We start from the raw sequence: 142,465 nt of genomic DNA, 5'->3' as shown, positions 1-142,465 counted from the left end.
AAGCACCTGAGCCTGAAAAACCATCTCGTCAGCCCTCAAGCTTAATTGTTGAGAGTGATTTTTTTTTAGACACCACTTGTTGGATACGAGGCCTCTGAGGGGCTGGGAATAGTGAGTGGGACACACCTTTAATCCCAGCACTCAGGAGGCAGTAGCAGGCAGATCTCTGAGTTTAAGACCAGCCTGGTCTACATATCAAGTCCCAGGCCAGGCAGGGCTACATAGTGAGACTCTCTGTCTCAAACAAACAAAACAAAACCATAAACAAAGAGGCTTATGGGGCTGGCTGGGCATGGTGGCTCATGTCTATAATCTTAGAACTTAGGAAGTTGAGGCAGGAGGATTGTGAGCTGTGGGTCAGCCTGGGCTACATAGCAGAGCCTGTGTCAAACAAACAAAACAAAAAGCTTGTGGGGAAAAAACATGAAACTATAATCCCTAGTATTGCTGCCCCCCTGCTTCCTGGGACTACCCACTGATCATTGGGAAAACTGTAGGTTCAAGAACCTACCTCTGTTCCATGGGCTCTCCCTTGGGGGTCTCATCAAGCAGTTCTCAGGCTCCCAAGTGACTCTCATTCACATAAATGTGACCTTTGCAGACCCCAAATAACCCACTTTGTTTCTGGAATTGACCCTGAGAAGCACAGCTGGCCAGTATCCTATTTGTTACTGGTAAGGACACGAAGGCTCAAGGTTCAGGCCATTTGATTATGAAGTTCCAACCTTCAAAAGGATTGAGGCTAGGATCTTTAATTACAGACTTAGGCTCTTCTACACCCAAACTATGTTTTCCCATCAAAAAAAAAAGCCAGGCTCCTTGGGAGGACACAGCCTGAACCAAATCAAAATTTCCAATGGGACCTGTAAATGGGTGGAATATTTGGCAGACAGCATAGTCTTTGTAATTTAAAGTTAGTTGAAAATCTATAGGTTATCAGTTCTTTTAAAGGGGTAGAAGATATTTTATACCAAGCAAGGCTTGATGGTGCTCTGCTGGGTCTGGAGGGCTGGGTGGATGCTCTAAGGACACTGTAATGAGCCTGTCTGCCTTCTGTTATCATATTGCACTGGGAGGCAGCTTGCATCCATCCCTTCTGGGCTGGCTGCAAAAAGGGGAGAGAAGCAGAGAGCAGTAAGGTGCTAGCGTTTCCACACTGTCTGTCTCTGTCCACTGCAGAGTGGTGTTATAGGAAAATCAGTAGCCTGGGAGGGCTGAGGACAGTGAATGTTAACAGGCTTCCATCTCTTTCATAGCTGCTTCTGCACTCACCATCCAAGCGTCTATAACTGAACGGCCTTAGAGCTTCCAGCGTCAGAGTAGCAGGAACCATAGCAGGTTGGAGATTCATTCGATCGTGGAGAAGCCCGAAGCCCAGAGAGGTTAAAGCCTTGTCTAAGAGATGGGTTGTAAAAATGTGAGTTTCTGGTTTCCTGGCTTTTTTCTTGAAGTTCCACATGGGAGCAGAAAAAAAGATTCAGGGGGAACTTAAAAACCCACAAACCATCACACACACGATAGATATTCAGAGGTTTTGGCTACAGAGCGCAGGTCAGATCTCCCAGGCTGGGGAGTGGGAGGCAAGAGGGAGCCCTTTAGTTCAGGGCAGAAAAGAGTCAGGGCAGCTGAGACCCCACGTGGGGTTTATGGTTTCACGAGTGTCGGAGTGATAAAAAATGTGGTTATTTCCAGCTTGCAGCCTCCCAGAGTCTGTCTTGTTCTAATTGAAGAAATAAACAATCTACCCTAAGGCATGGTTAGCCTGGGACAGAAGAGTGTGGGATATCTGGGGGGAGAACAGCAGCCTAGAAGGACTTTGTGCTGAGTAGATTGTCCATAGAGGAGCGGGAGCCCGCCTTGCTTGAGCCTGGGGAGGTGGAGCATGGGTTCGCATGACAGGTCCACAGCCGAGGACCTCCTCCTTTAACCCCATAGGTCCTGCATACAGCACACAGATACATATCACATGCCACACAAAACGGATACAGACAGGTTCAGAGCATCAGCTCTCTCCCCCTCCCCCTCCCCCTCCCTCTCCCTCTCCCTCTCCCTCTCCCTCCCCCTCCCCCTCCCCCTCCCCCTCCCCCTCCCCCTCCCCCTCCCCCTCCCCCTCCCCCCTCCCCCTCCCCCTCCCCCTCCCTCTCCCTCTCCCTCTCCCTCTCCCTCTCCCTCCCCCTCTCCCTCTCCCTCCCCCTCCCCCTCCCCCTCCCCCCTCCCCCTCCCCCCTCCCCCTCCCCCCCTCCCCCTCCCCCTCCCCCTCCCCCTCCCCCTCCCCCTCCCCCTCCCCCCTCCCCCCTCCCAACACACACACTGTTCTGCCGTCTTTAGTCTGGGGTTATTTCTAGCGCTGAATGTGTAAATTTGTATTTTCTTTGCTTCCTCCCTTTGGTTCTGGGACCCAACCTGGGGTTGAGTGCTCTGTAATGATGCTCTACCTCTGACCTACACTCCCAACCCTTGGTGTTCTAAGGACTTACTGTGTAACTTCCACTAGCCTAGAACTTGACATCCTCCTGCCTCAGCCTCCCAAGCACTGACATTACAGGAGTGTGGGCCACTCCACATATTTTTCTTTTTAAGCCATGGCGTTGGACGGTCTGTCAGTTTAACCCATAGCCTAACTCCCATTTTTGGTACCTATACGGTTACATTTCTAGTCCTTATACCTTCAAAGCATCTCCTGCCCTGGTCAAAGGTCCTGCTCTGGCGTCGCTGTAGAAGTTATAACTTATTCCAATGAGAAGAGGAGAACCACGCTCCCCTGTGTGCTAAACTGAGAAGCTATGAGTCTGGTGGCGCCATCTGGTGGCAATAACCAGAACAACAGGTCTCGAACGAGCCCAGATTAGAACTCATTCCCAGACTATGGAACCACTCTGATTCTAGAATGGTTCCATCTTATGGAACGGGGCTGGTAGAAGTGTTATGTAGGCCTCTACTGCTCTTATGGCCTCACCACTGCTCGTATGCACAGGGCAGAAAATAGAATGATCGGCAGAGTACTGAATCCTGCCCCTCCAGAAGAGCCTAGATGGAAGATATGCACTATTCCAGAGAGCTAAATGACAGTTTCCTCTCCCGCCCCACGCCTATGAGCCCAAGATGTCTTCCAGTGTCAGAGCTGGAAGAAAGAGTTGAATCTACGCACGCACGCACGCACGCACGCACGCACGCACGGCCTAAGAAAGTACCTGGAACAGTGCCTGGCAAACAGGTTCCTCTAACACAGAAAAACACAAGGCATGGGTCAGAGGATAAAACCTGGTAATGGATTTGACCATCGTAAATGCTTTAATGTAACCAAAGGAGTAGGAGGTGGGCGTCAAGTGTAGTATCCTCCTAGCTACCCTGGTGCTGGTTTTGAGCAGCCACCGAATCAGGTTGGCCTGTACCAACGTTATCCTGTGTGTGTGTGTGTGTGTGTGTGTGTGTGTGTGTGTACGCATGCTCCCGCACTTTGGGTGTCATCCTATAAGAACAATCCACCTTGGGTTTGTTTTTTTTTTTTTTTTTTTTGGTTGGGTTTCTTTTTGTTTTTGTTTCTGTTTTTTGTTGTTGTTTGGTTTTTTACATTTTATATTTTTGAGGTTTTTTGTTGTTGTTGTTTTTTTTTTTGTTTTTTTTTTTTGGTTTTTTTTTTTTAGATATGGTCTTCTTCACTGAGTCCTGGGGCTCAGTGCTCAAGTTACACTGGCTGTCCAGTGATTTTAGGGTACTCCTCCTCTCCAGCAAGCCCCAGGGACCCACTTGTTTCTGCCTCTCCAGCTCTGGGATTACAGGAAGACCATTCCAGGCTTTGTACCATGGGTTCCGGGGATCAGACTCAGGTGCTTGTACAGCAGTTTCCAGACTGTTATGCGTTATGCACTAAGCCTGGGGCGGCTGGGTAGGGTTCTTCCACTGGGTGCAGAACCTGACAAGCAGCGTCAGTCCATCCTTAGAGCGGCTAATTTGGCCAGTGTGGCTAGGCTGCCGGACTGCAGTCACAGAGGCAGACTCAAAGGCTCTCTGACTGTCTAGTTGTGAAGGCTATTTTTAATGTGCCTATTTATTTTTTTAAGAGACACGTCTATCCTATCTGCTGGCGGGAGGAGACAAAGCAATGGTAACAGTTGATTGCTTCCCCGGCCCCCGGCATTTTTCAGATTTTAGACCCATTTGTCACACAAGCCCTGGGGGGAATGTTACCCCACCTGTGTCTGGGAGTCCACATGCACCCCCTGAGCTAACTGGTCAGACATAGTCAATGAGGCATTGCCTGCCGCCCACCCTTTACAGACTTGCTCTGTGTCTGCCTGGGACGCTGTTTAGGGGTACCCTGTCTGCCCGGGGATCGGGTATTCTCAGGACTCCCAAACCGCTGCTTCTGGAGGGTCTGAGTCGTATCATTTCATCCTAACCTATATTATACTTGGTCACCAGGGCTCTGTAGCCAGATCGCACACTGAGGTGACAAGGTGGTTAAACTGTGACTTGCCAGTATCTAGAATCACCTAGGAGATAGGCCTCCCTGCATACCTGTGAGGAATTATCTAGATTTAGGTTAGCCTGGAAGAATGTGTGTGTAGGGTTGCCTCAGTTAGGTAAATTGACGTGGAGGAGCCATCATACCTGTGGGCACCATTCTGTGGGTGGGGGTCCTGGCCGTCCCAGAATGCAGAAAACTGAACCCTAGGACCCATTCCTCACTGACTGGATGGCGCGTGACCAGCTGCTTCTGCCTCTCACTGCCTTAACTTCCCCATCATTGGTTGTGTCTTGAGTTGTCAGATGAATTAAACTTTCTCCTTTTCCCAGCTCTAGTCAGGGTATTTTTATCACAGCAACAGAAAAGTAAGAGAATACAGAAACACAGAACCGGGTACCCAGCAGCTTCCTCCCCAAGTCCCAGACTTCCTAGAAGGGGTGGGGGTGAGGCTGGGGTGGGGTTTCTCTGAGGCGCCATCTGTAACACAGTGACTTTGAGGACACTTTCTCAACTCTGTGCTGGGGTCCTCAGGAACCCCACACCCCATTTTAAGCCAACTCCACTTGGTGAGTCTTTCAGGCTCCCCTCTCTTAGGCCGGCTCACTTTTGCAAACATTTTTACTGTTTGTCAGTGTGCAAACTATGAAATACAGCCTGGGCCATGGAAGACCAGGACATCTGTTTTCTTTTTTTCTTTTTTTCTTTTTTTTTTTTTTTTTTTTTTTTACGATACACGTTTCGATACAGCCTTGGCTATCCTGGAACTCACTCGGTAGACCAGGTTGGCCTCGAACTCAGAAATCTGCCTGCTTCTACCTCCCAAGTGCTGGGATTAAAGGCGTGCACCACCACTGCCCGGCTAGGACATCTGTTTTCTTACAGACTTGGGTTCGAATCCTCACTGAGTCAGTTCCCAATTGGGTAACCTTGAGAGAGTTTCTAAGTGTCTCTGATCTGAGCCTTCAGGCAGAAGATACTGGTACACACATGGGGGCCTCTTGGTGAGGTGTCGCTGTGCATAGTAGAATATAGGTCATTGGTACCCTTGAAGTTCACAGTCTGGAGAGAGGAAAGTGTGGGGTATTCTCTGCAGGCTGAGATTCCAAGTTGCTTCTGAGACTAAGTGAGAGAAAGGGACAGGAGGCAGGACAGGCCACCCAAGATTCTCCCAGTGTGACTCTGGAAGTACCAGCTGTACACTCCACGGCATGGGATCTGCTTTAAGAGCCCAGCCAGCTCTTCAGGAAGAAAACAAGGTGTGGGTGGGGGGCTGTTGCTCAGAGGGACCCAGTCCTCTTCTAGGCTGGCCTGAGCAGATCTAGTGATGGAACTGGGAGGCAAGATTCCTGGGAGTCCCTAGGAGAAGGAAAGCATATAAGCAGTGTGTGTGTGTGTGTGTGTGTGTGTGTGTGTGTGTGTGTGTGTGTGTATGTGTATATATGTGTGTATGGATATGTTTTTTTGTTTGTTTGTTTGTTTGTTTTTCGAGACAGGGTTTCTCTGTGTAGTCCTGGCTGTCTTGGAACTCATTCTGTAGACCAGGCTGGCCTCGAACTCAGAAATCCGCCTGCCTCTGCCTCCCAAGTGCTGGGATTAATGTGTATGGATATGTGTGTGTGTGTGTATGGATATGTGTGTGTGTGTGTGTTTGTGTGTGTGTGTGTGTAAAAGCAGAGAGCACAGCAGGAACCACTAAGAGGCAGGTGACAGAATGCTAGCTCTGGGGTCCCAAAGGAACTTTGGCAAGAAGGGTGCTGGCATTTGCATTGGGACCTGGGCTGCCACAGTGAGGGCTGAGGAGGGCCAGCCTTGGAGGAGGAGGCAGAAGACATTGGAGAGAAGTGCCCTGAGGTGGGCTGCAGTCGTGGGAGGGGAGCGAATTGGACAGAGAAAGCAAGATAACCAGCAGAGTCCCAGGACAGGGTACGTCCTTAGAAAGCTCCCTGGGGAATTTCGCTGCAGTGGTTATGGATTCAATAGGTCTCTGTGAGTTGCTGTCATGAGGCCCTGTAGGTCTAGGGGCTCATAAATCCAAGCAGGAGGGCACACTCTCATCTGGGCCAGCAGCCCGGGTGGCTCGGTGTTGTCACTGCAGGGACCGCTGAATCAGAGCAATCAATCCCAGGGCAGAAGGAAGAGCTGGAGGCAGAGAGATCCCCTCTCTCCTCCCCTGAGGAAAGATGTCTTTGCTGGTGGGTCTCCACCCAGTGGCCTTTCATACATCTTACTGTTTTTCCTTTTTGTCCTTCTGTCTTTCTATCTGTCTGTCACACACACACACACACACACACACACACACACACACACACAGACAGACACATACTTCTGTCTTCCATCCTTCCCTCCCTTCTTTCCCTTCTTTAATTTAGAACTCACTGTGTAGCCCAGGCTGGCCTTGAACTTGTGGGAATCCTCCTGCCTCAGCCTCTGGAGGGCTGAGGTGACAGGTAGGAGCCACCTTTCTTTCTTTTCTTTCTTTCTTTTTTTCTTTTTTCTTTTCTTTTTCTTTTTTTTTTTTTTTGGGTTTTTTTTTTTGTTGTTGTTTTTTTTTTTTTTTTTCGAGACAGGGTTTCTCTGTTTAGTCATGGCTGTCCTGGAACTCACTCTGTAGACCAGGCTGGCCTCGAACTCGGAAATCCACCTGTCTCTGCCTCCCAAGTGCTGGGATTGAAGGCGTGTGCCACCACTGCCCGGCAAACACCTTTCTTTCTTAACACACTGTGAGAAGCATCAAGATCTGGCTCGGCTGCACACTGGCTTGGTCAAGCCCCATGTCACCTGGGAGTCCCAAAGTCCTAGAAACCCCCAAACTGACATAGCCGTCACACCAGTGACTTGAGGAAGGACACAGGAGCAGCACTCATCATAAAAGTTCAAGGTAAGGGGTCATAAGAGTCACCTTGCTGCTGATTTCCAGGGGTGGGCAAGATAGCCTGGTGCTACCTTGGAGGTGCAGAAGTTATCTGGGGGTCAAGTGGGGGCAGCTGGCATGACCCAAAGGCTTATATGTTCCCTCTACTAAAGGGGACCGTTGTAGCAGCCGCTTCTGAGTCCTAAGTGTCTTCAGAGTCCTTCATGGTCCTAAGGTGTCAATGAAGCTGGCCACCGCTTCCTATCTGGTCATCTGCCTCCGAATTGTGGCTTTGGCAGTGGAGGGAACAGGGTCCCATTTAGCACAGGAGAGTTTCAGCAATGTGAAGCCAAGGGAGGATGACTGCAAGCTTTGGAGATCTGGAAAGGAGGGAGGGAGCCCTCACAGCGGAGGAGGCCCCCATCGCTGCTGCACCTGAATCCAATCACAGGTAACAGACTTTGATTTGACACTTTTTCTAAAGAATCTGCGTGTGGGCTGGAGCTTTTGCTCTTGTTGCTTTTGTGGAGGACCCGGATTCAACCCTCAGTACCCACATGGTGGCTTAAACCATGGCTAACTCAAGTTCTGGGTGATGTGATGTCCTCTTCTGACCTTCATGGGTACCAAGCACACATGTGGTATATATACAGACATGCATGCAAGCAAAGTATTCACACATAAAATAAAATGAATAAATCTAATTTTAAAAAAAACAGAAGAAGCTGGGTGTGTGGCTTTCAGCTATTTTCCATATTGTCCCTCAGAGACACTTCTGAATTCTGAGTCCACCAGACGTCACCAGTGTCTGCAGAGTGGCTGGCCTTGACACCTTGGCTACTGTGGGTAGTATTGTAGGTATGGTCTCCTTAGGGGTTTTGTTGTTCATTTGTTTGTTTTTTAGCTTTTTGGAAAAGACCCTGCCTCTTGATGAACCCCGGGGTCAATATTCTTGTGGTTTCCCAGCTGAGGAAACCAAGGCACCCAAAGTTTTGATATTCCTGTGTAGACCTGGGACTAGAACCCTGACGCTGAGAGAGCAAGCTCAAACCCCCTTTCTTAGGGAGCTAGCCTAAGAGCAGCCAAGGGGATGCGGGCAGCTGTGACTATGTAGGGCAAGCCCAGTTTGCCCCGAACGCCCACAGACTTTGGTAGTTTGTGAGAACTTAGCTGTACTCACCAGGCGCTCAGCTCCACTGCTTGGTTCATGCTGAGCTCGTCCTGCTGGGACCTCTGTGAGTCACTGGTGCCCCCTGCTGTTCAAGATTAGTATGACACTCTCACCGGGCCTCTGGTGCCACCACCCTTCACTCAGGAACCCCTACTATCCCAGCTACCCCAGCTACTCCAGCTACCCCAGCTACCCCAGCTACTCCAGGTACCTCAGCTACCCTAGCTCCCAAGGACTTCCAATTTCCCACAGGCGTGAGAAACTACGCCTACTATAAACTACTATAAAGGGCTGCTTTGTCACTAAGAGCACAACCTTGGGGGAGCTCAAAGCCCTACCTTTACGGTGAGTTTAATAGTGTGTACTAGGAGACATGTAACCCCTCCCCTCAAACCTGAGGGGGTCCGACTTCTGCTGCTGCAGACTTGAGTTCAGCTTGTAACAGACCAGCAGGATGTCAGGAAGAAAGAGAAAGAATGACCAGGCTGGTGTGAGCTGGGACCTATGGGAGAGAATGGGGCAGGGCATGTGTGGGGTCCGCAATTGAGGGATCAGGTCTGGGGGCCTACCCTAGGAAGGGCAGCTAAGTAGACAGGGAAGACTGGGCACCAGAGTCACCAGAGGCCATGACTGAGGCAGATCAGGGTCTGTGCTGGAGGCATATTCTTTTTGTCAGTTGGTTGGTCTCTAGAATGGAACATTTTGCTCTTACCACAGATCTAACTTCCTGGGATGCCCAGGAAGGCCCAGGAAAGAGGCCCCACACTTGCATTTGGAGGAGGGCTCAAAGGACACACAGGCTAGTGACAGTTCTTTCTGGGACCTCTGGAGAGTTTTATACAGGGACTGGATCCCTCGGGATCACCTTCATCCATCTGCTGAGCAAGGGTGCTCCCCCCTCAGGCCATAGGAGTAAAGGGAGAAGCTGTCGGAGGGACTAGGAAAGAGGAAAGGAGGAAGAGGAGGAGGAAGGGGGAACTTTACAGTTCTGTGTAGGAAGGGAGATGGGCCCAAGACATGCCACACCAGAGCTGACTTCATGCCAGTCCTCTGCATCCTGGTGCCCCTCTGGCCCACGAAAGTTTCTTACAAGAAGAAAGCTGCCATTCAGTGGTAAAAGATACTGCACAGAGAACAGGCCATGGGCTTGTCCTGAGTGTTAACATGATTTAGGAGATATACAGGTCAGCCCCTCGTGACTGAGAGCCATCCTGGAATGAATCTCAGTGGCTATTTCTAGGCAAAAGCGCCTGATGAGATGAAATAGCTCAATTGCTGACCATTAAGTCACGAAGGCCGTGGCCGCTGTAAATCTCCATCTCAGCACGGCCTTGGCCTGTAAGGAGTACTCGGCACTACCAGGACCAGCTACCTTTGTGAGAAGAGCACCTACACGCACATTCACGCACGCACACATATACACTGCACACAAACACACTGCACACATACACACGCATACACATACAATGCATACAGACATACACACACACTGCACACACACACACACACACACACACACACACAATACACTGCACAGAGACAGACAGACAGACAGACAGGCAGCAGACAGACAGACACACACACACATGCACACACAATACACTGCACAGAGACAGACAGACAGACAGACAGACACACACACACACACACACACACACGCAATTGTGTCTCCCTGGCAAGGTAGCTTGGGGTAAAGAGAAATGATCATAGTGTGTGTCTGCCTTCATGTTCTGTCTTGCACTTGTGGCTCCAATTTGGCCTTCTCTTTCTGAAATGCCTTTCTCGGATGGTCTCCCTGGCCATCCAACAGCCTCCTCCCTAGGGGTCATCCGCACTCTCCAGCATGGCCCTTCTCCTGCCACCTGTAATGGTCACACATTGGTACCTTCTAGCCTGGGGGCTTCATGACTTAGATGGGAGACATCTCTAAGAATCAGGAAACAGCCGTTTGCTTTGTGGGTGAGGACATTTGAGCCAAAGGTAGGAATAGAGAAGTTAGTCATTGGGACAATTCCAGGCTGAAGGAAATGGGATTGGGCGACCAGGAATTCTTGGAGTTGAGTTTCTCTCCTGGGCCATTTAAGAGGAAGAACCTGAGCTGTCCCTCTAGGACACCGGGCCTGCAGTTCCACCCACAAGCACTAGGTGGGTGGTGTGCAGTTGTCAGGCACTGTGATAGGAGCTCCTACAAGGGGCTGCCTGGCACTTTTCAGCATTCAGCCCTCCTCTAGTGCCAGGTCAGTCAAGTCATAGTTCGGGCTGCTCCTGTGCAGATTTTTCTATAACGCGACCATTGGGACATCTGTGCTGACACTGTGACTGAGAGGCAACGCCTGGACAGATTCTTAGAAACAGCCATGAGCCCTGGAAGGTGGCAGCTGCTTCTTCCCATTTCATAGATATGCAAACTGAACCTTAGATCCTAGAGTCAACAGAGGAAGCCCAGACCCAGGTCTTCAGGCTCTAAGAATAGGCTTTTCTCAGATTCCATAGCAGGGGATGGGGTGTGATGGGGTTCAGTTCTATGTCTTTCCCCCCAGGAATTTGAGAGAAAACAAAACTTCGATCTCAAATTTTCTTTCCAGAAAAAGTTAGGGTGTGTGTGTGGGCTTGGGTCCACCCGGAGGTGTGGTTAAGCCATGAGTGATAGTGTTCCCAAGGATTAGAAGTTCTTCCCCTTGTTTCTTCACTTGGGCCCAGAGCTCAGAATTGAATGTATTCCTCTACCTCTCCCAGCGTCCCTGCCCGCCCCCCACAACTGCCACAGGCAGGTGACACCTGTATTATTGCTAAGGGTTAAAAAGCCTCCAAATCAATAAAACCCGTTAATGAGTGTTGGTACCTCGAAGGCTACAGATAAATCCCGTCTATCCCGAGAGTTCAGTCCCATAAAACAGGGCTCCCCTCGCCATCCCAGCATCCATCTGACAGAAAATGTGGAGAAATTTTTAAAAGGTGACTTACTAATTGCCTGTAGAATAAAAAGCAGATGGAAGCTTTATTACAGTCAAAGGAAGTCAGGAATATTAAGGTAAAATGTCAAATAACAATTGATTTTCCTTAGACATAAAGGGACGATTTATGGCTTCCTAGTTAGTACAAATGAGAAATTATTTGAAGTTCTAAAAAGTATGAGGAGAAATAAAGATTAAATAGAAGATGAAATCATAGAGGGTTTTTTTTTCTTTCTGGGAGGTGATTTCAGTGTCCCCAGAGACTAGAATTCACCCTTGGGGGTTAGCTGGGGGGGGGTGTAAGCCAACCCAGATGGGGCTTGGCCAGTCAAGATTTACCCTGGGGTATCCAAGGAGTCTGCGGTCTGCTTTGTGTTTGAATTAGGAAAAGGGAGTTGTGTGTGTGTGGGGGGGGGATAAGGTGGTAGTTGGGAAAATTTAGGATTATGGATCTTGGAGATGGCCATACAGATAATTCCCCACAAGCAGATATTGAGAACCTATGCATGGGAAGAGGGGTTTGGCTTCTCTGAGGATGTGGTAACACATCTTGTGGCTGCCATCTTGTTCCCTTGGACAGCCATGGTCATGCACCTATCCCTTCAAACCACGGTACTGCCTAAGGTCTGATGGTAACTTTGCCTAATCTGTACCAGCCTGCTGTCTGCACCAGGTCCCCCAAATCCAGCCCGAGAAAGGAACCAAGGGGACGTTGTTGGATGGATGGATTCTTGTCACCCCAGAAGAAGTGTGAGGAGGTGGGAGGCGGGCAGAGAGAGGCAGGTGACCCATGTGGGCGACAGGAGCTCAGGACCCAGTGTGGAGTCCACACTCCAGAGTGATCACACTCAAAAGTCATTGAGAGAGGTTGCTGGTGAGGACACGTAAATCCCCTGACACTTTCAGGGGTCCACAGTGGGTAAGAAGTGAGGCCCAGCGGGGGAGGGGACTCTAAGATGGTGGAGCCATGGGTGATGCTGATAAGACACACAGCACATGCCTGTGTGGGTGACATACCGTATACTAACCCACTAGATTGCTCCCCTGTGTGCATTAGAGCCTCCCAGTTCACCAAGGAGAAAGACCAAGGCCTGGAAAGTTTGTGTGACATCCCCACAGCCGAGAGGTTGGGAGAAGTAGGGGGTCAGCCCAGAACAGCCTGACTTCAGGATGTATTCCTGGATAGCCTTCCTATAGTACACGGGTATAGTGTGTATAGTGACACAAGGGAGCCTGTGAGGCTCCAGGTTCTGGGGCACACTTGAGCAGGTTGATGGGAGATGTGGGCCTAGGAATATTTGCTTGGAACCGCCAAGTGGCCTCAGCATGCAATGGCCAGACATTAAGAAGCCCCACACCTAGCCACCCTGGGCCTTCCTCGGTATTATTTCTATCCCCAAGAGCCCCACAAAGGAAAAAAAAAGATTCTACAAGATGGTGCAGGCCCAAAGCAGACTTGATTGAGGAGAGGCATCTGTATTATGGCTCCCTGGACCACGAACAGTGGCCCGTCACAGCCTAAGTCCCAAGGAGATGCTGGCAGGAACATGTCTGGGACATGGGACCCTGCTTCCTTAGATGGGAGAGACAAGGGGCAATGAGAAATCCTGGGGAGCAGGGTAGATTTCTCCCTGAGACGGGCGGGTCAAGCTTCAGAATGGTTTTGGGGGTCTGAGAGACCAAGGAACCCACAGAAAGCCCTATATACATCAAGAGGAGATGAGAGAAAATGGTAAGCAGGTGGGGGACCATTGGGCTTTCATACTCTGGTCTGGATGAGTCCCCTGAAGCTAGGAATAGCCTGAGCTAACCCTAATGAGAAAGGTCCTTCTTTAGCCCTGTGTATAGACAAGCCAGATCTGCAAGCTGTGGCTTTCTATGACTCAGTTTCCCTCCCAAGCACTCGATTTATTTCTTTATTATTAAAACCACATTTACTTATTAAAACCACAGATCTCACGAATCTAGAGGTGGCTGGATCTCCAGGCAGGTCAGTAAGTGACAGGCTGCCTTCCTGACTCCAGGGGAGAGCCTGTCTCCTGCCTCCTCCGACCTCCCTTCTTGGCTTGGGGCCCCACACTACACTCATTGCCGATGGCCTCTTAACTGTCTTCCCTTTGACTCCCCGGTCCTCTCCACGATCTTTTTGATTATGTTGAGTGATCTCTCCTAATAGCCATAGTTTTGAGACAAAGCCTTACTATGAGCCCGAGCTGGCCCAGAACCCAAAATCCTCCTGCCTCAGCTTCCTGAGTGCTGGGATTGCAGGTGTGCTCTATCACGCCTGACTTGTCTCTTAAAGGGCTTTACCACCTAAGGTATCAGACTCACCTTAAGATGATTACTGGCATAGGCTATGGACATCTTTGGGGGGTCTCACACCAACGGTAGCCATTCATGGCCTTAAGCAGGGTTCACTCCCTCTGAGCCTTGGCTTCCCGAGCTGTGAGATTAGGCTGGCTCCTCTGGCTCCTGCCCTCTGAGCTTCTTCGTGGGAGGGCATTTCGGGGTAGTGGGGAAGTTTTAATCCTATCTTAGCCGAGTGGTGTGGGTTCCCTGTGTATGTGGAGTGTGTATTTAATCTTCTATATTTTGGATGGGTTCCTAATCCAATAAATGCTTAGGAAATTTCTATAGAACAGATTAATTTTTACTAGAAAAAAGTATAATTGGCCGATGTTAAGGCTACTGCCCTGACAGATCTTGCCTTGGCCATCTATCTGAGAAAGCGAGAGGTCTCATAAATATGCCATCTTCCCCTGGGCCCTGAGAGCACTCCTCGGAGGCTTCCCGCCGTGATTTATTCTTCATTAATAAGCTCTATGCTGTATTAGGATCAGATTTACGACTCTGCCTCGCTAATATTTCTGACATTTCATCTGAAAAGAATTCCAAACGAAATCATGAGACATTACCACGTCTTCCCTGCCAGTGTTCCAACACCGCACATCTCAGGTGGCTGCTGGGATGAGGTGGCCCGAGAGAGACAAAGGGTGCTTCAACTTGACTTTGGGGGACCTGACTAGGTCTGCAAGCAGCTCAACAGGTGAGCAGCTTGGGTAGAACTCGGCAGATCAGAAGCAGAGCAGAGATACTGGCAATCAACCAGCCATGCTGAATAGTGTCTGACTGGGTACCAGATTCATTCATTCATTCATTCATTCATTCATCCCACAAGGTTTATGACTAGTACATGTCACTTGGTGCTTGGGATGCAGCAAAGAACAAGGATAAAGATCTCAGCCTGTGTGTGTGTGTGTCTGTGTGTGTGTGTGTGTGTGTGTGTGTGTGTGTGTGTGTGTGATGCTTGGGCAGAGGGAACAGGGCAACAGAATAGAATGTTAAAATCACAAAGAAAGAAAATAGGCTGTTCAGCTCTTCAAGGGTGCAGAGGGCTAGCCTCAAACCAAAGCAAAATGAGCCGGTGTGATGACACATGCTTGCCATCCCAGCACTGTGGGGGTTAAGACAGATCATGACCTCCTGTATAGCATGTGTTCAATACCAGCTTGGGTGACATAATGAGTCCCCAAAAGGAAAGCAGAGCATGGTGTTGCAGGCCTTTAGTCCCAGTGCTTAATAAGTGGAGGGAAAAGGATCAGGAGTTCAAGGTCACCACCAGCTAGATAGCAAGTTCGAAGCCAGCCTGGGCTATGTGAGAGTCTGTCTCCAAAATCACAACACAAGCAACTCCACAGTTACTAGAACCAAATGTGCCGGTGAGGCAAGAAGCCTGGGGCACGGCTTCGACTCCTCTGCTCAGGGCACTGCCATGCCCCCTCCACAGATACAATGGAAACTAAGCCATGTGGTGACTCAAATGGTCCCACTGGCCAGCTTGTCAGCCAGTGATCTCTGTTTCTCCCCTTGGTTGTATACCACACTCACTGAAGGACCTTCGAAATACTGTCCCCTAGGTCCCCCTGCTGGAAGGTTTGAGTCAGCTGGTCTGGATGCAACCTTAGACTCAGGCTTGGGTTCTTGGGGTCCACCAGGAACTCTAAGGCCAGGTTCCTGGCATGAAAGGCAGATAGCCTGGTGTGGACTCCAGCACGTTCCCTCAGTTTCCATTTTCTTTCTTTCTTTCTCTCTCTCTCTTTCTTTCTTTCTTTCTTTCTTTCTTTCTTTCTTTCTTTCTTTTTTTTTTGTTCTTTCTTTCTTTTTTGGTTTGGTTTAGTTTGGTTTGGTTTTTCGAGACAGGGTTTCTCTGTGTAGCCCTGGCTGTCCTGGAACTCACTCTGTAGACCAGGCTGGCCTAGAACTCAGAAATCCACCTGCCTCTGCCTCCCAAGTACTGGGATTAAAGGCGTGCACCACCACTGCCCGGCTCTCAGTTTCCATTTTCAGTGTGGACTATTTGCTTCATGCTTTCAGAGGGGAGCTCAAGCCAGGAACCTCATCTGGAGACTCTGCATTGAAGACCCATAGAGGTCTCCAGTCCCCTCTACTCCTAGCTGGTCCCCCTGACCTCAGAGTAGCTCAGTTCCTCCTCCTCCCAGGAAATAGCCCTTGGGGCCATTTGTTTAGAGACACAGAACTCAGATATAGCAGAGAGAGTACTTTCCTCCTCCTCTTCTTCCTCTTCTTCCCCCTCTTTTCATTCTTCCCCCACCCCTTCTCCTTTTCTTCTTCTTGGTTTTGTTTTTTTTCAAGACAGGGTTCTCTCTGTGTAGCCCTGGCTGTCCTGGAACTTGCTCTGTAGACCAGGCTGGCCTCAAACTCAGAGATCAGCCATTCTCTGCTTCCTGGCTGCTGGGATTAAAGGTGTGAGCCACCACAACAGGCTGAGGGAGACTTCTAATACCACCACAGCTTCCCAGCAGCCAAAGAAAATTCCAGGCTTCTGAATGATGCCTGGTCTGTGATCTACAGCATCCAAGCACAGTAGAAGCAGCACCCACCCACCACACCTCACCTCTGGGTGCCTGACACTGAACATGCAAAGGAGAGTGGTGGGGCCAGACTAAGGATGGACTATTTGTCCTGGGAGACCCGATGGCCACAGGGAAGATCCTGGAGCTGACACGGTGAACTTTGTAGTGAAAAGTGTGTCTGGAGGTCACAGTAGCCGAAGTGATCTTGTTCTCAAAATTAAAAGCTAATTTCATTCTGTGGGCACATATGCAAGAACATGGGAGGGTATGGACACATGGGTGCTACACATACACGTGAAAAGTTCTCTGTTCCCACCACACATGGCATCAGGCTTAGAAGTAGGCACCTTTACCCCTTGAGCCACCTCTGCTCACAATGGGGCTCCATGGAGAGACAGCAGCACTGACTTACACTCCACCCCCACCCAGAGAGGGGTGAGTGAAAAATAGAGGCAGGAAGAGGCTACCTACAGAAGCCCAGAGAGGCTTCCCAGAAGAGGAGGAAGGCAAGGTTAAGGGAGTGAGATCTGAGACAGGGTTTGGGGGTGTTATGAAGGAATGCAAGTAGGAAATGTGGGAGAGGCCACGGGGGGGGGGGGCTGATTCCAAGCTAAGGTGGGCTCTGACACCAGACTCAGGCAGGCATTTGGACACAAGCCATGAAAGTCATAGTAGCTTTCTGTCTTAGTCAGGGGGGTTCACTGCTGTGAAGAGACACCATGACCAAGGCAATTCTTATGAAGAAAAACATTTAATTGGGGCTGGCGTACAGTTTCAGAGGTTCGGTCTATTATCATCGTAGTGAGAAGCATGGCAGCGTGCAGGCAGGCATGGCGCTGGAGGAGCCGAGAATTCTATATCTTATTCTGAAGGCAGCAGAAAGGAGGGACTGAGTTCCACAATGGTTGGAGCTTGAGAGAGACTTCAAAGCTGCCCCTACAGTGACACATGTCCTCTAACAAGGCCACAGCCACCCCAACAAGACCACATCTCCTAATAGTACCACTCCCTATGGGCCAAGCATTCAAACACATGAGTCTAGGGGGGCCAAACCTATTCAAATCACAACAGTTCCTAAGAAAAAGTATCTTAAGACACGAGGGCCTGGATCTGGGAGGTGGTCACTGCCAGACACGAATGCTCCCGTCTGCTTGCTTGGGACTGGGGACTGGAGCCCGAGCCTCATTCAGACTCATTCATTCACAGAGGTCATAGATGTCTCTAGAAGACTGGGAAGAGTGGGTAAGGTCAAGAATGGGGAGGCCGCTGGACAACTCAGTACTGATGCCGTGGTTGCTACTCTTTGAAGACTCTCAGAGGTTGTGGAACAAAAGTGAGAGAGGTCAGGAGATGGCCATTGCATGACAACCAGACCCACCAGATACCAGCGTGGACCTGGAGAAAGGATGAGTCAGGGAGACATGACAGGATTAGGAGGATGAGTGTAAGCTGTGTGTGAATCCCACTTCACAGAGGTGGGAGCTGAAGTCCAGAGAATTTGTGTGACCAACCCAAAGCCACACAGCTTGGAGGCTCTGAGATGCAACCCATGTCTACTTGGATCCGAGCCCACTTTCCTGCCTCACTGTCCCCTCTTCCAAAAGTGGGCTTTGGTCTCATTGGGTGCTCAAGGCTACCAAAGGGGCTTTTCCAGTCTGTGTCATGTAGCAATGCTTCTGACAGGCAGTGGCTTCACACACCGGCTGCGAAGCTGCACACTGGGTTGGACACCTGAAAATGGAGTCCTTGGTGCTCCTTAATGCAGGCCTCTCCTCCTCAGCACTGGCATTTTAGAGCAAATAATTCTCATCATGTGCATCTTGGTGGGCACCGTCTCTCTCCTTCCACGAGGGTCCTGGGTATTGAATGCAAGTCATCAGTAAGAACCATCTTGCTGGTCCCCAGATTTCCTCTTTGGTAAATAATTCCTGAGAAATGTGTTCTGTCATCTCTCTGGAAAGGCCTAGTAGTTTAGATGGTTGGTACTAGGAAGCTCCGAGCAAAATTCCAGTGCCTCTCTTTTCCATCCTTGGGGGTCTCTGGCTGTGGTAGAATTGTTTGCGCCTAAAACCACAGACCTCCTATATCTCTGAGGCCCTGATGGTCTATGTAGGGGGTCAGGCCTGGCACTGCGTGTGCTAATACCTAACACAGAATATAAACAGAATCCAAGGTTAAGTAGTCAAGATTTCTCCATCCTCTAAGAATTAGGGCCTGAGTTCCACTGTGCAGTCCCACTAGTGGCCACGAGGTGGCGATCGTCAGCCACAGTTCTCACAAAGGAACGCTGAGGAGGGCTTGTGCCTTCTGTGGTAGTGGCTTGTTCTAGAGAGCCAGTATTTCTCATCCTGGGTCCTTGTCGTGCATAGACACCACGCTGATGTGATTATCCCTCACTCCTTGGTGCTCTCTGTCGTCAAGCCTTTCAGCAGCCAAAAGCTGGGAGCAACCAACATTGTAAACTAGTAATAGTTACCACTGTGTCTGGACACAGTGAATTCTCAGTGCCAAAAGGGACTTCAGAAAGCTGGGCACTGTGAGTCTCAAATTAAAAGAAAAAAAAAAAAGGTGTGATCTTGTACAAGCTGAATAACCTCTCTGCCTCAATGTCTTCATCTAAAATGGAATAAGAATGCCTTGCTTGTGCGGCTGTTAAAAAGAGGCACGTGCCTGTAACACAGATGTTTGGTACAAGCTTGTGTCACTATTTAGTTTTACACAAGGGCAAGCAGAGGCTGGGCGAGGGCAAGTGGCTTGCCCAAGTCACACAGGGAGAAAGTGCTGGATGAGGGCCTCATTTCCTGTTCCCTGACTTCAACCTACCACAGAGTACGTGTGTGTGTGTGTGTGTGTGTGTGTGTGTGTACAAATGTTTGTGTGTGAGAGTGAGCATTTGTGTGGAGGCCAGAAGTCAACCTCGGTTATTGTTCCTCAGAAGACGTTAATCTTTGTTTGTTTGTTGTGTGTGCATACATGTGTTTGCATGTGTGTAGGAGCATGCATGTGCCATGATATAAGTGTGAGGTTTGAGGACTTCAGATGTCCATTCTTGTCTCCCATCTCGTTTGAGACAGAGTCTCTCTTCTTCACTGCTGCACACACTGGGTGGTGACCCAGAGGTATCTCCATTCTCCATCTCCCTTCAGGGGTGACCACTGAGTCCAGCCCCTACCTGGGTCCTAGGGATCTATACTCAGGTTGTCAGTGTGGCACGACACCTCTGTGTGTCATCTCCTCAGCCTTGGTTTTGAGATGGGAGTGTTCACCGGGACCTGATCTCACCGATTAGGCTCAGCTGACTGACCAGTGACCCCCAGGAATCCTCCTGTCTCCATCTCCCTAAGGCTGAGAACGTAAGTGCAAGCTTCTGTTTCCAGATCTTTCCTTGGATGTTAGGCTGCAACTCAAGTCCTCATGCTGTTAAGGCAAGCATTTGATGGATGAAACTATTTCCCAGTCCTGCTCCTGTTCAATGTTCTGTTTTTGGTTTTTTGTTTCCCTATAGAAAAAAAAAAAGCCAAAATAAAATTCTAGAAGACAAGGACAAATGGCTTTCACCGCAGTGAGGTCTCCCTGAGGGCAGAAAGAGCCTGCTGCTGGCCTGGCCTCAGAGGTCCTAATGAGAGCCTTTCACTGGCTCTGGAGGTGAGGATAAATGTCTACCCTGTCACAGTCTTTACCTCTAGGCAGCCAGATGGGGTCAGGCTGGAACATCAGAAGGAGAGCATCTAGTCCAGCGTCGCCCCAGGGGACCTGAGAGCTATGAGATCAGCTACCTCACAGGGAGCCGCTCTGCAGAGGAAGTCCGGGCTCTAACACTTCACTCCAACCGGGGATTGGGGTGACTCAGGACTCTGCTCTGTTTCTAGATGCTATTGGGGTTGTGAGAAATCTCTTCCTCATTTGTAAATAAAAGGAATTAAATGACATTATTTGGAATGTTCTGGCTCCCAGGATCCCTGTGTATTTCTGTCAGCTATGGTCGGAGAGAAGGCCAGCATGGGAGGCAAGCACTGTGAAGGGAGGGTAATATTTACCTCCCATGCTCACATTCATCAAGGCGTCTTGGCACAGGTGCCCTCATGGGGACACTGGCCCAAACAGGGAGCCTCAGCTGTCCTCTGAAATGGATCTGCCACTTGCACCCTGCCCCCCACCCCACCCCACCCCAAGCCTGGTCTCATTTGTTGTCTTCATTTTTAGACACATTCCAAACTTTTCAGCAAATTACAATGTTTGCCAACTGGCCGTCTGGGGCCCAGGAGAGTCTATTTATAGAACATTGGGATGCTGCCATCCTAGAGAGGCCTGGTAAGAGACTGGGCCAGCACTGTGCCCAGGAGTGGCATCCTGTGGCCTCAGAGAGAAGGAGGCTCCAGGAGCCGGGAGCCAAGCTGGGTCTGGGGTCTGGGGAACATCAGGGGGGCTGCTTCTTGCTGCCTCTAGGACCCCATGATGTATCAGTACAAGCTCAGTTAAGGTCAAGACTCATAACAGGATCACCTCTTGGTCATGGGGGCTATTGCCCCATCTTGGTTCATTCATTTCCCCTTCACGTGTTCCTTAGAGGGTCAAGTCACCACGGCCAGCCTTGATTTTCCCCGTCTATACAGAGGGTGGATATAAGTTTCACGTGTCTCTAGCCATGTGTATGAGGCCCCAGTCATGTCTACCATGCAGCAGGTACATAATAAATGTGTTTGTCTTCCCATCCTGTTCAGAGCTGGGCACTGTGCCATCCAAGGGGAAAGCAGAAATATATACATTCTTTCTTTTCCAGATACTCTGTCCCAGGCTGGGATCCAGGATGCAGATGAGGTATGTTTCAGGGATAGCAGCAGACTACCCACAAACTATGCTACATGCTGGGTACACATGCTATAGCATCTGAAGGTTCCCCATGGTTTCTTGAGGGACAAATGTGCAATGCCCCTTCACTCAAGAAAATGGCACACACCAGGAATGCCAAGGGGCTTGTGCAAAGTCACACAGACAGCTGGGAAAGGGCTGGGGTTCCTGGCCCCTTTTCCAGGGTTCAGCTCGCCATTTTGACTGGCTCTCTAAGACCTCACAACTCTGAGTCTGTCCCCTGCCTCACCGTCCACTACGATCTCTCTTCTCAGAGCTCGCTTTTAATCCTAGCCCTTGGGAGACTGAGGAAAGTGGATTTTTGAGTTTGAGGCCAGCATGGTCTACAGAGTGAGTTTCAGGACAGCCAATGCTAACCTTGTCACAAACAAACAACAACAGACCTCCTCTCAACTGGAGAAATGGCTCAGTCAGTAAAGGCGCTTTTGGTGGAACCCTGGGGGTAACCTGAGTTCGCTCCATGGAACCACAGTGGAAGGAGAGAATTGACTCCATAAGGTTGGTTTCTGACCTCCACTGCAGTTCACACACACACACACACACACACACACACACACACACACACGGACAAACAACAACAACAAAAACCTATAAGTTCCCTAGGCTCTACTGTCCTTATCCCAACAGCTCCTGCTGGAGACTGAGGCCACCTTAGCAGACAAGGCACAGAAGCCTCTCTGTCTTCTTCTATGGTATTTTCTTCGTTGCTTGGTTCTCTGCATTTTCCGTGAGCAGTGGGAATTGCTTCTTTCAATAAAAGGGGAATTTTGAATGCTTAATTTTTATTTTTATTTAGTCACTTTTATCACTGGAAAGAAATCCCCTTTGGCTGGGGATGTGGCTCAGTTGTAGGAGTCTGGGGAGCAGGAGGTGTGTGTGAGGCTCTGGGTGGCACCAGACTCAAAGGGATGAAGCACACACCTGCAATCCCAGAACTCAGCAAGTAATGACCAGAGGATTAGAAGGTCCAGCTCATCCTCAGAATTCGAGGCCTTGAGGCCAGCCTGGGCTACATAAGACCCTATCTCCAAAACAAGACAAACAGAAGCACAAAGCAAGATATTCAAGTCACTGAGTCCTAAGTGGCCCAGCCTTGAGGGTGGGGCAGGGAGCGAGACAAAGAAGGGTAAAGGGGCTACCCAAGGGACTTCAGGGACTGTCCCTCTGTCCCTTAGCACCCTGGATAGGGCTTTGCACATAGACTGCCCTATTTATTTTTATTTATTATTTGAGTGAGTCAGGGTCTCACTATGTAGCTCTAGCTGGCTGGAACTCACAGAGATCTGACTCTCTCTGCCCCCTGGGGATTGATATTAAAGGTATGTGCCATCATATCCAGCCCTCTTATTTTATTGTTTGAAACAAGGTCTTGTTATATGGTCTAGGCTGGCCTTGAACTTACAATCTTCCTGCATCTGCCTCCCAAGTATGGAGAGGTTACAGATGTGTACCATCAAGTCCTAAAGTAAAGAACTCTAGATCGAAAGGTTTCACTTTAGCAGAGACATAGAATGAAGCAAAGGCGTAAGAACAGGGTCGGAGGCAGGGTTCCGGTTGGCAGGAGTGGGGGTTTTCAGGAGTTGGGGAGAGGTAGGTGGTACCTGCAACAGAGGCCCTTCAGAAGCAGCCCAGGACAACGTGTCGGGGCGCTGAGCCTAGCGAGGGGACCCGAGGAGGGGCTGGGAGAACATAACTGATGTTCAGGGAGGCTCCGAGCAGGGAAGATGAGAAGAGGCAGAGCTGGGGTGTCAGGGAGGTGGTGGGGAGTCCAGACAGTTCCCAGAGTCAGGGAAGGGAAAGCAGGAACTGAATGAGAACTGAAATGACCCTAGTCCGTGAGCCCCAATGTGCCTAACACTGGCGCTCTGGGAACAGATCCCAAACCTGGGAGCATTGGCCAAATCTTTTCTCACACACTCTGGCTCGTTCCTCTGGCAGCAATGGGTTCTTCTCCCACAGGATCAGTCTATGTGCCCCTTACCTTTAGCTCGCCCCCTGCTGGCTCCTGCTCGGGCCACACACAAACTTCCTCAGGATCTTTGCACTGGTTGTCTCCCCTGCCGGAAATGTCCTGCCGAGAATAACTGGGATAAAAGTCTGACTCAGTTCCTGGCTTCCGGATCTGTGCTTCCGGGGAGGGGCTCAGCCTTAGCCGGCTGTTCTATCTACAGCCACACTCATTGGAATCTTTGGCGTTCCTGGGCTTCCCCGGGGCTATCACCCGCCAACAGTGTGCGCTTCTTCTGATCGGTCGGCTAGTTAATACTCTCTGTCTACTGAGACTAAAACAATGTTCTGTAACATCCACCCGGATGCTCAAAGGCCCCAAACGCCAAGCAAGCATTCATTGACTTTTCACAGTGACAAGTCCATGGATTGGTCAGAGAAAGGCAGCTCCAGCCTAAGTCTGAGGTTTGGGTTCTAGTTTTGGTCTCTGCATCCTCTGGACCAGCTGGCCCCTGGCTTCTCGAGGGAACTGGTGGGAATCTCAAAGCCAAGGTTTAGGGGCCAGGATTAGGGAGACCATCATATACTACTAACATCCTAAGTAGACTGCAGTGTCTCTCACGGCCACGTTTAGTACAGAGAGCCCATGTGGATTTCACACTGTAGTGGAGAAGAGGAGAGGATACAAGAATCTTCCCGAAGAATATGAGCAGTGCCTTCCCCCAATAGACCACAAATGCCATGGGGATGGGCTGTACCTCAACTTTGTTCCCCTCACCTATAAAAGAAGAGTTCTTGATTTATCTTAAGGTGCGATAACCAGTTGCCGAGTGCACCTGCGGACAATGCAGTCGTCATATCATAACAAGGAGTTTCCTTTCCTGCCAGCTCTGGACCTGGAACTCTCCTGCACCACCTATTCTTCTTGAACTCTGGCAAAATAGGGGACTGCCTCCCTTGCTCCCTTGGGATCTCAAGCTCAAACGTCTCTTGTCACCCTGCCCACCTGGACTCCCACTCCCAGGAGCCCCTCAGAAGCAGCCACTAGGGTTCTTGGGGGGGGGGCTCAAGCTTGACCTTGCTTTGGGAACTGACCACTATGTTTCACTGCCTCTGTCTGAGCATGGGGCTTTAACTAACTGTAAGGTCCTATTACAGGTGCCAGGGGTGACAGTTACCTGGAACCCTGGCTGTTGGGCTGGTCAGGCAGCACTGGAAAAGAAAAACCGTGTCTATGAAGATAGCATTAGCCAGTCGGTGAGAGTTGCTAAGGGTCTGTATTGTCGTATGACGTTGACCTTAAAGTACCCCGAGAAGATGGCCTTGGTGGCTTGGTGGGATGAGGAAAGTTGTGATGCTTGCAGCTTACAAGTGAATAGGCCCTGGGGCAGAAAGTTAGCAAGTGTCTGGGAAACGGGATTGCTTATATTCCTGCAACTTTCCCTACAATTGTAACTTCTAAATAAGTCTAAACCCAAACTCCAGCTCCAGAGATGGCTCAGTGGGCAAGCGTAAGGGCTGGAGTTGGAATCCGCATAAAGCCAGACTCAGTAGCGTGTGTCTACAATCTCAGTGCTTCTATGGCAAGATGGGAGGCGGAGACAAAAGACTCCCCGGAAGCCGGCTGGTCAGTTAGCTATGCAGCATGGATGGACAACAAACAGACTCTGTCTTAACCAGGGGGGAGGGGAGAAGGCAATCACACACACACACATGCATACACACACAATAAGCACACACACCACACACAAATATACACATCCCATACACACATACATCACATACATACATCATACACATATAGACACCATACACACACACCATACATGTATACACATAACACATACCATACACACACACCACACACACACATCATACACACACGTACCATACATATACCACACACACATATACACACACATCATACACACATATACCATACATGTATATACACCACACACATATAGACCATACACATATACACACAACACACACACACACACATCATACACAACACACACCATACACACAAATCATATACATACACACCACACACACACCACACACATACCATACATATACCACACACACATTATACACACATACACCATACACACCACACACACTCCATACACTCAACTAAAAACAACAACAACAACAAAACAAAAAACAAACAAAACAAAAAACCACCAACTGGTGGGTGAGACCCTTCCAGTCCCCACCAGACCCCCTGCATCACCATGCAGGGTCTTTTGCATCCTATCCCCTTCCCAAGGACCAGGGCTTTGTTTACTAAACGTCTTGGGATGAGGTCTCACCCCCTGGTTTCATCAATTATAAATGTGCTTGTTTCTCACCACAAGGCAATTTGTGTTGACCATGGTCTGTGGCGACACCAATCCCTCCAAGCTCACCACAGCCCCAGCAGAGAGGAGGGAGGGGGGTCAGTTACAGCGCTGTGGAGGCGGCAAAGGCGGGAGAAACAGCAGGCAAGGGGGTCACTGCCGGGGCTGTCTTGTGGCACTAGAGAGCCAGAGGCCTTCCATTCTTGAAGCAAGCCCTCTGGCTAAACCTGTGTTAAGGTTGCAGATGGGGAAGCAAAGGTGAAGTCCTCAAAAGCAGGACAGAACACCCCTAGTCACGCTGCTGTGAGACAGTCCTTTAAATGAGTAGCTACTATGTACTTTTATTTGAAACCTCTTGGTTAAAATATCACCAGTAGCATGACTCTTGGAGCTATCTGATAACTGTGTGATCAGCAGCAATGTCTGCCCCAATAGGAGTTAGGGGTTAGGGAATAAGGGTGTCTAAAGTGACACCCAACAAGCCACTGAGGGTACAGCAGAGTCCTCAGGCTCCCGCAAGCCTGCCCAGATTTTAGGTAGTATCCCCCAACTTCCCCACCTTCTGTGTCCTCCACCCTGTGCCCCTCCCCCACACTGTACCCTGGACTTGGTCCTGAGCTGCCTGCCAGGCCCTGCTCCCCTGAGACCACGTTCCCATTACCCGGGTGGCCTGGCCAGCTGCCAGCCAAGAGTGTTAATTACTATGGACACGCAGGGATCTCGGCAAGTCTCCCACCCCCTGCACTCCCATTTCTAAGTGGGAACTGAATGGGCCCACCCTGGGTAAAAGGGTGTCAGCAGGCACCTGTTCACCCCTTGCTGGGTTCCCAGGCCCCTAGAGCCCCTTGTAATAGTGACTGTTTGCCCTGCAAGCAGTGGGTGACCAGGTTTTTAATCTTGGAGACCCCTCAGATACCAGCTGGGAAGTGGGATTTGTCAAAATGGGAGGGAGGGGGGCTGTCTGTGAATGTCAGAGCTCATTTCAACACAAAAGGGACATCCCTGGAGCAGCGCCTCATCCCTCTAACCTCCCCTGACCCCAAAGCCACTCTGCAGCATGTAGGGGGAACCACCAGCATGCCCAGCGTCAGATGCCTGAGTCTAACTGGAGCTGGAGTGCTAACTGGGGTACCTGGCAAGTTGAGACTCTTCTTAGCCGGACTTTCATCCCCCCTTTCCCCCTCCCCTGGCCCCCTCCCCCAGACTTCTCTACCTGCTGTCAGCAGCTGTCAGGCACAGACCACCACTTAGCTGCTGTAGAACTAGGTCTTAGCCCTCAAGGGTAGAGATCAAACGCTAGGATTCCACTATGTGGCCTCCGGGCAAATGGCTCTTCTCATGGCCTCTGTACTGGAGGCCAAGCTGACTCAGCACTTGCCGCTTGCCCAGCGTGTGTTCTGGCCTTGAAAAGCCTGATCTGACACAGGCTGTGATAATGACCCTGTGACCTCAATCTTCCCATTCCTGGTTGACACAGGCGGCCTGGGAGGGAGATTTGGGGCGGGAGCTGAAGCTAGGCCTCTTGTGTAGATCCTTTTTCCTAAGCTGGCACCAAGTCTGAGTGATTACAAGAACCCCTACAGTCTAAAGTAACGGAACAGGGGTCCTGTAGGCAGGTTCTTAACGCCTTCTCCTGTGCAGTCACCTCCTGACCACCTGTGAGTGGCTCCCCAATGTCATTGCAGCCGACTGCTGTGTGTGCCCCAGGACGAAGCCTCAGAGTCTTTCTGTTTACGCAGGGTGCCGCCTCCACTGAGAGCTCACTCTAGTGTACCTGGTGACCTCCTGGGAGTCAGTCATTTCTTAGCTCCCCACGGAAGCGCGCACCTCCGGAGAGGTGGCGCCCTCTGCTGGACTCTTCTGCCCTCTGCACTTAAAATTGTGCCTGCTATAAGCTGTCCAAGGGCAGCATCCTTCAATCCACAGTGCTCTGAAATCATAAGACCTTTTTGAATGGGATGTGACAGTCCATCCTCAGCTACAGACTGAGTTTCAGGTCAGCCTGGACTACAGAGACCTTGTCTCAAAACAAGGCAAATAAACACCAACCCAAAGGAAACCAAATAGGCAAACAAAGAATTTTGGAGGGCAGGATGTGACACTCAAAAGGCTTCAAAGCACTTTGGAGTTTGGACTTTTAGATAAGAGAAAAGGTGGTCAGTCAAATGTTATGCAAAATAATGTAAACCAGAAAAGCTGTAAATTCAAAAATGCTTCTGGATCCCCAGTACTTTGGCCAAAGTCTGCTCAACCTGTGCCCTGTGTAGACTTGCTTTATGGACAGATGCATGAAGCTGAGATAACAGTAGCCACACCCCCAATTAAAACCAACCTCCCCAAACCAAACTCCAAGGATGGGGCTTCATTGCTAGAGTACTTGCCTAGCATACACAAAGACTTGGGCTCCATCCCAGCTGTTGGGATGCGGAGGCAGGAGAATCAGTTCAAGATCATCCATGACTATCTAGAGAGTTTGAAGTCAGTTTGTCCTATGTGTGACTTGTTTGAAGATATATACCCATTTTACAGACTAACAAATAGAGTCACAAAAAGTCACTAATTGCCCCAGATCCTATATTCTCACTTTAAATATCAGGCATTATAGGCTCCAAAGTGCTCTGTGACTCAATGGTAGGTGGACAAAGGTTTTCCGGGCACAGACATCTTCAGAGCCCCTGGTCTCCTCCCAGGCACAGTTGGCCCACCTTCTGTCTCTTGCTGTGACCAAGGAGAGCAACCCTGGGATCTCACAGACTCCCCCAGGCCAGAGACCCAGAACTTTTCCCTCTCAGGGGATGTGACCTCAAATTTCAAGCAAATGCTTGAAAATAAAAGCCAAATTTAAAAACAAAGCCAGCCTTTCCTGCCTTAAAATATTGTGAGCCAGGGAAGCAATCTGCCTTGACGCTGCATTTTATTATGAGATAGAATTCTAACTGGGCTGGTTTGAGTTTTGTACACCTCCACACATTGTTTGGGCAATTAAGGGATCAGTAGTATTGGTAATTATGGTTTAGCATTCAATTACCCCCCCAGTTGAAAACCGTTAAATTGTCTGTGACAGGGCTTAAATTTAGCCCAGTCTCATGTCCTATGAAGACTTCACGAGTCAATACAAGCCATCCGGAAACCACAAGGTCCCCGTGCCAGGTAGTAATGACCAGTTGGGTTGAGGTTTTTTATCTGGGACATCGGGACAAGGGACAAGCTGACCCACAGGGCACTCGTGTTGAGGGTGGTCATTGTAGAGCACAGGGTTCCTAGAGCCTGCTTGGCCTGGCTGGCCCTGACCCCAAGCCTCGAGGCATCCAGGAAAAGGCTGAGAGTCCAGCTGATGGGTGACAGCTGACCTGGAGCCTCAACGAGGGGAGGCCTGGGGTCATGAGTGACATGTGAGGCTTGGAGAGACTGCCACTGAACACCTGTATGCCTGACTCTCTACTCTGCCACTTAGAGAGTGACCTGGGGAGTGGTATCCTATGTCTATTCATCTGTCTGTCTGTCTGTCTGTCGATCGATCTATCTATCCATTATCTTTCTATCTCCTATCTCTTTATCTTCTATCTGTCTCTGTATCTATTTATATCATCTACGTATCTGTCTCTATATCTACCTACCATCTATCTTTCTAATCTATCATCTACCTATATATCTAGTTATCTATCTACGATCTATGTATCTGTCTCTATATTATCTATCATCTCTCTCTCTACCTCTGTGGGGTAGTGGACCGTGCCACCAGACAGAAAAACTAGTATGGTCGAGCAGATTAACGAACGCCGGCAATTCTCATAATTGAGAACAAAGTGCGTTTAAATCTATTCTCGATCATGTTCCTGTCCGGGATCACGTGACCATGATGCCCCACTAAAGGGACCATAACAACTGATGATGCAGCACAAAACCCCAGAGTTCTCCATGCTAATGAGGTACTGAGATAGGCCCCAGGGGTTTAGCCAGTAAGCTCCCGTTCCCAGGCATCCCTTCCTACAAAAGGTATTTAATCTCTGGTTCACCCTGAGTAAGTCCTATGCATCCTTTTCCACCATGAATAAACCGTTTGGATGAGCAAGAATTGTCTCTTACACCAAGGACTGCCATGGGGGAAGACTGTCATACAGAGCTGCTCCCAAGTCTCCTGCAGAAGGCCTCTCCGCACTCCTGGCACTCATCCTGAGCTAAGCCAGATTCCCCACCCCTCCACCCCAGGCTCATCTCAGGCCCAAGGGGAGTCCCTTCCCAACTCCTTGTGGTTCCCAGCAACGACTGGGTGCCCAGGAGTCTGAGAACTGTAGCCTTAGTCCCAGCCTCTGCCATTTCTCACCCAGAGGAACATGGGCTGGGGTCCCTAGCTTAGGCTGCATTTCACCTCCCCTGAGTGGCCTGTCTGTGTCCCATGAGCCTGGCACCCCAGCTCATAGGAACATAGGAACAAGGAACATAGTTTAGTACCTCTGCGAGACCCCCAGTGGCGAACCGAAATGCAGACCCATCTATCTATCTATCTATCTATCTATCTATCTATCTATCTATCTATCTATCAACACTTGCCTCACTTTCTGTTTTGAGACAAGGTCTCTCTGAGCTGTCCACGGAGAATGTGCTTGTCACTTCTGTGCCTCGGCATCCTCAGGCCCTGGGATTGTAATCTGTGTCACCCACCCTGGCTCATTTAACTTCTGTCAGCCTCTGTCTCCTCATCTGTCAGCTGACGACACCACATGCCTCACATAAGTGTTATTCTCGGAGAAGACAGATATCTGTGGTACCCATGCAGCATCCACCTGGATGGTGCTGACAAGCCCATGCCTCAGGCAGAGTTCTGTATGAAGAGAGTGTTGGAAGGCAGCTGTAGACCCCTACTCTAGCCAACTGAAGAGAATTCTTGTGCAGGGAGGAGATGAGTCTTAGTGAGCATCCCCAGGCCTGGGTTGCTCTGCTCATCCTGGTCTCCAGGTACCCCTTAGAACAAACACGCTCCGGGTGATATTCCCAGCTTAGAGCCCTTGGCCTCAGGACCTGATGTAGTCACAGGCCTGCCTCATCACTTCCATGAGAAAGGAAGCAGAAAGTCTGCTCAAAGGGGAGATACTAGGATTTCCAATTTTTCCGAAATGATACAGGGTTGAGGATGTACTCAGTTGGCACAGTGCTTGCCCACCATGCATGAAGCTCTCTGGTCCCCATGTTGCATGACCTGAACCATAATGGTGGTAACACTCCTGTAATACTAACATTGGGTATTACAGGTAGGAAGGTCAGAAGTTCAAAGTCATCCTCACCTACAAAATAAATTTGGGTCTAGCCTGAGCTACATGAGACCTCTCAAATAGACGATAGATAGATAGAAAGATAGATAGAAAGATAGATAGATAGATAGATAGATAGATAGATAGATAGATAGATAATGTAATCGAGAGGCAAGAAGTTAGGGTGCTGGGAAATGGATACTGGGTACCTTATCCTGGGTGCATGTTCTTTATTACCCCTGTGTGTAGACCAGGTGAGCACAGGTCAGTTCTGGCAAGCACTTTCTGAAATCCACACAGCCATTAAGAGGCAGAGCTGAGATTCAAGTCCATTTGTCTCAGCCTCAGCTTTTCCACAATAGGGTCAGGCATCAGCATCAGAGGTTGCAAGCTCCCAACTCCAGGGACCAGCAGACAAAGCAAAGAGTACATCAACTGTAGATCTAACTGTCTGGATGCACGAGGTAGGAATAGGGGCTTGTGACCCTGAAGAACTCAGAAGCTGTCATGGGCTGGGGACAGGCTTCTGTTCTTTCTCCAATAGAATCATGGCCCCCTCCCCCTCTCTAAAGCATTCCACATTCCTCAAAGCCGGATTCAAATTCCACTTTATCTAAGAACCCTTCCTGAGCCCCACTCCCTGAGTCAGAGGCCAGGCTTCTCCTTCCTGTGAGCCAGTCTCTGCTGTCCTGACCCTGGCTGGGTTCTGCTTTCATTAGCACCACCGGGGCACAATGCCGGTCCAGGGGACAGTTGCAGGGTGGCTGCTAAATGAATCACAACCACCTTTCACTTCCTCAAACTTGAGGGGGGGAAGGTGTGGGGGGGAAGGTGGGGGGGTTGTTTTAGTTTGAGTGCTCACTCCATGCTCCGCCCACACTGACTCTTAGTTCCTCCCCTTACTCAGTCTCCCGTGGGAGAGGAGGACTCTGCGCATCAACACTATCATAGCTTGTTGTAGGGCAGCTTAGTACTAAATGGAGGTGAAGTCCTGGGGGTGAAGTGGATGGAGCAAGAGGCAGAGAAGGAAGCCTTTGTGAGGAGATGCCTCCTCCTCCTTCTCTTCTGGTAGCTCTGGCTGGCTAACTGTTCTATAACTCACCCTGTAGACCTGGCTCACTCTTAGACACTCACAGAGATCAACATGCTTCTGTCTTGTCTTCTGAGTGCTGGGATTAAAGGTGTGTGGCACCGTCAGGCAGGCCTCTTTCCTCTTCGGTTCAAATCCTGAATCTAATAACTTACTAGCTGTGAGGCCTTGAGCAAGTTACTTAACTCCCCATGCCAACACCTTGGGTACCACCTGGCACTCAGTGGCTGCATGCTGGGTCAATCTTAGACACTTACCATCTAGAGCTAGTCAGCACCCACATGGGGGTTGGAGGAGACTCCCTTTCTGGGTCAGGTGTTGGAGACAGGGGATAGTCAGAGCTCTCCAGATAGAAGCTAGAGAGGCCATAGCCCCCCAGCAGCATCCAGAGTTAGACATGTGATCCAGGTTGACCAATTAAATGTTCTCCCACCCTGCCCAGAGCTCATATTAGACAGTGATCTGGTGACAGTGGCTGTTAAGGGGCTGTGCCTGGGAAGCCCCACTCCCATGAGGGGAGAAGAATGAATGGTTTTGTCACTGTCCCCTACCCCTATCCTGGTGGACAGCTCACCAAAAACCTTGCCATCAACACCTTGCTTTACCACCAAGAGCCTGGTCCGGAGCAGGAAGGGCTGGAGGGACCCAGCAATTGGTGGATATGTATTTCTGAGCTTGTGCTGACAAGCAAGGCTCTGGGCCAAACACATGGTAGTCAAATGATGTGTAAGATACAGGCGGTCTACAGGAGAGACACAGCCAGATACATCCAACCTCTTGACATTGCAACGTGATGCATTCATCTACAACATTCCTGCTTAAGAACCACACAACTGAGTTGCAAAAAAAAAAAAAATCCCTTAGATCTCGTAATAGTTGTGTGTGCATATGTATGTCTGCTGGTGTGCGCATGTGTGTGGGTGTGGAGGTCAGAGGTCAACATCGGCTATATTTTGAGGTCATTTCTCCACCATTCAGACAGGCTTTCCCTTTGAACCTGGCACTGACTGATTGGCTAGGTTGGCTGACCCGTGAGCTCTAGAGATCTACCTGTCTCTACCTCCTAGTGCTGGGGTTACACACACCATGTTGGGTTTTCAGGGGGTGCAAGAGATTGGAACTTGGATCTTCATGCTCATGGCCAGCAGGCACTGAGCCATCTCCCCAGCCCCCAAATTCATGTTTTAGCTATGTTCACAATTGAATGGTGTTCATAGCTCTCCCTTGGCTTCATGTGGCCACCAGGCTGCAAATTGGACACACCCAATCATTGTGATGTTTACCAGCACGTGGCTGAAGTGACAGTGCCCATCGGATGGGGCCATGACAAGGGATCATATTAAAATGGAAACATCCAGATATCACTTAAGCTTGAATTGATGAGGTCGAGGTGACAGGAAACCCAGTTACCATCAGGCAGGACTGGTGAGAAGGTCCGTGAACTAACGCAGGAAACATTTAATCCAAGAGCATGCAGCTGAGTCCCAGGGGTTACATCCCTCTTCATCTAACAGGGACCCGGGTGTACACGTTAATCTAGACTGATCCTCCACAGGTGGGCTTTATCTATAGGTAGGCTGCAGAGCCCCAAGGAAGAAGGAAGGAAGCCATGCAGTAGAGAGGCTTCAGGATTCAGCAGGACAGCAGGGAATCCTCCCCTCTTCCTGGCCATGAGCTTTGTCTAGGGGACCTGGAGGTATGAGCAGTTGTGATTTGGATGATGTATTTAGATCTGATATATATGTGTATATGCATATATGTGTATATGCATACATGTGTCTATATTATATGCATGTATATGTATGTGCATATATGTATATGTGTATGTATGCATTGGCACATATATATACATATGCATATATATGTATATGTGTATATGTGCGTATATATCTCTGTATGTATGTAGAATATATTATATGGAATATATGAATATTTCATGTATTAATATGTGTGCATTCATCTATTCATGCATATATGGAATACATATATTCATTATATCAGTTGTGTTTCTCCAGAGAACCCTAACTAATACAGAAGAAGTGATTGTGTCACATCCTCCAACAACATGGAGCCCCAAAGCTCCAGAAGGCAGGCTGCTCTGCTGGAGATAGGAGCCCCAACGTGCAACTTATCCCAGCTGTCTCCAACACCCCTGTCCTGTCTTTCCTCTGCTATTGAATTCAAGTCTTTCCCAACTAAGCCCTGACTTCCTTATCCAGCTCTCAGAGCCTCTTCTGCAAGAGCCGCCTTTGGTTCACTTCTCCACAGTATGGCCATGACAGGAGAACATGGGAACATAAATGAGACTCTATCAAGGGCTTTGGGGGACCTTGGAATGGTGATGATCAAGTTATAAAGTTGGGAGGCATGTCCTTAAGTGGCTGGTTAGAAGAGATGTATACAGAGGAGAAAGCAACTCTGCCTTCCTTTCCACTGTCCCCTAAAAGGGTTCTTTCTTCCTACAGTGTTGCCAGGAACACACACACACACACACACACACACACACACTGGTTAATACAAAAGCAGCTATGGGAGGAGGAAGGGCATCAGCAAGCTGGACGGCGGCTGAGTGTGGAGCGCATGCGTCTAGTCTCAGCTCCATCTGCAAAAATATAGACAGTTTTCCCCAGCACTCAGGAAGCAGAAGTAGGTAGAGCTCTGTGAGTATGAGGCCAGCCTGGTCTACAGAGTGAGTTCTAGGATAGACACACTGCCTCAAACAAACAAACCAACACTCAAACTAACAAACACAATTACGGGTGGTTCCACCAGAACCTAGAACTGTCACTTAGTGGTTGGCTCTGCATCACAGAAAAGACGAAGAAATCCAAGGTGCAAACTATTCCCATTCTTCTCTGAAGCTGGCTTAGCAAAACATGAGATTTGCAAGCCCGAAGAGAGCAGCTCTTAGGCAGCCCAGGATTCTGAGGTGTAGACAGGAAGAAGGAAAGTAGGAAGTCTAAACTGATAAGAGCAAAGGAGAAGCTGAGAGACAGAGTCCAACACTCCCAGCAGCCCATGCTTCTGGAAAGTTCCTATGTTTTCCCCAACCCTCCAGTCCATTTTTAGCTTAGCCTCTGCTTCGATACCACTTTGAGCTTTGGGAGGTACCTGATCCCCTTGTCCCCAAGACCATGCCCTTCTTGTATGTATAAGGAAATACTCTATACACATTTGGTCTCTTCCTTGTTTTAAGACAGTAAATCATCAGATGCAAACCCTTTGGAAAGCAATTTGATCACAATACCAAGTGTCATAAAAATGTTCCCAACCTTTGGCCTTGTCATCTTCCTCCTGGGAATTAATCCCGAGGAAATAATTCACAAGGAAGACAGAACAATTTTGGTATCTACAGAGACATTTATTGGGGTGTTATTTATGATGGGGGGGAAAGCCAGAGATGCCTTCCCCTACCCATCAAGAGGGGGTTGGCCTATAAATTATGATGCACTCGTCCAAATGTAACCCTACCCAAAGGTAGATAGAAAATTGTGTCTCGATGACAAAGGGCGTTCAGAGCACTGGGGAATGTGGCTCAGTTTGTAGAGTGCTTGCCTAGCATGCACAAGGCCTGAGTTGGAAGCCCGGAACCATACAATCTTAGTGTAGTGGTGCATAGTTCCAATCCAGCATTTCGGAGGCGGGAGCGGGGAGAGTGGAAGTTCAAGGTCATGCTTAGCTCCACAGAGTCTGAGGTCCACCTAGGCTACAAGAGACTCTGTCTCAAAAGAAAAAGGAAAAAGGAAGGTGTTCTGAAAAAAAAAAAAATCAGATCTAGTCACAGAAGAGCAGAGAGGCTGTCAGAGCCAGTGGTCGGAGAGGACCAGAGCAATCAATGTCTTCTGGACATGACAGGACCACGACACACATGATCTCAGAGCAGGCATAGTTGCCTGCTGGAGACCAGGCACAAGATCAAGCCAGTCAATATTCTAGCCCTAAGTGGGAGGGGCTCATGAGTCCCTACCCCTCCCTGAGGAATTACCGGCAGCTGCCAGCTTCTGCAGGAGGAAGAGTCAGTTTTCTTTAAGGATGTCACTCCAGATAGGTTGACCACGATTCAGTGCATGATGGCCCCACATCCAGAAATATGTGGATGGTGCAAATTGGAATTGGTTGGTTATTAATTAAGAAAAAGAAGACGTGAAGTTTCGGGGGGGGTGTTGGGGAGATGGGGTTGGATCTGGGAGGGATTGAGGGGAAAGAGTTGGAATTAATATGATCAAAACACAATATGAAATTCTCAAAGAATTAATAAAAATATTAATTTATTTCAAATTTCAGGCCCAGAATTCTGTATGCCCTGTGATAGTTGCAATATTGACAAATGTATATAGGTATGCTTGTGTAAGTGTGCATGTACGCACGTGTGTGTATGTGTGTGTGAGTGTGTGTGCATGTATGTGTGTGTGTGTAAATGTATATGTATGCTTGTGTGGGGAAGAGATGCAAAAATGGATACACTGTCTTTCACATGTTCTAGGGTCCTAACAGTGAGACTTCACTCTGTAAAACTGTCACCTGTCCCCAGGGGATAATGACTTTCTTTGTTGCTTCCATGAAGGTGGCCTCCCTGATCCCGCCTTGCTTCGTCCCCACCCCGACCCCAGAGGAGCCTCTCGGGGACCCATGCCAGCTACTCCCACTCTCTCCAAGCCTTTGGTGGCAGACAGAGCCCGAGGCACGTTTTCATGCTCATAATTCAAATTGCCTGTTGAAGTCGGTCAAATGAAAAAATAGCCGCGCCGGGCGGTCGCGGCCGGGCGCCGGGCAGGGGAGCCGGAGCCCAGCGCTGGCCGCGGCCGGGGCCTGAGCTCATTTCCTGGGCCGCGCGCCGGGCTATTTCAGCCTGGCGCTGTGCAAACAATTGACTGCGGCCCACAGGGGCCCAAATTACAATCGGATCCCACACAAATAGCAGCCAGGCTTGGCCTGCGGGGGCCGAGGAGGAGCTGGATGCCACACGGGGTAGAGTTGGGGGGGTGGGGGGGGGGCCTGGGAGGGAGGTCGCGCGGGTCCTCCTGGCTTGTTAGGGACCCAGGCTCAGTCCCGTGCCCTGCAGTGTGACCCTCCTGGCACCCTATGGGAACTGCTTGGATTCCTCCTACCCACACCCCTGGTGCCAGGCTGGAAACCTTACCTGTGGATTTTCCCTGATTAACCCCTGGCGGTGCCTGTTGATTGGCATTTCGGAAGAAACAGCCTCCATTCCACCTCCCCTACTTTAAGTCAGGTCTGACTCTTCAGAATCTTCCCGTTTCTCTTTGAGAGTTGTCAGAATCGTTAGCTTGTCGGACACAGCCAGCAGGATCCCAGCCTAGCTCGTCCCGGACACACCCCCAGCTCAGACACCCCCAGCTACCCTGCCATCTCCACAGATGGCCCTTCTTTTCTCCACCTAGTGAACTCCTTTCCCTTTTGCAAGAAGCTCCCTGTCACCTCCTCAGGAGACCATCCCTGACTTCTGACCCTCGCCCTTTTACTTCCTAGCCTTGATAAGGGGGTTTCTTTCGTGTCTCATTATCCACGGGCCTGTGTAAACTTCATTGTGCTAATGTTCGCAAACGGGACTGCTCCTTTCTCTAGAAGAGTATTACTTCTCTTACCCACTGACTTACTTAGCCAGTGAGAGTCTGCAACCTATGTGCCTCTCTCTTAGAAGCTCCAGTGCTAAGGATGGTTCATCCCATATTATCTTTTTTTTTCCTCTGCTCTAAACATGGAGGCTACCCAGTTACAAACATCCCACGAACCCCACACAGGAGTGAAGGGTATAGAGCCAGGCAGGAGCCAACAGTTACACAGTAAACTTGACTTTAATTCTTGGGCCTCTGAGACCTGGACTCACTGGACCAACCATGCAGCATAAACCAGCCAATCGTGGCTTTTCCAACCTCTGCCTCTCTTTCTTGGCACTGTCTCTCCAGGCCCAAGAGCGTCCCTTGAGAGTTGAAGTGTATCACATTAACTGGGAGAGTTTATGGAGTGCCAACTGTGTCTTGACACTGTCCATTTTATGTGGTGCTGGGGGTGGTGCTACCCTCCCATAGAGTTCATAGAGGAAAGGGGTTCAGGTGATTTTGTGGGGCCTGCCTGAGATCAAAGTTGTAAGAGTGGATTCCCACCGGTGTGGCTAAACAGCCTTCCCAAAATCTGTGGGCGTGGAGTCTGAGCCAGAGGGGCATGGTGTGGGGCTGCCAGGCCAGGGATTGATAGGCAGGATTTTAATTCGCTCATGTGCAGTGCTTCGAGCCGGCTTTCCTGGCCTCTCAGCACCTCACCTCCAACCCCTCCTGGTTTGTTAATGGCAAATGACAAGCAATGGACATTTATTAATTAAACTGCCCACAGAGGCCAGTGGTAAAACCGAAGGCCACATGCAGTGGAGGGGTTCAAAGCATTCTTACTGTTCATGCCTGGGGCCCAGCCCAGAGAGCCACCAGGGCAGCCTCGGCCTAGCACAAGGGTCTTCCCAGGACCTGTCTACTACTCTGAATTCTGACAAGTGAGAACCACCTCTACAGCCATGGGATAATTAAACTTCCTGCATTTCTTTAGGGAAAAAAAAAAAAATCAAAGATCCTTTCTCTAGGGACAAGCTGCAGAAGGACCGGCTGGGATCTTTGAGCTCTCAGCTAGGACTGAGGGATTTTGAAGTTGGCCTTAACTGGAGATCTGAGGGGGAGGAGAGCTTGGGTGGGTGAGTAGGAAATGCCTTGTAATTAAATTTATCACAGGTCTGCTCAGCTTGAAGCATGGACACCTGTTTCCTCGGGACTGATGTGAGCAGACACAAAAACCGATCTTCAAGGCCCATTTGTTATGCTTAAGTTGCCTGTTCATGCCGGGCAGTGGTGGCGCACGCCTTTAATCCCAGCACTTGGGAGGCAGAGGCAGGCGGATTTCTGAGTTCAAGGCCAGCCAAGGTCTACAGAGTGAGTTCCAGGACAGCCAGGGCTATACAGAGAAACCCTGTCTCGAAACACCCCCCCCCCCCAAAAAAAAAAGTTGTCTGTTCATTCACTGAACTATCCTAACTGCCTAAAATAGCCTGGCACACAGTAGGTGTTGGATACACACATTAGGTGTTCTATACACAGAGCAGTTGTTCAAAACACATAGTAGTTATTTAATACACAGCAGAGGTTCAATATAGATAATAAATGGTCAATAAATACTTACTGACTGATTAGCCAGAGATGCACTTGATGTCTTTGTTTTTGTCTATTTGCTTGCTTTTTAAAGGCAAGGTCAGGCTGGCCTTGAACTTAACAAGGCCATCTGTTGAGTTCTCCCTCCATCTGTGTCCCAAGTGCTGGGATTATAGGCATGTGCCCCCATATCATGTTTATGCCACTCTGAGGATTGAACTCGGGCCTCATGAATACTAAGCAAGCACTCAGCCAACTCAGCCAGACCCCAAGTCCTTAATTCCTAGTGGAAGCCTGGGTGTCTGTTGTTTCTAACTGTTGTAACTACAAGATTGTAAATCAGTTGCTGAAGTCGCCAGGATCTACTCCACTGAAGTCTCCAGGACAATCTATCCAGCCCCTAGGCTGTCTGCAGTGGTTTCTTTCTTTCTTTCTTTCTTTCTTTCTTTCTTTCTTTCTTTCTTTCTTTCTTTCTTTTTATTTTCTATCAAATTGTCTTCTGAAGGACTTGAGGCAAATCTCACTTCAGGGCCATGCCCTACTGGGGTACGTTCTGCATGTCCTTCCTTGCATGCACTCTGGCTATACCTTGAACTTCAGTAGTGGTGGCTGCTGTAAAATCATGAAGCCCGAGGGATCACAACCAGAAAGGCTGTACATCTCAGTCAGCTAGTGACAGAACAGAAAGAAGAAATAAATGATCTGCAATCTCTGTCTCGGTCTGTGTCTCTGCCCGTGTCTCTGTCTCTCTCTGTGTCTCTGTCTCTGTCTCTGTCTGTCTCTGTCTGTCTCTGTCTCTCTGTCTCTCTGTCTCTCTGTCTCTCTCTGTCTCTCCCTCTCTCTCTGTCTCTCTCTGTCTCTCTGTCTCTCTCTGTCTCTCTCTCTCTCTCTGTCTCTCTCTCTCTGTCTCTCTCTCTCTCTCTCTCTCTCTCTCTCTCTCTCTCTGTGTGTGTGTGTGTGTGTGTAGGAAATACACATTCTCTTCCTGGGGTCTTTCTGAGACCCTGTTTTGCCCAGCTGCAGCAATCGCAACCGAACTCAGTAATTACAGATGTGAAAACGAGCCCTTCTTGATTTTTTCATCTTTCCTCTCAGAGCAGCTCTGTAGCTCCAGGTTCTTCTGGGCACAGGGGAAGGAGTAGAAAGCTGAGGTGAGCCAGTCATAGTCACAGTGATCTGTCTTCCTTAGCCTCTTGGGAGCAGTCCTGTCCCCCCACCCTCACGCCACCTGCACCTTGTGCATGTTGGATGAATACAGCCTTTCCCCGATGGTCCTTCTGACTGCACACAGTGCCCCCTCAGCCACTGGGTCTTACCTGGCATTGTCTACTGGAGGCCCTGGGAAAAGAGCTGACCTCTTGGATCCCTCATTACTTCAGGGCCCTGGTGGCTTCTTTGACCTTGGATCCCAGGATGGAGCAGGGATACTGCCCTTTGGGGTTTTAGGTAAACAGCGGACCCTGTCTAGTTGGGAGACTTCTGGGGTTGCCACTCTGATTTAGTCTCATCATGAGCCATGGATGCAGGCATATGAGGGAGCTGCTGGGCATGGTGACACACATGTATAAGCCTGGAATTTGGGAGGCTAAGGCAGGAGAGTCACTGTGAATACCAGGGGATCTCAAGCTACACAGCAGACCTTGTCTCAACCAAACCGAACCAAACCAAACCAAACCAAACCAAACCAAACCAAACCAAACCAAAGTAAAACAAAACAGAATAGAGTCTAGTTGTTCGTGCCTGTAATACCACCACTCAAAAAGCCAAGCGAGAAGGATCACTTGTTCAAGGCCAGCTGGGCCCACACAGTAAGATCCTGTCTTAAGGCAAAGCAAAGCAAAACAAACTGACAAAAAAACCAACCACATACGTAAAGGAAAACATATACTTATCTAAGATGCCATTTTATTTTACTGTTCTACTTTATTTAGATAGGGTATCATGTAACAAAGATGCTAACCTTGAACTTGCTCCACAGCCAAGGATGACCTTGAACCGTTGCTCTGCCTCAGCTTCCCAAATGGAATTACAGAGATGTACTATCAGACTTGATTCCTGAACTAAGCCTTTCTAAAAGTCCTCAGAGTATCTAAAAGGCCCTAATTATGACCTCTAACACCGTTAAAGAGAACTTAAAAAAAAAATAGGGCTGGGAAGATAACACAATAGCCAAAATGCTTGCCACACCAACAGGAGGACCTGGCTTCAGTCCCCATCACATTAAAAGCCCAATGGGGCAGCACACAGGTGTGATCCCAGCTCTGGGGACAGGTAGAGGAGGTGAGTCCCTGGGGCTGTCCAGCCAGCCTCACCTATTCTAAAAGGCCCACAGTCCATTAAAGAGACTGTCTCAAAACCAAATGGGGCTGCCCCTGAGGAAGGACATTCGGTGTTGAGAGATTTGGCTTCCACATGATGGCACACACACACACACACACACACACACACACACACACACCAATATATACACACATAAGAAAGTAAATACTAGACAAATAATCCATTAGATGAGTTGGCTTCAGGTTGATAGTTATGTTTCTCCGTGGCACTAGACACATGTCCTGTCCATCCCAAATATCACAAATATCCATTCCCACCTGGAAGCTCTATCTCAGGGTCTGTGGTGTGATGTTGTCTGAGCACGTGAGCTGTGGCCAGTTGGATGGTCAGCACTCAGCCTGCATTGAGCTCCTCTCCTGAGCCTTCAGATCACACGGAGGCCTTCCTCAGTTTGCTGTGGGCTGTGAGCACCTTGTGGGTCCCAGAGAGATTTCCCACTGGAAGCAGGCATGCTCCAAATTGATGCCTGACTGGACGATTTCTGGTGTAAACTATATGTCCATTCTAACTTTAGCCCAAGGGGTCATTCTTGTTTGTCCCATGAAAGCTATAATACAGGACGAGACAACTCGCCTCATACATTCCGATTTCTAAATACACAATTTACAATTTTCTGGGATATTATTTAAGTTTATTTTTGTGACGGAGTCTCGCCATGCCCACCGAACGCTTATTTAAGTTCTGGGTGGCCACTGGAAAAGCCTAGGATGCTTCGAGTGGAAAGAAGGAAGGAAGGAAGGAAGATCTTCCTATTCATTAGTCAGAAGCCTAAAGTCTTACAAGTCCTGGGATATCCACTGTGAGGCCCAGGATGGAGGCTGGGCGCATACTGACTTGCTTTTCCACAGCCCGCAGCTCTGCAGGTGGCCTTCTGGTGTGGGATGACTGTGGCCTAGAAAAAAACCCTGCTGGGCTGTGGTCTGGCTGGGGTTCTAGCTCCAAAGCTTTCTCTTGTTGGGCATTTCTCTGTTTCAGGAAAGACCATTTGGACCCTGCAGGAATCTGTGTTCAAAACCTTCTGTGTTTCCCAGCTAGCTTTTTGCCAGCACCAGCTAACCCTGAGAAAATGGTATTTAGCCTTCCTTGTAATTTCCTTTAAATTTTTGTTTGTTTTCCTGTGTGTGTGTGTGTGTGTGTGTGTGTGTGTGTGTGTGTGTGTGTGTGCACCTGGATCCTCTGGAAAACCAGCCAATGCTATTAACTGCTGAGTCATCTCTCCATCCCAGATAAATGTAATTATATTAAATTAGGTTTTTAAAAAGAGAGGGAAAGCAATTGTATAATCTAGAGATAATTAGAACAGCAAAACGTCTTGGTAGATTCTGGTCTAGAGTAGCAAGAGGAACATTGCCGTGGAGCTTTTTGGAAATGCACCATCAGGCTGGAGGCGTTCTGAGGGAGAGAGGGAGAGGACATGCTCCAAGACTTGTAGTTCAAGGCCCTGCACAATAAAGGAGGAGGCAGAATTGGGGTTGGGGAGACTGCAGGAAACTCTACATTAGACATGCTGCTGAGAACGCCAGCCAGAATATGTCAGATACTGTGGGTTCGGTGTCTTGTCTATTTTTTTTTTCCTTTCTTTTCGATGGTGCAGATAATATGGGGCATAGAGATAGGAACAGACTAGTCTTGAACTCTGTATGTAGCCAAGGATGATGGTGAACTGCCCATCCTCCAGCCTCTGCTTCCCTATTGCTGGGATTACAGGCGCATGTCACTCTGCTCTGCTCACTGTTCATTTTCTTATTTGATAGAATTCACATGCTGTGAGTCCACTGTCCTTTACTGTGTTCCGGGAAAACTCCTTATTGACTATAGGACATGATACATCATACTTATCTAAGAACATTGTACTCATCACTGGATTTTCCTAATTTTTTTTTTTTTACAGTAACATACTTAGCAATGCGTCTCATACAGAAGGTGTATGATTTGGGGGTTTTAGTGTCTTTACAAGTGTGGTCATTTGAATGGAGACCATAGGGGCTTGAATCCTTTGTCCCCAATTGGTGGAACTGTTTGGGAAGGATTAGGGGGTGTGGCCTTGTTGGAAGAGGTGTGCCCCTGGGACAGGCTTTGAGGTTTCAGAAGACTTATGCCATTCCAAGTGTTCTCTGCTCACCTCCTACTTGTGGATCAAGCTGTGAGCTCTCAGCTGTTGCCTGGGCCTTTTGATCATGGCCTCTAACCAAACTGTAAACCCAATCGAATGCTTTCTTTTATAAGTTGCCTTAGTCACATGGTTTCGTCACAGCAACAGAAACCCTGACTAATACATGATTGTGCAACCATCACTACTACCTGTTGGCATTTACTCTAGGCTCTGCCCCATAGTTACCTAGCAACAGCCAGGTGTGCCTGACTCACTATAAAAGGGGCTGCTTGCCCCCTCCTCTCTCTCTCTCTCTCTTGCTCTCTTCTCTTCTCCTGCTCCTTATCCTCTCTCCCCATCCCCTTCCTCCTTCTCTCTCCACGCTCATAGCCAGACTCTACTCCTCTTCTCTCCTCTCTTTCTCTCTGCCCTTCTCTCAACTCCCCTTCCCATGCCCTGAATAAACTCTAGTCTATACTATACCCATGTGGCTGGTCTCTCAGGGGAAAGGGATGCCTCAGCATGGGCCCACAGAGGCACCCCTTCCCCCACACCTTACCATACTTCCACCAAACATACCCATTCCTCTCTCTTTTTATAAAACACAACACTACCTAAATCCAAAACATCATCGAGGCGCACAAAGAAAGGGCGTACTCATCCATAGTGGGTCTCTCATCCCCTTGACTTATGCCCCGGGAAACGACCAGCCTAGCTCTGCCTCTTTGGATCCAACCGTGAGACAAAAAGCTTCTTTTGCTTAGTATGTTTTCAAGGTTCACCTGTGCAGTGGGGTACACCAGTACTTGACTTCATCTTCTGGTTGCATAATTTCCCACTGTGTAGACACTCCACATCGAGGACATATATTCATCGATTATTAATTCTAGGTTGTTTTCAAATGTATGAATGATGCTGCCAGCAATGTTGGGGTAGAAGGTTTTGTATGGACTTATGTTTTCAAAACCTTGGGAATATACCTGGAGTGGAATAGGTCCTTCAATAAATTTGTATATTTACCTTTAAGTTAGAATCTCTAGAGCTGGGCCCCAAGTCTGTCTGTCTGTCTGTCTGTCTGTCTGTCTGTCTGTCTGTCTGTCTGTGTCAGTCTGCCTGTCAGTCAGTCACTCAGTCTGTCTGTCTGTCTGTGTCAGTCTGTCTGCCAGTCTGTCAGTCTCTCTCTCTCTCTCTCTCTCTCTCTCTCTCTCTCTCTCTCTCTCTCTCTCTCTCTCTCTCTCTCTCTCTCTCTCTCTTCTAACTAATACTCCTTTGAGAATTTTGCATTTTGAACAATATTTTTTGCTCACCTCCCCTAACTCTTCCCAGACCCATTTTTTTCCTACCCACCCAGCACCTATCAAGTCTAATCTGTACTGCCCAAATATTCTTGCATGTGTGGCCTTTTGCTGGAGAGTGGAAGACTTAGTGGGGGCCATACACCTAAAGAAAACCGATTCTCCTGGAAGCTACCCAGTGCCAATAGCTGCTAGGCTGGAGTGAGGCTTCATGCCACCCTCCCCTCTCCATCCTGCGACTTGGTCTGACTGGAACCTGCACGGGTCCTGTGCATGATGTCACAGCTGCTGTGAGCTCTTATATGCAGCTGCCCACTAATAGGTTTTCTACCAAAGCAATATAGGCCAGATTAGATCAGATTAAAAGCAGATAAAGGCAGGTTTATTAGTTCTGCTCCCAGGTGAGTTGATTGGCCCCAAGGAATAGGGCCAGGGAAATTGTGCACCCCAGCTAAGACAAGAGGGTCTTATAGGCCTTAGATGAGGAGTGGTGATGTGTCAACTAGGAGCCTGGATTGTGCCCATATATGGTCAAAAGCTGAGCCCCTAGTTGCACCCTTGGGCGGGTTGCTGGTACTTCAGAGGCAAGAGACAATGATGTGTTGGCTTGGAGTTTTCTCTGTGAAGGCAGGGTGGAGGAAAGGAGAGCAGACAGGGTAGGGGTGGGGTGGAGGGGAGATGGAGGGTTGTGGGAGTCAGGGAGGGTTCTCAGCTTGTGGTGGAGGGATGAGCAGGAGTTCCAACCAAATACTCACTGCTTCTCTGAAGTCATCTATTTCCTCTGATGTTTTACACTCTTTCTACCCATCTTCCACAAGATCCCTGAACCTTGGGAGAAGGTGTGCTCTCTCTTTCTTTTAATTAATTGATTAATTAACATGTCAATTTTAAAACTTCAATTTTTTTTTTTGTTTTTTTTTTTTTTTTGAGACAGGGTTTCTCTGTGTAGCCCTGGCTGTCCTGGAACTCACTCTGTAGATCAGAAGTCCCCTGCCTCTGCCTCCCAAGTGCTGAGATTAAAGGAGTGTGCCACCATCATATCTTATTTTTAATGATGGTTCTTAAATGCTTTAAAAATGAGACTCTTAATCTCAGGGTTGTGGGTTCAGGCTCCACATTGGGTGCCACCTGTAACTTCACATGTACATGAATATGTGTGCATGCCTGAGTGTACGTGTGTGTATTGTGTGCATGTATGTGCCTAGGGAGCAAGAAAGCCAGAAAGAGGACTCAGATCCCCCGAAGCTGGAGTTACAGACGGTTGTAAGCTTTGTTCAGGTGCTGAGAAGCAAATTTCAGTCTTCTATAAGAACCACTGAATGACTTTTCCAGTCTCTCTCTCTCTCTCTCTCTCTCTCTCTCTCTCTCTCTCTCTCTCTCTCTCTCTCTCTCTCTCTCTCTGTCTTTCTCTGCCCTACAGATGATTCTATACCGAAGTCTGAGTATGGAGCAGTGAACTCCCATTGTAAAGAGCCAGCTAGTGGGTGGTTGTCCACATCAGCAACTTCAGCCTTCATGAGGCTGGAGTAGGAAGACTACTGCAAACTCAGGCCCATCTGGGCTCCAGAGTAGAGGCTGGGGGATGATGGCAAGGGGTAGCTAGTAAAGATGTTGGGTTTGCAGGTTAAGAGACAAACTGAGAATTAGTGACTTGTCTTTTATTGCTGTGACAAAATGCTGGACACACGTCATGTAAGGAGGTTTTCTATAAGGGAACAGTCGACCCTGGCATGGAAGTCACGGTGGCATGGAAGTCACGGTGGCAGGAATATGAAGCGGTCAGTCAACATGGCATCCTTGGCCCAGAAGTGGAAAGCATGGTTCTCTCTTCCTTCTTGACTCCAGCCATTAGACAGTGCTACCTGACAGCTGGATTGAGTCCTCCCAGTTAACCCAGCAGAGACAACTCCTCACAGACAAGCCCAGAGATTTGTCTCTTAGATGAATCTAGATCTTGTCAAATTGGCAATGAATGCCAACCATCACTTACTTATATACCAGAATAGTTTAAAAAAAAATCCATGAAAATTGTTACTGACAAAAATTTAAGTGTAACCATAATGATTTGGAGACTAATTTTTTTATAGTTCAAGTTTACTATGAGAAGAATGGTATTTTTGTGGTATATCATCTTATAGGAATTCTAAATTCAGATTCTCTACTATCAACTAGACTTCTTTCATCCACCTGTAAAAGCTGTGTTCAGCTCACAGCTTTTAAAGGGCCAACCAGTGGGCCAGCCTTGGTGAGCTGCCACACTTGCTAGGCAACCTTAATGCCTCACAATCCCGGAAGTTTAAATGCAGCCAGGCCAGTGCTAAGCAACTGCCTTTACTCACAACAGTTTTTCTTTGAGCAAACAACCTCTCTTCTGTTCCTTGTAGTTCTGATAGAGCCACTGGCTGTGGGGTCCTGGGTCCCCACCTACCTCATATCCCTAGGAAGCTGAATGTGGAGAAAACTGTCAGTTACAGGAACCCAAGTGCTTTTCTGCTTTGAGGCTTGCAATCCATGTCTAGGTCCTGGCAGCTCAGCGATATCTACTGAAGACCCTTGAGTCCCATGTAAGTGTTTTTGAAATGGGCTGCAGAGATTAAGAGATGCATGCTCTCGCTGTAAGGTAAAAGCATTGCTGTTCTTCAGCCTGCCGGCCTGGAAGAGTGGCCATCCATCCTGCTACTATACATTCACACATCCCAATGTGTTCTGGAGAATGTGGTCCTCACTTGGTCTGCTTGGGTTGTGGGACTGGAAAGTTGTATTTGTCTTCTAGCAAACAATCGTGTGTTGGGAGCCTCAGATATGTTTCCATCCTGAGAGAGTAAATAAACCCAAGAACAGAGAGATCTAGGTAAGATTTTCATGGCTGTGTCCTACCCATGAATGTCCCTAGATGGATGCTCACAGAGGCTGTACCAGCAAGGGCCATCTCTAATTACAGGGATGCAGAAGAGTCATTTCTCCTGTTGGTCCACAATGCACAGCAACCTGTTCCCTTGGTCTCTCTTTCCTTTGTCTGACTTTCTTCTCCTAAAAACCCAGCTTTGTCCCATTTGGTTAGGAGCCAGCTGGGTCCAGGATGGACACAGCCACACACCCCACATCTTCCAGTCTTCTAGGCAGAGAACACTAAAGTCAATGAGCCAGGTTTCAGACTGGATTCTCACTGGATTACTTCAGTAGCTTTTGACCCAAAAATTGTTCCAACAGGGATGAGCATAGAGTAGAGAAGGGGCTGGAGATATAGGTTAGTTGGGAGAGTGCGTGAAACATGCGTGAAGCACACATGAAGCATGCATGTCTGATCTTCAACACTGCATAAGCAGTGCATGGTGGTGTACACCTGCAGTCCCATCATGGGAAGTGGAAGCAGGAAGATTTCAAATTCAAGGTTATCCTTGACTATATAGTGAGTTCAAAGATAGCCTTGGTTAGAGAACCTGTTTCAAAAAAAAAATTAAAGAAAGTGTCAGGGGCATCCCTGCTTATACACTGAAGGCCTAAAATCAGCCATAGGCTTGACATATATGCCTGCTAACACAAAGTCTTGGGTATCTGTGGAAAAACACTGAAACAGATAGCTATAAGATATTGTAAACAGGCAGCTTTGGTGGAAATTTATCAGCTTGGATGAGAACAAGTAGTCATAGGTCTTGCGGATAATCATAGATCTTGGGTAGCCTTGGTGGATAGTACCAACTTAGATTAGGACAAGTGAATCATAGGCGGAGTCATAGTGACCTGTCCCCTGAACCTTCACCCAGCTGATACTCTATTCTGGAAGATATCTGTACTCCCCCTGAACACTTATGCTCCTGCATCATCCCCTTCCCCACATCCTGCCTCTATGTGCATATAACCCCTGTGTGAAAAAAGGGAAAATCAGTGGTTTGATCAGCCTATAGACAAGCTGCTGTTCTTTGCGTTCGCCTGTCCGCCCCCCACCCCCGCCCCATCTTCTCTTTCAGGTGATCTCCCTGGGCCCCTGTTCAATGCCCTGCTTGCTGGGGCAAGAAAGGGCTGCCAACAAATAGAATTATTTTATATTTACCGTGGTGAAAGACCAAAAGCCATCCGATACTCCAAACACCCTTTTGGACCATTGTAGGAGCTGACTCTGGGTAGAATCTGACTGGGGATGGGTCTTAAAGTAGCAGAACCTGTTGGGCCCCATTTCGGCCCTGGTTTGGGACTTGTGTACAAACCCAAGCCTGGCTCAAGTTTCTGCAGCCTTGTGGGAGAGTCTAAGCCTGGCTCTAGTTTTGAGGCCTGTCTCATCACTTCTGTCACTTTCACTTCTGTATCCACTTTCACTTCCATATTGGGATGACTCAGAAAGACCCATTTGGCCCAGCCTCTGCCCGGCTGTTGCTAATGTAAAGCTTTGCCATTTGGCCCTGTCAGTCACTCCATACCTTCCCGCCCCCTATGTCATCTCACCCCACCAAAACTCCTTCTCCCTATGCTCCAAGTTTATATAAACAAGAGGTTGTTACATTAAAGTTGAGTTCCTGCTTCTGTAAGACTCCCGGCTGGGTGTGTTTCTTTTGGGCCACAGATACTCACCATCCCGCCCAGCCTCAGAGGACCGGGATCTCTCTCCTCTAGTCTGGACCTGCCGGCAAGGGGCCGACAAGAGCCAAACAGCTCTGAAATGGATATGTACTTGGCCTAAGAAGGTAGGCCAAGGGCCATTCTATTGAATCTTGCTTCATAAAGGTTTCATTTTAAAATGAATTTTTTATTTTTAATGATATGAGTAGACAGTTATGTGCACATGATTACCTGTGCCCTCAGAGGCTGAGGCACTGGGAGCTGGCGTTCCAGGCAGTCCTGAACTGTCTGATATGGGTGGGAACTGAACTTGGATCCTCTGCAAAAACAATACACTCTCTTTCCTGTCTTGCCAGCTCTCCCTCCAACCCCCTCATTTTGTATTGAATTGTGTGTGGCAGTATTGAAGACCCCCAAACTTTGGAGACCCTTACTCAAGTCTCGGGAAGTCTCGACCACCCACAAACTCCAAGACACCATACCTGGATGCAATCAGCAGAGGTTTATTAGGGAAGAAAGCTGGCAGCCAGCGGTCAAACTGCACACTCGCGCAGGAGGAGAGTTTGACAAAGCCAGTCAGTCTGAGGAGGGTTTTTAAAGGGAAAAACCACAAACCAGGGGAGTGGGAAGGGGTTGGGGGTGAGGGGTTGTCAAGGATACATAACAAAAAAATAGTGGAACATTCCAGAGGAACCCACCATAAATGATTTAGAGTCATGTGAAAATCACTCTGTATACTCATTCTTCTCAAGAATGTAGTTTTACCACGTCGCTGTGCCCTACCCTGTCATTTACCAACTATTTCAGATTAACTATTTTTCTTCCCTGAGGCTTGAGGAATGTTAATCCAGCAAGCGTCCTCTGATTCAGGGATAATGTCCTCCACCCGGAATGTATCCTGGGGCAGTGAAGGCCTGAAATCTTACATCCAGTTCCGCTTTCTGGAACTTGCATTCTTTTGCTCAGGTCTAGGGTAAAGAAAAAGCCTGTATATATTTCACAATATGGTCTTTATAATTTTTCACTCTACAGTATGGCCAGTCTGGACAGCCTCTACCTCAGGTTTAATCTCCATAGGTTTCAAATCTAAATTTCTGACACCTTTTTTTTTCAATGTAATTGCAGACTGAGTCTCAACAACTCTTAACAATGTCAAGAGCACACATGTCATTTGGCCTTGATCATGTCTTCTGTCTCTGAATTGGCACCACTATGGGGCTTTGTGACTTGACATGTTTCATAAGAATGTTAGAGTGAGGTGACCTGGACAAGCATAGGGGGAAGGAAAGGACTACCCAGAGGCTTTTGAAGTCCCCGAATGGAAGATCAGAACGTCATGTGACTGCTCAAACAGTAAAGCAGCAAAGCCACCCAAAACTGGTGGTCACCAACATGGCTGACCCAGACCATCACCAACAACATGGCTGACACAGACCACCACCAACATGGCTTGTGGGGAGCCAACAGAAGGCGGCTATCATCCTTGCAGCCATCTTGAGCCATATACCCTGACAACAGACTTGATTACAATAGCCTACAACAGCTGAGCACACTCTGATAACATCTTGTTTTAGATACCCAGGATTTTCCCTTGGGTGTGTGAGACTTAAAGGTGTGTGACTTAAGGGCGTGACTTAGAGATCAGATTTAGAGACAAGATCTAAGGGCATGACTTAAAGGCGTGGCTTAGAAGTGAGATATATAAAAGGCAAGAGGCAGACAGAAGAAATTATTATTAAGTATTAGGCACAAGGAGTAGGCACTTGAGACTCAAAACAGGCAACTAGGAATTAGACATTAGACACTTATACTTGGGAGTAGGCACTTGGACAAGTAGGAATTAGACACTTGTACTTGGAAGAGAATTAAGCACTTAGCACCTGGAGAAAGAACTTGGAACTGGGAAAGAGACTAGCAACTGGAACTAGGGTCAGGACCTGAGACTTGGTACTAGGAACTAGGGACTTGGAGAGAAGAAGAGAGACTGAAGAATAAACGGGTTTGAATCACACTCTGTCTGGTCTCCATTCTTTGAGTCCGTCTTAGAGTCCGTCCTCACTCTCTCTCTTGCTGAATCCTTGGACTGGAGCAGCTTGGGGCAGTGTGAGCTCTAACAATTTAGCCCCCAAGGCTTTTGGCAGTGTGGGTTCAAACATTGATAGAGCGGTCCGAGACATTTTGGCCCCCAAACATGGTGTAGAGCAGTCCCCAACATTTTTGGCGCCTAACGTGGGGCAGCTCGGGCCGCAACAATGGCTGACACAGACCATCACCAACATGGCTGACACAATTATTCTTTTTGTTTGTTTGTTTGTTTTTTGTTTTTTCGAGACAGGGTTTCTCTGTATAGCCCTGGCTGTCCTGGAACTCACTTTGTAGACCAGGCTGGCCTTGAACTCAGAAATCCACCTGCCTCTGCCTCCCAAGTGCTGGGATTAAAGGCATGCGCCACCACCGCCCGGCAGACACAAGTATTCTTGAAAATTCCCAATCCGTTCTACAATTCTTCACCTTTTCCTGCCACCTTGACTGGTGATTAATCCTCCTCTTTGTGAAGGCTTGCCCATAACATAAACCACCTGAAATTCTGGGGAGGTATCCCATCTTGGGCATGTACTTACTTCGTTTTCCCTTTCTAATTCTCTCTCTCTCTCTCTCTCTCTCTCTCTCTCTCTCTCTCTCCCCTTCCTGATTCCTTAATTTTTCTCCTCTCTGAATTCTTTTTCTGATGTGCCAAACTAGGGAACTAATCTGCATACTGCATCCAAAAGAATAACTCTCAACAATGCCGAAAGAACACATGACATTTGGCCTGTTACTTGCAAACTGGAAAAACTAGGGGTGGGGGGAGACCTCACTGTCCCCAGCCCTGGGACCTCCCGACTCCTTTTCATTACAAGCCCCTCACTGCTATCTGTCTGAGAAGCAGGCTGGGGAACCCCACTTCTTGCTCTGTTCAATGTAAACATTAGATAGCAGGCAATCTTGAGTATTCAGTACTTCACTGTAGTATTCTGGGAAATTAAAAAATGAATGACAGGGCTGGGGAGACGGCTGCCTATGTATGAGAGTCAGAATTTGATCCCCAGTACCAAGAGGAAAAGCCAGGCACTGTGGCACATAGCTGTAACCTCAGTGCTGGGTGGGGGAGCTTCAGGCTCAGTTAGAGCCCCTGCCTCAAAATGAAGCAAAAGTAAAGTGAAAAGCAATGGAAGAAAACACCCAGTATCAACTTCTGTCCTTCAGTGCACGCGCACACATATGTAAGTGCAACCATGCACACGAACATGTATACACATACATGCAGAGTAGGTGGTAACTCAGGAGTTTCCATGCTTGAAGGAAATATTATCTCAGTTGTTTTACAGGGGTGACTTAGGGAGAGTGGCAGACGTGGGTAAAGAAAATAATAAGTGTGGAACACAAAGAAGAGTGGAAGAACAGGCCAGGGAGCCAGGGTGAGCTAAACGAGCTGACCTGGGCTTGAGCAGGGTTTGAGTCAGGCCCCCTGGGGTAAGTGATTGTGACAGGTAGGTCAGAAGACAGTAGCCAATCCTTAATGGACATGTGTGTGACCACCATTAAAAATGGGTGTATGAAGATGCTGCGATGTGAAAAATGGTTGTGTCACTTTTCAGATATATGAAACAGATGTACACACACACACACGCCCACACCAAGCAAGACTGGTAAGAATTACACCAAAATGGAAGCAGTCCTTGTACTGTGGGTGGGTCTGCAGCTCTGTTTTTAAATAAAACAGCACTTGCTATTACACAAGCACAGGCTTCTGGGGCGCTGGCCAGCATGGGCATAATCCTTGTTACTAAAATAGTTGCAGCTCAGGAGATAACTGGGCATCCTATCCAGCAGCCTTCCACTATGGACAGGAGCCTGCTGCATGCTCACCTGATGGTCCAGAAGAGCTGGCATGGCCAATAGGCTACTCTTCCTCTTTTGGGGTGCAGAACCATAGAACTTGAGCTGGTGCCAGGCAGGGGTTGGGGGTGTGGAAGCTGGCAAGCCCAGGGCTGTGGGAGTCAGTGTGATGGCCTGTGTTTTAGTTCCAGCTCATCAACAATTGTTGAGAAACAGCCTTGGGGTTGCTTGTCCCCACCCCACAAATTCCCACCTCCCTAAACAATGGTACCCAAGGTGACTCCAGGACATCTCCTCTCATGTGGCTCCCCCTGAAGCACCTGGAGCCCCTCAGTGAAGGGCTACACCTGTGCTTCAAGCCCCTCAATGGACCTGATCCTGATTTCTTCCCCTTAGCAGTCTCTGGTATCTCATCAGGGCTGCCAGTGTTCCCTGTGAGGCAAGGTGTTTGTCTTGGGCCCTCTCTGGATGCTTCTGTCCAGACCCTTGGCAGGACTCCACACTCAAACTCCATACTTGTGCCATGATCTTCTATCTGGGTCCACTCTTTACCTTTTAAGGACTGTGCAATTTTTTTTTTTTAAATCCATAATCTGGACTTTAGAATCTCCAACAAAAGCAATACCATGTATAAGGGTGTATAAGTGGAATTACTTTTGACAATAACTATTGCCAATAAACGGCACAAAAGTCAGCCATCTTTCTGCCTAGATGAGGCAGATTTTTACTTTGTACAAACACTAGAGAAACTTTGTAAAAACAGAAAACATACATATCCGCAGCCACCACCTAGATGCAGCTCAGTCAGGGCCAGCTAATGTGGTAGGGCTGCCTCAGAACCCAGCTGGTGTGTGATTTCAAATTCAGTTTCCTGGACTCAGCTTCAGAGCTGCCTGTCAGAATCCTGGGAGCAAAGCAAAGGCCTGGACATGTGAATGCACCCCCAGCTCCCCTGCTGTCTCTGAGGTGCCCCAAACTGCTAACTCCATGGTTTCCTAGTAATCATTTGACCAAGACATTAGATGTCAGGAGAAGGGAGAAAGTGATAGATTCAGGAGGGAAACTGAAGAGAAAAAAAGATTTCTAAGAGACTGGTGGTTGTACAGATGCCAGACCTGAGCCTGTGCTGTTTGGAGAACTGGAGGCTCGGCTGGAGGTATGCAGGGCTGGGTAGCATGGAGGAGCCATGGTGAAGTCAAGGTCAGGGTCTAGCCTAGAGCACCAGAGAGGCTGGAATACTTAGCTGGCATATGAGCAGAAGCAGTGGGGGACGGGTGAATAAACTGGTCGAAGGTGGCTTTGTAGTGTGTGCCTTTGTCTCCCTAGAGAGAAAGAGAAGGGCAGGGAAAAAAAAATTAGAAGGATTTTATGAATGGTGGAGCTTCAAGAAAAAAAACCTTCGCTGGAAGAAGCTTAGTAAGCTCAGAGGAGTCAAGATCAAGAAATAGAAGAATTCAAAGCCTGCGTGCGTGTGGAGGCCAGAGGTCAACCTTCGTTGGTCCTCAGGAGCTACCCATCTTTGTTTCTTGAGACAGGGTCTCTCTCGCTGATGACTCCTTAGGCTGGGCTGTCGGGCCAGGAGTTCTAGGATCTTTTGTCCCTGCCTTCCTGGTGCTGGAATTACACCCAGCTTTTACCACGGATGCTAGGAATTGAACTCGGGTTCTCACGATTTTGCAGCAAGCATCTTACCAACCGAGCCATCCTGCTAGATTCTGTGTGCTCATATTTAAATGACACCTTGGTGGCCATGGTAACAGTGGTAGCGGAGTGACCAATGAATGGCCTACCTGCCAAGACTACGGTACTGCTTTCTAGGAACTAAAAGGGCAGGGTGGATGAGGGTGGGAAACAGATGGGGGAGGATTAGCGGACAGAGACAGCGGACAGGAGACCAGGGGGAAGCTAACTGGACCGGAAGTGGAATCTTTTCCTGAAGGGAGGGCCAGATGACTCCTGAAGAGCCTCCGTTATCCCAGGTGTGGATGACATTTTGAAGAGCCACCCTGACACCACCATCAAACGTTGGCAGCTTCGTTTCACCTCTGGGTCTCCTTTCGGAAGAAAAGCACCCAGGCTGGCAGGGAGCGTGTGACCTAGACCATCATCCCTGGTTGAGTGTTGGCAAACGGTCTAGCCACATTTTTAGAAAAATGTTCCCTTTTAGATTTGACTTGTCTTACTTAGCCAGATTGACAGGGCGGGGGCGGAGAAGTCCCTATGAATAGTGAGTACTCGTGAATGAGAAGACTCATTATCTCAAATCGAGACTGGTTTCTAAGAAAAAGAAAAGGGGCGAAAAAGTCACTGGGCCGACAGCGTCCCCCGCCCCCAGCCCGAAGAGGACCACTCTCCTCCCTGTGAGTACTGGCTCCACTGGGCCCCAGCAAGAGGAAGGAAACAGACAGAGGGAGGAAATCAAGAGATTAGAGAAGCTGACAGACGGAAATAGCTTCTCAGGAGCCTTGCTGTCCCAGCCTTGTTCCCCAGGGAGCCTTTTGTACCACGGAATCTAGTTGCCTGAATGAAAAATGATATCATTTATTTCTTTTGTCCGAGTTGCACTGTTTTCTGCAGACACAGAAATAACCTAACACCGCAATGCCTGACTGTTGGCTAAGTGATAGAGTTATCTGTCATCTTGGTCCTTGATAATGTCCTGAATAAACAACCACAGGCTTAGTGTTCTAAGGCCGGGACTTGCACCTCCCATCCCCCCCATCCCCATGATGATGTAGCAAAGGGGCTTGAATGAGAAGCTGGCCAGAGCTAGCAGCTGCCAGCTTGAGAAGGAGGGTGACTTTGTAGATCACCAGCAACACGTGTATTCAATCAGCAAACACTTGCAAACTCTGACTCTGGCCAAACTCAGTGCAAAAGGCCTGAGGCAACAGATGTGCAGAGATGGGGGCTGCCATTGTTCGTGTGTGTGTGTGTGTGTGTGTGTGTGTGTGTGTGTGTGTGTTGGCCAGAAGTCAGTATCAGATATCTTCCTCAGTCACTTACCATATTGTCTTTTGAGACAGAGTTGTTTCTCACAAAACCTGGAATTCAACCTCCAAGGATCCACCTGTTTCCACCCCGACCCCCAGCATTAAGAGTTACTGAAGTGTGTGCCAATGTGCCTGTTTTTTTACATAAATGCTGGCAACCTAAACTCTAGGCTTGGAGTTTATCATTTAGATAATAGAAAGCTGTGTTTGAATTTGAAGAGTCAAGTGATTTTTGTATTTGAAGTGTCTCAGTCCATTTTCTGTTGTTATAATAAAATACCCGAGGCTAGTTAACTTATGAAGACTCTACGTCTATAGTCCAGAAGTCTATGGAAGAAGATTTGTGTGACATCTGCAGAGGACCTTCATGCTGGATAACGTCACGGTGGAGGTCATGACGTGGTAAGCATGTGTAATGACAAAGCCACTTTCCTAATAGTTCATTAATCCATTCATGAAGCTTCTGTTCCCGGGATGCAATTGTCTCTTTCCAGATGTCACCATGGAGATGGGATTTCAGCATAAGTTCTATCAGGGGCATCAGGACCATAGGAAACATCCCTTGAAGTCACAAAGGAACTGTACCTTAGGTAATTTTAAAAACCATTTTTATTTCTTGGGAGTTGCACACATGCCATGTCGCCTGCGTGGGAAGCTCAAGGACAACTCGTGGGAATCTCTTCTCTCCTCCATGTGGGTCCCAGGACGGAACTTAAGCTGTCAGATCTTGTGGCAAGTGCCTTTACCCATGGAGCCATCTCAGTAGCCCCCCCCCCCACCCTCCCTTCACTCAGGAGACAAATGCAGGTAACTTTCTTATAAATTGTGCTGTCGAGAACATCAGAAAAGAATCAAAATACCCACTCGTGGCAAATGGATGACTGGGCAGTGGTGTCTTCATAAAATGGAACACGTCCAGTAGTTTTAAATGATCTGACATGAGCCTGGAGAGATGGCTCAACAGTTAAGAGCACTTGGTGCTCTTACAGAGGATGTTTTGTCTGTGGAGGCCAGAAGAGGGTGTTGGATCCCATGGAAGCATAGTTACAGTTGAGAGCCATCATGCAGGTGCTGGGAATCAAAGCAAGATCTGATGCAAGGGCACCCAGAACTCTTTTTTGGTTTTTGTTTGTTTGTTTGTTTGTTTGTTTGTTTGTTTGTTTTTGTTTGTTTGTTTGTTTTTTTTTTTTTTTGAGACAGGGTTTCTCTGTGTAGCCCTGGCTGTCCTGGAACTCACTCCATAGACCAGGCTGGCCTCGAACTCAGAAATACACCTGCCTCTGCCTCCCAAGTGCTGGGATAAAAGGCGTGCGCCACCACCGCCCAGCCTGGCACCCAGAACTCTTAACCACTGAGCCAGTTCCCCAGCTCAGGTTTTATTATTATTATTATTATTATTATTATTATTATTATTATTATTTACTTTTTCTTTGGTAACTGTATTTGATCATTTCCACCCTGATTCCTCTCTTCCAGAGAAAAAATATTGTCAGGCAAGAAGGGGGCTGTGGGAGAAACTCAGGTTCTCCACTTCTCCCAGGCTTGTCTAGATGCAGGAGGCCCAAGGCAGACCTTATGGAATCTCTGAGAGGCATGCATACAGGAAACACACTCATTTCTTAGGCTGAGAGGCAAGGTCCCAGTCCCCTGCCTGGTGTCCCTGGAAGATGTGGGACTCTCTCTTGTAGAGGCTGGCACCTCTGACCTGCTGTGATTTCTAGACCTCTGCCTTGTTCAGTCTCCAGTATGCCAATACCAGTCTTGGAACCTGACCACCGAAAGGCAGAAGTGATGTTTTAGAGTATCTGGGAAAGTTTTTAGCAGGGCATAGTCAAATAAAGATGGTGTGCATGCTTGCTTTTGTGAGAGCATGACTGTGTATACGTATGTGTGTGTGTGTATGTGTGTGTGTGTGTGTGTACATGGATACTTGTATAAGTTTCATGAGCCAAGTAGAGGTGAATGCTCCCTAAGAGGGTTTGCAACGGCTTCGGTGACTTGAGCATGCTCACTGATGAGCATGTCCAGTTCAGGGAAATAGGAAGGACTCCTCTCAAAGAATGCACATCTAGAGACTGGAGAGATGGTTCAGGGGTCACAGGCACCTGCTTCCTTTACAAAGAACAGGAGTTTAACTTCCAGCACACACATGATGGTGGGTTGGGGAGTGTCACAATTGTCTGTGACTCTAGTTCCAGGGGATCCATGCCTGGCCTCCTTCAGTAACAGACACATACATGGCATACATGGCAAATACTTACACATACTTTTAAAAAGAATGTGTTTTTAGACATTTAAATCACACACACACACACACACACACACACACACACACACACGTCAGAGTCTCACCAAATAGTCCTGGCTGGCCTTGAACTTGCTATGTGGGTCAGACAGGCCTCAAAGTCAAAGAGATTCACCTTTCTCTGCCTCCTAAGTGCTTGGATTGAAGGTGTGCACCACCATGTGGCTCTTCTAGGCTCCTTAACCCATGGTCTCCTTCTGACCACTAAACCCATCTTCTTTCTTTCCTTCCACCCCCCCCCCCCCTTTGAGAAAGGTTTTCACAACATTGCCCTGGATATCCTGGAACCTGCTGTGTAGATCAGGGTGGCTTTGACGTCCCAGAACTTCACCTATCTCTGCCTCCTGAGTGCCACCACTCTCAGCTCTGTAGAGAGAATATCCTATAGCTTCACCTGAGAGACTCTGAGGAAGAAGTGAAGGAAGAAGTGGCCCAGGACTGAAGGAGAGGTAACTAACCATGTGGAAGACACAGAGTAGTTTAAATAAGTTACGAGCTAGTTGGCAAATGAGACAAAGCTTATGGCCAAGGTACTTCTTAGTAAGTGAGTTCTCTCAGAGTTGTTACTGTTGGGAACTGAGTGGACAGGAGGGGAAAACGGATGTGTTTGTTATACAGCACGCATCTATTTTATGTCCAGGTTGGAGCCACAGAGGGAAAGAAAAGCCAACATGTTACATTGTCCCAGAGCTAAGCTTTGCTTCCACCCCAGCCTAGAGTTTGCAGCCATGTGTCAGAGGTAGAGTACGGGCTGTCCTGGAGCCACAGATGACTTTCTGAAGAGACATGCACCCTAGAAGGAGTTCAGGGTTGAGCATGTATAGTCTGTTGCAATAGTCTGCCTGATGCTAACACCAAACCAGACAGATGCTTTAAGAAGAACATGTGCAGTAGCAGTACAGCCAACAGTGTGTTTGTTATGCCTCTCTGCGGCCGTTTGGTTTTCAACTCGTAGAGCAAAAGGAACGTGTGACAACAGAGCCACACACATGTCACACACATACACACACAATTTGACTTTTTTGCTCCCGGATTTTTCTTCCCTTTTCTTTCTTTTCTTTTTGGTGTGTGTGTGTGTGTGTGTGTGTGTGTGTGTGTGTGTGTAGGGGCACTGGATTGGAGATGTGGGTATAGACACCCAAAACAATCTGTAGTGTCCTTCTCCAGGCTAGACATGCCTTCAGAGCTTTTCATTCACAGGTCCCCTTGGCACATGCACCCCAGACCCTCCTATGGCCCATTCCAGAAACATTTACACCTTACACGCCACCTCCTCTGGGAGGACAAAGCCATCCCCCTCCAGGGACCTCCATCTGTGTGCCAGCTAATTTGCTTTTTCTCTATAGAACTTTTCATTTCTAGACATTATGCAATGTACATGTTCTCCGTCTAGGCAAGTCTGTTTTCCACTGACAGTGACACAATGCAGACCGGCTGTGTTTTGACGACAATAACGAGAAAGTTTAATTTGGCTCTGAGTTCTGGGGGTGCAAGGTGGCAGGTGATCTAGGGATGGCCTTCTTGCTAGATCATCCCAAGGAGCGGGTCAGGTGACATGAGGCAGCAAAAGGTGTATGTCTGTCTTCCAGGCCCTTTCTCTCCTTATGTAGCTAGCCATCAGGAGCTCTGCCAAAGACATCTCAAGTCCCAAAGGCTCTGCTCCAAATGCATCACCAGGTCAAGTTTTCATCTTCCCATTTCTTTTTTTTTGTTTTTGTTTTTTTGTTTGTTTGTTGTTTTTTGTTTTTTGTTTTTCGAGACAGGGTTTCTCTGTATAGCCCTGGCTGTCCTGGAACTCACTCTGTAGACCAGGATGGCCTTGAACTCAGAAATCCGCCTGCCTCTGCCTCCCAAGTGCTGGGATTAAAGGCGTGCGCCACCACCGCCCGGCGACCATCTTCCCATTTCTTAACAGTAAGACTTCAGTCTCGTGCCCGAACCTTTGGAGGCCTTGACCATCACTATTTCTTGTAGATTTGACACAGTCTAGAATCACTTGGGAAGGAAGTCTCCATGACAGATTGCTTAGGTCCGGTTAGTTTGTGGCATGTCTGTGGGAGAAATTACCTTGAATAGAAGACTCCAATCCTACAGTGATGAAATATAACCTAGAATAGTAATCCTTATATACATTCTCTCTCTCTCTCTCTCTCTCTCTCTCTCTCTCTCTCTCTCAAAGTAGATCTGGTCAGGGTGCTTTAGCACAGCAACTGGAAGGAAACTAGGACTGAACCGCATTCAGACCACACCCAAACCATGCATCATTCAGCACCTATTTCTGCCAGCACTGAGCTAGGAGTCCCAAGAGGTGCCATGATCATCCGAGCCATGGCATTGGCTGTCTGGCATGCAGCTGGCACTCAGTTAGTAGCTGTAGAACACAGGTGTTTCCCTCTTTTGGTCTCTGCCTCAAGCTCTCCTTTCTCTGACTCCTCCCCTGACGGTTCTCTCTTGCCTCTGTCTCCCATCTGTAGGAGAGACTGGTCCTACAGCTTAGTCAGGCAGCAGAGGTCGGTGGTCCTCTGGGTCTCTCATCTTCCTCCCTCTTTTCGGATCTTTCTTACAGGCATCTATTGCTGCAGCCTTTCACTGTCTGCTCCAGCTTCTTGGACAAGAACCAAGCTCAGGATCCCCAGATGACTGTAAGGAAAGGAGGAATCCCATGAGCACACGAGTCAAGTCTCAGTCTCTAAAACTGTCCTCCCAGGCACCCAGAGAATGTGACGTCATTCAAGGCTCCCTTCAGTGCCCACAGCCTGAAAGCTTCTTGCCTTTCCCCAGCGAGCTGATATCCTAATTGTGGCACTTCATTAATTGCTTCCATTTCTCCAGCCATGACTGACAGTATCTGACTCCAATACCACCTATTCTTCTTGGCTTCTGTTTCCTTGTGTGGTGAGCCTGCTGAGGAGCCTGTTGCATGCCAAACCCCATGCAGGTGACTGTTGTACGCCAGGTTCCATGTATGCAGGGCCCCACCTCTCCTCCTCTGTTCATCTGATTCGTTTCCTTCCCTCTCCCTGTTTCTCCATATCCCCAGCTTTGAATCCAGTTTTCATTTCTTGCCCTCTATCTCCCTGATGGGGTCATCCTATCCGCCAGCATTGCGGCTTCCTCTCACTGCCCACTTGACTCTCAGCAGGCCCAGGAACTGCTGCGTCCACGGGCTAGGACTCATCCTCGGAGGCTGGCTCAGTAGAAATACTTTAATAGAAGATAGAGTCCCAAGAACTAGGGAGATGAAGCAGTCACTAAACCGCTTGCCTGGGTTCAAAGCCCAGAACCCACATTAAAAAGCCAGGCACGCTCATGTACATCTGTAATCCCAGAACTAGGGAGGCAGAGATATGCAGATTTACAAGCTAGCAATCCCAGCCCAGTGGGCAAGCTCCAGGCCAATGAGAGATCCCCATGTTAAAAGGGGGGTGTCTGTGGAAACACTACCCTAAGGTTGTCCCTTGGCTTCTGCTTGCATGTGCCCATAGCTGCACATCGATACACATAGTGTTGTTCTGTGCAAGCATCCTCTTTAGCCACAAGTCACATATTCCTTGCTCCCTCATCGTCATAACCACGCTCATTGCATCCAACCAATCCACCCAGCAAATGTGCAACTGCAGCATCTTCCATACATCTGGTTCTGGGCGTGTCTAAATGAGCAACAGAGAGAGACCTGCTCTCCTGAGTCTTGTAGTCTAGAATGGCAAAGGGACAAAAGTTAAAATATGATTAATAAACTACAGAGACAAACACTCTGAGATAGGGGTGGTTTTTTGTTTTTGTCAAGACCAGGTTTCTCTGGGTAGCCCTGGATATCCTGGCACTCACTCCGTAGACCAGGCTGGCTGTGAACTCACAGAGATCCGACTGCCTCTGCCTCCTTAGTGCTGGGATTAAAGGTGTGTGCTACCACCACCCAACAAAGAGGGGTGTTCCTTATGAAAGATAAATTGAAGGGCTTTGGACTGGTCTGACTGCTCAGGGAAAGTGATCTTGTCTAAGGCTGAGGAATGGATATATTTACGGGCAAGCAGGGAGCTTCCCCAACTCCAGACAGAGAAACAAGCACTTGGAAGTGGGTACTTGGACCTCAACCACTTCAAAGCAGGGAACACATATCTACTGCCCCACACTGGGACTTCTTAAGGAGAGCTGTTAATAATTACACTGGGCCATTGAGTGTCACTCTGGATGACCCTGCCCTAGTCTCACATGGTCCTATTGACTTAAAGAAACTCTCCTGTCTCTTGTCATAGAAAGACCCTCAACGGTGAGATGGAGAAATGGCTTAGTGATTAAGAGCACTGGCTGTTTGCTCTTCCAGAGGACCCAGGTTCTATTCCTAGCAACCACACAGTAGCTCACAACTGTCTGTAACTCTAGTTTCAGGGGGTCCAATGCCGTCTATTGATCTCCTCAGGCACCAGGCATGTGAATGCTGCATGGACACATATTTAAGCAAAAGCACTCATACATCCAAAATAAACTACAAAGAAAACAAGAACACCTTTGATACCCGCAGAACTTTCCCAAGACCTGAGACCTCATGTGCCCTCACATGGGGCGACCAGGGTGCACTCCAAGAATGGAGCCGGCCCAAGTGCTGTCATCCTCAGTGGTCAGGAGACAGGGTTGGGGAATTTGGGCTCATGCCAAGGAATCTGTGGAAGAGAGTTTATATAGGTTCCAGCACCAGATTTCAGTGTCTGTGGCTCTGGGTCACCAGGAGGCCTCTGCAGGCCCTCTGTCTTCCCTGATACAAGTCATTTCAAGGAAAGTGAGGAACATGAAGACCCTGTGGCTCTTTTGGGTTTCTGTGACTTTGTCTTCTTTATGAGGATGAATGGTTTGTACTTAGAACAAAAGTAAGGCCTCCTCGAGTGAGAAATAAGTGGTGTGTGTATGTGTGCATGTGTGTGTGTATGTGTTTCCTTCTGTCTCTCTGTCTGTTTGACTCTCAGACTATTAATACAAGCCTCATGTCTGGCTGCACCCCAAGCACACGTGCTCCCTGCTGTAGAGTGCCACCCCTCCCAGCTCAGCCCGTTGTTTGTTCTTTCTGATGGGCGCCAGCCTCATAGACCCCATGGAGGTAGAATATAACTTTCCATAAATAAACTCTAACCTGACCTACAATTTAGATCTTGGTGTTTTTTTTTTTTTTTTTTTTTTTTTTTCCCTCTTCGTGGTAATGGGATCACAGCCCAAGCTAGTCTCTCCTGCATCTGTCTGTCCCAGAAAGCAAGCCCTAGGTGCGCTCGGGTTTGGGCATCACTTGGACTCTGTGATCCCCCACATCCCTGGCATGTGGTGGGAATACAAGGGCATGCTAAAGGATGATGGATGAGCTCCCTGCATCCATGGGTGGCTATGCTCAGCCTCAGTGTCATCGTGTGAGTGGTGTCTTTGCTTAGAGGGTCTAGGACCCCCTACCTTCAGGCAACCTCTAGCTGCAGTCTCTCCTGTGCTCCTTCTGGAACCACTGTCCCCTGGGGACACCATGACACTAATTGTCCCTGCCTGGTTCTGAAGCACAGTTAAAACTCAACAGTACAACCATTGTCTTCACCTATGCCCATTGGGCTCTGAGCGGCTAGGTAGGTGCAAGTACCAGGAACTGAGCTTGGAATGGATTTAGGGGAAGCATTTTAATCCTGGGTACCCCACCCCCACCCCATCTCCTCAGCTTCAGTTGCAAGCCTGCCTCTAGAGTCTCCACCCTCACGCTCTGCACCACACTGAAGAGTCCTTCAGGGAATCTGGAACCACAGGGAGACTGGCAGCACTCAATGATATTTTTCAAAGACATGGTGGTGATAATTCATTTGGGGGGCTTCGTTGGGAGTTAAAACAAAAAGCCAGTCAGGGCTGGGGATGGAGTGGTAGAGAGCTTGCCTAGCAGGCACAAAGGCCCAGGTTCAATCCCTGACATGCACACATATAAATTGAGGATGGAAGGAGAGGTTGAGACAGGGCCTCCTATAGCCCAGGTTGGCCTTGAACTCCCAATTATCTTGCTTTCACCATCCAAGTGTTAGGCTTATAGTATACACTACCCCACCAGACCCAAAAGGCAGGAGCCCTGATGTTGAAAGAAGAGCAAGGCATTGTCTCTGCTTTGAAAGGCTTTTACAGGGGGGGGTGTAAAATTCACATTTTGCAAAAGCTTGGCCCAATGATGAACTGGTCCTCGACTGTACTTGGCCTTGCGTTCAACCCAGTACCAAGCAGGGCTTAGCCAGAGTAGATACTATCCCATGACCGAATAAAACAAGGGAAGACCTAGAATTAGGAACCAAAGAGTGAGGTGGGACATCACAAGAGAGAAGACACATGAGACACTGGGACAGTCCTGGAAGGTTCAGGGGCAGGCAAAAGTTTCCATGAACCCTAAAGAGAGGGGAGGAATTCAGGTGGTGTCTGCAAGTGGCGTCAGCTAACGGAAGAGACAGGGATATTCGCAAGGCCATTGGGAGTCGGTAGGAAGGCTTGAGGAAATGGGCGATGAGAAGCAGGAGCACCTTAGTGGGAGAAGAGTCTGGGGCAAGGAGGAGCAATGGGATGACCTGGAGTAGGAGAGTAGCTCAGTGAAACTTTTGGAAGACAGTGTGGAGAGTGGTCTGCTAAAGGGAGGCTGGGATGAGGGTATGACAATGACCCAAGCAGGGGAATGAGAGCCAGTTTTGCAAAGGAAAGGATGAAGGTGACTTTTCAAAGGAAACCCATAATTGCTACCAGACAGCAGTTAGAGGTGTAGTCAAGGTTTGGGTCTTGTGACCAAGGGAAGGGAGTGAGATGACAGTCGAGAGACATTGTGTGTGGTTGACAAAACAAAACCACATCCTCCTGCTCGAGATTCATTGTCTTTATTAACAATGCCTCTGGTGGCCAAAAAAACACACGTGCTTCACAAAGCGGTATTAACACTGCCTTTCTCTACAAGAAAAATGTTGGCATAAATAACTTAAATGAGAAAATAAATATGTCACTGAACTCTTAAAAAAACAAAAAGAAACACGGCTTTCAGTCTTGTGGATGAGTCCCACATGGAAAGTTCGCCAAACCCACCAGCCCATCCCCAAGGGCTATCCCGCCAACCCCCCGGCCCCGCACCGCTCCATGTGCTTCTGCTACATTCTCCTCCCTCCCCTTTTAACAAATAAAATCTACACAGAAAGTAAGAGGTGTCTGGAAATAATTTACAAAAAGACTGTGGGTGGCGCTGTGGCGCCTGACAGCTTCTCAGCATATGTACACTTGCGCCCCCCACCCCCGTATTATTCTTTTTAATGTAAGAAATGCCATCTCGGAGGACAGCATGAAGAACCTCTGTTTCTAGACAGAAATGTGTCCGTGGGTGGCAGGCGGGAGGAGGTGTCCTGCCAAGGGACAGGGATGGGAGGTGACTGGCAAGCCCAGTTTCCTCCAACGACCTTAAACTGTTGTGTAGAAAATCTCTTTAAAATATGGCAAGGCAGCTGGGGGTCAGATCTGATCTTCCGGGCCCAGGACCGTGATTTCTGTCCCTTCCACCATCTCTCGGACCCTGGCCTTCCCTATCCCAAATATGGATTTGAAGGCAGATTTGAGACGAAGGAGTGGAGGAAGCCAAACTGAGAACCAACAGCTTCTTCTAGGCGGTTGCCCACCACAATTTCTCCCCCACCCCGCCCTCTCTCCTTCTCTCTCTCACCTGCCTACCTTGGGACACCCCAATATGTTGGAATCTCAGCAGAGTCCTGGAGAGTCTGATCTCATCCCGGTCCCTATTTTACAAAGGAGATGGTACCAAAAGAGAACCTCGTGGCCCAACCTCATACTCAGTGGCTAAGTCAGGGTCAGAAACCCTATCTAGTGCTGTGTGTGCTCGTGTTCTTGCCCGCGCAGGCTTTACATTGGGGTGGAGGGAGTAGATCTTACTGTACTTCCATAACCAGTCCCAGGTCTTTCGTTCCACACTCCCTTCCCTTTAAGGTGGCAACACTGCCTTGTCCTGTAGGGGTCTGGCGAGGGCAGAAGGACCACCCTCTCCCACCCCGGGCTAGGCAGAGTGGCTCAGTCTGGGACTCAAGCTTTCTCTCCTGGCCTACGGGAACCGTCCCCCGACCCCCAACCCCGCTCGCAGCGGTCTCTACGGGCTGGGGACTCCGCAGGTCTGGAAAGTTTGGCACCCCTGGCCTGGGCTTCAGGTTTTACACTGAAAACGAATCGGATCGCGCGGGGGGCTGCGTAGGCGCGGGCGCACTCTAGTAGGCGTTCTCCAGCTCCGCCTGGTTGGCTTTGGCTCCCCGGGCGCGCGGCCGCGGCTTGCGACCCTTTTGCGGCCGCGCGGTCTCGGGCCCGAAGTCCTTGAGCTCGGACTGGTTGTGGAAGCGGGTGAGGCGCTTGCACTTGCACGAGGCCACCAGACGCACCTTGCGCGCGCGCGGCGCCGCGCCCCCGGGGCACAGCAGCTGCACCCGCTGCGCGCGGTAGCGATCCGGGATGCAGCGGAAATCCGGTCCGTTCGGGCGCCACCACTTCACGCGCCCGATGGCGTTGGGTAGCAGCCGCGCGGGGCCGCACTGGCCGGAGCACACCAACTCGGTAACCGGCTTGGCGCTGCGGCACGGGCCGTCGGTCACGAAGCGGGTGAAGTGCAGCTCGCGGCAGCTGTACTCGGACACGTCTGCGGGGAGAGGGATGCGTGAGGGGCTGCAGCCTAGGCTAGCCTGCCCTGCTCCTTCCACCCCTCTCTCTTTTTCCAAACCTGCCTTGTGCTTTCGAATCTGCGTGGATTATAGGAAGGACGCACCGGGTACTTTTGGAGCTTGCGGGGAGCAGGGAGAACCCGCCCCGGCTGCTCTCTGTCCTTGGAACCCAGGGATGAAACACTGACGCTCTGTCATTTACTTTCTGTGTGATCTGTGGGCAGGGTACTTAACGTCGCCCTTGCCAACTGTAAAATAGGTTGCCTCAGGATTCAACGACTTCATCCACTATTACACCGGTCACTATGTGGCACAGAGTCAGATCTGGCAGTTTTTGAGATTGGGTCTTTATGTAGCCCAGGCTGGCCTCAAACTGGCTGTGTAGACGAGGATGGTCTTGAATTTCTAAGCGCCTAGCTCCACCTCTCCGGTACTAGGGACCCCACCCAAGGCTTCGTTTATACTAAGCACTCTTCCAATTTAGCTCCTCATTCCCAGCCGGTCCTGGTAGCCTCTAGTCACACCTGGCTCTGGTCCCTCCTAAACTCCCTTACCAGCCACTGGGGCAGGGGCGGGGTCCCAGGAGATGGAGAACGGAGTGGAGGTTAATTGAAGGTAATAAATCAGGACAGCTGCTGTGGAGCAGCGGGTGGAAGGGCAGGTGGTGGGGATAAGAATTCATTAGATTTGAAAGAGACCAAAGGCAGCGTGTCCAACCCCCTCATTATCACAGGTCCAGGCGGAGAAAAGAACGTGCCCCAAAGGCAGGGCTGGACTGCCTGACTCCCCTACCTAGGATGCCAGCACTTTCTGGCTCCCGCAAGGGTGAAAGTGATTTGTTATAGGACCCCAGGTTGGGGATGGGTGAGGGTGGAGTGGTGGGGGAAGCGGGCCTATCTCTCTTTACTAGCTACTTGCTTAAGCAGCAGGTCGGAGTTCTGCCCCAAACAGAACTCCTTACAGCTTCTGCTACCATCAGCGTTTGTTCAGCACCTTCTATATATATCTCTTGTTCTGTGTACCTTGACTTGGTAACTTAATGGTGACTGGATCTGACTTGGAGTCTGTTCTCTGAGGAAGGAGATTGGATTGGAAGCCCAACCATAACTTCTGGGTCTGATGCCTGGCCTCATCTCCGATACATGCCCAGGCTATATCTCCTACAGTGAGCTTAGATGGATGGGAGGCTTTACATTAACTAATCCATATGTGGATCCTGTCCACCTCCAAAGGTTTCATGATGTCAGAATCAGTATGACATAAAATAATTTAAAAAAAAAAAAAAGTCCCAGGACCCAAACCAGAGGGACAGAGGCCAGGACCCACCTTCACCCCCCCCCCCAGGCACAGCAGGGGAGGTGCAGCCCTTGCCACCCTCCCGTGGCTGGCTTAATTTACTCACCCCTGCAGAGGTGGTCTGTGGGGGCGGCCTGTTTGCCCAGGGAAGGACTAGTTTTTGGGCTTTCCAAGAATAGTGCCCTTAGGTCAAGCACTTCCTCTGCAAAAAGGTGACTGCATTGCATGCTCCTTTCGGGTGGCCCTTTCCCCCACATTCCCTTACTGGCTAGGAGACAGGAGGGGCAGAGTGTGGTGGCCACCTGGAAAATGAACTTTCCCACTCACACAAATGGTGACCAGCAAGGTCCTCACTCTGGAGTGTCCCTCCAGCTGCCACCCCACCCCATTCATTCCTGCCAGCTCCATGCTTGATTCCCCCAGGCATCTCTCTGGGCAGGCCTGCCTCTGCAGGCTCTGCTGTCCTCAGGAATGAGGAAAGCTGGGGTCAGGGTGCAAGCACAGGGCAGATGGTGCCACCTGTGCCCATACAGGGGACGCTTCACTCAGCTGTCCCTCATGTCACATGCTAAAACTGTACCTACAAACCCTGTTCTTTTAATGCTAGTCCACCAGGCTCACTGGGCAGACCATGGGCAAGGGGAACTAACAGGATTCTTTCTGGCTTCAGGTTCCCACCCAAACCCAATCTAGGATTGTCTTGCATCTGGACCAAACCAGCTTCTAGTCTCAGCTCTTCTTACTCCCAGGTGACTTTATCTCAGGAGCCTTGGTTTCTCCTCCTTCAAGCTAGGGCCTTCTTTACCTCCTAGGGTGGTCATGTGGGATATAATACAGCCGTGGCATCTGGTATCCAGCAGGTGCTACCAGCCTCACCTTGTCACCTCCCTGCTGGTTGGCAGCTAGCTCTGACCCGTGTCCTCATCCTCAGGAGGAGAGTCTCTGAACCATTGCCTGTGTTAATGCCAGCTTCGGCTGACCTCAGCCTCCACCCTGCCTTCGGTGCTCACTGCCAGCCCCCCAACCCTGTCCTCCAGATTCTTACACTGTGCTAGTATTCTTCCAGGCAAGTCTGTCCCTCCCCTGATGTGGCAGAGGCTAACCACCCACACAAACCTCCAAAGAAGATTCTAAAGACACCCCAGTCACCTCCCAGGACCCCTATGCTAACATGATTCTCCATTCCATACCTTTGGTGTCGTAGGGATGGTGAGGAGGTCTGCCTCCATTCTCAGCCCGGTTCATGGTCTGGTTGTTCTCCAGTTCCTGAGGAGGCTCGGGGTACTCTCCGAGCCCGGGGATGATTTCCGTGGCATCATTCTTGAAGGCTTGCCATCCCTGGCCCTCCACAGCACAGAAGGCAGAATGGACAAGCAGGCATACGAGGCATGGGGCTAGTGAGAGCTGCATGGTGCCAGATAGAGGGGGCACTCAGTAGCACAGGCTCTGGTCCCCAGCCTAGATACGGTCTCCTTTTTAAAGCCCCCTCTGCCTCATGCCAGCCAATAAGGATGGGCTGGAACAGGGCTGGTCCCATGTTTCCTCACCCTCCTCCCCGTGGGGGAAAGGGGTGTGCTTAGTGTTAGCCCTCCCCAAGACTTCTCAAGCTCAGCAAACTTCCAAATTGCCGTTGGCACTCCCAGGTGACCCGAGGAGTGGGGGTGGGGTTGGTGAGGCAGGGACAGAGTCCGTTCTCCCAGCACCTCCCACGGGCAGACGGCTGTGGTTTTTCAGATATCAAAATGAGTTTGGCTTTTAATTGTCTGGCTCCCTGGGCCCCTCAGGCATTCTCAAAACAAACTGTGGGCCAGCTTAACAAAGGAAACAAGTGGGGCTTCTGCAGAAGGCAGAATCCAGCGGACCGAATTCCTCTAGCCAAGTTCATTTGTTACCTCAGCAGCTAATGGTCTCAACGGTGTCTGCTCTCCCTCCTCACACAGAGGCAGAGGATGCCTTTTTTTGTTTTGGAGGGTTTCTGGGAAATTTAACCTAGGGTTTCATGCTTGCTGTGTAAGGACTCTACCACTGAACTCTGCCCCAGCCCTGGGAAGGCTGCTTTTAAAGGAATCCCGTTGGCTCCAACTCCCGCATATTGCTCAGCACCAACTATTCTGACCAAGGAAGCCTCTATTGGATTTCTCTTCAAAACCAGTGGAAGAGGTGGAGGGTCTACGGCCACCAGGCAAGAAGGACCTGGCATCTGTCACATGTGATTCTTAGCCAGGGAACTCATGGTGACTTATAGGCTGGTGTGCCAAAGGCAGTTCCTTCTCTGGCCAACACAGAATTTCATTTCTTAGCAAAAATCATTTCCCTATCATTTCTCAGCTTATTACATTTTCCGTGTGTGTGTGTGTGTGTGTGTGTGTGTGTGAAACATGTCTTGTGTGGGTGCATGGGAGACCTGAGGAGGTGTCTTCCTCAGTCATTCTCTCAAGTTATTCCCTGAGACAGGATCTCTGACTGAGACATTTAGGTTAGGCTGGCTAGCTCCCAGTGAACTCCCAGGATCCACCGGCCTTTTCCCCAAACCCTGGGGTTATAAGGTTACTTTTCCACGTGGGCACTGGGGATTCGAACTCAGGTCTTCATGCTTGTACAGCATGCACTCTTACCATGTCATCTCCCCAGCCTCTCATTATATTATCATAAACAGCTCTGGGTCCTAGATGAAAGGTCTAAGGGAGATACACACATGCGCTTGCGCGCGCACACAAACACACACACACACACACACACACACACACACACACACACACACACCGGGTGAGTTTCAGAAAGCCTTCTCAGGTCCATCTAAGCACAAAGAAATCCAATGCTCAGCCTGCAATATCAGGAGAGCCATGCCACAGGGAGGAGGGAAGGTTCACACCTGAGGTGCAAAAAAAGGAGGGGCTGGCGGAAGCTTCACTGAGTCAGAATCTTGTAGGCCGCCCCAGCCCTGGAGGAAGACTGGGAAGAAGGCTTCGGTCCACCTTGCCTTGGTATGCTAACTGGGCAATGAATCAGTGCCGCCACCTGCAGAGCTTCTGCAAGCCTCTGTCACCTGCCTCGACTTGTAAGTGGCCTGTCCATCTGTGGCGATCTGCCTGAGTCCTCCTTTTCATCTTCTGTCACCCACACATCAATGCAGCTGCTCTGACAGCTTTACAAGGCAGACAGAAGTCCCCTCAGGAAGGGGGCTCTGATACCTGCTTCCTAAGTCAGTTTCCTTCGGGGCAGACAAAAACAGCTGTGGCCATTGTTGGGGTGATCTATCTCTCCTACCAGAGCTGTGGCGTTGTTAGAAGCTGGCCCTTTTGTCTGTGACCTCCAGTCTCTTTTTCCCCTGCTCTGGAATGTGGACTGTTAACCCTGTCGGGGCCAGAAAGCTGTCCTGTTGCTCCAGACTTGGGAGAGGGCAGCTCCTGGCCTGGGATTCTGTGAGCAGGCAGAATGGTTCCTCACAGCACCATCTGCTGATGGGAGATGATGCTCGACACCTTAATCAGAGATTCGACCTGTCCTTGGAACACATCTGCCACCTGCTGGACACAGAGGGGAAAATCAATCAACCAGAGAGTGGTCAGGCTCCAGATTTTATTTATTCGTTATTTTACCTGTAATTGAAGTAGTGTCAACAGGAAAAAAGAGTAGACAGAGGAACCGAGCCTAACGGCCTGTCTCCTCGGCCAGTGGGTAGCCCTGCCCGTTCACAGGATGGCTCTGGGAGCCTGCTGTGCTGCCTGCCTTCTGTTTTGGGGTTTTGTTTGGTTTGGCTTTTGTTGTTTTCTTTTTTTCTTTTTCTTCATCTGAGGTTAAGTCAGTGATCGGTGCATTCACTTAACACAAAAACCTTATGGTCTCCCAAGGTTAAGCTGGAGTCAAGCCCCAGGCTCAGTGGAGCCCTGTTGAGTTCAGTTTAGAGTATTTCTGGCCTGTTGCTCTCAGCCAGTCTGCTATAAACACTCTTGTGTGACGGAATGGGTTTGTTGTTTGGTTTAGTTTTTGGGACAGTCTTGCTGCACAACCCCAGCTGCCTCCAAACTCACCATCCTCCTGCTTCAGCTTCCAAGCACTGTAGTTATAGGTGCACGCCACCAAAACAGGATAGATTTTTTAAAATTACTTTTTTTTTGAGATAATTGTAAGTTGACAGGTACTTGAAATAACTCAGAAGGATTTTATATACTCCCTACCCATTTTCCCTCCACGATACCAGCTCACCAAAGATACAGCACCACAGCCAGAACATGCAGTGCACCAACAAACTCACATCCCGGACCCTTTTACTTACCTAGTGCTCACTCACATGTGTGCCTATGCCTACCTATGGCACGTGCTCACGAATTTGCTTCTACACAATTTTGAGATTTGCCTATCCACCACCACAGTTAAGATGAAGAACACCTCTCTGGCCCCAAGGATCTGCCCTGATGTCTTTTTCACTATTTCTTTATTAAAGTTTGTGAAACAGGGTCTCATGCACCACAGGCTAGCTGAGGCTAACCCTGACCTCCAGATCACCTCCCAGGTGTGGAGATTATAGGCACACACACATGGCACCACAGTCCGTTCTGTTGCTCTTTGATGGAGATGTCCACATGCCTCACTCACCCCGTCTCTTAGCTCACAGCAACCACTGATCTAACCTCAATTTGCATAATTTTTAACTTAAAAAATGTTACACAGATGCAACCAATGCCTGGGGTCGTCTCTTTTCACCCAGCATAACTCCCTGGAGTTGTCCAGTGCCTGTGCACAATGACTGGTATGTATTAGTGTCCTGCAAAGAATTTTCACTGCCCAAGTTCCCTGTTCTCCCCTCTACCCATCCCTCTCCTACCATCCCAATTCCCAGCACACACTGAGTTCTTTTCTGTCTCTATACATCTTACCTTAGCCAGAACATCACAAGAGGGACTTACACAGTACACCAGATTTCCAGAGTGGTACCTCCAAGGGCTAGGTTATAGGTGGTTTTTTAAAAACTTCATTTTATTTTTAATTATGTGTGTAACTGTATGTGTTTTTTTTTTTTTTTTTTTTTTTTTTTTTTTTTTTTTTTTTGCTTAAGTGCAGATGTTCGTGGAGGCCAGAGGTCCCAGATCCTCAGGACCTGGAGCCACCCAGCAGAGGTGCTGGGGACCAAACTCAGGTTCTACACAAGAGCAGTATGCACTATAACCTGGAACCATCTCTCCAGCCACCCAGGCGATTATTTTTAAATGTTAGAAAAAGGCCGTACTGGGGTGGTGGCATATGCCTTTAATCCTAGAGGCAGAGGCAGAGGCAGAGAGAGGCAGAGAGAGGCAGAGAGAGGCAGAGAGAGGCAGAAAGAGGCAGAGAGAGGCAGAGAGAGGCAGAGAGAGGCAGAGAGAGGCAGAAAGAGGCAGAGAGGGGCAGAGAGGCAGAGAGAGGCAGAGAGGCAGAGAGGCAGAGAGGCAGAGAGGCAGAGAGGCAGAGAGGCAGAGAGGCAGAGAGGCAGAGAGGCAGAGAGGCAGAGAGGCAGAGAGGCAGAGAGGCAGAGAGGCAGAGAGGCAGAGAGGCAGAGAGGCAGAGAGGCAGAGAGGCAGAGGCAGAGGCAGAGAGAGGCAGACAGGCAGACAGGCAGAGGCCTGTAGTTCAAGGCCAACCTTGGCTACACTTGGAATTTGAGACCAGCCTGGGCTACCTGAGATCCTACCTCAAAACTAACAACAGCACCACCACAGCAGTTAGAAAAAGCACACATAAAAAGTCCAGACATACAGAAGGAAACACAAAGCAAACTTCTTTGTAAGTTAAGACATTTATTTTGGTTACAATTTTATAGTGCATTAACACTGGTGAGACAATAGATGTTAAACATTTCTTTTCCTCCCCAGTGGCAGGAATTGAACTCAGGGCTCCCCATGCTAGGCAGGTGACAGTGTTCTGCATCACTCCACCATCCCCTTCCCCCTGAACCTCTTCTGTCCACAGTCACTTTCTACAAGTTATTCTAACAGCTGGCAGAGGAAAGAGAAACACAAGTTAAATATCCAATCATCCTTCTCTCTACGATCAGGATAAAGTCTGTTAAAGAATTATGAAAAAGAAAATTTCCTGTGAGAAAATCTCTTATCTTCATAGTTAAGATCAGTGCTTATTTTGATTAAAACATTTAGCATCTTAAATACTATGAGAAACTTCATGTGAACCTGTGGCTAAAAAGGCACCAACCTCAACAGTGCCCCCTGCTGGCCATGGCATTATCCACGCCCACTTCCCTGGGGGTGCTAAAGGCCAAGTGAGGATTATTAAAACAACTTAGAGTGCTGGAGCCCAAAAGAGCCTTAGTGTGGGCCAAAAGAGTTCCCTCATTTGGTAAGTGTTAGTCTGTGCTCTCAAGACAATGGAACGGCAAGGACACAGACCTACCTCTGGAAAGGGCAGACAGACTTTAAGATTGAGAAGAGAAACCATTTTTATATGGTCATTTTTACCTGGGTTTTTATGAGTCACAGAAAGTGACCAGGTCTGAGGAAGAGGAAGGGACACCTTGAATTCCTATTCCATCACTTTCCAGGGATAGAACACTATCCAGGATTCCCTACCCCACCCCCCTACTCACGGGCAGGCATGCGGTTGACTTTACCACAACATGGGTATTTTACCTGAAGAATAGTAGCTAATCTTATAAACACAAGGTAAAGCCAACCAAGAAACGCTGAACTTTCAGCAAACAGCCCAAAAGGAAAGCCAGGAATCTCCCAAAGGCTCTTTTCTTCATGTTCCCACAAAGAGGCCTCTGAGAGGTGCTAGTGACTGTCCTACGGCTGTCCTATGGGGTAGTCACCCAGATGAGGCAGGGGGAGGGGAGTCCAGCCTCAGAGTGGAGAGTTCAACACCACATGTCATCATGCGTTACCCGGACAAAGAGGCTGTGTCTTAACTGACTGAGGACCCATAATTTTCACTTCCTTCTCTGGAGATGGCTCAAAGTTATGTGCAGGGCACTCGGACATTGCTGGGGACTGGTTTCAGGTCCAAGACAACAGCCCAGCTTCCTCAAGCTGAAACTATTTCTGCTTACTTAGCTTCAAAGAGCTGGCAACTCTTAATTATCTTGAATAATTTTTTGTTTTTTAAAAATAGGATCTTAGCTGGGCAGTGATGGCACACACCTTTAGTCCCAGCCCTCAGAGGCAGAGGCAGGCAGATCTCTAAGTCTGAGGCCAGCCTGGTCTACAGAACGAGTTCTAGGGCAGCCAAGGCTACACAGAAAGACCCTATCTCAAAAACCATAAACCAAAAACCAAAACCCAAGATCTTGGGATGGTAGCCCTGGCTGGAGCCTCAATATGTAGACCATGCTATCCTGACCTTTGAGTGGTCTTCCTGTCTCTGCCTCCCTTAAACTGGGCCTATAGACAGAGTGCAACCATGCCCGGCTAGCCAGATGTTTTGTTTTGTTTTGCCTTTTCCTCTCTCTTTCCGTCTCATAACACATGAGTAAGTTCTGTCAACCTAACAGGGTTATTTTGAAATGTAAGCTGTATTAAGCAAGAAAGCCACTTGAAAACTACAGACTGGGGTACACAATTTGGCTACTGCCATTACATTCTGAGGGAAAAAAAAAAGATGACCTGCCCCACGTGTCCAGGGCTGCTGTGGTCACACAGAATAGGGGACAATGACCATCCAGGCTGCACAGCTTTGTTCCTGCTGTGATCAGAGGTCTGTACCCTGGGAGTGACACCCTAGGACAGGTCTGCTTCTCCTGGCTCTTGCCAGATGCTCCTCAGGAGCTCTGAAGAAGGCACATCCCTCACCTTAACCACGAACACTGCCGAGTCTTACACTAAAAGCTGAATTTCAAACATTCAACAAAAATCCCTGATATTTCTTTCCCTCCAAGGAAGATTTCTCTGCAAACTCCTCTAAGAGTTTACAGGACAGGCAGGCAACCAGGCTGCTGGGATCCGGGTGCCCCAGGACGATGACTGCCTACATACACGGGGTACTCAAACAGCTCCGGTTCTCATAAAACAAGCTTTTATGAGACGACGATGTGCCAGGTGCTGGGGTGGCGGCTGACAGCCACCTCCCTGCTCTGTGTGACCCTGGAGACATACAAATAATGAGAACACGAAGTCCCAAGAAGATTGTGTTCAATCTCTGGCAAATGTGCACACACACGAGGTCTAGCGCGTTTCAAAAACCATCCTTAGAAAACGTTCTTTAAAAGGCTGTTTCCTTCTTTTCTCTCCCTCTCCAATAAAAGGGGGATCCGTTTCGATGGTGCCATCAAGTCTTGCTTCTGTCCAGCGAGTTAGTTCCAGGGATCCTGCACAAACACCGTGGAACCTTCAGAGTCTCCCATAAATGGACAGGGTGAGCAGAGGGGCCTTTTATTTTCCTTCTGTCCCCAAGGGGACAGGCACCCCCCAACATACGCACCCATGCACACGCCCATGGACACGAGCTGTAATTGGCAACTTCCCCCTCCTAATTACTCTTAGAATAGCAACCAGGATGACAAGCACTTGGCATGATGATCTGAGCTCACCAACACTATAATTTAGGATGAAACCCTTGGAATTCTCCAAATGGAGGTTTTGTTTGCTTGTTTGTTTGTTTGTTTGTTTGTTGTTTTTAATAGGCTGGACCTTGCACCCTGTATTCAAAAAAGAGAAAACCCTGCCCAAGGCATCGCTCTTCTAACAAGCAAAAGAACAGAGCCACCCACAGGAAGGCGGCAGATACAGAACATCAGCTCTCCAACGAGGCACACTTTAAACATTCCAAAGAATCAAGAGAGCCTTCTGGGAAAACAGATTTGCTTACCCAAGGGCCCCTATGTAGTATCTTTAATCCTAAGAAAATAATTAAAATGCAGCTTTTTTTTCTCTTTCTTTCCTTTCTTTCTTTCTTTCTTTCTTCCTCTCTCTCCTTCTTTCTTTCTTTCTTTCTTTCTTCCTTTCTTTCTTTCCTTTCTTTCTTTCTTTCTTTCTTTCTTTCTTTCTTTCTTTCTTTCTTTCTTTTCTTTCTTTCTTTCTTTTGTGGAAATCCAGTTACTAATCTATCTCCACTCTGCTCAGAACTCATACCATGAGTCTGCCTAAGCAGGGTGTGTCAGGCCGTGAGGACCAGCGACAGACTGGGAAGAGCAGGGCCTGTGTTTGCATAGTTCCTTTACCAGGTTCACGGTTCTGGACCACTCAGGAAAAACCCAGGTGGGGGAGGGGGCCATGAAGAGTGCCTGTGTCTTGGGCCTCACAGGCCTCCCGCCCTGGTTCACTGAGATGTATCTATGCCACAGGTTTCCTCCCTGAGCCCCACCTCAGGGAGAGACATAAATTACAGGATAGGACAGCCAAGGAGCAGAATGGCTTCCTCAGAAAGCTTCTTCTTGTGCTCCCTAAGGGTGGAGTGGCCACAAGACTAGAGTGGGACAGGCATGGGCAAGTGCCTGGTGGTGCAGGGAGCAGGGTACACTGTTTCCTAAGCATGGCAGCCAGGGCCCTCCCAGTCAGACCTCTGCAAAAGAGGCTGTGGGCACCCTAGAGTTTCACCTTGCCCTCCTTGGCTAGTCTGTCATTGAGCTGGCAGAGTTGGGCCAGGAAACCATCATTGGGGCCAATCTCACGATTCTGCCTCACAGTACTCAGCGCAGACTTGACATCCATCTTCTGCCGCATCATGAGGTAGGCGATGACTAGCGTTGGGGAGCGGCTGTAGCCCTCACGGCAATGGACAAGCACCCGGCCTGCAAGAAACAGGAGAGACGTGTGTATAAGTGCCATGCACCCACCCAGAATGACCAAACTGTGTCACCAGGGACGGCAGGATGTGAAGAGGTCCTCCACCACGGGGCAACTGGCAACATCTACTCAAGTCGAACACCTGCGCCCCCTACTGTGCAGCGATGGCATACCAACCCATACACCTTCGCTGAGAGACAAGGACTTGTCCTCGGTGTTCTTAAGCAGTACTGCTCACAGGTGGAAATGCCCGAGACTATCAACAGTAAAATGGGGGAAATAATAAGTCTTTCTAAGAAAGAATTACTGATCTAGGTGGGGAGTAATGAGAAGGCTCAGTGGGCACAGGAGCTGACGTCAAGCTGAAGAGTTGAACTCCAACCCCAATCCACATGATACAGAGAACTTTCTGTAAGTGGTTTTCTGGCAAGCCGGAATAGCTCAGTTGGGAGAGCATTAGACTGAAGTTGTTCACTGGCTTCCACATACGTGCCTAGTTCAGTCATCCCGTCACCTCGAAGTGTGTGTACGAGTGCACACACACACTATCAAAGAACTGATGATCTAGTCAGGTGTGGTACACATCTGTAATTCCAACACTCTAAGAGGCTCAGACAGGAGTCATTTTGAACTGCAAGTTCAAGGCCAGTTTGGGCTACAAGCCCCTGCCTCAGAAAGAGAAAGAAGATGGAGATGGCTCAGCAGTTAAAAGTGCTTGCTTTAGATCCAAGTCTGGTTCCCAGCACCCACATCAGGCAGCTCACAGATGCCTGCAACTCCAGCTCCAGGGATGCCCATGCTCCCTTCTGGCCTCCATAGTACCTACACGCATGTGGCATACACACACACGCACACACACACACACACACACACACACACACAAATAAATAAAAATGTTTTTAAAAATGAATGTACTACAGTGGTGTGTGATAGCAGAGACGGAACCCAAATACTCAAGAGTGAAAGGGACTAGGAAGAGGTGCAGGCTGTGTGACTCTGTTGACATAAAAGTATGCAAAATACACACTGCTCTCCAGTGACAGAAAGCAGAGCAGGAGGTACTTGAGAATGGACAGTGAAGAAGATAGGGGACATGAAAAATGTCACGATGGTCACATTCACTGTCGCAGTTGTGATGGCTTTTCAGATGCTGCTTGTGCCAGAACTTAATGACCGCCACATTAAATCCATACGTACACTTTCCTGAATCCAATTATATCTCTGCAAAGCGTATTTTAAAAGAATGGATTTCAGGGCTGGAGAGATGGCTCAGCAGTTAACAGCACTTCCTGCTCTTGCAGAGGACCTGGGTTCAGTTCCCAGCAACTATGTCAGGTGGTTCACAACCTCCTACAACTCCAGTTCCAGGGGATCATATGGCCCCTTGTGGCCTCCAAGGGCTCCTGCACACATGAGGCACACATAAACTCATGCACACACACACACACACACACATGTGCACATAAATATAAATACGTAGATAAGTATTTTTAAAAGAATGTATTTCCGTCAGGCAGTGGTGGCTCACGCCTTTAATCCCAGCATTTGGGAGGCAGAGGCAGGCAGATTTCTGAGTTCGAGGCCAGCCTGGTCTACAGAGTGCGTTCCAGGACAGCCAGGGCTATACAGAAAAAAAGCCAAAAAAAAAAAAAAAAAAAAAAAAAAAAAAAAGAAAGAAAGAAAGAAAAAGAAAGAAAGAAAAAAAGAATGTATTTCCAATGCAAATACAAACCACACACACACACACACACACACACACACACACACACAATGACAATGCCCTCTTGTAGCTCCTCTGCTCTCTCCCTGCATCCCATGCTGCCCTCAGCCTGCAGCAATCCTTTGCAGACTATGAGCCGTTCCCTGCTGACACACACACACACACACACACACACACACACACACACACACACACACACGGCTTCTGTTTCTGTCTGTTTCATTGTTCTGTCTACATCACCAGTGAAATGGGCAAGGAACACAATGATGGGAAGAAAGGGAAGGGAGAAAGAAAGGAAAGAAGGGAAGGGGAGGAAGGGAGAGGCCAAAGGCCACTGTCAGGAAAATCTCATCACACTGCAGGGAGTCCCCCCACCCCCGCCCCTCGCAGAGGCGAAAGCCCAGCTTCTCTCTTCATCCACCTACTCCCCATAGAGAATGCTTGTTTGCCATCTCTTGTTTGCACTTCTCCACGCTCTCCTCCTACAAACGGAGCTTGCCCTCTAATCTTGCCGCTAGCTGCCATTCCACACTCCACCTGGAAGCTGGAAAATCTTTCCAGAACACCTGTCATCATTTGTGAGGTGGAGTCTAGTCTTTGAAGTGTGTCTTACAAGGCCTACTGCCCACCCCTCTCTCCTCAGCCTGGGCTATGCAGTGAGATTCCAAGACTGCCCTGAATACATAGCAAGAGTCTGTCTCAAAAACAAAACAAAACAGAGACAGAGACAAAGCCCCAGGCTAGTGCCTGGCACACAAGAGCACTCACTAAATATCACTCAGTACTGGAAGTCCCCCAGGGGCCCTGAGTACCTGTGACCCTTGCTGGCTACACACAGATCCACTCTCTTTCTGTAGGATGTAGTTCATCCAGAGCCAGCATTGATGCTCTGCCATTTCCAGCATCCACTGGGCGTCATCCCTCTGCTGAGTGAATGAATAACCACCACCTACACCTCCTCACAGGCATTTGGAAAGAAACTGCTGACCCAGAATCAACAGCATCCCCTCTGCAACTCTTCATCCTACTCCAAACGCATCTCTATTTCCCTAGATTCTCCTACATCAGGAGATAGAAGTCCCCCCACTTTCCTACCTTTGTCTGTCTGGGTATTACCTAAAGTCCTCAGTGGGGGGCTTTTCTTGATCCCACTGGACAGTGGGACCCTCTGCAGGGCGGCCACCCTCCTTCTTCCCACTGTGAGCATGCTCAGTTACAACCAGGGCATAGAGCCTAGCATGCAACAGGCCCAGCCCACACAACACCTCCTTCACACAACCTTAGATCCTCTCAGAAGCACATGATGGCTCCCTCCCTCTTATACACAAACCCAGGCTCCTTTCCCACTCCCTGGCACACATGCCTGTGTGCATGTGCATATGTGTGCCCAGTCACACCTTCCTGTGAGCTCTAATGTGCACTCTCCTTCCTCTCTCTCTCTTTCAAATTATGTGTGTGATAACCTGAGTGTGCATGCCTGTTTGCATGAGTGCATGGGTGTATTCTAGTGCACACATGTGCATGTGCATGTGGAGGCTCAAGGTTGACATCTGTTGTCTTCTCCAATTTTGTATTCTCTCTCTTATAAGTTAAGGCAGAATCTCTCACAGAACCCAGAGCTCAGTGTTGTGTTATTCTGGTTAGCCAGCTCGCTCTCATGATCCCCTGTCTCTGCCTCCCAAGTGCTAGAATTACAGGCAGGCCACTCTGCCCACCCAGATTTTAAGAGTATTCTGGAGATCCAAATTCTGGTATTCATGGTTAGTTACCAAGCACTTTAGCTGCTAAACTACCTCCCCAGCCCTCAACCCCTGGTTTTCTTAGTAACGGATTCCTGTTCCCTAAAGTCCTGCAAGTGGATGGAGGCCAGTATCTATGCTATCTTAGCAATGTGCCCACAAGGCACCGGAGTTCTGGGGATGCATCCTGATTGTTCAGCAACCACCTGCAGTGAACACTGTATTCTACACCAGCGGCTGGAGAGAAACGGGACACTATGCCTAGTGGTAAGATATAGGTAGGGTTTGCCAAAGGATGGGGAGAAACTAGCAGGGAACATTCCACACCAAAGATCCAGTCTCCCCATATACCAAGACAAGAGGTCAAAAACAAGTCAGCATACACTCCCCATGGTCTAGAAAGAGGAAATGAAGGCAGAACCCTCCAGAGTTCCCTGAATGGGGGTGACAGGGATGACCAACCACTGCCAGTGAGAGGGTAAAGCCTCACTCCCTTAACTAGCAGGGCCGTGTTCTCCCTCTCTCCAGCCGAGAAGTGCAGAACAACTGGAGGGGAAGGGCTCGGCTTGGGTGTGGCAGGGATCAAGGACCATAAGGCCCTGGCCGTAAAGTCCACAGCTTTTCTAGTCTGTTACACCTTCAGCAAGATTCATCCTCGGGATGCTGAAATGACCTCTGTTTCAGCCCCCTACCTCCTGAAGCTGCTTCCAGAGAATTGCTTCCAAAACAGAATTGCTTGCCCAAAGCTGTACATTCTGTAACATATGAAGCTCACAACCAAAATCTTAGCACTATTAAGATACTTATACGGATTGTGCACCGTGCACAGAGAAGTTAAGGATGCATTTTGTTCCTTCTTTGAGCAGACGAAAGACAACTGTCTCTTCTGAGTTAATTTGCTCATTAGCCAATTGTAATAAACCTTCATTCATGCCATATGAAGAAGGGCATTCAAAATCTTTAAGATTTCATGACCAACAAGATTTATTGTCTAAATCTAGCTGAAGTTTTGGCTAGAGACATTTTTATGTCTAAGCCAGTTACTGGGCTGTTCCCGTGGCTTGGAGGCAGGGGGGTCAGATTTAAGAGCTACAGGAGAGAAGCCATCCAGCAATGTATGTGGAAAGGGAAGCAGCCCTACAGGGGAGGTGCCCAGAAGGTAACAGGGCAGCAAAGACAAAATATAGATTTAGAAGGCGTTAAGCCAGGAACAACGGAGGGAAATGTGTGCTAACTGCGGGGAGGTTTAGAAGTGCCCAACCATTGAGCTAGTCAAGGTATATCAAAATTAGCGTGTGTGTGTGTGTGTGTGTGTGTGTGTGTGTGTGTGTTTCATTACCCAGAGAGTTCCTGGGTGGATGCAGCCCACATGCAACCTGCGACCTACCCGGAGCCAAAGTGGTTTAATGAATTCACTGCTACACCAGTCAATAGAACTTCTATAAGTCCAGTGGGTAGGGAGTTCTCTTTGGGAATCTCTCAGACAGGGAAGCTGTTGCATATCCAGGAAGCCTCTATGGGGCATAAATAAGACCAATTACACCTGCAGTTGGCCACCCCTCCCCCACAGAGGGAGGAAGATGGGATGGGAAGAGCCCAGAGAGCCCGTCTGCTCTGCTGATATCTGCCCTGTGGCCCTCTCATCCTTCTGTTCTGTCTGACCAGTAGCCAGCCTTCCTTCAGCCCCATTTTCCGTCTGCAGCTGCAGGGAGTGAGCGGCAGGAAGATTTAACCCGGGATCTCGAGGCTACTGACCCTGAGCTGTCATGGCCACTCATTCCCCTAGTGAGGTGGTCACTCATGAATACCTACCCAATAAAAGGGGAGGAAAGCCCCACTGGGGGAATTCTGGGGAATGGTTCACTTGCTCAAACAGGCTGGGGATGTGGCAGAGTGTAGTGGGAGATATTTAAATCTCCAACCCAAATATGACCGGTCAATGAAGGCACAACTCAGTAATTATGAATATATTCTGTAAGCCTAGATTGGGCAGATACCCCTACACTACTCTGTTCCCAGCTATGAGATCCTTATAACTTAAGGATTTTCCAGACCCTGCATCTGTCCTTCTACCTCCTGCTTTCCAGTCATCCTCCTCGTCTTCTCTCTCCTCTCTTCTCCCTAGTGGTCTCCATCATCTTCCTCCTTCCATTGTCTTCCTCCAGTCCTCTCCTTTACTCCTCCCACCTCAGCTCCTCCTACAGCAGAGTCTTTATGCTGTTCAGGTCTAGGTGCCTAAGTTCAGATCCCCAGCACCCAAATAAAAGCTTGGCATAGCAGCATGCCCCTGCAGTCCCAGGGCTAGGGAGGTAGAGAAAAGGGGATCTCTGGAGCTCACTGGCCAGCAGCCTAGATAAATCAATGAGCTCCAGGATCAGGGAGAGACCCTGCCTCAAAAACTAAGTGGGGTGGGAAGTGACTGAAGACGGTGTTCAGTATCAACCTATGGCATGTGCACACACACACACACACATACACACACACACATGCGTTCACATATACCTATATACACATACACGAATATACAAATGAGCACACTAAATTAAAGGGAAAGAAGTGTAGCTACCTAACTGCTGCACTCTGTATGTCCAAAATATTATTATCCATTGTCTATGGCATAGACTCTATATAACAGCCCCCAGAGGCTCACACGTAGGACACTTAACTCCTAGTTGGTAGCATCTTTTGGAATGTTTCTAGAACCTTTTTCAAGTGGGGCTTCTTTGGAGGAAGCAGGTCCCAGAGGGCTTTCTTCCCATGGGCACTGGAATGTAGGTTCCTTACCATTGCTATGGGCCAGGGCCTGGTCAATGAAGTCTGCGGCCCTTTCAAAGTAAGCACTAAGGTTGAACTCCTGTGTATCATTGGCCTTGATGCCCAAGTAGGTGATGCCAGAATCCTTGTAGAAGCTAGCACTGGTGTTGACGTGCATGAAGGACCTGCCCTCGGCGGCATTCAAGACATGGGTGATGCCCAATTTCTGCAGCTGGACGATGTCCTGGGCCACAGACCTGGATGGGAGGTAGTAGCAGAAAAATGAGGACACGGCCTCAGAAGGAGGAAGAGGAGGAAGATCTGAGTCTCTTGGCAAAGCAAGGAGCCTGGATCTGCTGTCTCCTGTGGCTCCTCCTGCTTCAGCTCATGACCTTTCCCCTCACCCCAGCCATATACAGTTACCGGCAGCTTCCCCAAATAGACCTGTGGTCCCACGCCCATGTGTTCTCTCTGCTTCCCTTCCCCACCTTCTGCGTAGGCATCTGCCTCTCATCCTGCAGAGCTCTCTGCAGGATTTCCCCAGCTCCTTTTGGTATGTGTGTGGCCATTACAGTTCCTATGCTGTGAGGATAGTATAGACAAGCTATAGAGAGTCAGGCATGGTAGCACACACCTGGAATCCTAGCACTCAGAAGCCATGGGAGAAGGATATGAATTTGAGGCCAGCCTGAGTTTATCCAGTAAGACCCAGATTCAAACAAGGAAACAAAAGAAAAATAGACCCTAGAGTCGGAACGTCTGGGCCTGAATCCAGCCCTGCCATTTACCATGCAGGCAACCTTAAGCAAGCCACTTAAAACGTTCTGTGCCTCAGTTTTTCCCCTCCGTAAAATGCGGATAGCAGTGTCAACACTTGGGGGATGTTCTGTTAAAAGCCTGATACTTTGATGTTTATATCCCAAGGCTTCAGCCTGTCAGTTCTTTGAGGGGTCTGTCCCTCAGTATCTGCTATGGTGCCTGTCACAGCGTAGGTACTGACTAAATGTCTGGTGAAGGGGTGAAGAGTGGAATTGTCATGTGTCAGGCTCCCTGAAGGATCAATCCTGCCACACTGTTATTAGCTACAGTTCTGAAGCCCTCTGCCATGTCTCAGCACTCTTTATGGAAGGGAATTAGAAGGTACTTTGACTTTCCCCTCACAACATCCAAATTTAAACAGCAGTACCGTACAAAGCAGTGTCTCCTGCGTGGTCCTGTCTACCTGTCATGCAGCCCCTAAGGGAGGACAGGACTGTCCCCAGTGAACAGAGCCTAAATTCTGCAGGACGGAAAGGGGGCGGGGGATGCACATGTGCCTCACGTGGGCTGCTGAGCCAGAGCTAGGACAAAGGCAGAGTCCAGACGCTCAGCCACGATCTGCCTCCCACCTCCCTCTGCCTCTCACACCCTGAGATTGGAAAATGCAGCTCACACAGACTCCCTCACACTGGCCTGAGAGGATGTGCTGGAAGCCCTTTTGTCCAGGAGTTTCGGGTCAGTGAGGAAGGACAATTCTTGGCATTAGGTGCGAAGTTGATCCTCCCAGCTGAGCACCCCGCAATGTCAAGGTCAGATTTGCATAGAGGGCAAAGGATGTGTTCTCATGGCAGCCATCATTCCTGACACTCTGTCTAGGGAAGCTACTACAGACAAACCCAACAACCTGTCCTCCAGCAAGCAGGCTCCTGAGGCTGTCAAGACCCCTGGCTTCCCGGGTAGCTGGGGTAGGGATGATTGAGAGAGGTTCCTTAGGATTATGCGGTGACAGAGCTGGAGGCTGACCCTGTGAGTCTGTTTAGGCACTTGTTCGGGAGCAAGAATGCACAGCCATGTTGACAGAATGCTGAAGACTGCGCTCACACGTCTCAGTTCTCTACCACTAATCCAACAGTCAGCAAATGCAGTATTATTACCACCACCATTCCGAAGAGTGAACGCCATATGGTGTTTGGCACATAGTAGGTGCTCCATATGGAAATGGGGAGTGCAGTGCATGCTAACCTGTCCCCGAGTGTCTGGGACCAGCCCTGTGAACCCCCTCTGGCTCTGCTGCAGGCTAAGCAGCAGGTCCTAGGTGCAGGACAGGAAACACACATGTAAGACATTGAAAGATCCTTACAACCCCTGAACCACCCCGGGGCCATAGATTCCTAGTGTGCAAAAACAGACTTTGATAAATGGGGTCTTCACACTCTTGAAAACCCAACGTGGACCGTCCTGCAATACGGGTCATGCCAGATTTTCTCTCGGTGTTAATACTGGTTCTCTCCCACTGCTGAGAAATTCTTATTAATGGCATGACTAAAGTTTTGTTTTGTTTTGTTTTGTTTTTAAATAAGAACGCACACGAGATCGATAGTATACACATTTCCTAGTGGTGAGATTAGGAGGAATTTTCAGGTGGCTCAGGTCTTTATCATTTTGATTTGTCCCATCTAAGTCAAACTCTTATCTGGAGAAGCCAGGAAAGCCTTGGCTCAGCTACTTCCTCTTCTATGGTATTTTAAGGTATTTGGATTTCCTGACACGGATAGGAAAAGCTCCACACCCGGATTGTAACGTCATCCCGTTGCCATGGCAACGAAGGCAGCCATTCCACGGTGACCTCACTGCAGAACTAGGCAGCTGTCACATGACGCGCGGCCAAGAGACAGCCCTGCCACCTGTTAAGAGAATGTGGTAGCCTTGACCCCGCCCAAGTCCAAGCCAGAGCTGGTAGAGGCGGAGGTCAGGGCCGGGCACTTTAAGGGGTTGGGGGCATCTCAGGGCATGCGGAGTCCGGCTCCTCCGCTTCATGCTCGGGGAGTGGGCATCGACTCCAGGCTGGTCCCCAGCACCAGCTCTTGCTCTCAGGTCGGCGACCGCGCCCAGGATCCACCCCGCCCCCTCCATGGACCCCACTCCAGCCCCCGAGTAGTCGGGGCGCCGGGGAGCGGCTGTGGAGTTAGCCTTCCCGGAGACTCACGCGTTGCCCACGTAGACCCTCGGGATGACCTCGTTGCAGGGCTGGCTCGGGAGGCTGTAGCAGCCGCTGCCGTCCGAGAGCAGGTCGTTGAGATCTTGCACCGAGAGCTCGAACGGGCCGGACATGGCGGCGGCAGGGCCCTGCACGCCGGGGCAGGAGCGAGCGAGGGGGAGAAGCCGGGTCAGCGGGGAGGGGCTGCCCAACCGGGAGCCGCCCCGTCCCGCCCCGGAGGCGGGCCCACTGGGTGCGGGAAGCTGCGGACGCTCAACGCTGCGTAGAGGACACGGGCGACCGACCCACGCGCCACAGGAGCCCGGGGCGCGTCCCTGGCCGAGTTGTCGTCACTCCCGTGTCACCGGTACTCACTCACCCTGGCTAAGGCTGTGGAGCGCAGACACTTCATTTACTGAACCCAGTGTGGGATGCCTGGGGTACACCTGGCAGTCACTCTTTCAGGATAATGAGTACTCCTGGGGTTTGCTCTGAACCCTTCTCGCTGTACGCCAGCAGCTGGGCATTCATTCCCTCACCCCAAACACACGTGTCAGAACATCTTCCCAGCCCATGCCTGCTGAACAACCTGCCCACCCCAGAAAGATGGATCCTTACCCAAGGTCACAGGAAAGAGCTCTACTTGGGACATTTCTTTTAATGTTTGATGTGAATCAGCATTGAACTTTTTTAAGGATGAAAGTATAGGTCGCCAGGTTTGGCATCTGACCCCGGGGGATTACTTAATGCTGGCGACTAAAAGGGAAGAGAGGGCTACATGTCACGATAGCAGTTTGAGCAGCTATAATTTTGGAGATCCGAAGTGTTTACAAACCTGTAACTTTTGAGTGTAAACACAATGTAAGTGAATTCTCACACCTGACCTGTGACAGATGACAGTCAAAACACAGGTGCGCTAAAAATTACTGCACAAAAAAAACTATAGTTAGGATATATTTATATGCGAAGCATTAATGGATTTCGTGTTTAGACTTGGACCCACTCCCTAAATATCTCACTATATGTATTAAATATTGTAAAATCCCAAACATTTTTGTCCCAAGCATTGCAGTCAAGAATATGCAACATCTAACTCCTGAGAATTGCTGGAAAGATTCCAGAAACATTCAAAGGGCTGAGGAGGTTCCTGGGCTGGTGCTTAGTTTGCACAAAAGCCTTAGCTCAGCTCCCAGCGCGGAGTAAACAGATGTAGCGTTCCAGAAGCACTTGGGCAGCTGTCGAGCACTCACTGGGCCTGCGCCCTGGGCTATGGGTTATGGGCTAGTTTGGGAGTTAAATCCTCCTCCAGCCTCTCCTTTACAGCGCTTCCTGGAGCAGCTGCCATCCCACTGTGAGCCACGTGGTGTCAGTAACTGATCCTCTCCCCAGTTTCCACTGAGAGCAAAGGGCACAGTATCTCAGTTTACTCAAAGCGTGTCTCCAGTTGCCAGGGAAAATGGCCCAGTTCCTAACTCCAAAGGGTCAAATAAAGTCTCTGGAGTGCAGGACTCCACATTCTGTCTCCTGTTAAGGTTTGTTTTCTTTGTGGTTTGTTTTATTTCATACTTTCGTTTTTTGAGGTCGGGTCTCACGTAGCCTAGGCTGGCTTTGAACGTTCTATATAACCAAGGATAACTTCGAACTCCATCCTCCTGTTTCCGTTTCCCAAGTTCTGGTATTACGAGCATGTGGCACCGCTCTGGGTTACACTAACTCGGCTTTTGAGTGTTTCACTTCCCCAAGAAAAGCTTATGGTCTCAGAGCTTCAGGGAAACCTGGCAGGGAATTGTGACTTCTTAGCTCATAGCTCAAAGAGCAGAATGTGGGCTAGATCCCGTCCCGCCTCTTGAGCCTCTGCCTGTGCTTCCACATCATGCCTTTCCTATCTCCTTCAGCCCTGGAAACATCTACTTTCCAGGCACGTGGGGAACCTCAAAGCCCCCCTTTTCTGCCTCCTGAGGTGGACCTGACTTAGCACAGAGCTGTTAATGCTTTAGGGGAGAAGAGAAGTGCCACTTACCTTGATCGAATCATAACACAAGGCATATAAATACCGGATTGTTCCACACCCCATCACCATATATAAATTTTACCTCGACTTAAAATGAAAACTTTTAGAAGGTGCCCAGAAACAGCTAGGCATGCTCTTCTCCTCTTCCTCCACTGAGACTTGTCCCTGATGTCATAACTGGGCAACTATGACACCTTGTCATGGGGAGAGCTAAGTCCCTCACAGCAGAGCCCAGGTGTCTCATTTTTGAAGTTAGACTAGGAGGAGAAGATGAACAATTCCCTGGATTATCTGGCCTATCCTGTAATCGTCTCTAATCACAGGCAAAGCACAACATTCAGGAAGAAACTGGACTTCGGCCACTACATATTGCACAAAAATAGAGTACAAATAGGTAAGTGGGCAGCTGGCGCTGGCCATCGTCACCATTTGGAGTTCTAAAAGGCTTCACTGAAGAGGGTAGTGACAGGAAACTACACCAGCCATAGCTTTGGGGTAATGTGGGACACAGGTGTCAGTGGCAAGCTTCTGCCTGAGCATTCGTGTGCTAGAAAGAATCCCAATTTTTAAACTCTTTAGAGCAAAGTTAGAAAATATGAGCTCAGTGCACCAATAGACTCCTTAGGAATGTTAGGAAGTGGATGGGGAAAAGATGTCATGTCACTGGATTGAAAGGAAGTTTGTCTTTATGGATTTTGAGAGAGGGGCTCACATAGCCCAGGGGGGCCAGGAGCTGGCTGAGGATCAAGGGTGACCAGTTCACCTGGTATCTTCTATGGAGTGCTGAATTACAGGCCTATACATCACCACTTGGTTTAGGTAGTGCTGGGGACCAAACCCAGGCTCGCTGGTGTGCTGGGCTGGTCACTCTACTGACTAAATCCCCCATCTATTTTTATTAGGCCTCACTCCTCTCTCATCTCTGTCTGAGTTCTCCAGAGATGTCAGGAGGGAAAGTTAAACCTAACTGAAGTTGCTAGACTGGATCTCTCAAAATTCAAAAGCGGGTGTTTAGTGGTTGGGGTCGGGTGGTCTGGTGGGTTTCCAAAGCTGCGAGGATCCTACTGTGTAACAATGCTTTTTGTCCTCTAGTGAAGCCTGCCGTCGATACCAAACCTCCAATGGCGCACACACATTACATTTTAAAATTGAGCAAACTCCAGGTATTCTTGCTACCCATGGCTGTATTTTATTGATTCTCATCTTTGTCCTTAAGAGACCCATTTCCCCAGAGCCTTCTGAATGCCCACCAACCTAAAGATTCATTAACATTCCTCACCCACAGTCACTCTGTTTCCTTAAGCTCTGCCTGGGCTCTGCCAGGCCTCTTAACGTGCCCCCTTTTCCTCAAAGTCCCAGAGGAAGGTGTTGCATGCCACTCTGTGGAGGCAGCACGGGAGTGATGTCACTGCGGTGGGGTTTCTTGCCAGGGTGAACAAAAGAGAATCGACAAAATTGAATACGAAAATAGACAGTTATGTCAGAAAATTGCGAATGCCCATCGAGGCCCTGCAAAGGTGGACTGCTGGAACGAGTATCTTTCAAGAAGGTAGTGTCCTCAATCGCTCTCCCCCGCCTTCTTGCCCTCCCCTTTTCTCTCCCCCTCCCCTTGCCCCTCATCTCTGTACTTTATTCTCAGAGAACTCAACCTTCCCTTTGGGTTTGATTGAGAGAGGACTACTCAAAGGATGTTACTTTGGAGAGAAGCAAGAGACCTCGTTATGAAGCTTGACACCTTCCCAAGCAGGAACCTTTCTCAGCTTTAAATCCCCACCTTTGCTGTCCTTTACAAGACTCCCCAGCTCCCTCAGAGCTTGTCCCAAGCACACACTTGCACACCTTGACAAAATGCACACTAGTAGTATTGGTTCAGGCGCAAAGCAATGAGCAGCGGTTTCTCAGCTCTGGGGCTGGGGAGGATTTGGGTCTGGCCTTGGTATGGGGGCTGCTTGCTTTCTGCAGACAGCCCTCTTTGCACTGGAAGCTCATGGCAGAAGAGGCACCTAATTCACTGGGAGCCATCTCTGCTTCTGTAAACCAAGTTTCCAATCCTAGCTCACATTATAACTCTTGGAATGTTTACAACACACCGAAGTCATGAGCATTTTGTCAGAAACAGACAGATGAACATGTTTGTGTCTTTCCACAGTGTTGGGACTTACCAAATAATACTAAACTCACAGTCTTCAGCTTTTGTTGGCAGCAATTTGCCAAATACTTACACTTTGGTTTTTTGTTATTGTTATGGTTGTTTGTTTGTTTGTTTGTTTGTTTGGGTTCACCCTGGAGGAGATAAACCAGGGGTTCTTTTAGTCTTATCTTAAGTTATTATATTAACCCTTAGATTACACATTACAAGCTACACAGGAACTATGTCTCTGTGCATGTATATATGTAGGTTACAGAATGATTACAGGAGTTTGAAGAAGAAAGTCATTCACAAAACTGGGGAATGACAGACAAGAGTCTCTGTCTTCATAAGAGAACCCAGAAGAAGACCTTGCTGGAAAGGCTGCGAGGGCTGTGGGCAGAAGAACCAGGTAGCATCAGCCTGAGCTTTACAGTCAAGTCCAGCTTCAGAAGCAAAAGGGCCTAGCCTGGTCTAGATGAACAAATGGAGGGGCTGGGGGGATTTCACATCTGGATGAATGAACAGGACAAGGCAGATGGCAATTCAAGAATCAACAGAGGGGACTGAACTGTCCTAAAGGCCCTGGGACAGTCAGGAATCTTTCTTGGTCTGTCCCTTGACCCACATATCTGGTTAGATGACAGATAATTGGGACCACCAGCTTTCCAATAGAAGATGCACACTTCTTTATGGGGTCCAGGAGAGAGAGTTACACTTTTTCCTCAGTCTGGTTTGTGGTTGTTGTTGTTTTAGTTTAGTTTGGTTTGGTTTTTCTGTGTGTTTTGTGTTTGGTTTTTTGGTTTGTTTTGTAACCATGTAGTTCTGGTTATCCAGGAACTCACTCTGTAGACCAGGCTGGCCTCAAACTCACAGAGATTTGCCTGCCTCTCTCTGCCTCCAGAGTGCTGGGATTAAAGAGGTGTGTGCCCAGCTCTTGAGCCTAGTTTTTTCTCATTTAAAAAAAAAAAAAGAGTTATTTAATTATGTATACAGTGTTCTGCCTGTATGTATGCCTGCAAGCCAGAAGAGGACACCACATTACATTATAGAGGCCACAATGTGGTTGCTGGGAATTGAACTAAGGACCTCTGAAAGAGCATCCAGTGCTGTTAACCTCTGAGCCATCTCTCCAGCCCTCTCATATGGTTTTAATGTGTCCGTGTGCCCCAACAATTCCAATTCACCTTTACAAATGTACAGGACAGGAGCCTCTCTGCTCCACAGAATAAATAGTCTGTGACATGTGGGTGGCACTGGACAGATGGTGCGGTGAGCATATCCACCCAGGTGCAGACTCATCCTCTATCCTCAAAATAGAGTCAAATACTGTTTGTGAAGTGGCGTCTCTCAGGGCAAGGCACAGGGTGAAAACCGTCTTCTGCAACATGGAGTCATTTCAAGTTGGAGTGTAGTCTGAGCTCAACACTAAGACCTAAGCTCTATCCCATATCAAGGAAGTAGACTTCTAGCAGGCAGTAGGGCTGAGGGCTACTGATGAAAGCCTGCATTTCCCAGAATGCACTGTCCCAAAATTTCATCCCATCCAGGAGACACGTTCTTCACCATGCGCCTCTCCCCGCCCTGGTTTTGTGTTTTTCAGCTTAAACAGGGAATCAAGGAATCGCGAGCTAGTAAGAATCACCATGGAAAACCAGGGCATCCTAAGGAGGTTGAGTGATCGCAAACCCCACTATGACCGCAGGGCATCGGAGATGGACTGGCAGGCATGTGGACACCCTTGTCATAGTCCCAGGTGTTCCTGAAGTTAGTCTGTGCTCAGCATAGAGGCTCCTTAAGCAAAAAGGTCATGTGAAATGCCACAGTCACTCAGAGAAAAAAAAAAAAAAAAAAAAAAAAAACAAACCCCACAGCAAGCATAGCTCACAGATGCAAACAGTGGAACGGCCAAAGGCATCTTGATGCTAAAGCTACTGAATTCAGTTTCAGAAAACCTGAGCAGCAGCCCTGACCCAAATTTGAGGGAGGGCAATGTGACCCTGTATGTGGTTGATCGGCCCCATTTAGAAACAGTTCTTCAAATGTCAAAAAGGAAGAACGTTGGTGCAGAGGCTGAGACAGGAGCATGACTCATTTGAGGACAGCCAAGACTAGTATTGAGACCTTGCCTCAACACACAAGTCAGGACAGCTCCAAGGAGCTGTGAGCAGTGTTTTAAAGGTCTCCTCTCCCTACCTTTTCTAAGTCATTCTAAAGATTTAGAATTCCAGCTCTCAGACCAGTGTGCCACATTGACATGCCTTTCTGATTTTTTTTCTTTCAAGAATTCAAGGCGATATATCAGAAACACAACAAGATATCTTCTCTTCCAAGAAGAATAGGTATGTCTTTTTATTATAGCATATTGCTATCCCAATTACTACCAAAGCCCCCTCCATTCCATTTATGGCCAAGAAGGACCTAGCTCAGGGGAAGAGATGAAGATTCATCCAGGGAGCCAAGAGCTCTTTAATTCTTCTGGAAATGGTGTTTCTTGTCACCAGCTTTGAGGTTTTGTGGGAGTCAAAGGGGAAGTGATCTTTGCCAATAAGACAGTGACAGGGGAGGCCCAAATGGTTCTGCAGGTAGAGGTGGGACCCTGATGGTCTGATCTTCAGAGCCCGTGTAAAGGTGGAGGGAGAGAACCCACTCTGACCTTCACGTGTGTGCCATGTCACATGAGCCCCACCCTGTAATAAGAACTTTTAAAGTGTTTTAAATTAAAAAAAAAAAAAAAAACATAAACAAGAAGCCTAGGCTTCACAGCTAAGTTCCTGGTAAAAAGGCATGGCCATTTGAGCATCTTATGTCATTAGGTATGATTAGTAATGTGGTGCTGGGCCTTCAAGGGAGGAAGGATAAATGCATACCCAAGCTCTCCAAAGAACAGTGCTACTGTTGATATTTCCCTCTTCCTCCTCCTCCCCCTCCCATCCTCCTCTCCCCATTTCCTCCTCCTCTTCTTCCTCCCTTCCTCTGAACACAAGGTTACTCACCGTGGAAAAGACACCGAGAAGACCCTAAGATCTCTTGGCTGCTCAGGATCTTAAGATGCTGCAGAAGGACTGCATTCTCTGTCTTAGGGTGTTACAATAAAGCTTGGCACGAAAAACAGGGCAAGTTAATGGAAGGACATGATGAACCTTTTATTTTTAATTCTATGCATGCACCTGTGCATTTCTGAGAGGCTATGCACTTGTGTGTGTGCACGTGCGTGTGTACACTTGTACATGTGTACACGTGTGTGCACCTGTGTGTGCACTTGTATGTATGGCACATGTGTGTGTGCACTCGTATGAGTGTGCGTGTGTGTGTGTGTGTGTGTGTGTGTGTGCATGCACATGTGTGTGGAGGCCCCAGTCTGACACTCAGTGTCTTCTTTAACCATTTGCTTTTGAGACAGGGCCCCTCACTGAACCCAGAGCTCCCTGATAGAGCTAGGCTGCTGGCTGATGAGCTCCAGGGATCGGCCTGTCTCTGTGCCACCCCCACACCTGGGTTTTATGTGGGCGCTTAACGATCCAAACTTGGGTCCTCAGCTTGTGCTGTAAGAACTTTACTGAGTCATCTCAGCTCCTAATTTGTATTTATATACGGCCTTGAACTTGCTAACTAGCTGAGGGGAATCTTACATTCAATGATCCCCTCTTTTCACCTACCTGTCACCATGTCGGATTTATTGTACTGGGTATCAAACCCAGGGCTTCCTGGCCACTAGGCAAGCGCTCTACCAACTTCATTATATCCCCATAATGGGTCCCTCTCCCATTAAATTTTATGCTTATCCCCTCTGGGTGGAAAAACCTATGATTCTTTCTCTTCGCTTGAGTGCCTATTTATTTTCAACACTTTAGAGAGCCCATCCCCCCACCGAGACTCCCATGGCCTGCCTGAGTTGTATCCAGCACAATTTCAAACGTTTGAAAGTTCTCCTTTTGCTTTGCTGTTAACTGATCTTTAGTTTGGATGCACTAAACCCAGAGAACGTACCCTATGACTTCAATTCTTTTAAGCTTCTTAAGGTCACCTTCTGATCCGGGATATGGTTATCAAGGCAAGAGTATTGAACTTAGAACTATCGATCACTTAAAGTGGGGTGTCAAATTGCCCAGTGATTGTGGATTTGTCAATTTTTCTACTCACATCTATCAATGTAAAGGTTTTATTCACGCGCGCACACATGAGCGTGCATACATGTGTAAACATGTGTACATGTGCAGGTGCCCACAGAGACCAAGAGTGTCATAGCTCCCAGATCTGGATTTATAGGTTTTGTGAGCCACCTTGGGTGGGTTGCTGGAAAATGAATTCCCATCACTCTGAAAGAGCAGCCAATGCTCTCAACTGCCTGTAGCTCTCTTAAGTTTTGCTTCATTGTCTCAGATGTTGAAGCTCTGTCCTTGGGTGCATACTCCTTTAAGCTCACGGTATCTTCTTGGTATATTGATTCATCCTTTATTATAATGGCCCCTATTTGTCTCTAGTAATTTTCTTGCTCTGAAGTCTGCCTTATTTGATGTTATCATAGCCACTACTGTTTAAAAATCCATGTTCTGCCAACATCTTTTACTCTCTCTACTTTTTAAATGATGTGTGTAGGTCAGAGGACAACCCCAGGTGTCACATTCACTTTCTACCTTGTTTGAGGCATGGTCTCTGTGTTGTTAGCTCTTGTGTGCCCCAGACTACCTGACCCTTGAGAGTCTGGGGATTCTCCCGTCTCTGCCCACCAGCGGGCTGGAATGACAGACACAAGCAACCGTGCCAACTTTATTTGGGCTCTGGGGATTCGAACTCAGGTCTCCAAGTTTGCATGGCAAGTGCTCCATCTCCTTAGCTCCTCCTCCCTCCTTTTAAAATACAGAAGTGGCACAAGATGTCGTGGTTATCATTGTTTGGCCCATCTGGTGCAGGTGAGGAAGCCGAAGAGTTGAGAGTCAGTCCTGGTTCCTTCTGTATTGTTGTCTCTCTGAGAAGTCCCACTCTGGTTCATTTCCTTGTTTAGAGCTGCCCTGGGGCAGGTCTCCGCAATTCTATTTCCCTCCTCTGAGAACGCCATCCATCCCCCTCACTCCTAAGATAGTCTCACAGAACGCAGCCTTCAGCATTAATAGTCCTTTGTCCTCGATGTTTGACATGCTTACCACCTCTTCCCGAGGCAAAAATAGAACTCGAGTTATTTTCCTTCCTGGCTATTTTTTTTTTTTTTTTTCTGTTTTTAAGGTTGGTATTTTTCCCCTTATTCTTCAGTTTCTAAGAGATTAAAGAGGGGTGTGTGTAAGGGTTTCCTATTTTATTTGAAATTTGATCCATTTCTTGAACAATAGGCTGTCTTTCTTCAGATTGGGGTGGTGGTGGGGGCATTATTTCTCTCGATATTATCGTCTTGACCTTTGTCCTCTCCTGCCAGGCCTCTGATGCTATAAATGCTAGCATTCTTCTCCCTCCTTTCCTCTCCACATCTTCTTCCTTTCAGAATCCCATGCAAGCCAGGCTGACCTTGAATTTGCTATAGTTGATTTCCTTCTCCTCCTGTTTCCACCTTACAAGTTCTGGGATTACAGGTTGAGTCACCATGTGGTTTATATGATGACGTAGATCAAACCCAGACTTCACGCATGCTGGGCAAACACCCTACCAACTGAGCTACATGCCCAGCCTGGATATGACCTTGTATCCTCCCCATGATACTTTTAAACTCATCCATGTTTTAAGTTTCGCTTTGGTTTTTTTTTTTTTTTCTTCTATAACTTAAAGAAAAATTATACTTAGTGTGTGCTTATCTGTGTATCTGCGTGTCTGTGGACAGTTGGGGGCATGCACCATGGCATCAGTGTGGTGATCAGAGGACATCTTTGCGGAGGGAGCTCCTCCCCTAACATCTTTACCTGGGTTCCAAGGATCAGACTGAGGGTACTGGGCTCTGGAGCAAGTGTTTTTACCCACTGAGCCATCTCACGTCCCCGCTCCCGTAACTTCCATTTGGATCTCTTTTAGGTCTGTGTCATTGCTCAGATTTTCTATTTTTTTCCTTTTGTTTCAGGGGAACTAATTATTGATGCCTATGTGTGTGTGTTGTGTTGTGCATAACTGCATGCTGATTGTTTTTCCTCGTTTAGGATGTGGTTTTCCTGGTTTAGGGTGTGACTGTCTCATGCGACCGCGTTTTGAACATCAGGACCGTTGTGTTGGGTAATTCAGGATCCAATACCAACCTTCTGTCTTGGTAATAGTCCTGCTGAGGCACAGTGACAAGGGTCTTGCCTTCTCTTGCTGCCTTATGTTCCAAGGCAACAGCAGTGCTGTTCTCTGGGGGCTCTTGCTCTGTCTCCGAAGATGTCTTCCAGTGGGTTGGGAAGGGCTTCTATGGACTGCCTTAGTGCAACTAGGCTGCCTCTGCTGAGGAACAGACATGGCTTGGCTTGGGTCTCTGAGTCACTGGGTGGAAGGCAGTGAGGAACAGGCTGCTGTCACTGCTGTTACAGAACTGGAAGGACTCCTTGTTCCTGTGTGAAGAACTTGGAACTTCTAATCGGGTTCTTTTTCTTTACCTGAGGAAGCAAACACTTCTTCCTTTCTTATTTGTTCATTTATTGTCTTTGCCTGAGGTTGGTTCCCTGTGAGGTGTCTCCTAAGCCCAGCTCTAGGCGATGTGGGAGACAGAGGGAAGTGCCGGGAGGGAGGACCCTGCCATATTGCCAGAGACCCCAGTCTGTTCCTAGTTAGCTTCTGCAGCTCTCCCTTTATGCAAAGTGTTTAATTGCATTTAGAGAAGAAAGCAAAACTAAAAATGACTCCTACCACCTTGTTCTAAAACCACTGGCCTGACCCTGAAGGCATCAACGTTAGAGGATAGATTCAAAGGACCCGGAAATGGAGTAAGAAATGGATCAGTCTACCAAATGGATGCACTCCAAATGTCTGATCTCCAAATGGGCTTTATATGTATGCTGAAGTTTGTAACTATTAAATCTACCAAGAGCTATCACTGTGATGCCTGTGATCCCGGTATTTGGGAACAGAGGCAGGAGGATCATGAATTCAAGGCCAGTTTGGGTGAGGCCAGCCTAGGTTATGTAGTGAGATCTGTCTCAAAAAAGCAAAGCAGGAGCTGGAGGGAATTCAATAGTTGAGGGCACCGGCTGCTCTTCCAGAGAGTCAGATTCAATGCACCCACACGCTGCGGGGACACATGTGCAAGCAAAGCACCCACACAAAATTTTTAAAAATCTATTATTATTGTTGTTATTTTACATCCTGGACTGTGGTTTCCCCTCCCTCCTCTCCTCCCAGGCCCTGCCTTCCACCTTCCTTCTGTCCACCCCTCATCCCCTCTTCCTTCATTTCTATTTAGAAAAGGGTAGGGCTCTCTGATATCAACCAAATTATGGTATATCAAGTTTTAGTAAAACTAGGCTTCCCCCCCCCCATATTAAGGTTGATGGGGCAACCCAATATGAGGAAAAGGGTCCCAAAAGCCTGCAGAGGAGTCAGAGGCAGCCCTGCCCCCACTGTTAGGAGTACCACAAGACCAAGCTACACAACTGTGGAAAATAATCCCCCCCCCCAAAGAAAAAAACCAATTCTGTCATTGCTTGGATGCCTGATCGTGTGACTGGTGGCACAGACAGCCGGTGCAATACTTGATTACACGAACAGTTTAACTGCTCACATGCTGTAAAGCACTGGGGATATACATATAATAGAAGCACGGTAGGCTGAGATTAAACCCATCTGAGCTCTGATTGGCAGGCGGTTATAACCTCAGATCTCTCTTCTGCAAGGAGAGGGCTGGGGAGCAGGGCAAGTTGTGGATCACGGAATCAAGGACAGCATACACCGATACTAGAAAGTGTGGTGGAAAGCCAAAGGCAGAAGGGTTCAGTGATCCGTGCACGCACAGGGACAGGATGGGCAGTGGCAACGCATGCATGATCCAGTTAACATTCTTGACCTTAGAACGTCCTTTAGAGCCTGTTCTCTCTGTTGTAGACACAGACCAAGGACTTAATTGTGTTTAAAGACCCAAGGAATAAAATGATGTTTCCTGAGAGGTGTAGAGCTGTATGGGCGTGCAGGTCCAGTGTGATGAACTATTGCCAAGCTCACTGCTGGGGGGCTCAGAACACACACTGCCTGTTGGACTTAAATATGCATTTACAGGCACTCTGCTAATATATATTTGCAGAGAGATACATCGTGTAGCAACATTCCCTGCTTCATATAAACAGCAAAACCACACCTTCCAGACGACACCTGCCCTGGGGGCCCCATCCTCTCTATTCCCACAGATCTAACAACTGTGAACATATCTTGTCCTGGGAGAAGGGAAGGTACTTCAATTGCAAATAAACTTAGTTCGTTTTCATACCTATAATCCACACCCTGTTACCACCTCCTCATCTGGTAATTGGCTAAAAAATGTGGAGTAAACAGGAAATGACTCTTCAGTGTGATGTGCATTTAAAAAAAAAAAAAAAAAAAAAGTCACTGGTACCCAACACTGGAGGACAAATCACCTACATCAGACTTCCTACAATTGGGTAAAGTCTCCACCATGCTGTGAGAGGGCCAAGAATGAGCTCCTCCTCCCTAAACTCTCATCTACCTGGAGGCGGATGTGAGCTTCTGGTTCTCCATTCACCCTTCATGAGGCAGCTGCCTCCTGCACCTGGATTGCTGAGAAATAGTTTCACGTGATTAAAAAAAAAAAAAAAAAAATCCAGTAAGGACCCGCCCTTTTGCCGGAAAGTCCTAACAAATGAGATCCCAGTTGGGTTACGAGGGTGATGCTGAGCCAAAGAGTTGTAAGATTCTTGTGCAAGAAATCTAGCTGGAATTCTGTAGATGGACAGCAAATGGCCCGCCTGGTGCTTCATGGCCCGCCTGGCTTCTTTCAGGGATAAGGTATCTTGCACATGTATAAAGTGCATCTTTTTGGTCCCAGAAGTTGTAACCACACTGTACACTGAATGTACTTCCTCACAAGTTGGTTGTTTCATTAGGGAGAACCCTATTTCAGAACCACAAAAGCATGAGGCAGGATAGTGTAGTAGTTAGGGATGACTCATGTGAGAAAGATCTCATGGGAGGCTCAAATTTATACAGGCGTACCATTGCACTGCGCGTGCAGGTATGTAAGTGCACAATGCACGTGTACACACATGTAAGCATAGACTAGGCAGTGGAAAAGTTTCTAGGGACTCTCCTGTCTTTCCATCTCTGGATTGAAGTACTGGGATTATGAACATACTACAAATGAGGCTTTTATGTGGGTTCCGGGGATTCGAACTCATGTCCTCAGGCTTGCGTGTCAGGCACTTTTACCTACAGACAGACCTCACAGCCTTGTGCTATTTTTTCAGCTGTTTATAAACTTGGACACATGCTTTAAAGTTTCTGGGTCTCATTTTTTTCTGCAATTGTAAAACGGGAATAAGATCGCTTAGGTCACTGGCTTGGTGCATTTAGGAAGATAATGTACAAAACTGACTCCACATCACAAGCAGCACAGAAAACAAAATTACATACACCGGGGACTCATCAGAGGCAAAATTCTCTGAACAGCTATGGCCTGTCACAATCCCCCGGCAAACTGCTTCTGGTCAGAGACAATGGGACAACCCACGCTTTGAGTCTATATACTTTTGACAAGACTGATTTATTGTGGCTTAGACAGAGCTTTGACAGATGGGAGTCATCTGATTCCCCACAATCCAGTACAACAGGAGCCCCAATCTGAAAATAGAGACAACCTGGAACAGGCAGTAAGGACACAGCTGCAAGTAAAGGACAAACCAGTCACATCAAGGACTCACTTTCAGGAGCATGGGGGTTTTCAGAAAGGGGACAGGCAGCCTGACATTCCTCAAGAGTCCCCGAAGGCACTGCTGCATCATAAACTGGTCTGGTGAGCCATGTGGACCGGTAAAGTGTGCCTCTGTCTTGCAGGAAAACAACATGTATGCACACCAAGTGAAAAGGCAGGGAACTAATTCCTCTACCACCCGGCAAGCACTACCCGCTACCCCCCAAAACAAAACAAAACAAAACAAAACAAAAAAACAAAAACAACCCAAACATTTCAGTGCTGCAAGCCAGAAGAAGGTCTTCAGTTGCAGGGAAGATCCTCTTGTATAAAACAATTTCCAAAGAGCTGGGCCAGGGAAGTGTCATATTTATAAAGCTGAAACATCACGGTAAATCACTATACAAATTCACCACCACCACCCCCAAAAGACAGTGGCTACGTAGCTTTGGTACCAAGAATCGAGGCCAACTTGCCTGCGAGACTTTAATGAATGACACGCTATTCTGTGGACCGCCCCTTTCAGCTCCACTCATGAAGGGCTGCAGTGCAAATGGCAGACAAAAATCCAACACCAAGCGAGGCTTCCCACTAATACTCAGTGGTGATGGTTTGTGGGAAATCCTGTTCCTCTCTGCACTTGAGGTTCCTTGATGGTACAAGAGGGAGGCTGGACTCTATAGTCTTCAAGGTCCCTCCAGACTGGATGCTATGGGGTGAAGTTACCTCACCCAGCTGATGGGTACCCAGAAAGTGTCCTTGCTCAGCGTCTCTATGACAGCTCTGAGCTGGCTGCAGACACTCTGCAGGTCCTGCCTCACAAGCACAATGTCTATCAAGTGCCCATAGTGCTGATCAATGAAGGCGGCAGAGGCGGCCATCTCCTGCTGCTGTTCGTCCTGCAATGAGAGAGACAGTATGTGGTCTGGGGGATGCTCCCCTGTCAGAACCTACCATGATTTAATGGCAGATGCCTGTGTCCTGTGGATGACCTTAACTGTAAACACGAGAGTAAAGTGTAGCAGCAGCATAGCACACGGAAGGAAATCAACCATTAGCAGCACATGCAATCATTAACTCACAAGATAGCCAACTGCAGATGTATGAACAGAGAGCCATGGTTCCAGGATGCTTGCTTATATCTGTGTGTCTATGCCAGCATTATATTCCTGGCCCAAAATATTTCCAAAGAGATATAAGCTGGATGTGGTGGTACATACCAGTAACCCCAGCACCTGGAAGGCTAAGGAACATGAGTTCCAGGACAGCCTGGGGTACAAAGCAAATCCAGCCTAGGTTATGAAGCAAAAAAAAAAAGGGGGGGCGCTGGGGAGATGCATTGATTACTGGTGAGGCCTGGGGATCAATTCTTAGCATCACACAAAGAGAGGCTAAAAAGATAGTTCATTAGGTTAAAGTGTCTGCCGTGCAAGGATGAGGATCCAAGGTCAGATCCCCAGCAGCCACGTTTGTAAGCTAGGTGGGTGTGCATTACAGCTCCAGCAGGGGGCAGAGTAGTGTAGGGCAGAGATAGGTAAATCCCAGGGGCTTGCTGGCCAGTCAGTCTAACCAAAATGACAAGCCTGAGTTTCAGTGAGAGACCCTGCCTCAAAAATAAGGTGGGGAATTGATAGAGGAAAACACCTGACAGCAACCCCTGGCCTACACATCCATGCAAGCATGCACGTACCCGTGTGCATGTATCCATGCATGCATGCTCCTGGTAAAAGACACCCAGAGCTGACCTCTGACTACCGCCCTCACATATGTGTACATGCAAACACATACCCTGCATACACAGTCTACACACACACACACACACACACACACACACACACACACACAATGTGCAACACTTGGGTTTGACTCAGAAATTCAATAGCTGGGTGTGTTCTGTCCCCTCACATAGGGAGCCTCTGACAACCTTCAGTTCCCTTTTAGGAAGGATATTAAAATGAGGATGGGGGGGGCGGGGGTGCTGAGTCCAAGCAAAGCCACCCTGCCTGGATCAAAAGGCACGGTCCCATCCCTTGGAAAAGATGGCTGTGTGATCCTCTTTTCTAAGTCTTGTAAAAGAAAGGGAAAGTTGGCCTCATGCAGAAGCTATGGCCTCTGTCCCTCTTCCCTGAAGCCCCCATAGTCAGCTAAGTGCAGCTCCTTCAAAGGAGAAACAAGCAACTTTGAACTTACAAGTGAAGCTGCTGTGTCCTCAGAGTCTGGGGACACCGGTGGCGTCTTCCTTTTCTCCTGAATTGCAGGCTTCACAAATATAACATAGGGCTTAAACTCGGGGGTCCTCAGGTGTCTTAGTGCCTAAAAAAATGTTCCAGAAAATTATGTGCATTTTGCAAGCTGTTCATCACACACACACACACACACACATTCTAAAAGCTCAGTACCCCTGGGGACCAGCCCTCAATGACATCAGTCCCGACAGCATCAGTCCAGAGCTGACGGACGTTCACTAGGCAAAACTAATCGAATACTCGCATCCTTCACTTGGGCACTGAGCTCCTCTGGACCAGGCAGGCTACTTGACAAGAAAGGAAACGTCCAGAGCCTCAGGTCAGAGTCTCTCCTAGCTGGAACTCTCCAACTCAGTCAACCTCCTCCTAGGGCTCTTTTGTATCTACCTGCCCACAGCTAAGCCAAGGGCGCCTGGGCTCAGCGTGCTGTATTTCAGTCATCCTCCAACAGTGTGCCTACACTGTGTGTGACTGGGCTGCCCACAGGCTGCCTTCTGATATTCAAAAAAGTGAAGGTTTGCAAAGTAAAGGAAGCCAGGACCTGCGGGGTCCCTGGAAACTATGTTTTTCTCTTTCTCACATGCAAATCACACTGCTAACAGAACGTGCAGTGTAAAGGTCTCTACTTGTAAACACTGGTATCCAATTTCTATGCGCTTCTTGCAGACACACACAATCAATAAAATCACCTTTAAAAAAAAAAATCTTTGAGGGGATGGGTGTGGTAGCGAATGCCTTTAATCTCTGTCCTTGGGAGACAGAGCCAGATCTCTGAGTTCAAGGCCAATTTGGTCTACAAAGTAAGTTCAAGGCAGCCAGGCCTACACAGAGACACCCTGTCTGGGGTTGGGGGTGGGGGGCAAAAACAAACAAACAAACACCTCTGGGAGGGGCCGGAGAGAGAACTCAGGGTTTACAAGCATTGGCTGCTCTTCCACAGAACCCAATTTCAATTCCCCAGCTCCCACAATCTGGCTCACAACTGTCTGTAAGTCCATTTCCAGGGGTTCCAATGCCTTCTTCGGGCCTCCACAGGCCCTGTATACAAGTAGTGCATAAACTTATAGGCAGGCAAAACACTCATACATATAAAAGCAATAAAACAAGGTGTTGTTTTTTTTTTTTTAAATCTTTGAAATTTAGATTTTGATTGCTTTAAAAGATTTTATTTTGATGTGGATGAACGTTTTGCCTGTGCAAGACTTGCACCCTTAGAGGCCTGAGAGGGGGGTTGGATCCCCAAGAACTGGAGTTACAAATGGTTTGTGAGCCACCATGTAGCCCTGGCAAGTGAACCTAGGTTCTCTGTAAAAGCAAGTGCTTTCAAAAAAAAGCGATTTATTTTACTATTTGTGTGTGTGTGTGTGTGTGTGTGTGTGTGTGTGTGTGTCTCCACACACTTGAACTTGCACATAATTACAGGCACCTGAAGAGGCCAAAGCAAGGTGACGAATCCTCTGGATCTGGAATTAAAGGCAGCTTGTGAGCCACCCAGTGTGGAAGCAGGGGACTGAGCTCCGGCCTTCTGCAAGAGCAGCGTCTTAGCTGCTCAGCCATCTCTCCAGCCCCTAGGCTGTGACTTTCAACTACCAGCTCTCAGGGAGTCCAAATAAGAGAGGCCTTCGCTTCTAGGAAAAATGTGCTTTTGGGAATGTTTCCAGCCAATTCAGGTAAAAGAAAGCTCACAGTTTATACTCTAGTCTCAAAGCTCCGCTCATGTAGTAGGGGGAAAAATCCTGGTGTTGAGTTCAAAGCATGGGAATTTTTCTGAAAGACAAGGTTAAGGAATGTGACCAGACCCCTGAGGAGCCAACAGAAAGCCAGCCGTGGGGAACACGGGACTAGCTTTGAAGCTCTGTGCAGGCCAAGCTGCTCCCCAACTCTTCCCTGCAAAGCAATCTTAAGATGCTGGTCTGTGGTCTTCCTCTGGCCTCCCCCTCACTGCACATACTTGTTCCAGTTGTAGAGGCAGAGACAAGGAAGGAGAGCACCAGCAGCCTGGCCTGGGTATACACACTAATAGACTTTTTAAAAAATTGCACCTATGTGTGTGCTTGTGTGTGGATGTGCATATTTGAGTGCAGTGTCTACAGCATCCAGAAAAGGGCATCAGGTCCCCAGAACTGGAGTTGCAGGTTGTTGTGAGCCACTTGATGTGGGTTCTAGGAACTGAACTCAGATCCTCTGGAAGACCAGCAAGCACTCTGAACCACTAAGCCCTCTCCATAGCCTACCCCCACCCTTTTTTAGACATGTACTTACTTTGTAGCCTGGCTGACCTCAAACTCACAATCGGCTTGCCTCAGCCTCCCCAGTTCCGGGACTATATATGCCACCATGCCTGGGTGCTAGTCTATTCTTATGATTTGCCTCATGTAGGGGTTACTGTCCTAGATCTCAAAGGGTCCCTGGGCTCTCTCAAATTAATCCTGCACGTGAGATAAGCAGGGCATGTTTGCGGCTATAAAGATTTCACCCAATTTTCAAGGAGAAGACCAAGCATGCTAACATCAGTGCTCTGAGCTAAAACATCCTTAGAGCAATCTCATGTTCTACAGAATGGGTGCACCAACCCCAAGGTTCCATAGACTTGCATGCCCAGATGATCAAGGAACTCACTTCTGGTTCTACATCCACCAAACAAACTTTGTTTTTGGCCATAACAGCCTGAATGGCCTCCAGGCTGGTCCCATAGAAATTCTCCTTATATTCACCGTGTTCCAGGAACCTAAAATACCAGCAAAGAGGAAAAACCTCAGTTTCTGAGAAGCCCCAACTTCACAAAAATCAGGAAAGGGGAGACCCCAATATGACCTCTTGCCCACATCCTCCTTCCCCTGTTCTTCCCAGAAGCTCACCCATAACCCATGGGGTCAAGCATTGATACAATACTGATACAATATTAGTCACAGAGACACTCAGTTATCAGAAGGTTTGCTGGCTCATGAAGCAACCCACTTGTTGTGATGTACGTCAGCCTCAAACGCTTGCTTGGAGACAAAATGATACTCCACCCCTTCCCTCTCATGGCTCTTCCGGGGCCTGGTGGTGTCTTTTAAAGAAAGAAGAATTGTTGGGCCAAGAAGAACAGCAAGCCTGTGCCCTTGCCCGGAGCATCTATGCATGAATCAGAACTTCCATTCATCGGGTGTCCCTAAATGGTACAACTCTGATACCAGCAAGAGAAGCCCCCTCTACCCATTTTAAAGACAAGATCTCAAATAGTTCAGTCTGGCCTTGAACTTCTGCTTCTCCTGCCTCTACCTCCCAAGTGCCAGGGTTACAGGTGTGCCCCATCACACTCAGTTGCTGCGGTGTAGGGGACTGAACCCAGGGATTCAGGCCTGCTAGGCAAGCTCTCTACAAACCGAGCCTCAGTCCTAGACCCCAAAGAATATCATTTGGAATCTGGGGAACCCAAGGCCCAGATTAGCACCCAAACATGGTTAGCACCCAAAACCCCAGCCATTCAGAGCCAGGGACAATCTTGTGGTTCTGTGTCAGGCACAGGCTTCTTGCTGCTTCGCTGGGTTGCCTTCTTGATGCTGGGGCTTTGAAATAATCACTGAAAGGTCCCTAGTTTCCCGCTTTTAGTTTGGATTTTCCCATCTGACAGCAAAAGGGTACAAACACATTAGAGCCGACTTTAGTGTGTGTGTGTGTGTGTGTGTGTGTGTGTGTGTGTGTACACACACGCGTGTGTGCTTGCGCAAATGCAGAGGCATGCTTACATACTTGCATCTGTGGAGGACAGAGGTCAACCTTAAATGTCATTCCCCAGGTGCCTTCCAAGGGTCTCAGTTGGCCTGGAATTCACCAATTCTACCGGCCTTTGAGTATCGGAAGCACCCGTCTGTCTCCGCCTCCCCAGTACTAGAGCAAAGTTCATCTAACTTGCTCACTTTTTAAGTGAACGCTGGGAACCAGACTCAGATGCTTGTGCTTTCTCTGAAATTGCTCTCCCAGTTGAGTTACTCTCCCAGGCCTGGGCTGCCCATTGTTTGTGCAGTTAATTCTCTACTGAGAAGAGAAGCCATGCAGACAGGCAGCCCCCTTACTGCACAGATGGGTTTCAGCAATGCCAACCCTCGCACATTTCTAAAATGCAGTGTCCCCACTGATGTCCACAGTGGAACCCTGATACATGTCTGGGCCAATCAGGTTTTCACAGAATGAGAGGACATCTGAGAGCAGCATGGAGCTTTTTCTAAAAAGCACAGGAACTTTGAAGAGTCATCTAGCTGTCAGACTGCCCCTAGGACACCCTGTTTCCGTGCAGCATCGGGCCAATCCTCCAAAGACTTGCTAAGAGCCCTTTCTAATATCATTGGCTTCAGACTTTTATTTCTCTGATGGTTTGATATTAAATACCCTCGTGAGCCCACAAGAGCCTCCTGACCTGTCTAACCTAACCTCTACTATGGCTCTGCCTCCTGGCTCACTGTCCACACGAAGGTACCAGCACAGCCACCATGGGTCACACCTCCAGCCTTTGGCACATGTTGCTCCCTGTGTACAGCAAACACTTCCTTTCTTCTCTACCTGGAAGACTTCTATTTACACCTCGACATAAAAGTCACTGCCTCTGGGAAGCCTTCCCTGACTTCTTGCTGTGGGTCCTTGGAAACAGACAGGCTTGAATTCTGAGGATAGGCTTCTCACTCAGAGACAGAAATGTGTGTGAGCAATTCCTGACATCCTGCTTCATGTATCTGAGATCTAAAGGCTGGGACTCCCAAAGTCCTCAGAGCTGTGCTTCCAGAGTGTCCTCCACAGCCCCACCACCTCCCCCAGGTCTCTTCAGACTAGGCTCTAGAAGACGATTCTGATGGTCATGAGCCGTTGGCCTGGGGATCCAGGAAGAACAATGAGGTTTAAGAAAGGCTTTGTAGTTGCCCTTCCCCAGAACTTTCTGGAAAAGATCATTCCTGCCCCATAACATTCCCACTCTGTGGCCACCAGACATACACACTGTATCAATAAGGGCCTGAGGGCCAGAGAATGAAGAAAGGCACACAGTGAGAGACAGGACAGGGTTGGGTGTGTATAGGGGGTGAGCTGAGGAAGCGGCCATGTTGCCCTCAGCTAAGGAATGACCTGGGGAGTCAGCTGCCTAGGCTCCAAGCATAGCTCCACCCCCTTTCCCACTGTGTGATGCTAGGCTAGTTACTTACCTTCTCTGAGCCTTGAGGTCTCTCTCCTCAGTATGGGATGGTGTCAGTACCTCTTCTGTGGGGTACTAGTAGGGACAGCCAAGTTTCAACATATAAGAGCTTAGTACCTGGCCCTCATTCTCTCCTTCAGAGCCAGGTTCTTGGCATCCCATTGCCTTGGGGATGAGAACTCTAAGGAGTGTCCCAAGCCACCTAGCCAAGCTAGCATCCAGCTACAGCAATGCCTCCTGTCTCAGCAGAGTACCTGACAATACCTCCCGTCACTAGCTCTGTGGCTTCTGTGATCCGTGTGCTTTTATCCAGCCCCAGTGTGCTCTGAACTCATCTCCCTCCCCAGCCAGACACCAGGCAGGCAGTGACCTAGCCATCTCAGAGGGTCTTAGTGGGCCACTGAGAATGAGTCTCTTCCCATCATTCCTAGGTCCCATCATAGGCATATAGCAGGCTATGTCTGTTGTACTCTCACACCCAAAGTACCAAAAAGGTCATGGTGAGCGTGGAGATTCCAGTCCCTGGAATACACTCATGGGGCACAGGCATAGGCATGAACATTCGTGCAAGTGCTCTCTCTCTCTCTCTCTCTCTCTCTCTCTCTCTCTCTCTCTCTCTGTCTCTCTCTCTCGCCCTCTTACGTGGAACAGCAACACCAAAATGCTGGGGGTCCTCCGCCACCACCCTTTGCTTCAACTCGTGGAGGTGGGCTCCCAGAGACCCTGGAACAAAGGACAGGCTGACTCAGTCCCCACTGAACTCCTGAGGAAGCCAGACCACCTAGAAACTCAGGATGTCACCTACCAATGAGAACCACCAGGCGGGGCCGATCCCCGGGCTGGTGTTGGTACCTGGCCACTTCCTCATAGGTCAGCAGCACCTGAGACTCAGCTCCTGCAGGGACCTTTGCTTCCTGTGAGCCATCCAGCCTCTCTCTGCAGCCTAGCCGGAAGCTTCTCCGAAGGCCAGCTGGCAGGGGATTGGGGAGGGGGTAGGCGAAAAGACAAGATAGCATTGGTCCTGGGATTCCCCCAATAAAGACCTTCTCCAGTAAGCTGGGCATGAAGATAGGGCTGGGTGCCTGGCTGGCCAGCCTCCTGCCCTGGATGGCCAACTTGGGAAGCATGCTGACATAAAGAAAGAGCAGTCCCTACATCCAAAGACTGGGGTTCAAGGTCACTGTTTTCCTTGGCATTTGACTGACCTTGGGTTAAGTCTCTTCATCTCTCTGAGCCTCAATTTATTTATCTGTAAAATGGGAGCTCAATGTACAAGTAGATGGTTCCAGGCTGGAACCCAGACCAGGGGAAATGGCCCTGAAGGATGCTATTGGGACAACTGGTGACATTTTAATAACAACATATAAAACAATAGACTTGTATGCAAAGGAAATGTCCAGAATTTGATTGCTATCCTGAAGTCGTGTCACAGGATGTCCTTGTCCTTAGGAAATGTGTACTGAGGTATTTAGGGATAAAGGAACAGGATGTGTACATTAACTCCCATGTGACAGGCGGCAGAAAAGGAAATGAGAAAGCTTCGGCATTCCCAAGCATCCAGGAATTCTCTGATTCTGTGAGTTTGAAATCACATCTAAATAAACACTGGGAGACATGTGCCCGTCTTCTATGATGTTTAAGGGGGAAACAGAAATGCCATCACTGTGTGCTGGGGATGTTCACACTGAATAAACTCGGATTAAGATGATGAAGATAAAATTAGTATCAACACAGTGCTCTGTGTCTCTCTCCAGCTCTGCAGCTGGGCAGGGCCTGGGCCTGAGTTGGACGGAGCCTTCTACTGGCTGAAGGTTTGCAAGGAGAGGAGGCCCCTCCCCCAAAATGCAGCAGACCTTGATGGGTTCCGGGGACTTGGATCTCAGGTTCTGGAGTCTGGGTCTATGCATGGGCTGGGAGGGATGCCAGAGAGAGCCTGATACTCACCCACATAGTATCCTTTGAAAGTCCCATCACAGTCACAGGTCTCTGGAAACCAAAGAGAAAGAGGGGTGAGTCATGTTGGATACATCTCAAGCCCAAAGGGCCCCAGCCCACTAGGTAATCAGGCAAGCCCTCCGGGATGACGGTCTGGGGAAGCTCTAGGGAATTCAATCTCTTGACTGCCATGGGATCAGAACTTCTGTTTGCTCCATTCTCCAAGAATAGGGCCCATCAACTTTTCCAGCCCTTGGTGGGGATTCTGGACCAGGAAGCCCCCTCCCAGTCTCTCTGGGTTCCAGATGGGACACAGGAATAAGATGGAAGGCCTCAACCCTCAGCCCTGTCTTCCTGTTTCCTGACTCTTACCTAGCCCTGGGGTCCCAGCATCTTCCCTTAAAGCCAGACACACAGGGAGGAAGAAGCTCATTCCCATCTCACACATCTGGGCACAGACACCCAGGTGTGGGGAGGAAATCCAGCCCCCTCAGCCCCAGATGCACCACAGAAAAGGGGCATCGCTCATGTGCACGGGGGACAAACACCAGGCCTACCTTTGTCACAAGGCTGATCATCTGTAGTTTGCATAAAAGACAGATGGGACAGCGTTAGTGCAGGGAACCAGGAAGCCCTGCGGCCGAGAGGCAGCTACAGCCTCAGCAGCCTGAGGAGATCTCCATCTGTCCCTCTCCCCTGCTACAACAGGCCTATGATCTGAGCGGCTGTGCGTCATTAAACCCCCAGCCCTGTTCTAATTATTCTTCCTGTGTGCAGCTCATCAGCAGCCAGAGAGAGCTAGCGCAGTCAGTAGAAGTGGCCTCCTGGCTGCTTTACTCAGCAACCCTCCTCAGGTGAACAGCAAGCCTAGAAACATGGCCATTGGTGATAGCTGATGGAGTGGAGGGAACAGTCCCACACTGTTCCCCCTTTCCTAGAGTTTAAGACCTTCTTGGAAAATGCAGGTGCCTGAGCAGGCCCCTCACTCAGGTATGAGCCAGCAGCAACAGAAGGTAGAGTCTAGGAGAGCCCCTCTCTGTGAGGGACTCTCCTCTGAGACCTGCTCACACATGAGCCTCCATGTTCCCATGTGGGGAATGAGGATGCCAGCCTACTCACTTCACAGGGCTATGGTGACCCAAGGTCTCAGCATAGAGTACCTTGTGTGTATGAGGCCCCGGGACTGGTCCTGTTACCACCACACAACAATTTTTAAAAATTCAAATAGAAGGCAAGGCAGTAGGCACTGTTTTCAAGCCTGCTTTCAAGGCCAGGCACTCTACAGAGACGAATATCAGATAAACTCTGGCTACCCAGCTAACTCTGTTTCAGCAAATAATTTCTTAACATGCTTTTAATACTACACAGAATGCCCTAGAAAGCAGATTGTATGGATTTCAAATTCAAGTTTACTGAGTGTCCTCTCAGTTGGAACCTCTCAAAGATGTCAGAGAGGTGCGAGGACCAACCTTTTGGCTTCTCTGAACCACACTGGACAGAACTGTTGTGAACTATAGAGGATTGTCCAATCTGTGGCCGAAGGTTTGGGAGAGAATACACACACTGATTGGAGTGACATAGTGACAAACTATTATCTACAAAGTTCATATTTGAGAACCATACAATTGAGTTACAAAAAAAAAAAGTCACACACACAATCCTAAGGGTTTAAGGAGCTTTCCAATTTTGTGCTGGGGTACATCATAGCTATCTTAGGATGCATAAGGCCATGCATGGACACCCCTGATTCCCATTCCATGTCTGCAAATTTTAGTCTTCATGTTTAAAGCATTCCTCGGGAAGCTAACCGAGCTGAGCATCTTCCTCCAAACACAAACACCCGCAGAGGTTTGCAGACCAGGTGGGTGCAGCGTTACCATGCCCTCCACAGATCCCCATGTAGAAGTTTTTCTCTAGGACAGCTCCCCCCCTCCCCCAGCTTCTTCCCACCTTCTCCTCCTTCTGGAGGTCTACAGGCTCAGTCTGGGCATCTGGTGCCCACCAACTCAATGTAGGCATCTTCCTCCCCACCCCCCACCCCACCTGTCAGTCTACTCACAGGGGGGCTTTTTGAAGTTCTGGGGGCTTGGTATGGTGCCAGTGGTTCTCCGGTAGCTCAGCCGCCTGCAGGGATGCAAATGGACATCGTCATCTGGGGCGGAGAACTGGCTGAAGGGAGCCTTCTAGAAACCGGGGGAAATCAAGGCCCAAATCCCACATCTCAGCAATGCCAAGGACCTCCTGTTACACAGTGAGTTCTGGGTAGGGAAGGGGGACACTCTCACATGACCAGCTTATAAGGAAGAAAAACTGAGTCTCCTGCCCTGCAGCAGGCTTGTCCTTCCCAAGACAGCCACACAATGGAACGCTGGCTGCCCCAAGTCATCGTTGCCGGTTATGCTACCATACCTGAGGCAGGGAGGTTCTTCTCTACCCCAACCCTGCCTCCCCATCTCTGAGGGAAGTGGAAACTAGCAGGACTCTCGGGAATGGCTATTGGTCAGAAGTGACCATGATATAACATCTACCATGTACACTCATTGTAGGGTGTGGCTTCCCCAGCAGTATCCAATATGGTTGTCAATATGCCCTGGTCTCCTAGTTCAACCATCACCCCAGGGCTCCTGCAGCATCTAGATTCTGCACTTCAAATAGAGACAAGAGTCTGGGGAGATAGCTTGGCTGAAAAAGTGCACAGGTACACACGTGCACACAATAAATAAAAATAAAATATAGATAAGAGAGCACTCCCACCTCTTCTAAGACAGTGAGGCCTGCAAAGCCAAAATCACAGGTGGGACCCAGGGTCCCTGAGGAAACACCAGCAATCCTCAGACCTCAGACTCCCCTGGGACACCAACCTACAGTCCATAGCAAGAGGAACGAGGTGAACCACCCATTGCATTCTGCTACCATTGAGGTCTGCCAACCACCACTGTCTCCTGTACATTAAGGGATGTGCTGAGAGCCCATAACCCATAGCGGAGGTGGCACAGTCCTAGCTGAGCCCTGCTACAGCCCAGAATTTTCCCTTTAGGAAATCTTGCCTAAGAGAACATGAACTCTGAAGACCCTTCCATGTGCACAATCAGTTCTACACACAATCAGTACAGCAACCTGTAACAGAAAAAACCTGGAGCCCACCCAAGGGGGCGCCACAGGCAAGTGCTCAGGCACGACCCTGCCTCTATGAAGCCTTTGGGACACGCCTGGACAAGGGCATACACTTCTGGGAGGAGATCACAAAGAAAATGTCCCTCACATCAGCTACCTTTACAAACAGTGTGTGTTGGAAGAAGGCCTTCAGAGCACAGCAAGGGTTCACAGCAGGGCTAGGATGCCTAACACAAGTGCCAAGTATGCTGGCTTGCACCTGTGATCCCAGCACTCAAGATGCTGAGACAGAAGGATGGCCATGAGTTCAAGGTCAGCCTAGACTACAGAGCAACACCCGGCCTCAAAACAATAAATACTACTACTACTACCAACAACAGCAACAATAATAAATGAATAAAAATGGCATAGGGCTGGGGAGATGATGGCTCAGTAGTTAAGATCACTGGCTGCTCTTCCAGAGGACCCAGGTTTGCTTCCCAGCACCCACAGGGCAGCTCACAATAACCTGTATCTCCAGTTCTGGGAGATCCAACGCCCCTTCTGACATCCCCAGACACTGCATGCACTTGGTACACATAGCATACACACACACACACACACACACACACACACACACACACACACTAATTTTTGAAAGACATATAACACACGCCAAACTGATCCTAATAAGTATTGGTAGCTTATGATCAAGAGTACATGCTGAATGAAATGTTACACAAGCATTACGATTATAAATGAGGATTATGTGAACTTGGGAAATGCTAATGTCAAAGTCTCAAGTTAAGAAAGTTTCTTTGTAAGCAACACACACATACACAGAAAGCACAGGGGGCACATACATTGTGCTCTTTGGACACAGGCAAGACTTTGGGCAACAGTCCCTTCCTAGTCTCCATCTTCTGAATGCTTAACAACCTTTCTGTTATTTATATTGTAAGGTAGCATTGGTTCTGTGACCATGATCTCCACATCTGCAGATTGGCCAATTACAGCTTGAAAATATTAAAGGAAAAACAAACAATCGAACAACTTGTACCTACACCAAGTGTGTACTGACTCTCCTCTCTTTATTTCTACACAATACAGTGTGTCAACCTGTCACATGGCACTTACACTGAGTGGGTGTCTTAGTGACTTTTTTTTATCACTGTGGTAAGATGCTATGACCAAGGCCACTTATAGAAGAAAGAGTTTAATTTGGGGCTCACAGTTCCAGAGGGTTAGAGTCTATGCCCATCATGGTGAGGAACATGGCGGCAGGCAGGCAGGCAGGCAGGCAGGGTGCCGGAGCAGTGCTGAGGACTCCAATCTCAATCCACAAACACAAGGCAGAGAAAACTAACTTGGAATGGTGCTGGCTTCTGAAACCTCACAGCCCACCCCCGGTGACACACCTCCTCCAAAAAGTCTACATCTTCTAATCCTTTCCAGACAGTTCCACCAACTGAAGACCAAGCATTCAAATATATGAGCCTATAGGGACCATCGGCAACCGAACCGCCACAATAGAGCATCTTAAATCATCCAGAGAAGAGTCACGACGGCAAGAGGATGTGGAGGATGGAGGGGTTACGTGCAAATGCAGCAGCACCATGCTACGCAGGGTCCTTAAGCACCTACTGATTTTGGAATCTAGAAGGTTCTAGAAGCAATTCTAGAGTATACTAAGGGACAACTGTATACATTAATTTAGTTCAAAGTGCAGCTGGGCCTGATGGAAGCCCTGTAGGGAAGTTCAAGCAGAAGGACTACAGAATGAGTTCAAGGCCAGCCTAGGCAACTTAGTAAGACCCTGTCTCAAAAAATAAAAATGAAACAGAAGGCTGGGAGCTGGTAGCTGAGAGCTAGAGCGCCTGCCTAGCCAGGGTCTCGATTTAGATTCCCCAATAGTGGAAAAAAAAAAAAAAAAAAGTAAATGTCCATACATTTATTTAAGTGTCAACTGTCTATCTCACTGACCACAGAGCCAGAATCCACACACAGACACAGGAACAACTGTACTTACCTCAGTGGGCTCCCCATGACAGAGGTGGCGGAGACCCAAGGGGTTTCCATGTACCTGGACCACCAGCCACCCCATTACAGTAGTACCCCAATCCTACCTCTCCTGGAACTGCTTGGAGGGGATGAGGCCAGCTCGAAGGTTGGTGTCTCCCACTCTCTTGGCCTGCCACCAAGTGGGGTCATCTTGGCTCACCACCTCCAGGACCTGCCTCCGCTGGAATGGCAGGCCAGCCTCCTGGCAGGGGATGGCACGGTCCTCCCGAGGGTCATAGTGGAAGAGGGCACGCATGAATACCTGGATGGCAAGGGCTGCAGTGAGGGGACCCTTCTATATATAAGGGCATAGGCCACGCAATGACAGTGGCCATTCATAGTGAAAAAAACACATGAGGTCCCAAGAATAGAAAGCTAGTTAGAGACACCTTACATTTATTTCCTAGTGTTCTTCCTCCACGGTAGATGTTCGAGTCAGGAAATCCATGGGTAATGGGGCAATGAATGGGTGGGACATGGCTCTGGGGTACAGTGTGCTCATCCAGCATGTATGAGACCCTGGCTCCAGCCCCAACCCCAGCCACAGCCCCAACACCAAAACCAAACCAACAGTGGGCAAAGGCACTTTGGACGCAAACCTGACAACCTGAGTTCAGGCCCCCAGTTTCCTCCGTTGGAAAAAACTAATGCCTGCAACTAGCCCTCGCCTTTATGTGTGTACCGTGGCATGCACACATGGGCGTGCGAATGTGCACACATGCACACACACAATTAATTAAAATGGATGTGAAAAAAAGAAAATATACAGAAACCCCCCCACATCTGACTTTCTCTGTGCAACCGAAGTGTCTGTTGCTGGGAATGTGGAGATGACCTGATCTCCCTCCAACCCCCAGCTTTGGGGTATCCTCCCATCCCCAGAACTGTACCACTTTAATGCTGACTGACTGACTTCAATGGCTAGCACCTGCAGCCCTTTGCCTAAGGACCTACTTCCTGCGGCTGCTGAGTCTGCTGGGCTCTAATCTAGCAGCCAGGAACTACAAAAGAAAAAGCTCCCCAGGCCTGGTAGGAGTTGATACACATGTCTCCCCAGCTCTTAGCTGGGAAGAACAACACACATGTTTTGATGCCAAAAGCCGGTTCAGGATTAAGCACCAGGCACCCTCTGAGGGTGGTGACTTCTGGGGAGCAATGCTCTCTGTGGAGCTGCTTGCCCTTTCCCTCCACTCCCTACCCATGCAACCTGGGGTCACTTTTCCCCAAATAAATCATCTGCCTTCAAAACCTTCTGCCAGCCAGGGACACCCAAACTAGACAAGGACGGTGTTAACCACTTCACAGCTGAACCCACATTCCCAGCAACACCCCTCCTACCTGACCCTCAAGCCCTACTACACTCTCAGAGCACCCCAAACGTGCTTCCTTCCAAGGGCCTCCAAGCCCCTGTCTAACAGATGCTTTGATCTGACCTCTCTGAAGCTCCAACCTTACCTCCCTCCAACCCCCAGCACCCAATCCATTTGCCTTTGAGCTGGCTCTGGCCCTATAGACTCTTCCAGGATCACTTGTCCGACAGTCTCCCTTCCCACAGTCAGAACCCTGAGGTAGAAAACCCAGCACAGAAAGGTCACTACCAAAGGTAGGCACAGCAAACAGTCAAGCGAATAGCAGCTACTGCACTAGTCCAGAATTCAGGTCCTCAGGCACCTTCTCTTTTCTATGGCCCAGATTTTCTACTTCAATTACAGTAAGCTTGTTTTTTTGTTAGTATGCCATGGAAAATCCTGTTTCCAAACAGCAGGGTACAATGAGGCACTCAGGACTGTTGAAGTCCTTGGCTGGAGACAGGTGACTATGGCTAGATGCACAAGCTGGTCAGATGACTTTGCCCAAAGGCTGGCAAGGTTCAGAACGCCCACCCTGCCCCAGCAGAGAAGGCTCCAGAGAGACCGCCGCCCCATACCTTGCTCTCTTTGAAGCGGTCTTCCTCCTGTGTGGCGGGGATGATCTTGAGGGTGATGGAACCCTGGGATTGGGCCTGAAGGGAGAGGGAACAGAGGCTCATGGCTTTTCAGCCCAGTTCTGTGAGTTTCAGTCTTTCTTCCTTCTAGGCCTAATAATGGATGGGTGTTCAGAATGAAAGGCAGACAGGCAGCTTCCACTCCTCCGCCCTGGTGGAATTTGTTAGGAAGAAATCAAGTATTGAGGCTGGAGAGATGGCTCAGCGGTTAAGAGCACTGACTGCCCTTCCAAAGGACCTTGAAATTCCCAGCAACCACACAGTGGCTCTGTAAGTACAATTCCAGGGACCCAACACCTTCACACAGACATACATATAGGCAAAACACCAACGCACATAAATCATACACACACCTATGTAGACACACACACATAGACACATATGCATATACATAACAAGTATTGGCCTATGATAGTTAATACTGACTGCCAGGGGTGGAACAAGTAAGAAAATAAATACACTGCCTTTTCATGGGACAGAGCGGATGATGATTTCAGGCAGAATCAGACATGCATACATTAAATTCCAGCTCCCCACAGCTCCAGACCTCAGGGGTCCTACTTATTTTAATGTATACAAGCACACTGTAGCTGTCTTCAGACACACCAGAAGAGGGCCTCCTATCCCATTCCAGATGGTTGTGAGCCACCATGTGGGTACTGGGAATTGAACTCAGGACCTCTGGAAGAGCAGTTAGTGCTCTTAACCGCTGAGCCATCTCTCCAGCCCCCTTAAATTTTTTATTTATTTATTTTTATTAAATTATTTAATTTGTATGTATGTGAGAGTTTTGCCTGCATGTCTATCTATATTACCATGTGTATGCCTGGTGCCTGTGCAGGCCAGAAGAGGGCATCAGATCACCTGGGACTGAAGTTATAGACAGTTGTCAGCTGCCATGTGGTTGCTGGGAATTGAACCTGGGTCCTCTGGGAGAGAAGCCAATGCTCTTAATCACTGAGCCATCTCTCCTGCCCCTCTGGGGCTATTTTAATAACCCACTTCAGTCTACTTATCTTAGTCCTGCCTGGTTAGTACTTCCGCCTTGGTCCCACTTCTCTAGAGAGCTCTGATCTTAAGCCACTCCCAGATTTCTAGAAGGCTCCCTTCTCTTCAGAGCCCTACACCTCAGTATCAGAGCCCAGGCGGGAGAACAGGATTACTCTCCCAAGGACACAGAAGTTCACTTTAAACATGAGGGGTTTGGTGCCCACCACCAGGAGCCCAGGATGGCTCACAAAGGGCCAGCTGCACCTGTACCCCCCACCCCCATGCAGGTGCTGAAGGACAGCCTTGTATCTTCAGTGACAATCTTGTTTGCACCACCCTCACAACCATCAGAGTTTAGCAAAGTCAGTGGAAGATACCCAAGGATGAGCCTGTCACAGCTGCAGAGGCGCTCGCCACTATTTAAATGTTGCCTCATCTGCCCCAGAACAGACTATCATGTGTTTTTGTTTTTATCCCCCAATCTTCTCACTGTTACAAAGTGCTTTGTCCTTCTTCCACGATAACAACAACCAGGCACAAGGTGGAAAGCCCTTTCTCTCCCCAGATTGCCTAGAAGGAGACTGAAAGTCAGCTGGGCCAGGATAAACCCAAGACTTGAAACAGTTTCCAGGCAAAAGAGCTGAGATGAAGCAAGAGAAGAGCACACTGAGAAGAGCAGAGAGAGAGAGAGAGAGAGAGAGAGAGAGAGAGAGGCAGGCAGGTGAGCTGGAAACCACTTTGGCTGCCCCATCCTCACACAAACTGGGGAGTGGAGGCAGGTCTGCCCTGGCTCTGGGAAGCCCCTGCCCTGGGTCTCTGAAGACCTCTCTCCCTGCAGGCATGCTATACAGATGCTATACAGACCAGAATTTGGCTGATCTCATCTGGACGCTTGTGCAGGACGGTGATCCCATTCACCTCCCGCAGCTCGTCGCCAACATGGACCAGACCTAGGAGACACAGAGATGGAGGTCAGCTCAGCACTAGAATGGCCCTGACACTGGACTTCATGCCTCTGGGCACTGGGAAGTCACTGCAGGGTAGATTCAGGTCTAAAGATGGGGAAGGCTGACAGACAGTCAGCACTGAATTCAAACCATTGTCGGGGAGGTCCCCATGTACAAGGCACATCTGAGAGCCAGCGGCCTACAGCAGTCCTGCTGAAGCAGCCACACCGCAAAGAGTAACAGAGCCAGCAAGCACACATAGATGCCTCAGCATAGAAAGCTGCATCTCTTCTAGTACATCTCTGCTGGGTGTGTGTGTGTATCTATGTATGTATGCATCCATCCATCTATCTATGTATCTACCCATCAATGTTTCTATCTATATATCTACCTCGCTACCTATTATCTATGTGAGTGTATATGTATGTATGTATATATGCATCTATCTACCAATCTATCTATATATCTATATATCTGCATATCTGTCATCTGTGTTTCTATCTATCTATCTATCTATCTATCTATCTATCTATCTATCTATCTATCGGCTCAGGTTGCCTAGCTGACCTCAAACTCACTCTATAGCAGAGGATGACCTTGAAATTCTGATCCTCCTACATCCACCTACTGAGTGCTGGGATTACAGGTGTGCACGCGCCATCACGCCTGGTTTTCTGCAGTGCCGAAGATGGAACCCAGGGCTCCGTGCACTCTAGACAAGCCTCCTACCAAGCTGTGCACCCAAGCTAGCTTTATTCATTTAGTTTAACCGGCTTTTGCTATGTTACCCAGGCTGGTCTTAATCTCTTGTAGGCAAGGAATCATCCTTTCTGAACATCCCCTCTCCCAGGCAGCTGAGACTTGAGGCACAAGTGCCACCACATGCAGCACTTAGCCACTACTTTAATGACAAGTGTCCTGACATAATTTGGCCTTTCTTTGTTGCTCTGAGCGGGCACTGGGCCAGCAGCACCACCCTTCGGAATGCAAATTTCTGAATCAGTCTACCAGATGTTACTGACACGCTCATTAGTGTTTGGGAAGTAAGGTCTAGTTCCCCAGACCTGGAGGAGAACACCCCCCTCCACCGAGAGGCCCGCCTACCAGAGTTCCCATGTACTGATGACTACCAACTTGTTTTCCACCCAGACCAATCTGGGTCATGAACATACCCCTCTTCACAGCAGTTTCACAAGGTGATGAGGTTACTGGGGGTGACAAGGATCATCTCCATCCCAGCTAGGAGTCTCCAGCTAAGCCCTTCTCCAAGCTTAAGGGTTATAATCTTCTGCCAAATGTCTGAGCTCCTTCCTGATCACCCATGAGAACTGCAAGCCTATTAGGCTTCAGCTAGATTCCTATCGACCTTGGGACCTTGAGAATCACATCCACAAATCCCCAAAGCAAAGCAAATCCTAAACAGGTTACCCTAGACGTGGGGGTAGAGAGCTACGGTCCCAGCCAGGCCGGCATCCCATCATTCCACAGGCTCCACTCACCACTCCGATCTGCTGCACCCCCTCGCATGATCCTGGCCACCACGACAGCCCCCGAATGTTCATCTCTTCGGATAGTGGCACCCTGAACGAAAGACAAGAACAGACAGGCTCTAGCAAGGCAGCCTCTGCTTAACTTACAGTGTTTTTCATTCCTCCCTCTGATACAGCAGAAGGTGAATCCGTAGAGACCTTCCCAATGCTGAGAACACCATAAAACTGAGGGGGTGAGGGATAAGCAAAAATCCACATTTTACAGTTCACAAAGCACAATGCAATGATCCATTCTGCCCAAGGGACCAGGCCTCCCATGTTGGGTGTGGTGGCACATGCCTGCAACCCAGGCGTTCAGGAAACAGAGAATGGAGAATTAAGAGTTCAAAGTTATCCTCAGCTACATAATGAGTTTGAAGCTAGCCTGAGCTATTTGAGACTCCATCTCAAAAAAAGAATAACTATTAAATACAGCTAGTGAGATAGCTCAGCTGATAAAGGTATCTCCCACCAAGTCTAAGTTCAAATCCCCAGGACCCACTCTGCTGAAAGAGAATCAATTCCCATATATTGTCCTCTGATGCCCAACTTGTGCTGTGGCAACACACACACACACACACACACACACACACACACACACACATACACACACACACACATACACACACACACACATACACACACACATACACACACACACACATACACACACACACACACACATACACACACACATACACACACATACACACACACACAAAATAAATGCAATTAAAAATTTTATATAAATAAGTAATACGTGAAGGCCTGGGTGTCAGAGAAACTAAGTATCTTCAAAGGCATCCTCATGGAAATGGGAGGGAGGAGCTTTCAATGCTAAACCCAGTGTTTCCTGTCTCATCACAGCCCTTGTCACTTGCAAAGACATTTAATAATGAGGACACTCTGTGCTAGCAAATTCTCAACCTGCCTCGAGCCAATCCCAGAGTTCCTGGGCCTTCTGTTACTGCCAACAGGAACCAATTATGCCCCCACCAGAGCATCAGGACTGGGATTTGGCTCATGAAACACAAAGAGATGGTTTCATGGATTTAAAAAAAAAAAAAATCACTAATGAGCTCCCAACTTCCTGTACCAGGTATGTACCAAGCCCATGCCAGTACAGCTACAAAGGGGGAGGGGAGCCAAGTGCAGACCTCAAGATCGATACCCAACTCAGCCATTGACTAGAGATCGTGTGGCCTTAGCAAGAGACTCCCCTTGTGCCCTGAGCCTGCCTTCTCTAGGATAAGAAAGAGCATTTAACTTGAAAGGTTGTTACAAGGGTCCCATAAGGGAAATGCATGTGGCATGTAAACACTAAGTGTCCAATAAATGTTTGTCATTTGTTACTGATGACCCATGCAGACATTTCACACTTGTCATTAGAGAAGTCGTGTGGTCCTCAGCACAGAAGATACATTCTGCTGACTATAGAGGCTCACTTGCCCCCTGGCCTCCAAAGTCCCTATATCATTGTATGTCATATAGTCCTCTCTGGACCAACGCCACCCCTAACATTGTGAGTGCACAGGAGGGATCCCAGGCTGTATGCCACCTCCATGGCACAGGTGAGGACGCAGAGACAATAGAGACGTCATCATCTGTTGGGAGACACTGTTCACCCGTCACAAGGCAGCTGGAGGAAACTGGAACCAGAGACTGCCAGCTCTGAGGTCCTCCAAGGCAAGTACCAAATTCTCTGGACATCCTCCACTTCTTTCCATCCGATAAATAAACTCCCTCTCTGCCCAGTTCATCACCACTGAAAGCAACGCAAAACCAGCGTTTATCTGTTAGCCTCTAGGAGAGCAGCGGAGCCTGCACTGCCTCGGGATTCACAGCTAGGTCGGCAAACTTTGTCTATACAGGAGGCATACGCATCGCAGGCTTCGAGGTGGGGCCCAGGTCTCAGTTGTAATTACTCAGCTCTTCATGACAAAGGAATAACCATGACCTTGCTTTTAAAAACAACAGGGACTGGAGAGATGGCTCAGTGGTTAGGAGCACTGATTGCTCTTGCAGAGGTCCTGAGTTCAATTCCTAGCAACCACATGGTGGCTCACAACCATCTGTAATGGGATCCAATGCCTCTTCTGGTGTGTCTGAAGACAGCGACAGGGTACTCATATAAAATACATAAATAAATATTTTAAAAACAATAACATTAATCTGTAGGCTACATTTAGCCCTTGGATAGAGTCTATTAACTTTGATCATGGTCACCCTAAACAGACACTCAGGTTGTTTGCTGTACAAAATGGCTTAGCCATAACTTAGACATTGTTTCCACTCAGGAAAAGAGTGTTCTGGCACAGTGGCTGCCATTCACTGGGAATTCGGGTAGGGTGCCTTCCTGGTTTTCTGGGTTGGGGGTGAGGTGCAGAGGAATGTGTGGGGAGAGAAAGGCACAGACCAGGGGCTCCTTATTCTTCACCAAGCGAACGATCTTCACCGATTCCTCTTCAAAATCCTCATCAATATTGTCAGGCAGAGGGGGCAGAACAGGATCAAAATTCTTCTGTGCAACTGTGTCGTGTACCATGAGCACAGCCTGCCAGGAAAGCCAGAGAAAAGGGCTAGCTCTGTGTCCTCACAAAGTTAGAGGTCCTTGGCTGGGCAGGGGTAGAGAGGGGGCTTGTATCTCCTGCCTAAGGAACGCCTCCCCCTCCCCGGGGCATCTCTCAAGACCCTTCACACAGAAGCCTCTGCCTCTCCACCTCCAGCACTCTCTCCACCCCCGTCCCAGGAGACACAGCTGCGTGGGTGCGCAGGGACTGTGGCATGACTACCCTGAGGTGGGGGGTGGACAGCAGCTGCAGCAGCTCCCGCTCATCACTGTGCACGGAGGCAGCCTGCAGCTCCTCCATCACCTGTAAGAGAAGGAGACAGAAGCCTGCTGGAATCCCTGGGAGGAAAGCCCTCGTCCCGGGCCTCAGACACAGGATCCTCTCAGCAGCACCCAGAAACACGTCACACTGGTCACTCCAAGACTCGGGGGAGGGGGGGGGGGCCTCTGGGGAAATCAAACCAGAGCCACATATGTGCAGAGGGTATACCTACTGTGCACTGTGGCTTTATATGGGTCTTCTCAACAAACCGGATGCCATGAGCACTTAATTTTGCTATTTAAGGATGAGGCCCAGAGACATTACTAATCTTACCCAGGATCACAAAGCTCACAGCATGAATTTAAACCCAGCCTTGTCTGGCTGTACAGTCTGTGCCTCTGTCTGACTCTAGGCTATTCCACGGCTGAGGAAATTAGGGCTGAGAGGTTGGGTGGACTTCTTTAAGGCCACATAGCTACAGGCAAACTTGGCAGTGCAGAGCCTGGGTGATGTAACCCTCTCCAAATGATCACACTGTAGAGGAAGCAGCAAGGTACAGGGTCTGCCACAGACTATACCCCCCCCCCCAGGGCCATCTTCTGGCCCAAGGCTCTCTGGGAAAGAGCCCAACTAACTAGTTGACTATGAGATGATCTGTATAGGAGTCTGTCTAAGCAAGCAGGACAACTAAACCAAACCCCACAAGGACTAGGTCTGTGAAGAGTCGAGAAACCAGAGCCAATGATCAGGGACATGCCGTGAGTCCCTTGAATTCGGGACTTCGTGCCAGCCTCTCGAAGCTCAGACACAAGGCACTATCTGACCTACTAATGTCACCATTTCTTGGAACAGGTGGGGAGCTGCTGATCGGATCCAAGGCTCTCATTTTACAGCTGAGGGAACAGGTTTGCTCCAGAACACACGGTCAGCAGGAATCATTATGTCTCCTGGCTCAGGCTAAGGCTAAGAAGGCCCTCCTTGATGCCAGAAGGTTCAGGAGAGACTAGAATGAGAAAGGACTGAACTAAAACACATACACTCTCTCTCTCTCTCTCTCTCTCTCTCTCTCTCTCTCTCTCTCTCTCTCTCTAAAGAAGGAAGGGGGAAACAACCCCTCCCTCTTTATCCTCAGCCTCCCAATCTCTGGTGTCCCCAGCTAGGCAGTGGTTACTGGGTGAGTTAGAGCCTTTTCTGAGCTTGGGGTGGTGCTCCACCTTAAGTCAAAACATTAAAATCAGGGACTTACATCCTCAGCGAGGGCCATGGCGCTGTGCAAGACTGGGGTCGGACTCTGCCTCTCATAATAGCGGAGTTTCTCATGAATCTGCAAAGACATTTGATTTCTGCTTTACCCTGAATACCACACACGGCACCCGGGGTTGTGGTGACACCTAGGGCCACAGGCTGGGTCCCCTCCATAGCAGCATATGTGGAAAGCCCTGCCTAATGAGTTAAAAACCTTCCTGGGGCAGGGGAGTGGCTGGGATGGCACAGGAAGAGCCTCCCTTGGGGATGGGGGAATGCTGAGCCAGGGGAGTTCACCTTCATTAAATAACTGAGGCTCTTCTCACTGAAGACATCCCTCAGGAAGCCCATCTCCTCCCTGTGGTTGGAGTCAGGCCTGAGCTGAGAGGTGAGAAGTGCCAGGGTCTCATGTAAACCTGAGGGAGAGGCCAGAGAAACAAGGTCCAGCAACAGTGGGACTTCCTGTCCTTGAGAAGTCTCGCAGACAACATTCCCATACTGCCTTAACACCGAGTGCCCTGCAGGCTCAGGTCTGCAGAGTGGACCAGCAGCAGAGCAGAGCAACATCACAGCACTGGTCTTGCTTATGGTTTGGTTTCCCCAAATCCTGGGAGGCCCGGCAGGTGCAGCCCAGGTTGAGGACACTCACCCGAGTCTTCAGACAGTACTGGCATGCCTGTGCCCAGTAGGTCCCCAGCTGTCCCTACAGTTTGTGTGGGTGGAAGAGGAGTCTCTCAGCAATGAACACACATCACCGGGATATGCTTATGACCTCTGTGAGGACAGAAATAAGAAGAGGTGGGGAGAAACAGTCATTTTTGGGGGAGGGAGCAAGACTTGTTAGGTGCCACCAATATGCTATTTTCTGACTATGCATAAAACCTTAAAGGATGAACACTGATGCACCCATTTTACTGATGAAGAAACGGAGGCGGGGGGGGGGGGTCCCTAAGTAACTTTTGAGCCAGAACAGGTACTCAGATTAGTTCTTCCAGCCTGACCTTGGCAGTGCCAAAAGTCCCCCTGCCTCGTGCAGGATGTTCTCGACCACAGCGCTGCCCTCTCTACTGCTGCTACCTTCCAAGAGTGCTTGCTCAAGTCTCAATATCCTTTCAACAAGTACCTGGTTACGGCCTGCAGGAGTTCCCACCCACCCACCCCCGACCCCACCTCCAGCTCCCAACCCAAAGAGAGCCTCCAGTCTGAAGGCAGAGATGAAGAAGTGAGAGCGGAGTTTCTGTTCTACCGGAAGCAGGTACCCTATCTCAAGAGCTCCCCTCCCCAGCTGCTCTGTAGCACGTGGACCTCAAAAAGTCCTCCTTCAGAGAGGGACAAGGACTCATGATTCATTCATTCGGCAGACATGGAGCCAGCCCGCTGCGTGGAGCACCAGTCACACCGAAGGCAGAAGAATGGTACCCGGCCCCCGCCCCCACGCCAGGCTCACCCCTTAGCGGCTTCCAGCTGCGCCCCCCGACTGTCCCCCGACTACTCCCCCCCCACTCCTGCCTCCAGCTGCTTTCCAAGAGAAGCAGGAGGATAAACCCCCGAGGTGGGGGGATCTGGGCGGGCGGTATCTTGGGATGCAGAGCGGCGGGAAGGAGCAGGGCGCACGGGATGCGCGGACGCCGAGCAGTAAAAGGGGACCGCGGGCCGGGAACCGAGTCCCCGCTGGGGAGGGTGGGCCGCGAGGCAGTGGCACACCCAAGGGGCGGGTCTCCGCTCCCCACCCCTCCCGCGTCGCACCAGGTCCCTTGTGTGACACGCGCCGCTTCCTACCTCGTCGCGCCAGGATCTGGGATCGGTGACCCGGAGCCGTGCGGGAACCACCAGCCTCCGCCGCCGCTGGCTCCGCCTCCGCCGGCCCCTCCCTGCCGCGGCGCGCGGGGTCGGGGCAGCGCGCACGGGCGGGGGCGCGGCGCGGGCCCGGAGGGGAGGAGCGCGGCCCCGCAGGCCCCCCTCGCAGCCCCCGCCCCGCGCACCGGCTCCCCGTGGACACCTGCTCCGCCGAGAATCCGATTTTGCAAACATTGATTGAGAGCCCCGCAAGTGCCAGGCACTGTGCCAGGGGCTGGAGCTTCAAAGCCAATCGAGGAAGAGAGGCTGCACTGGGTCATTAGCAAGCCGAGCAGGGGGCGGGGGCGGGGGCGGGGGCGGGGGCGGGAGGGGGGTGTGCAGCGGGCAGCAGCCCGGCCAAGCCGTGGCAACAATGCTACGTGCTGCGAAAGATTTATCGGTGCATGCTGCCCTGGGGACCGGGAGGCGCGAGGGAGGAGAAGTACTCCTGGGAAGAAGGCAGCTGGATTCTGCCTGGGTGGGAGGGGGTAGGGCCGAATGAGAGGGGAGAAAAAAAACCGACTCTAGTGTCCCCGGCTTCACCGCGGCGGGGAGCGGGGGGGGGGGGGGGACGGGGGGGGGGGGGGGGGGGGGGGTGGCTCCGAAATAGCTGGCTTCTATTGTGCTCCCTCTACCCCCATATACTCCTAGGATTACCAATTAGCCCCAGATATAGAGGCAAAATTATTTCCTCGCTTCAGTTGAGGAAACTGAGGTGTATGCAGAAAGCAGTAGAAAGGTACCGCTGTGTGACTGAGCTGGGGCTGGGGATCTTAGAGGATGAGGAGTGGTCTGGTGGGTGTGTCCCCTCCCTCCAAATTCAGCATCAAAGAACATCACAGAGCGTACTAAGCTGGTTAAGACACACATGTCCCGGAGAGGTAGGCAGCAGACAGCCCTTGCAGTTTGCGATGGACAGGCAGGCTGTAAGAGGGCAGCAAATGTCACCAAGAAATTTCCCCTCAACCCTCAAGTTTCAGCTACTTCAGCCTTCCTCAGATTGTGTCTATGAGTCACCAAAGGCTTGTAGGGCAAGTAGTATCAGTCTACATTTCTGACAGGCCCCCAGTGACGTGATGCGGGTAGACAGACAGCAGGCCGCATTTAGAGTAGAGAAAAACTAAGAAACGGATTGCCTTGGTTAGGTTTTCTACTTGCTGCGTTGAAACACCATGACCAGAAGGCAAGTTGTGGAGGAAAGGGTTTATTTGGCTAACCCTTCCAGCTTCCATCTTTGGAGGAAGTCAGGACAGGAACTGAAGCAGGGATGGAAACTGGAGGCAGGAGCTGATGAAGAGGCCATGAAGGGCGCTGCTCATTGGCTTGCTCAGCCTGCTTTTTTTTTTTTTTTTAAATAGAACCCAGCCCAGAGATGACACCACCCACAATGGGCGGGGCCCTACCCCCTTGATCCCTAATTGAGATCTTTACAGCTGGAATCATGAAGGCATTTCCTCAACTGAGGTTTCTTTCTCTCTCTGCTGACTCTAGCTTGTGTCAAGTTGGCACACAAAAGCAGCCAGTACATGTTTTTCTTTTGCTTTTAGTTTTATTTTTGGTCTTGAGACAGGATTTTACTCTGTAGACCAGGCTGGCCAGAAACTCACAGAGATCCTCCTGCCTCTGCCTCTGCCTCTGCCTCTGCCTTCTGAATGCTAGGATTACAGGCCCATGCCACAATACCTGACCACAGAAGTGCTTTTACTGGTAGTGCGTAAGCTTTGAAAATTTTGAAAAGCCAGATGATGTTTTCTTTGCTAGAGCACCATAAAAGGGTGTCCAATGGTTTGTACATGGTGTGTGAGTGTGTGAGAGTGTGAGTCTGCGTGTGAGTGTGTGTGAGTGTGTGAGAGTGTGTGTGAGTGTTCTGAGTGTGTGTGCGTGTGTGAGAGTGTGAGTTTGTGTGTGTGTGTGGAGAGAGAGAACTCAGTCCCTACTTCACACAATATACAAAATTGAATTTTTAAGAGATACCATAAATCTAATTAAGTTAATAGAACACTAGGAGGAAACAATATATTTAAATACTGGTGTAGGCATAGATTTATTAGAAAAGATTTTAAAACAACTACATAAATGGACTGCATAAAAATCTACACTGTGGGGCTAGAGAGATGGCTTAGTGGTTAAGAGTGCTTGCTCCTCTTGTAGAGGACCAGCGTTCTCTGTTCCCAGCACCATGTCAGATCACTGAACACACTGAACAGCCTGTAACTCCAACCCCAGGGGAATATGAGGCCTCTGGCCTCAGTAGACACCTACACTTACACACACACACACACACACACACACACACACACCCTTAAAAATAAGTATTTATTAAAAAAAACCAAGAAAGACAATTATTAAGAAATTAAATGGCTGAAACCAGCCATAGTGGCTCATACCTGCAGTATCAACACCCTGGGTGCTGGGGAGATAGCTCAGTCAGTAAAGTGCTTGCTTGCTTGTTGTGAAGGCATAAAAACCTGTGTCTGAGCAGCAACAACAAGCAAAAGTTGGGCATGGTGGCATGTACTTGTAGCCCCAGACTTGGGGAGGCAGAGAAGAGATGGGCAGGTCCCTTATCTCACTGGCCAATCTATCCATAGCCTATCCCAGTCGGTGAGCCCCAGGTCCCAGCAAGGGAACAAGATGGACAGCTCCTGAAGAACAACACTGAGGTTGATTTCTGGCACCCACACTTGTACACACACCCTCACATGAATACACACACACTCTCACACGCACACACACATGCACACATACACCCTCACATGAATACACACACTCTCACACACACACACATATACACACATGCACACACACCCTCATATAAATACACACACTCACACATGCACACACACACCCAAATGAACACACACATTCTCTCACATCACACACATATACACACATGCACACATACCCTCACATGAATACACACACCCTCACATGCACACATACACTTTCACATGCACACACACACTCACATGAATACACACACACTCACACATGCACACATGCATCCTCACATGAACACACTCTCACACGCACACACATATACACACATGCACACACAAACCCTCACATAAATACACACACACTCTCACACGCACACACATGCACACACACACCCTCACATGAATACACACACACTCTCACATGCACACACACCCTCATATGAATACACACACTCTCACATGTGCACACACATATACACATGCACACACACACACTCACATGAATACACACACACTCTCACATGCACACACACTCTCACATGCACACACACACACACAGAGGAAAGAAAAGCCACACGCTGGGAAGAAATATTATCTGATGAAGGACTTTTGCCCAAAATAAAGAACTCCTACCATTCAATAATAAAAAAGACAAGCGGCCAAATAGAAAAAATTGGACAAAGATACAAGCATACATTCCACTAAAGAGGATACACAAATAACATATTGCCACATGAGTAAATGCTCACCCAACATCATTTGTCATCGTGGAAATGCAAATTAAAACCTGTCAGTTCCTGCTGCCATAACAAAAATACCACAGGCTGGGTACTTGATAAATAATAGAAATTTATTGCTTAAAAGCTGGAAAGTCCGAGATCAGAGCACAGCTGGATTATGGCTGTGGCACCGTGTAAGCTTCCCACATGCATCAAAGGGGCCAGAGGGACAGAAGGGCATGGACGGAGCCAGGAAGACTGGGATGCCGCTCTCCCCAAATGTCCCCTGAGTACACTAATGCCTGTCAGTGAGCGAATGGACAAACTGAGATGCATATATGCGCGATGGTGTCCGAGGTTGTTTTACTATTTCTATGTTAAAAATGCTCTGACAAAAGCAATGCAGGGGTTTATTCCGGCTCAGATTCAAGGATACAGGACACCATAACGGGTGCAGCGACAGGGACTTGAAGCAACTGATCACGTCCTGTCTGAGTAACGAGGCAGTGGGTGATGAGTGCACGCCTCTGCCGCATTCCTTTTCTTGGTTTATACAGGCCGGGATCCCAAGCAGAGAAGGGGGCCACTCACAGTGGGCATAGCTCCCATAATAAACTCAATAAAGATAAGCCCCCAGAAATACACCCAAAGAATTTCCCCAGACCAGACTACGTGGCATATGTTTGTAATTCCAGCACCTGGGAGACTGAGTCTTGAGGATCAGGAATTCAAGGATAGCCTAGCCTGTCTATATCAGGAGTGGGTGGGAGAGGGCTAGAGACATGGCTCACCAGTTCAGAGTGTTTGTACTTTATCATGAGGTCCAAAGTTCAAATCCCAACACCCACACTGGGTGGCTTAAAATACATGTGACTCTATCTCCACAGGATCCAACATCTCCGTCTGGCCTCCAAGGGTATACAACACACATAAGTGCACATACACTCTCACAGACACACACATGTGCATGCTCACACACACACGCACACACATAAATAATACAAAATAAAATCTTTTTAAAAGATAAAATAAAGTTTCACATGTATGAATATAGCCTATAGTACAGGAGTTTGGGGGTTTGGGTTTGTTTTGGGGGGTGTTTTTGTTTTTGTTTCTTCAAGCAAGCAGGTTAGAGGGAATGGTAAACAGAGGATGAAGAAAATTTGTGTGGCTGAGAGTTCAGAGCGAGGGTGCTGGGCAGAAAGTCCCACCACAGACAGGTGGTGCAAGGGTGGAGGCGACCAAAATGACTGGGAGGCCATGGTGTGATTCGCCCAGCCAGAGCTAAGATGCTTGGTGCAGAGACCACAGCAGAGGAACTCGCACGCTGAAAGAAGGAAGGACAAAGAGATCTATTTGTGAAGGGGAAAGTGTAGGAAGCCTCATCCAGAAAAGATGGATGCCAGCAATCCGGGAAGAGGTGGCAGAGACTCTGCCTCCGGCTACAGGTGCTCCTGGCTGCGTGTGGCATTCAGCCCAGGCTCCGAAGGGAACAAGGAACACTTCCAAGAGAGGAAACAGGCTCCATCCCAGAAGGGCATCTCCAGGCGAGGTGAGTCATAGGAGGATAAAGAGAAGCTTCTCAGTCCCATTTATGTCTCAGTGAGAAGTGGGTGACAATGTAGCTTAGTGGTAGAGCCCCTGCCTAGCATATACCAGGCCCCTGCATCACAGTAAAAAAATACAAATAAAGAAATAAAAAGCCGGGCAGTGGTGGCGCACGCCTTTAATCCCAGCACTTGGGAGGCAGAGGCAGGTGGATTTCTGAGTTTGAGGCCAGCCTGGTCTACAGAGTGAGTTCCAGGACAGCCAGGGCTACACAGAGAAACCCTGTCTTGAAAAAATAAATAAATAAATAAATAAACAAACAAATAAATAAATAAATAAAATAAAAAGGTTAGTATTTAGAACTCAAATACAGCTGGGCAGTGGGGGTACATACCTTTAATCCCAGCACTTAGGAGACAGAGGCAGGTAGATCTCTGGATTCAAGGCCAGTCTGGTCTATAGAGTGAGTTCTAGGACAGCCAGGACTACACAGAGAAACCCTGTCTCAGAGAAAGAGGTGGGGGGGAGGGGGAAGGAGAAGAAGAAAGAGAAGGAGGAAGAGGAGGAGCAGGAGGAAGAGGCGGAAGGGGACAACTCAAATGTGCACATAGAAAAGTACCTAAGCCAAATTCTGGGAGCACTAAAAATCAGAACACCTGTGCAACCCACACCCTGATGGAGAAGTAAACATTAGCAGCTCCCAGAATCCCCTGCAGACCTTTAGCCCACAGCTTCTAAGTTCCCACTTCATGGCTTAATCATACAGTATGCATATTGCCGTGTATTGGGATTCAGTCTGGTCAGCTTTAGACATGAATAAATAGACCCAGAATATGCCCCACTCACCAGTATCTTCACTTTTTTGTTTACAATGTATCCTTTCTGTCCAGGGACATTTTGTTTACAATGTATCAGAGCTGTTCAGGAATGTGTGTTTTTGACATCTCCCACTCTGTGCCTTCTTCTGTGTCATCTTTTGATGGACAGTTTTTTTATTTTAATGTAGTCAAGGCCATCAGTATTTTCCTTTGTGTTCTTTATTTTTTTGAGTCTCAAATATCCCTTCCCAGGGTTGGGAGCTGATAGAGTGCTTGCCTGGGATACACAAAGCCCTACATTTGATTCTCAGCACCACATACACCAGGCATTGGGGCAGCACCTGAGCTGTAAAAACAGATTGATAAGAAGTTCAATATAATTCTCAGCTACATAGCTACATATGAGTTCAAGGCCAGCCTGGGCTACATGAGACTAAAACTAAAAGGAAATAGGGGCTGGGGAGAGGGCCCAGTGGATAAAGCACTCCACACTCAAAATGAGACCTAGAGTTAGGATATTCAGAATTCAAGGAAAGCCAGGCACAGTGGGGGGTGTCTGAAATTCCCATGCTCCAGTGGCTAGGTGGGAGGCAGAGACAGAAGAATCCCTGAAATCTTGAGAGCCAGCTAGCCTTGCACATACTGTTAAAGTAACTTTTATTCGTCAGATGTAATTGTCATCTCCAAGACTTACTGCCTTTGTCTGATAACCTAGGTCTAAACCTGGAAGCTTCTAGCCTCTGTATAATCTAATCTAGGCCTAGAATGTTTTCAGCCTCTGAGACTTGCTGCTGAATAAGCTCACCCTTTCTAGTTCTTTCTGAACTCTGTTGGCTGGTTCAAGTCAGCTGTTCTGACTCAGACCCTCTCCAAGCTGACTGATTCAATCTGGCTTCTCTCTTGACCTCTAACTGAATTGCTCTGCTTGGCCTCAAACTAACTCTAGCAATCTGTTATAATCTTCTGGCTTCTTCTCATTCTCTGGCTCATTCTGTCTTCACCAGCATATAGCTTGTTCTCTCTTCAACCTGTCTCTGTAAAACTCCTGTTAAAACTGCCTGCCTCTCTGTGTCTCTCTGCACTGCTGCAGCCCCCAAGTAGCTTCCCTTTCTTGTCTCTTCTCCTAAGAGTTGGGCATATCCTATTCTGTCAAATCTTTCTCTGATTCATTGCTTTGTCTGCCACTCAGACACTACATGTGTGTCTAATTCAAACATGCATGCTTCTTTCTACAAACTAACTTTACCTTCACTGTTTGGGATTAAAGGTGTCTGCTAAGGGCTGAGCCACACCCTAACTAGAAACAGTTTTTTTTTGTTTGTTTGTTTTTGTTTTTGTTTTTTTTTTTCAGTAAATAACACACTATGATCAAATACACTCCAACTTTATACAGTTGGGAACAATGAAGCCAACCTGTTCAAATAAAACGGAAGGCAAGGACTGGCACTAGAGGCTGTCCTTTGGCCTCCATATGTGTGTCATGGCTTGTGAATGCTCACGCATGGGTGCGCGAGCACACACACACACACACACACACACACACACACACGTTACATTTTAAAAAGCAAAGTCAAGAACTCTTCCCCTGTCCAAAGGTCACAAAGTTGCTCTCTACAATGTTCTAAATGTTGTACATTCCTACAATTAATTTTCATGCATTATGAGAGACAAGGATGCAGTAGTCTCTCCCCCACCCCCTCTCTTTTCTGCGTCTTTCCCCACTAGTTGGCATCATTAGTGTCTATACTGTACCTCCCATAGGCCCAGACAAAAATCACACATGCTCTGAGCTCTATAGAAACACTCACACATGCTGAAGAGATGAGTCAATAGGTTAAGAGCCCTTACTACTCATGCTGGTTAGGTGTTTTGTTTTGTTTTGTTTTGTCAATGAGGCACAAGCTAGAGTCATTTGGGAAGAGGGAGTCTCAATTGAGAAAATGCCCCACCAGGCTGGCCTGTGGACCAGCCTGCGAGACATTCTATTGATTGATGATGCTTATAAGGGGTCCAGTCCCTTGTGGGCTGTGCCATCATTGGAAAGGTGGTCCTGGTTGCTATAAGAAAGTGGGCTGAGCTCAGTCACGCTAAAGTGGCACATGCCTTGAATCCCAGCACTTAGGTGGCAGAGGCAAGTGGATCTCTGAGTTTGAATCCAGCCTGGTCTACAGAGTGAGTTCTAGGACAGTCAGGGCTACACAGAGAAACCCTGACTCAAACAAACAAACAAACAAACAAACAAACAAAAAAAACCCCACAAAGGCAGGCTCAACAAGCCATAAAGAACAAGCAGATAAAAAGTATTCATCCGCCGGGCGGTGGTGTCGCACGCCTTTAATCCCAGCACTTGGGAGGCAGAGGCAGGTGGATTTCTGAGACCAGGCCAGCCTGGTCTACAGAGTGAGTTCCAGGACAGTCAGGACTACACTGAGAAACCCTGTCTCGAAAAACCAAAAAAAAAAAAAAAAAAAAAAAAAAGAAGAAGTATTCATCCATGACTTCTGTTTTAGTTTCTGCCTCCAGCCTCCAGCCTTGAGCTTCTGCTCTGACTTCCCTTCATGATAGACTATAAGCTGCCCTTCCCCCTCCAAGTTGCTTTTGGTCATGGTGTTTATCCCAGCAATAGAAACCCTAATTAAGACACTTCCAGAGGACCCAGGTTTGGTACCCAGAATCCAAATCAGGTATCTCAGAACCACCTATAACTCCAGCTCTAGAGGACCAAACATCCTCTGGCCTCCGTGGGCATCTGCACACATACGATGCACATACACTCATGCAGGCACACACATACATACACATACATTTTTTAAATGAATAAAATCTTTAGAAAACAAACACACGTAAATGCATAAAGAATGCATGCCACAGGACTTTCAGGTCACGGTTTATCTATCTTCTGTTATTCTGGACCTCTGCTGACATATTCGGGAGCCAAGCTTGTCCCTTCCCCCACTTTTCATGCCCCTCTTTGATCTCATTAAAGAACTCCATTCTATTTACAGACACCAATCTGGCTTCTTCTGAAAGGTCTTTCCTCTCATTAGGACTTCTGCCCTTCCCCTAATCTCTTCCAAGATGATCCATTGGGCTCCGAGATATTCTTTTCCCTTGTTTTTCAAATCTGCTGTCAATTTTTTACTCTCCTGTCCCTGCCAAAACTTCCGAGCTGGAATTCTGCCCCTGCACACTCAGCGAGGAGTCCCTGTGCTGAGACTCTCCCTGCTGTTTTCAATATCTGCAGTCCCTGAGAGTCTGTTGCTATTGCCCACCGTCTCTGCGTGTCCTTGCTGTACCATCTGGTGTCCGCTGGATTCGGTAATCTTGGATCATATACTAGGTCGTATTTGAAAAAAAAAAAGCATTTGTCAAACATAATTTGAGGCTTAGATCGATGCTAATTTCCTCCAGGAAGGATTTCTCACTGGTGCCCTGCAGTGCTTCGGGGGGAGATGGGAAGGATCCAGGCTTGGAACACTTGTAATTCCAGGTCAAAGCTTAAAGTTTTAGAGCCTGTGAGATGACTCAGAAGGTTAAAAGTGTTTACCTTGCAATCCTGATTACTGGAGTCTAATCTCCAGAACCCATGGTGAAAGGAGAGAACTGACCCCAAAACGTTGTCTTTGTATCATCACACACACACACACACACACACACACGCACACGCACACGCACACACACATGTGCACCATGGCATATGCACACCTACATACATAGATACATAGACACACACCTACAATACACAGTAATAATAATACTTTTATTAATATAAATTTATTTCATTATTATTATTATTATTATTATTATTATTATTATTATTATTATTATTGAAAAGAGAAAACCTAAGTGTCCCAGGAAACCTGCATGACAGGGGTTGACTGGAAGTCCACAGTAACCTGGGATATTTGTAACACTGTAGAGTCCTAGCCCTTGGCCTTCCCTGCATCGGCTGATCTCTCTCGTCTTCAGCACTGCAGGCTGAAGCTGGGGCCTGGCGCCTGCTCAGCAAACACATCACCACTGTAGCTATGTCTTCTGCATTCCTGAGAACTCAAGAGCACATGCTCCTGCTGGCTGGGCTCATTTTTCTGCAGCAGACCATGGCCACCTGGTAACCCCACCCCCACCCCGCTGTCCCTCATTCTTGGATGCTTGAAAAATTTAAATAATAACATAATCTGTCAATCTTTTCCTTTGTGGTCTTTGTTTCAGCAGATTTCTATTTTAGAATTATTTAGGGTTTACAGAGAAGTTCCAAAGACAACACTGAAAGTTTCTAAATAGGCCCTCGCTGTTTCTTCTACTGTTAGCATCTTCCATAAACCAGGAAGTGTTGTCAAAGCCAAGAAACTAACCTTGGTACATCACTAATAACCTAGACTACAGATTTCATATTATTATTTTGCAAGTCTCTACACTAATAACTTTTCCATATCCTTGGGATCCAATCCAAGGTACAGCATGCCATCTGGCTGAGGTGATGTTCTTAAGGAGATTTTTAAATATACAGTCATCTCTCAGTATCCACGGAGCGCTGATTCTAGTACACCTTCCCCAGATTAGAAAACATGAATGCTCAAGCCCCTTCTATAAAATAGCAGGGTGTTTGCCTTAATTTGTCCACATATCATCCCTCCATGGCTTCAAATACCAAATACAAAGAAAACACTGTATCAATAGCGGTTCTTCTGTAAGCTTAGAGAATAATGACAAGTTCATTAGAGACACAGCCATCATAAGTCTGAAGCACTAGGGCTGGTGGCATCAGTCCTTATCAAAGCTATTTGGAAGGCTGAGACAGAAGGCTTGTGGTTTCAAGGCCTCTTTGGGTACAGAGTGGGTTCAAGGTCAGTCTGGGTGGCTTACAAGGCAGAGTCCAAAAAAAGATAAAATGAGGGTCAGGGGTATAACTCAGTGATAGAAGCGCTTAGCTCACAGGTTCAGGATGTAAGTTTGATCCCTGGCAACACACACACATACACACACACAAACACGCACACACAGACACACACAGGTGTAGCGAACAATGCCCTACTCCCAAGTGCCTGAGAGCTGCTGGAGGTCTGGTCTATGAAGTGCCGGTGCCAACAGCAGGGTCTGTCCATGTCACTCTGTCCACATGCATGTACTACCTAGTATGTAGCAAATTCAATATTTGCTCTTCTAAAGATTTCTGAACTTTAAGTTTTTTTTTTTAATTGGGGCTAGAGAGATGGTTCAGCATGCTGCTCTCGCAGAGGATCCAGGTTCAGTTCCCAGCACCCACATGGCAGCTCACACCCTCCTACAGCTCCAGTTCCAGGGGATCCAACACCCCTTTCTGGCCTCCTTGGACATCAGGCATGTATGTGGTACATAGGGAAACACTCTTACATACAAAATTAAAAAAAAAAATAAATCCCTTTAAAATTTTTAATCTTTGGTGCATCTCTATCTGTGTATGTGTGTGTGTTTGCTGATAACCAAACTTCGGTCCTGCACCTGTTAGGTAAATTCTCTGTCACTGGATTATTCCTCTGATGGTCATGCCATAGTTTAGGTGTCAGAGGACAGCTCTGTGGGGTCAGCTCTCTCTCCCGCTCTAAGTGGCTTCTGAGGATCCGTCTCAAACCCTCTCTCAGGCTTGCATGACCAATGCCCTCACCCTCAGAACCATCTCGCCAGCGTCTAGCTTCCTGAACTTTCCTCCCCACAAATATTCTCCATCTAAGTTTGTTTGAATCGCAGATGCAGAATCCACCAGTATGAGCTGACGGCTTCTCTCTCAGCCAGCCCTTGTCTCTCAGCCAGCCCCTGAGCGAGGTGGGCTTTCTGCTCTGCCGTGGCCACCCTCCCCACTGTTACCAAGGCAATTCTATTCCTCAGACTGAAAACTGTTAGAAGAGTCGACACAGAAACTTTAAAAGGCGCTCAGATTTGTTTGTAGCGCCCGTTAAAACACAGTTCGCACCTGCCAGGGATGGGGAAGCTGGTACAGAGGACGGAGTGAGAGACGCAACACACCTGTGTGGGCTCTGCTGTACTGCAGCATCCCAAGAGCGTCTCTTCCCACAGGGTGTCTGCTGCAGGCCTGGTAGCTGTCTGGGACAGACTCCTCCGGCGTTAATGGCTTCCCATCTCATACACCACAGTCTTTGCTGAGAAAGCACCTTCCCACTCCCGATGTGCCCTTCCGTAGGACAGAGTCGGGCACTTTTGGGTCGGTACTTTGGCCTCCCCCAAGCCTTGACTGATTTCATTGATGAATGGGGGTCGGGGAGGGGGAAGGACCAGGCATATGACACTGAGCCTCCTTGTTCGTTTTCCTGGGAGCCTGCCCACTGCAGTACATGGCTTTGCTGCACTCGGTGTGTGCTCTGGGAGACTCACCAGGGCTTAGAGAGAGGAATGGAGCCACACTCAGAAGCATAGGTTTTCCCTCCTGACGATCTGGGTGCGATTTACAGCACTCACTACCATCTGTAACTTCAGCTCCAGGGGAACCCAGTGCCTTCTTCAGGACTGCTCAGGCCCTACACCAACATGGCGCACACTCAGGCAAAACACCCGTATATAAGCAATTGAAGGATTAAAAAGTGAGGACTGGAGAGATGGCTCAATGGTTAAGAGCACTAACTGCTCTTCTCAGATGATCCTGAATTCGAGTCCCAGCAACTACATGGTGGTTTACAACCATCTGTAATGGGATCTGATGCCCTCTTTTTGACTCTGCAGGCATACATGCAGACAGTACTCATACATAAATAAATAAGTCTTTTTGTTTGTTCTTTTTTCTTTTTGGTTATTCGAAATTGGGCTTCACTGTGTAGCCCTGGCTGTCCTGGAACTCACTCTGTAGACCAGATTGGCCTCGAACTCACAGAGATCCACCTGCTTCTGCCTCCCAAGTGCTGGGATTAAGGGTGTGCATCTTTGGACATAACTTGAAGTAGAAACTTAACAGTTCTTTGGAAAGTCAGTTGGATGGTGTTTTGCTGGGGAAGACTCTCATGAAGGAACGCTTAGCTGAAGCAGATACAGGTGAGAGGATGTTCTGCTAAAGTAAGCAGGTGAGAGGACATGATGAAAGTTTCTTTCCTAACAACATGCACGTATCAGTCCGCCTTACACTGCATAGTTGTGCTGCATTTGTGAGGACGCCATAGAGAAACGCACCAAAAACCTTCTGGTAGTGTGCTGCAGTTTGTCACCGCTTCCTAGGACTTGGGCTGATCGGCAGAGTGATGTCAGCTGAGACAGCTGAGGCAAGGCCTGTGGAGGACACGTGATGTTTGGAGGGTATAAACAGGACTCGGCGGACAGTGACGGGGGCTGAGCTCGGCTTGCTGGTAAAGCTAGCTGTGCAACGCTTGTGGGTCTCTCATCTTCGCTGAGCTGACCTTCGCTTCCCTGAGAGAGGCACAGCCGAGAACTCTCCTGGTGTCCCTCCTGGTCTCTTCTGCTAGGGCCTGGTTGTCTCTGCTAAGTAGTGCCACTGCTGCTCATTCCTGCTTGCTCTCCGACTCTACTGAGCTGGACTGCTGATGTATCCATGAGGTGTTTGAGAGTGGATGGAGCTGCCGCTGCCGACCTGTGAACTGAACTGGTGATTTCTAAATAACACAGACAGGAGTTGCTCCAAAGAGCCTTTCTAAACAGGTCCTCTTCCCCCAGGTCCTTTTTTCACACTACTTCTGGTGGGTGGTGAGTTACAAGGGAGGTTAAAGCGTTTAAGAACCATCATTAAAGCCAGGCAGTGGTGGCACACGCCTTTAATCTCAGCACCTGGGAGGCAGAGGCAGGCAGATTTCTGAGTTCAAGGCCAGCCTGGGCTACATAGTGACTTCCAGGACAGCCAGGGCTATACAAAGAAACCCTGTCTCAAAAAACAAAACAAAACAAAACAAAACAAAACAAAACAAAACAGAACCATCATTAAAAATAGGTGTTTGGAAAAAAAAAATAAAGTTACAATAACTGACTTTCCAAAGAAACCAGAAGTTTCCTCTTCAGTTCACACTTGCTAACTGTGATACAGACACACACACTCACACACTCACACACAGTGAATAAACAAACAAAGGGATGGCTATCTGTGCTGGAGAGATAACTCAGTGATTACGAGCACTTTCTGTTCTTGCAAAGGAACCAAGTTTCCCAGCACCCACATCAGGCCAGTACCACAACAGCTTGTAACTCCAGTAACCAGGGAGTGTGATGCCCTCTGGCCTCTGAAACTCACACAGACAAACACACTCATGCACATAATGTTGAAAATTAAATAAATTTTTATCTTATGTATATGGGTGTTGTGCCATCATATGTATATATGTGTATGTACGTATGTATGTATGTATGTATGTATGTATGTACACTATGCGTGTGCCTGGCATTCGTGGAGGCAGAAGAGAGCATCAGATCCCCTGACACTGGAATTAACAGATGGTTGTAAAGCACCATTCGGATGCTGGGAATCAACTGCTCAATGCTCTTAATCTATGAGCCATATCTCTAACCTCTAGAAGATCTGTTTTTAACAGGGTCCTCCAGGTCAGCTCCTGGGCTAGGTATAAGGCAGGGAGAGAGGAGGTCATGGATGTTCAAATACGCAGGAAGAGGGTGTGGAGGACAAGCTTCGAACCCAATGCTCCATTTGTATTAGGAAGCATTTGGTAACATCTCCTGTACTCCCCTGAAACAACAATCATAAATAATATGCCTGTCCATATGCCTAATTTTTTAAATATTATAATATCCCAGCTATGCTAGGGGGAAGAAATAAAAAGAAAACAATTTATTACTAACAAAGTACATATTTCAAAATGTCAGGGGCCAGGCCCTACAGCCCTAAAAATCTAATGAAATGTCAAGCACTTGCCCTGCCTATGATGAATAAGTCAGACACTAAGAACAAGAAACATTTAGAAATAAAGACATGCAGAAATATACTATGCAAAGCTAGAGTAGATAATACTTTAAGTGTGTGTGTGTGTGTGTACGTTTCAATCTGAAAAAAAAAAAAAAAACCCTACTTTTCTTGGGTAATTTATACACAGGAAAAGGACTGGTGTTCTGGGCTGAGGTCAGTAGGGTTTCACTATGAGATATTCTAGGTCAGTAAACAGCAGCGATGCCTGCCAATCACTGTGTAATCAAGCCATGTGCCCTCATGCTGGAGAGATGGCTGTATGCACAAAGGCACTTGCAGCCAAACAATATGACCCGTGGTATATGCCAAGAGCCCACGTGATGGAAAGAAAGAACTGGATCCTGCAAGTTGCCCTCTGCCCTCCATAGCATGCCATGACATGCATGTGCTCTTACGAATTTATCCATGAGAATGGATACTTATGCCTTCAGTTCCCAGAGCCACAAGCACCAACTCCCCTCCCACAACAACCCTGCTTTAACGACTCCTAACCCACCTCAGGGGTCGGAAGAAAACATACCAAAATACTAAGAGTGATTTTCTAAGGCAGAAAGTGAATTACTAGTAAAACATCAATCTTTGCCTTCCCTTCTTTCTTACATATCTGTTTAATATAAACATTTGCTTAGACCCGATACTGACTTTTCAAGCCTGA

General features: G+C 48.7%; 4 protein-coding genes and 1 long non-coding RNA gene across 5 annotated transcripts; 2 read left to right on the top strand and 3 right to left on the bottom strand.

The window, feature by feature from the left end:
• Positions 1-47,060: 47,060 nt before the first annotated feature.
• On the top strand, positions 47,061-51,259 carry LOC143442656 (uncharacterized). Its single transcript, XR_013110993.1, has 3 exons — positions 47,061-47,260; positions 49,255-49,375; positions 49,607-51,259. It is a non-coding gene; the product is annotated as an uncharacterized LOC143442656 (long non-coding RNA).
• Positions 51,260-65,277: 14,018 nt separating this feature from the next.
• On the bottom strand, positions 65,278-69,877 carry Sost (sclerostin). Its single transcript, XM_034506878.2, has 2 exons — positions 69,604-69,877; positions 65,278-67,095 (listed from the first exon to the last, which is right to left on the bottom strand). Exons 1-2 carry the CDS (start codon positions 69,821-69,823, stop codon positions 66,674-66,676), a joined length of 642 nt encoding a protein of 213 aa, XP_034362769.1. The 5' UTR covers positions 69,824-69,877; the 3' UTR covers positions 65,278-66,673.
• A 4,287-nt stretch (positions 69,878-74,164) lies between these two features.
• Dusp3 (dual specificity phosphatase 3) lies at positions 74,165-87,679 on the bottom strand. The gene is made up of 4 exons (XM_034505905.2): positions 87,299-87,679; positions 84,364-84,590; positions 77,932-78,125; positions 74,165-76,703 (listed from the first exon to the last, which is right to left on the bottom strand). The coding sequence occupies exons 1-4, from the start codon at positions 87,421-87,423 to the stop codon at positions 76,689-76,691; spliced, it is 561 nt and encodes a 186-aa protein (XP_034361796.1). The 5' UTR covers positions 87,424-87,679; the 3' UTR covers positions 74,165-76,688.
• A 1,642-nt stretch (positions 87,680-89,321) lies between these two features.
• Positions 89,322-94,526, top strand: Cfap97d1 (CFAP97 domain containing 1). Its single transcript, XM_034507506.3, has 6 exons — positions 89,322-89,694; positions 90,393-90,463; positions 90,731-90,849; positions 93,032-93,155; positions 93,714-93,770; positions 94,416-94,526. Exons 1-5 carry the CDS (start codon positions 89,571-89,573, stop codon positions 93,768-93,770), a joined length of 495 nt encoding a protein of 164 aa, XP_034363397.1. The 5' UTR covers positions 89,322-89,570; the 3' UTR covers positions 94,416-94,526.
• Positions 94,527-101,070: 6,544 nt separating this feature from the next.
• Mpp3 (MAGUK p55 scaffold protein 3) lies at positions 101,071-127,133 on the bottom strand. The gene is made up of 19 exons (XM_034507371.2): positions 127,041-127,133; positions 125,911-126,035; positions 125,559-125,677; positions 125,263-125,340; positions 123,978-124,058; positions 123,602-123,739; positions 121,156-121,237; positions 119,574-119,659; positions 117,663-117,737; positions 115,801-115,997; positions 112,641-112,705; positions 111,139-111,159; positions 110,591-110,632; positions 109,452-109,616; positions 109,289-109,369; positions 106,441-106,534; positions 106,102-106,210; positions 103,427-103,549; positions 101,071-102,135 (listed from the first exon to the last, which is right to left on the bottom strand). Exons 2-19 carry the CDS (start codon positions 125,933-125,935, stop codon positions 101,959-101,961), a joined length of 1,758 nt encoding a protein of 585 aa, XP_034363262.1. The 5' UTR covers positions 125,936-126,035; positions 127,041-127,133; the 3' UTR covers positions 101,071-101,958.
• Between the last annotated feature and the right edge of the window lie 15,332 nt (positions 127,134-142,465).

This window comes from Arvicanthis niloticus, chromosome 6 (assembly GCF_011762505.2).
Source record: "Arvicanthis niloticus isolate mArvNil1 chromosome 6, mArvNil1.pat.X, whole genome shotgun sequence".
Taxonomy (NCBI): Eukaryota; Metazoa; Chordata; class Mammalia; order Rodentia; family Muridae; genus Arvicanthis; species Arvicanthis niloticus.
Note: the sequence above shows the minus strand (reverse complement) of the source record. Positions and strands in the feature narration are given on the sequence as shown.

Coding starts and splice junctions, on each gene's coding strand:
- Mpp3 (XM_034507371.2), bottom strand. CDS start 125,935: ATGCCAGTACTGTCTGAAGACTCGG. Junction 111,160..112,640: donor GAACTTCAAAAAGCCCCCCT/GTGAGTAGACTG, acceptor TGCAAACTACAG/ATGATCAGCCTTGTGACAAA. Junction 110,633..111,138: donor TGATCAGCCTTGTGACAAAG/GTAGGCCTGGTG, acceptor TTTGGTTTCCAG/AGACCTGTGACTGTGATGGG.
- Cfap97d1 (XM_034507506.3), top strand. CDS start 89,571: ATGAACAATTCCCTGGATTATCTGGCCTATCCTGTAATCGTCTCTAAT. Junction 90,464..90,730: donor TAAAATTGAGCAAACTCCAG/GTATTCTTGCTA, acceptor GTTTCTTGCCAG/GGTGAACAAAAGAGAATCGA. Junction 93,156..93,713: donor CATCGGAGATGGACTGGCAG/GCATGTGGACAC, acceptor TTTTCTTTCAAG/AATTCAAGGCGATATATCAG.
- Sost (XM_034506878.2), bottom strand. CDS start 69,823: ATGCAGCTCTCACTAGCCCCATGCCTCGTATGCCTGCTTGTCCATTCT. Junction 67,096..69,603: donor CCATCCCTACGACACCAAAG/GTATGGAATGGA, acceptor CTCTCCCCGCAG/ACGTGTCCGAGTACAGCTGC.
- Dusp3 (XM_034505905.2), bottom strand. CDS start 87,423: ATGTCCGGCCCGTTCGAGCTCTCGGTGCAAGATCTCAACGACCTGCTC. Junction 84,591..87,298: donor AGGGTCTACGTGGGCAACGC/GTGAGTCTCCGG, acceptor CCTCCCATCCAG/GTCTGTGGCCCAGGACATCG. Junction 78,126..84,363: donor GGCCCTGGCCCATAGCAATG/GTAAGGAACCTA, acceptor TGTTTCTTGCAG/GCCGGGTGCTTGTCCATTGC.